Source organism: Triticum urartu, chromosome 3A (assembly GCF_056163025.1).
Source record: "Triticum urartu cultivar PI428250 chromosome 3A, HENAU_Tu73, whole genome shotgun sequence".
In the NCBI taxonomy this organism is placed as follows: Eukaryota; Viridiplantae; Streptophyta; class Magnoliopsida; order Poales; family Poaceae; genus Triticum; species Triticum urartu.
This window is the reverse complement of record NC_141875.1, coordinates 140,915,811-141,059,989: the sequence shown is the minus strand read 5'-3', so window position 1 is coordinate 141,059,989 and position 144,179 is coordinate 140,915,811. Positions and strand designations below refer to the sequence as shown.

Sequence of the window (144,179 nt, the reverse complement as noted above, 5' to 3'; positions counted from 1 at the left end):
GGCTAAGGAGCCCGACTATCTACAACATCCGATCAAGATCGTAGCTGAGGTACAAGCTACTTGTCGAAGTCCACGTAAACTAGTAAGACCGAAGTCTCCGCTGCAAAAACATAAATAAAGCAACATGAGTACAAAGGTACTCAGCAAGACTTACATCAGATCCTATCATACATGCACTTGTATCAAGAAGGTAATGTGGAGTTTAGTTGCAGCAAGCCAGCTTTGACTCAGTGGCTATCCTGTACTACGACTGCTGGTAACTCTTTTGAGGTGGCGCACACGAGTCCACTAATCACCACGTCAATACACTACTATGGATTCATTCCCATCTTCCTACGAGAAGGCCATCCATAGCACTCACACTTGTCTTGAGCATTTTAGAGTATCCACTTCAAGTTGTCTATGTACCACGTAAGCATCCAAGAAGTCCGTAACCGAGGACACGGCTATTCGAATAGATCATGATAACCCTGCAGGGGTGTACTTCTTCACACACGCTCTCACCACTTATCACCATGTACACGTCATGTATCTCGGCAACCTTCAAGCGGAAGCCTGGCGAGGGTGTCGGCCACGACCTGACTAACCACTCAAGACTCTAGTCCAGGTTTATCGCCTATTCGGGTTCCATCCGCAAGGAGATCCGGCCGGGGTGTCGCTCACGGCCCCAAACGATGTGTGCAGGGTTCCCAAGCCCACCTCGCCGGATGGATCTACGCTTGGTACACCGTGCCACTTGTGCCTAGTCTATCCCAAGCCCACCTGGCCGGGTGCCACTTGGTAGACTACTAACACTACCTACAAACACCAGAAACTAATTGCAACTCCTGGACAAAGATCAAGTTGGTTAATAAGTCGAGTGAGCTTGGAGTGCCCAGAGCCCAATGTGTGGTAGTAGCTAGTCATTGGACAACATACACAGAACTCAGTGCTTAAGGACGGTTCCAGTGAGACAACCCACCATGTACTCCTACATGGACTCTCACCGCTACCTTTACCAAATCGTGTTCACACGCTTAACTCTCAGCACCAGAACATACCGTATCACTCCAATTCATTCCCGATGAATCAGACCTGACACAACTCTAAGCAATAGCAGGCATGGCATGGCAAGAACACAACATGGCTCAATCAACTCCTACACATGCTAGTGGGTTTTAACTATTTACTGTGGCAATGACAGGTCATGCAGAGGAATGGGTTCAACTACCGCAGCATAAAGTAGCAGTTGAATCGTTGTTGTCCTAATGCAATAATGAGAGCAGGAGCGAGAGAGTAGGATTGTATCAGAATGAACAAGGGGGTTTGCTTGCCTGGTAGATCAACAGGGGGCACTGCTCCACTGATAGGTACTCTCGAACACTTTCCGGAGCAGGACCTATCGAGAAGGAACGGTGTCGGAAATCAAACACAAGCATATGCAACATTATGATGCATGAACATGGCATGAGTATGTGATGTTGTTTGAGCTAATGCAACTAGCATTCATTTGGTTAAAGTCCATTTGAACTAAAGATTCAAATGCAACTCCAAAATAAGCTCTTAAATATGCCATAAGTGTGTTTTCATATATACAGCATGTATAGATGGTTTGTCATGCATGAAAATGGTACAGATGGATAGATTGAATTTTTTTTGATAATTTTTCATATATAAATTATTTCAATCTGAGCTATGGTTGAATTTCTATGAATTTTTGAAGTTTATATCATTTTCTAGAATTTCCTGATTTATTTTAATACCAGAAAATGATATATTGCGTCAGCATGACAGCAGCATTGCGTCAGCAGGTCAAAGGGGCTGACCAAGTCAAACCTGACGTGTGGGGTCCACACGTCAGTGACTCAGTTAGTTCACAGGGGGTTTATTTAGCCTAATTAGGATTAGTGGGCGCCGGGCCCACTGGTCAGTGACTAACTAGGTAACTAACCTAGGTTAATTAGTGTTAATTTAATACTAACTAAATGTCAGGGGGGTGGCCCACGCGTCAGTGACACAAGGGGGAGGGTCAACCCCGGTCAGCGGGTCAAACCCGCCGGCGACTCGACGCCGGCGAGGCCCGAGACGGCGGAGGGCGTCGGAAACGCGTCTCCGGCGACCAAATGGGCCGCGGAGACCATCTCCGAGGAGCTGGTGCTCGCGCGCATCTACTGGTGCCCTCCGTTTCACTGGACACGGCCTAAATCAACGGCGGCGACCACTTGGGCGGCGGCCGGAGTTCGGTGGCGTGCGGCAGAGGGGCTAGAGGGCGCAGAAGGGCAGGGGAGTAGGGGGAACGACGGCGGGGCTCACAGGGGACCGGCGGGCGTCGTCGGGGAGCTCGGGGAAGGCTGGAGTCGGCGGGGCGGTGAGGACGATCTCCGGCGGCCGGAGATGAAGACGACGGCGCCGAGGATGAAGCGGAGCTCGCCCGGGTTGCTTTGCTCGGTGAGGAGGGAGAGGGGGTCGCGGCGGAGCTGGGAAGCGTGTCGGGGAGGTGCGGCAGTGGCCGAGGCCACGGTGGCTATGGATGGCGGCGACGGCGATTTCGGCCACGAGAGAGGGAGCGAGGGGGAGGAGACAATGGCACGGGAGAGAGCGAGAGAGGTTTGGGGGGTGCGTGGCGACGCGTGGGCGATCCAGGCGACGAGAGGGAGAAGCAGGAGGTGGCGGGGAACGTGGCCACGGCCGGCTGCGTGGCCGCGCGCGCCGGCGTGTGCCCCTGTCCTTCTGTCATCGCCAGGAGGACGACGATTGGCGGTTGGGCCAGTGGGCCGCACCACTGGGCCGGCTGAGGCGCCAGGTAAGCTTTCTGTTTTTTTTTTGTTTCTGTTTTCTATTTTTCTGACATTTGTTTGGATTTAATAAAATACTAAATCATTTTATTTACTTATGCCAATTTTTGCAGGAGCTAGTGGTATTATTCCAGAGCTCCTCAACAACTAACATAATTTTTGGACATATATTATATATATAACAAATATATATCCAAAGCAAATAATTATTCATTAAATCCAAATGCCCAAAATAAATATCTATGAGCTCCTAATAATATTGGTTTGATTTTTATCTCTGTCCAATATTTTCAGAGAGCAACATGAACATTTTCTTGGAGACTTTTGGAGCACTTTTTATTTGGGTCATTTCCAGAGATGATTCTGAGGGTTTCACAAATCCTCATTTCAAATTTAAATGGAATTTAAACATGATGCACACATGAAGGGCTGGCCTAGGTCATACCAGAACTAGGGATGTGACAACTCGCCCCCACTCGAAAGAATCTCGTCCCGAGATTCAGGAGTTGGCGGAAAGAAAGTGGGGTACTCCAGTCGAAGACGATCTTCACGCTCCCAGGTAGCTTCTCTCTCGGAATGATGAGACCACTGAACCTTGAGAAACTTGATGTTATGACATCGAGTGACACGCTCTGCTTGATCCAGAATGCGGACGGGGTACTCTCGATAAGTGAGGTTATCTTGGAGATCAAGCGTTTCGTGGTCCACTCCACAGACGGAATCCGAGAAGCAATGCCTGAGTTGAGAGACGTGGAAGACATCATGTACTCGAGAAAGATGTGGCAGTAGTTCCAACTGGTAGGCAACCTCTCCTTGTTTAGCGAGAATGCGAAAAGGACCAATGTAACGAGGAGCCAACTTGCCTTTGATACCGAAACGATGGGTACCCTTCAAGGGAGTAACCCGAAGATAAACCTTGTCGCCAACTTCATAAGCCACTTCCTTATGAGACGGTCATACTGGCTCTTTTGACGAGATTGGGCTGTTTTCAAATTCTCACGAATGACGCGAACTTGCTCTTCTGCCTCCTGGATCATATCCGGTCCAAAGAATTGTCTTTCATCGGTTTCTGACCAGTTCAAAGGTGTTCGACATCTTCGCCCATACAAAACCTCAAAAGGAGCTTTCTTGAGGCTGGATTGGTAGCTGTTGTTATAAGCAAACTCGGCGAAGGGAAGACACTTCTCCCAATCCATACCGAATGAGATAACACAAGCTCTAAGCATGTCTTCAAGAATCTGGTTGACCCGTTCCACCTGACCACTTGATTGAGGGTGGAAAGCGGTACTGAAGGAAAGATGGGTGCCGATGGCAGTTTGGAAACTCTCCCAGAAATGAGAAGTGAAAAGACTACCACGGTCTGAATTGATCTCTAGTGGAACACCATGAAGTGATACTATTCGAGAAATATATAAGTCAGCGAGCTGACTAGCAGTGATACTCTCTCGAACAGGTAGGAAGTGAGCCACTTTGGAAAGACAATCAATGACTACGAAGATAGCATTATTCCCTTTCTTGGTCCTGGGAAAGCCGGTGATGAAGTCCATACCAACTTTATCCCATTTCCACTCAGGAATAGCTAAAGGTTGAAGGGTGCCAGCAGGTCTCTGATGCTCTGCCTTCATGCGACGACAAACGTCACAGTTAGCAATAAATTGAGCAATTTCTCTCTTCATCCTAGTCCACCAGAACCTCTGGCGTAGGTCCTGATACATCTTAGTACTACCGGGATGAATCTGTTGGAAATATGCCCTAGAGGCAATAATAAATTGATTATTATTATATTTCCTTGTTCATGATAATCGTTTATTATCCATGCTATAATTGTATTGATAGGAAACTCAGATACATGTGTGGATACATAGACAACAACATGTCCCTAGTGAGCCTCTAGTTGACTAGCTCGTTGATCAATAGATGGTTATGGTTTCCTAACCATGGACATTGGATGTCGTTGATAACGGGATCACATCATTAGGAGAATGATGTGATGGACAAGACCCAATCCTAAGCATAGCACAAGATCGTGTAGTTCGTATGCTATAGCTTTTCTAATGTCAAGTATCATTTCCTTAGACCATGAGATTGTGCAACTCCCGGATACCGTAGGAGTGCTTTGGGTGTATCAAACGTCACAACGTAACTGGGTGACTATAAAGGTGCACTACAGGTATCTCCGAAAGTGTCTGTTGGGTTGGCACGAATCGAGACTGGGATTTGTCACTCCGTGTAAACGGAGAGGTATCTCTGGGCCCACTCGGTAGGACATCATCATAATGTGCACAATGTGATCAAGGAGTTGATCACGGGATGATGTGTTACGGAACGAGTAAAGAGACTTGCCGGTAACGAGGTTGAACAAGGTATCGGGATACCGATGATCGAATCTCGGGCAAGTATCGTACCGATGGACAAAGGGATTGTATACGGGATTGATTAAGTCCTTGACATCGTGGTTCATCCGATGAGATCATCGTGGAACATGTGGGAGCCAACATGGGTATCCAGATCCCGCTGTTGGTTATTGACCGGAGAACGTCTCGGTCATGTCTGCATGTCTCCCGAACCCGTAGGGTCTACACACTTAAGGTTCGATGACGCTAGGGTTATAAAGGAAGTTTGTATGTGGTTACCGAATGTTGTTTGGAGTCCCGGATGAGATCCCGGACGTCACGAGGAGTTCCGGAATGGTCCGGAGGTAAAGATTTATATATGGGAAGTCCTGTTTTGGTCACCGGAAGAGTTTCGGGGTTTATAGGTAACGTACCGGGACCACCGGGAGGGTCCCGGGGGTCCACCAAGTGGGGCCACCAGCCCCGGGGGGCCACATGGGCTGTAGGGAGTGTTCCTTGGCCTACATGGGCCAAGGGCACCAGCCCCACTAAGGCCCATGCGCCTAAGAGATGGAGAGGGGGCAAACCCTAATGGGATATGGGCCATAGGGCCCATATTGGTGCGCCTCCCTCTCCCATCCCCTCTTGGCCGCCCCCCTTGCTCCCCATCTAGGGCTGCCGCCCCCCCTAGGGGTGGGAACCCTAGAGGGGGCGTAGCACCTCCCCTTCCCCTATATATATGAGGCCTAGGGCTGCCCATAACACGTGATTCGATCTCTTGTTGGTGCAGCCCTGCATCTCTCTCTCCCTCCTCTTCTGTGGTGCTTGGCGAAGCCCTGCAGGATTGCCACGCTCCTCCATCACCACCACGCCGTTGTGCTGCTGCTGGATGGAGTCTTCCTCAACCTCTCCCTCTCTCCTTGCTGGATCAAGGCGTGGGAGACGTCACCGGGCTGCACGTGTGTTGAACGCGGAGGTGCCGTGCGTTCGGTACTTGGTCATCGGTGATTTGAATCACGACGAGTACGACTCCATCAACCCCGTTCACTTGAACGCTTCCGCTTAGCGATCTACAAGGGTATGTAGATGCACTCTCCTTCCCCTCCTTGCTGGTCTCTCCATAGATAGATCTTGGTGACACGTAGGAAAATTTTTGAATTTCTGCTACGTTCCCCAACAGTGGCATCATGAGCTAGGTCTATGCGTAGTTTCTATGCACGAGTAGAACACAAAGTAGTTGTGGGCGTTGATTTTGTTCAATATGCTTGACGTTACTAGTCTTATCTTGATTCGGCGGCATCGTGGGATGAAGCGGCCCGGACCAACCTTACACGTACTCTTACGTGAGACCGGTTCAACCGACAAACATGCACTAGTTGCATAAGGTGGCTGGCGGGTGTCTGTCTCTCCCACTTTAGTCGGATCGGATTCGATGAACAGGGTCCTTATGAAGGGTAAATAGCAATTGGCATATCACGTTGTGGTCTTTGCGTAGGTAAGAAACGTTCTTGCTAGAAACCCATAGCAGCCACGTAAAACATGCAAACAACAATTAGAGGACGTCTAACTTGTTTTTGCAGGGTATGCTATGTGATGTGATATGGCCAAAGGATGTGATGAATGATATATGTGATGTATGAGATTGATCATGTTCTTGTAATAGGGATCACGACTTGCATGTCGATGAGTATGACAACCGGCAGGAGCCATAGGAGTTGTCTTTATTTATTTATGACCTGCATGTCAACATAAACGTCATGTAATTACTTTACTTTATTGCTAACCGTTAGCTGTAGTAGTAGAAGTAATAGATGACGAGACAACTTCATGAAGACACGATGATGGAGATCATGATGATGGAGATCATGGTGTCATGCCGGTGACGAGATGATCATGGAGCCCCAAGATGGAGATCAAAGGAGCTGTATGATATTGGCCATATCATGTCACTACTATTTGATTGCATGTGATGTTTATCATGTTTATACATCTTATTTGCTTAGAACGACGGTAGTAAATAAGATGATCCCTTACAACAATTTCAAGAAGTGTTCTCCCCTAACTGTGCACCGTTGCGACAGTTCGTGTTTCGAAGCACCACGTGATGATCGGGTGTTAGATTCTAACGTTCACATACAACGGGTGTAAGACAGTTTTACACATGCAAAACACTTAGGGTTAACTTGACGAGCCTAGCATGTACAGACATGGCCTCGGAACATAGAAGACCGAAAGGTCGAGCATGAGTCGTATAGAAGATACGATCAACATAAAGATGTTCACCGACGTTGACTAGTCCGTCTCACGTGATGATCGGACACGGCCTAGTTGACTCGGATCATGTAATCACTTAGATGACTAGAGGGATGTCTATCTGAGTGGGAGTTCATAAGATGAACTTAATTATCCTGAACATAGTCAAAAGGATTTTTGCAAATTATGTCGTAGCTCGCGCTTTAGTTCTACTGTTTAGATATGTTCCTAGAGAAAAATTAGTTGAAAGATGATAGTAGCAATTATGCGGACTAGGTCCGTAAACTAAGGATTGTCCTCGTTGCTTCATAAAAGGCTTATGTCCTTAATGCACCGCTCAGTGTGCTGAACCTCGAACGTTGTCTGTGGATGTTACGAACATCTGACATACACGTTTTGATAACTACACGATAGTTTAGTTAAACGGTTTAGAGTTGAGGCACCGAAGACGGTTTTTGAAACGTCACGAAACATATGAGATGTTTTAAGGGCTGAAATTGGGATTTCAGGCTCGTGCCCACGTCAAGAGGTATAAGACCTCCGATGACTTTCTTAACCTGCAAACTAAGGAGAAAAGCTCAATTGTTGAGCTTGTGCTCAGATTATCTGAGTACAACAATCATTTGAATCGAGTGGGAGTTGATCTTCCAGATAAGACAGTGATGGTTCTTCGAAGTCATTACCACCAAGCTGCTAGAGCTTCGTGATGAACTATAATATATCAGGGACATATATGATGATCCTTGAGATATTCGCGATGTTAGACACCACAAAAGTAGAAATCAAGAAGGAGCATCAATTGTTGATGGTTTGTGAAACCGCTAGTTTCAAGAAGGGCAAGGGCAAGAAGGGATACTTCGTGAGATGGCAATTCAGCTGCTGCTCTAGTGAAGAAACCCAAGGTTGAACCCAAACCTGAGACTAAGTGCTTCTGTAATAAGGGGAACAACCACTGGAGCAGAATTACCCTAGATACTTGGTAGATTAGAAGGCTGGCGAGGTCGATAGAAGTATATTGGATATACATTATGTTGATGTGTACTTTACTAGTACTCCTAGTAGCACCAGGGTATTAGATACCAGTTCGGTTGCTAAGTGTTAGTAACTCGAAATAAAAGCTACGGAATAAACGGAGACTAGCTAAAGGTGAGCTGATGATATGTGTTGGAAGGTTTCCAATGTTGATATAATCAAATATCGTACGCTCCTTCTACCATCGAGATTGGTGTTTGTGTTGAGCATAGACATGATTGGATTATGTCTATCGCAATACGGTTATTCATTTAAGGAGAATAATGGTTACTCTGTTTATTTGAATAATACCTTCAATGGTCTTACACCTAAAATGAATGGTTTATTGAATCTCGATCGTAGTGATACACATGTTCATGCCAAAAGATAGTAATGATAGTACCACCTACTTGTGGCACAGCCACGTAAGTCATATCGGTATAAAACGCATGAAGAAGCTCCATGTTGATGGATCTTTGGACTCACTCATTTTTGAAAAGTTTGAGACATGCGATCCATGTCTATTGGTGTGTATGCATGAAGAAACTCCATGCAAATGGACCGTTTGGACTCACTTGATTTTGAATCACTTGAGGCATGCAAATCATACCACATGGGCAAGATGACTGAAAGCCTCGGTTTCAGTAAAATGGAACTAGAAAGCAACTTGTTGGAAGTAATACATTTTGATGTGTGTAGTCCAATGAGTGCTGAGGCATGTAGTGGATATCGTTATGTTCTTACTTCACAGATGATTTGAGTAGATGTTGAGTATATATTTACTTGATGAATCACAAGTCTGAATTATTGAAAGGTTCAAGTAATTTCAGGGTGAAGTTGAAAGATCGTCGTGACAATAGGATAGAAGATCTATGATATGATCATAGAGATGAATATCTGAATTACGAGTTTGGCACAAACGTAAGACATTGTGGAAATTGTTTCACAACTGATACAGCCTGGAACACCATAGTGTGATGGTGTGTCCGAACATCATAATTGCACCCTGTTGGATATGATGCATACCATGATGTCTCTTATCGAATTACCATAATAGTTTATGGGTTAGGCATCAAAGACAACCACATTCACTTTAAATAGGGTACCACGTAATTCCGATGAGATGACACCGTATGAACTATGGTTTAGAGAAACATAAGCTGTCATTTCCTAAAAGTTTGGGGCTGCGACGCTTATGTGGAAAAGTTTTAGGCCGATAAGCTCGAACCCAAAGCGGATAAATGCATCTTCATAGGACAACCCAAAAAACAGTTGGGTATACCTCCTGTCTCAGATCCGAAAGCAATAAAGGATTGTTTCTAGAATCGGATCCTTTCTCAAGGAAAAGTTTCTCTCGAAAGAATTGAGTGGGAGGATGGTGGAGACTTGATGAGGTTATTGAACCGTCACTTCAACTAGTGTATAGCAGGGCACAAAGAGTTGTTCCTGTGGCACCTACACCAATTGAAGTGGGAGCTTATGATATTGATCATGAGACTTCGGATCAAGTCACTCCCAAACCTCGTGGGATGACAAGGATGCGTACTACTTCAGAGTGATACGTCATCCTGTCTTGGAAGTCATGTTGCTAGACAACAATGAACCTACGAGCTATGGAGAAGCGATGGTGGGCCCGGATTCCGATGAATGGCTCGAGGCCATAAAATCCGAGAGAGGATCCATGTATGAAAACAAAGTGTAGACTTTGGAAGAACTACTTGATGGTCGTAAGGCTGTTGAGTGTAGATGGATTTTAAAAGGAAGACGGACAATGATGGTAAATGTCACCATTAAGAAAGCTCGACTTGTCGTTAAGATGTTTTCTGACAAGTTCAAGGAGTTGACTACGGCGAGATTTTCTCACTCGTAGCGATGCTAAGAGTCTGTTGGAATTATATTAGCAGTCACTGCATTATTTATGAAATCTTGCAGATAGGATGTCAAAACATTGTTTCCTCTACGATTTTCTTGAGGAAAGGTTGTATGTGATACAACCGAAAGGTTTTGTCAATCCTGAAAAGATGCTAATAAGGATGCAAAGCTCCAGCAATCCTTCTGAGGACTGGAGTGAGCATCTCGGAGTTGGAATGTACACTTTGATGAGATGATCAAAGATTTTGGGTTTATACAAAGTTTATGAGAAACTTGTATTTCCAAAGAAGTGAGTGGGAGCACTATAGAATTTCTGATGAGTATATGTTTTAACATATTGTTGATCGGAAATGACGTAGAATTTCTGGAAAGCATATAGGGTTATTTGGAAAGTGTTTTCAATGGAAAACCTGGATTAAGCTACTTGAGCATTGAGCATCAAGATCTATAAGGATAGATCAAAACGCTTAATGGTACTTTCAAATGAGCACATACCTTGACATGATCTTGAAGTTGTTCAAGATGGATCAGTCAAAGAAGGAGTTCTTGCCTGAGTTGTAAGGTATGAAGTTAAGACTTAAAGCTCGACCATGGCAGAATAGAGAGAAAGGACGAAGGTCGTCCCCTATGCTTAAGACGTAGGCTCTACAGTATGCTATGTTGTGTACCGCACCTGAAGTGTGCCTTGCCATGAGTCAGTCAAGGGGTACAAGAGTGATCCAAGAATGGATCACAAGACAGCGGTCAAAGTTATCCTTAGTAACTAGTGGACTAAGGAATTTTCTCGATTATGGAGGTGGTAAAAGAGTTCGTCGTAAAGGGTTACGCCGATGCAAACTTTGACACTAATCCAGATTATTCTGAGTAGTAAACTGGATTCGTATAGTAGAACAGTTATTTGGAATAGCTCCAAATAGAACGTGGTAGCCGCATCTAGGAGATGACATAGAGATTTTTGAAGCACACACGGATCTGGAAGGTTCAGACCCGTTGACTAAAACCTCTCTCACAAGCAACATGATCAAACCCAGAACTCTTTGGGTGTTAGTCACATGGCGATGTGACCTGTGAGTGTTAATCACATGGCGATGTGAACTAGATTATTGACTCTAGTGCAAGTGGGAGACTGTTGGAAATATGCCCTAGAGCCAATAATAAATTGATTATTATTATATTTCCTTGTTCATGATAATCGTTTATTATCCATGCTATAATTGTATTGATAGGAAACTCAGATACATGTGTGGATACATAGACAACAACATGTCCCTAGTGAGCCTCTAGTTGACTAGCTCGTTGATCAATAGATGGTTATGGTTTCCTAACCATGGACATTGGATGTCGTTGATAACGGGATCACATCATTAGGAGAATGATGTGATGGACAAGACCCAATCCTAAGCATAGCACAAGATCGTGTAGTTCGTATGCTATAGCTTTTCTAATGTCAAGTATCATTTCCTTAGACCATGAGATTGTGCAACTCCCGGATACCGTAGGAGTGCTTTGGGTGTATCAAACGTCACAACGTAACTGGGTGACTATAAAGGTGCACTACAGGTATCTCCGAAAGTGTCTGTTGGGTTGGCACGAATCGAGACTGGGATTTGTCACTCCGTGTAAACGGAGAGGTATCTCTGGGCCCACTCGGTAGGACATCATCATAATGTGCACAATGTGATCAAGGAGTTGATCACGGGATGATGTGTTACGGAACGAGTAAAGAGACTTGCCGGTAACGAGGTTGAACAAGGTATCGGGATACCGATGATCGAATCTCGGGCAAGTATCGTACCGATGGACAAAGGGATTGTATACGGGATTGATTAAGTCCTTGACATCGTGGTTCATCCGATGAGATCATCGTGGAACATGTGGGATCCAACATGGGTATCCAGATCCCGCTGTTGGTTATTGACTGGAGAACGTCTCGGTCATGTCTGCATGTCTCCCGAACCCGTAGGGTCTACACACTTAAGGTTCGATGACGCTAGGGTTATAAAGGAAGTTTGTATGTGGTTACCGAATGTTGTTCGAAGTCCCGGATGAGATCCCGGACGTCACGAGGAGTTCCGGAATGGTCCGGAGGTAAAGATTTATATATGGGAAGTCCTGTTTTGGTCACCGGAAGAGTTTCGGGGTTTATCGGTAACGTACCGGGACCACCGGGAGGGTCCCGGGGGTCCACCAAGTGGGGCCACCAGCCCCGGGGGGCCACATGGTCTGTAGGGAGTGTTCCTTGGCCTACATGGGCCAAGGGCACCAGCCCCACTAAGGCCCATGCGCCTAAGAGATGGAGAGGGGGCAAACCCTAATGGGATATGGGCCTTAGGGCCCATATTGGTGCGCCTCCCTCTCCCATCCCCTCTTGGCCGCCCCCTTTCTCCCCATCTAGGGCTGCCGCCCCCCTAGGGGTGGGAACCCTAGAGGGGGCGCAGCACCTCCCCTTCCCCTATATATATGAGGCCTAGGGCTGCCCATAACACGTGATTCGATCTCTTGTTGGTGCAGCCCTGCATCTCTCTCTCCCTCCTCTTCTGTGGTGCTTGGCGAAGCCCTGCAGGATTGCCACGCTCCTCCATCACCACCACGCCGTTGTGCAGCTGCTGGATGGAGTCTTCCTCAACCTCTCCCTCTCTCCTTGCTGGATCAAGGCATGGGAGACGTCACCGGGCTGCACGTGTGTTGAACGCGGAGGTGTCGTGCGTTCGGTACTTGGTCATCGGTGATTTGAATCACGACGAGTATGACTCCATCAACCCCGTTCACTTGAATGCTTCCGCTTAGCGATCTACAAGGGTATGTAGATGCACTCTCCTTCCCCTCGTTGCTGGTCTCTCCATAGATAGATCTTGGTGACACGTAGGAAATTTTTTGAATTTCTGCTACGTTCCCCAACAGAATCGTGAGAGGAGATTCATGCGCCTCCTTAAGAATTAATTGTCGAAGATGTTGATTCTTGGGAACCACCAAGCGACTCTCAAAGAAAACAACACCACGATCATCTATAGAGAAACTACCACCAACTCCCTTGTTAATGTTTCTCTTGATCCGGGAAATTCCCGTATCCTGCTGCTGAGCAGAGATGATTTGATCCACAAGAGTAGGTTTCGCCACCAAGGTAGAAAGGAATTCGTGAGGAGCAAGGTGGAGGTTAAGCTTACATAATTCCTCATGGAGAAGTGGTTGGCCCTGCTGCAACATGAGATTGTTGCAATAGGACTTACGACTTAGCGCATCAGCCATGACATTCCCCTTACCTGGGGTGTAGGTAATCCCTAAATCATAATCTGAGATCAACTCCAACCAACATCTTTGCCTAAGGTTCAAATCTGGTTGGGTGAAGATATACTTGAGACTCTGGTGATCGGTGTAAATCTCGCAACGGTTACCGAGAAGGTAATGTCGCCATGTCTTAAGTGCATAGACTACGGCTGCAAGCTCTAGATCATGTGTAGGATAATTCTCCTCATGTGGATGCAACTGTCGAGATGCATAGGCAATCACATGGCGATCTTGCATAAGAATGCAACCTAGTCCCTGTCGTGAGGCATCACAATAGATAACAAAGTCCTTAGTGAAGTCCGGTGGCACAACTATGGGAGCAGAAGTCAGGCGTCTTTTCAGTTCCTGAAAACTGTGCTCACACTGTGGGGACCACTCAAACTTTTTATCTTTCTTGAGAAGTTCCGTGAGAGGTTTGGCCACTTTGGAGAAGTTCTCAACGAATCGGCGACAATAACTGGCTAGACCAAGGAAACTCCTAACTTTCTTAACTGTTTCAGGTGGAGTCCAATCAAGAACGGCCTGAACTCTTTCAGGATTGACAGCAATGCCCTTACCAGAGATTACGTGGCCGAGATAGGTCACTTCTGGCAACCAAAATTCGCACTTGGAGAACTTGGCATAAAGGTGGTGCTCTCTGAGTTTTTCTAACACAAGTCTAAGATGTTCGGCATGATCTTCCTCGTTCTTCGAGTAAATAAGGATATCATCGAGGTAAACCACGACGAACTTATCTAAGTACTCCATGAAGATCGAGTTCATCAAGCGAGAGAAAGTAGCTGGAGCGTTGGTTAGACCAAAGGACATGACGGTGTACTCGTACTGACCATAACGAGTGACAAAAGTCGTCTTAGGAATATCCCCATTTCTGATCTTGATTTGGTGGTAGCCTAACCTCAAATCCATCTTGGAGAAGACTGAGGATCCAGCAAGCTGATCATACAGATCGTTGATCCTGGGGAGCGGATACTTGTTCTTTATCGTGACCAAATTAACGGGACGATAATCTACAACCATTCGGTCCGTACCATCCTTCTTCTTGACAAAGAGGACGGGGCAAGCCCAGGGAGAAGAACTAGGACGGATGAAACCCTTTTGCAAGGATTCATCGAGTTGTTTCTTAAGCTCGGCTAGTTCTAAGGGTGCCATCTTGTAAGGTCTCCTAGAAATTGGGGCGGTTCCGGGGAGGATAAGATCTATAACAAACTCTACATCTCTGTCAGGTGGAATACCTGGCAGTTCTTCTGGAAAGACATCCGGAAAGTCGCGGACTACTGAAATATCTTCAAGGTCAGGAAGAGGGCTGGCATTTAGAGAATATAGTTGACGCCTTGCAATTTTGGTGGAGACAGTGACTATCTTGCCAGAGGGGTGTGTGAGCTGAACAGACCTGGTGTAACAATCAATCTTGGCATAATGAGCTTTCATCCAGTCCATACCCAAGATGATGTTAATATCTGAAGACTTAAGGGATATCAAGGAAGCTAGGAATACAAGTCTGTCAACATGTATTTCATTGCCATAACTTATCCTAGAAGTTTGCCACTTGGATCCAGGAGTTTGAATGAGTAGTGGGGAGGGCATATCACAAAATGACATGTCGTGCAAACGGGCATAACTTTCGGAAATGAAGGAGTGAGATGCCCCGGTATCGAATAGAACCGAAGCTGGGTGACAGTTGACAAGGAGTGTACCAAGAACAACATCTAGATCATCATGAGCGTCTTTAGCTGAGACGTGATGCACACGTCCAAGTTCAGTGGGAGCTGACTTGGCACTGATCATCTGGTATGAAGGCTTACTACCACGGCCAACAAACTTCTCGGGCTGAGGTGGAGCAACAACGGTTTGAGTGCAAATACGGGCAATGTGGCCTGGCTCTCCGCACTTGTAACAAATCTTGGAGGTAGGACAAGGACCCGCATTGACAAATGGTCTACCAATAGGCATGGGTGTAGCATATGGTTGAACTGGGTGAGGTGCCACACAAGAAGGCCTTGGTGTATAACCGGGTGGAAGAGCGGAGTTCGGAACCCAAATCCGGCGCTTCTGAGAACTAGAACCGGAGGAAGAACCCAAATCACGGGTGTGCTTATGAGATTCCTCGTAGGTGAGTTGAGCTGTCTCTGCATTAATGGCCTTGTTCACAAGAGCGTGGAATGTATTGCAACGATGCAAGTGGAGATCACGACGCAACTTGGGGTTGAGACCCTTCCGGAACCTAGCCTTCTTCTTGGCATCTGTGGACACTTCTTCTGTAGCATAGCGGGCGAGGTTCTCAAACTCTCTACTATAAGCATCAACAGCCATCTTACCCTGGGTGAAACTACAGAACTCTTCTCTCTTGCGATCGATGAGGGCTTCAGGAATGTGATGCTCGCGAAAAGCCTCAGTGAAATCTCTCCAGGTAGGAATTTGACCAGCTGGAAGCATAGCCTCATAGTTCTGCCACCAGAGACTAGCAGGACCTTCCAGGTGATATGCAGCATAAGTGACCTTGTCACTTTCAGCTACGTTCGCAGAACGCAGCTTGTGTGTGATACTATGGAGCCAGTCATCTGCATCGAGTGGCTCAATGGAATGATGGAAGGTGGGTGGTTTCAGATCAATGAAATCCTGGATGGTCGCTGACTCTTTGCACCGATGTGCGGCGTTCTCCTCGATACGTGCCAACAAGCGGTTAGACTCACGCTTGTTCCTCTCCATCTCTATCATGAACTCTGCCAATGAAGGTTGGTCGGGAGGATCCTCATCCCTACCATCTCCGTGGTTCTGGCTACGAGCAATAGAACTTCGGTTAACTGGCAACATTCTGAAGAATGAAACCAAGGAAGACAAGGATGGATTCAGCATCAACTATAGGTTGCAGAGGGTAGCACAAGAATTTAGTATCTCTCAAACTCTTAGAACAATTCCGGCAGCATAACGGCAGTAGAATGCTCAAAATGAAACATTCTGCAAAGACGGGTAGCACCAACCTCAACATCATCACTCAAGGTTCAAAAATATTACTAAACAGGCTACACCAGAATACTTGAACTGGGATATGACTCTGATCAACCAATATGGAGTAGTAACATGTGATCCTGATAGACAGAAAAGAAAACCTAGTTCCTTAACCCCGTAGGAAAGATAGGATGACTCAGATCAGAAGGGCATGAGATATAAGGAGTAAAAAGAGCCTTACGTTCCCTTCCACAATCAATTCCCTTACATAACTAAAGAATTTCTAGACTCAACTTCGACCAGGTTGGCTTGGAAATCCTACAGGCAGTCAGGCTCTGATACCAAAGCTGTCGGGACCCCGATCCTAAGTCACACCGATCTAGCGTGTAACACATCATATCACTTTGCGGCCTCACGCATGGTATTCCCACGGGTGCCACCTTACCTGGCCCGGGACCGTTTGCGCCTTTTGTCTCACGTATATGATAGTGTCGCTAGCATCCATATGACAAAGAACCCGGGCCAACATGGCTAGTCGTGAACCCAAAGCGGTGCTAACCTATGGGGACAGGCATACATGAATCGCATCGAGCATGTCGGTCAACAGCATATGAATCCAGGCTGTAGCACTGGGCTAACAGGACTCCGGGGAACCCGGGCTGTAGCAGGCTAGGCAGGACTCCGGAAGTCACCGCGTGACATTTCCCCGAAGGGACAGACACAGGAACGAAGTGAAACACATGCCGGCCAGTCAAGTGTCCTGAGCAGTATTGCTGGGCTAGCAGGACTCCGGTGAACCGGGCTGTAGCGGACTACTATGGCTCAAGGAAGCACTAGACTACATTTCCCCATAAGAGAGGCTGCCAAGGATAAACAACCAGATTGTCGGATCCCACGCATAGCAATACACGTTACACGTACGCATAACATGCAAGTATGTGTTGTACAACATGGCATCACAACATAACGCAAACTCATATAGATAAGGCCCAAAAGAGCCACATAGCATTAAGTACAAGCAAGGGTCACATGACCCATCATTCGGAGCATACAAGCAACAAGCGGAAGCATTACATGTCTGAGTACAGACAACTACAAATGAAAAAGGCTGAGGAGCCCGACTATCTACAACATCCGATCAAGATCGTAGCTGAGGTACAAGCTACTTGTCGAAGTCCACGTAAACTAGTAAGACCGAAGTCTCCGCTGCAAAAACATAAATAAAGCAACATGAGTACAAAGGTACTCAGCAAGACTTACATCAGATCCTATCATACATGCACTTGTATCAAGAAGGTAATGTGGAGTTTAGTTGCAGCAAGCCAGCTTTGACTCAGTGGCTATCCTGTACTACGACTGCTGGTAACTCTTTTGAGGTGGCGCACACGAGTCCACTAATCACCACGTCAATACACTACTATGGATTCATTCCCATCTTCCTACGAGAAGGCCATCCATAGCACTCACACTTGTCTTGAGCATTTTAGAGTATCCACTTCAAGTTGTCTATGTACCACGTAAGCATCCAAGAAGTCCGTAACCGAGGACACGGCTATTCGAATAGATCATGATAACCCTGCAGGGGTGTACTTCTTCACACACGCTCTCACCACTTATCACCATGTACACGTCATGTATCTCGGCAACCTTCAAGCGGAAGCCTGGCGAGGGTGTCGGCCACGACCTGACTAACCACTCAAGACTCTAGTCCAGGTTTATCGCCTATTCGGGTTCCATCCGCAAGGAGATCCGGCCGGGGTGTCGCTCACGGCCCCAAACGATGTGTGCAGGGTTCCCAAGCCCACCTCGCCGGATGGATCTACGCTTGGTACACCGTGCCACTTGTGCCTAGTCTATCCCAAGCCCACCTGGCCGGGTGCCACTTGGTAGACTACTAACACTACCTACAAACACCAGAAACTAATTGCAACTCCTGGACAAAGATCAAGTTGGTTAATAAGTCGAGAGAGCTTGGAGTGCCCAGAGCCCAATGTGTGGTAGTAGCTAGTCATTGGACAACATACACAGAACTCAGTGCTTAAGGACGGTTCCAGTGAGACAACCCACCATGTACTCCTACATGGCCTCTCACCGCTACCTTTACCAAATCGTGTTCACACGCTTAACTCTCAGCACCAGAACATACCGTATCACTCCAATTCATTCCCGATGAATCAGACCTGACACAACTCTAAGCAATAGCAGGCATGGCATGGCAAGAACACAACATGGCTCAATCAACTCCTACACATGCTAGTGGGTTTTAACTATTTACTGTGGCAATGACAGGTCATGCAGAGGAATGGGTTCAACTACCGCAGCATAAAGTAGCAGTTGAATCGTTGTTGTCCTAATGCAATAATGAGAGCAGGAGCGAGAGAGTAGGATTGTATCGGAATGAACAAGGGGGTTTGCTTGCCTGGTAGATCAACAGGGGGCACTGCTCCACTGATAGGTACTCTCGAACACTTTCCGGAGCAGGACCTATCAAGAAGGAACGGTGTCGGAAATCAAACACAAGCATATGCAACATTATGATGCATGAACATGGCATGAGTATGTGATGTTGTTTGAGCTAATGCAACTAGCATTCATTTGGTTAAAGTCCATTTGAACTAAAGATTCAAATGCAACTCCAAAATAAGCTCTTAAATATGCCATAAGTGTGTTTTCATATATACAGCATGTATAGATGGTTTGTCATGCATGAAAATGGTACAGATGGATAGATTGAATTTTTCTGATAATTTTTCATATATAAATTATTTCAATCTGAGCTATGGTTGAATTTCTATGAATTTTTGAAGTTTATATCATTTTCTGGAATTTCCTGATTTATTTTAATACCAGAAAATGATATATTGCGTCAGCATGACAGCAGCATTGCGTCAGCAGGTCAAAGGGGCTGACCAAGTCAAACCTGACGTGTGGGGTCCACACGTCAGTGACTCAGTTAGTTCACAAGGGGTTTATTTAGCCTAATTAGGATTAGTGGGCGCCGGGCCCACTGGTCAGTGACTAACTAGGTAACTAACCTAGGTTAATTAGTGTTAATTTAATACTAACTAAATGTCAGGGGGGTGGCCCACGCGTCAGTGACACAAGGGGGAGGGTCAACCCCGGTCAGCGGGTCAAACCCGCCGGCGACTCGACGCCGGCGAGGCCCGAGATGGCGGAGGGCGTCGGAAACGCGTCTCTGGCGACCAAATGGGCCGCGGAGACCATCTCCGAGGAGCTGGTGCTCGCGCGCATCTACTGGTGCCCTCCGTTTCACCGGAGACGGCCTAAATCGACGGCGGCGACCACTTGGGCGGCGGCTGGAGTTCGGTGGCGTGTGGCAGAGGGGCTAGAGGGCGCAGAAGGGCAGGGGATTAGGGGGAACGACGGCGGGGCTCACAGGGGACCGGCGGGCGTCGTCGGGGAGCTCGGGGAAGGCTGGAGTTGGCGGGGCGGTGAGGGCGATCTCCGGCGGCCGGAGATGAAGACGACGGCGCCGAGGATGAAGCGGAGCTCGCCCGGGTTGGTTTGCTCGGTGAGGAGGGAGAGGGGGTCGCAGCGGAGCTGGGAAGCGTGTCGGGGAGGTGCGGCAGTGGCCGAGGCCACGGTGGCTATGGACGGCGGCGACGGCGATTTCGGCCGCGAGAGAGGGAGCGAGGGGGAGGAGAGAATGGCACGGGAGAGAGCGAGAGAGGTTTGGGGGGGTGCGTGGCGACGCGCGGGCAATCCAGGAGACGAGAGGGAGAAGCAGGAGGTGGCGGGGAATGTGGCCACGGCCGGCTGCATGGCCGCGCGCGCCGGCGCATGCCCCTGTCCTTCTGTCGTCGCCAGGAGGACGACGATTGGCGGTTGGGCCAGTGGGCCGCACCACTGCGCCGGCTGAGACGCCAGGTAAGCTTTCTGTTTTTTTATTTTTGTTTCTGTTTTCTATTTTTCTGACATTTGTTTGGATTTAATAAAATACTAAATCATTTTATTTACTTATGCCAATTTTTGCAGGAGCTAGTGGTATTATTCCAGAGCTCCTCAACAACTAACATAATTTTTGGACATATATTATATATATAACAAATATATATCCAAAGCAAATAATTATTCATTAAATCCAAATGCCCAAAATAAATATCTATGAGCTCCTAATAATATTGGTTTGATTTTTATCTCTGTCCAATATTTTCAGAGAGCAACATGAACATTTTCTTGGAGACTTTTGGAGCACTTTTTATTTGGGTCATTTCCAGAGATGATTCTGAGGGTTTCACAAATCCTCATTTCAAATTTAAATGGAATTTAAACATGATGCACACATGAAGGGATAGCCTAGGTCATACCAGAACTAGGGATGTGACAGTAATGCCAACAATAATAGTTCATGATAACTTACATCCAATTGGATATATATATCAGGATCTTTCCAACACAATGTGCTTGCTAAAGGATAAAATGTAAAAAGGGAAGGTGAAGATCACCATGACTCTTGCATAAGGTAGAAGATAAAAGTAAAAGATAGGCCCTTCGCAGAGGGAAGCAGAGGTTGCCGTGCACTTTTATGGTTGGATGCACAAAATCTTAATGCAAAAGAACGTCACTTTATATTGCCACTTGTGATATGGACCTTTATTATGCAGTCCGTCGCTTTTATTTCTTCCACATCACAAGATCGTATAAAGATTATTTTCTCCACATTAATAGATCATACATATTTAGAGGGCAATATTTATTGCATGCACCGATGACAACTTACTTGAAGGATCTTACTCAATCCATAGGTAGGTATGGTGGACTCTCATGGAAAAACTAGTTTAAGGAATGTTTGGAAGCACAAGTAGTATCTCTACTTGGTGCAAAGAATTTGTCTAGCATGAGGGGGAAAGCAAGCTCAACATGTTGGATGATCCAAGACAATATACTTTATTTCGGATATAAGAAAACATAACCCATTACATTGTCTTCCTTGTCCAACCTCAACCTTTTAGCATGTCATATTTTAATGAGTGCTCACAACTACAAAATATGTCCAAGATAGTATATTTATATGTGAAATCTCTTTTCCTTCAATATTCTTTCATGAATTGTTCAAGTGACCAATTCTACGTTTGTCAACCTTCGATAAGTTTACTACCTATACTTATTCTATGTGAAGTCATTACTCCCCGTGGTACAAGCATATGAAACATATATAAATTCATATTTATGATATTCAATTATTCAACCATTTACTCATAGGATATACGTGAAGCGCGTGAGTAAATGACAAACTACTCCAAAAGATAATAGTGAAGGACACTGAGTAGTCAAATAATTAACTAGCCATGGGAGGATTATTTTTCATTTAATAATTCAGATCCAATGATTTTATTCAAACATCAAGTAAAATTGAAAATACGCTCCAAGCAAAACACATATTATGTGACGAATAGAAATATAGCTCCGAGTAAGGTATACCGATAGTTTTGAAGACGAAAGAGGGGATGCCTTCCGGGGCATCCCCAAGCTTAGGCGCTTGAGTCTTCCTTGAATATTACCTTGGGGTGACTTGGGCATCCCCAAGCTTAGGGTATTTCCACTCCTTATTCTCCTCATATCGATATCTCACCAAAAGCTTGAAAACTTCAATCACACAAAACTTAACGGAACTTCGTGAGATAGGTTAGTATGATAAAGAGTAAACCATTCACTCTGGTACTGTCAAAGACAATGTTCATAATTGTTCTCACACAATTCCTACTGTACCATATCATTTCTACAATTATATTGAGAAATATAAACCATAGAAACTAGAAAACAAGCAGACTATGCAATGAAAACAGAATCTGTTAGAAACAGAACAGTCTGTAATGATCTGAACACCAACCATACTTCTGCTACTACAAAAATTCTGAAATAAATTGGTGGACGTGAGGAATGTGTCTATTAATCTTCTGCAAAAAGAATCAGCACCAAAGCACTCTTCTGTAAAAAATGGCAGCTAATCTCGTGAGCGCAAAGTTTCTGTTTTTTACAGCAAGATCACATTAACTTTCACCCAAGTCTTCCCAAAGGTCTTACTTGGCCCTTTATTGAAAAAAAGCTATAATAAATTATTAATACAGTAGCTTAATCATGAGAACACACAAAAACAGTAAGGGTAAATATTGGGTTGTCTCCCAACAAGCGCTTTTCTTTAATGCCTTTTTAGCTAGGCATGATGATTTCAATGATGCTCACATAAAAGATAAGAATTGAAACATAAAGAGAGCATCATGAAGAATATGACTAGCACATTTAAACCTAACCCACTTCCTATGCCTAGGGATTTTGTGAGCACACAATTTATGGGAACAAGAATCAACTGGCATAGGAAGGCAAAACAAGTATAACTTCAAAACTTTAAGCACATAGAGAGGAAACTTGATATTATTGCAACTCCTACAAGCATGTATTCCTCCCTCATAATAATTTTCAGTAGCATCATGAATGAGTTCAACAATATTTCCATCACATAAATCATTCTTTTCATGATCTACGAGCGTAGAAATTTTACTACTCTCCACATAAGCCAAATTCTCCCCATTCGGAATGGCGGGATCACTAGTTCCTAAAGTTGACACTCTTCCAAACCCGCTTTAGATGATAGTATTATTCATACTCCAAAAGATATAAGTGAAGTTCATGGATCATTCTACAATTAATATAGACTAACCAATATCCAAGATCAAAATGTATAAGTGAAGCACACAAAGCATTCTATAAAGCCATACTCAAAAGATTTAAGTGAAGCTCAAAGAGGAATTCTATAAGATCATGCTTAGAAGATATAAGTGAAGCACATGAAGTTTTCTATAAATTTATGAAGGGACATCTCATAATAGCACGGTTCTTAAAGAAAAAGAAAAACACAAAGGACACAAATCATGTGAACAAAACAAAAACCGAGGTATACCGATAATTGTTGAAGAAGAAAGATGGGATGCCAACCGGGGCATTCCCAAGCTTAGATGCTTGAGTATCCTTAGAATATTTAATTTGGGTGCCTTGGGAATCCCCAAGCTTGAGCTCTTGCCTCTCTTTATTCTTCTCATATTGATAGCTCCTCGATCTTCGAACACTTCATCCACACAAAACTTTAACAAAAACTTTGTAAGATCCGTTAGTATAATAAAGCAAATCACTACCTTTAGGTACTGTTTCAAACTCATTCCAATTTCATATTATAACTATATCTACTGTATTCCAACTTATTTACGGTTCATAACCTCCGATACTAGCCATAGATGCATCAAAATAAGCAAACAACACATGAAAAACAGAATCTGTCTAAAACAGGACAATCTGTAGTAATATGGAGGTTTAGTAAACTTATGTAAATCCAAAAATTATGAAATAAATTTGACAATTTGAAAATTTTGTACAGAATTAATGTTCAAAAAGTTTCAGACCCATTTGACTTTCCAGTAAAAAATGTAAAAATCACGCGCTACAGCCAAAGTTTCTGTTTTTTGTTCTGCACATAGTAAACAAGCAATCTAATCATCCTAAAACCAAAGTTTGGCACATTATTTTTACAATACAATGGATATATATATAGGGGGATAATTATTTACAGAGAAACTTCCATGAAAAATTCTACATTGTTTCCGTGAGCATGAACACGAGTGCTCAAGGTCGACCCTCACTTCTTCAATGCATAACTTTCCAATCACTTCTCTTTTTGAAAAACTTATTAGGAATGAGAGGCAAGTAACTTTTTTGTATTTTCATTCTTTAATTTTTTTTGTATGTTTCACCCACAACTAAACACCAACAAAAAAGGAAAAACAAAATCTACTTAGTGAAGAAAGCAAACAAGCACACACGAGAATATCAACCCCACGCTATTGCTCCCCGGCAACGGCGTCAGAAAAAAGGTTGATAATCCCCAACTGTAGGGAATCATCATAGAAATTCCCAAAGGTGGAAGTGATAAGTATGGAGTGTCGAACCCACAAGGAGCTAAATGTAAGATCAATATTCGCTCAAGCCCTATCTGCCACTGATACGACTCTACATGCACCGAACGTTTGCTTCCAACTAGAAACGAGAAATAAAACTACGTTGTGGGTATGAAGTGGATAACTTTGTATGATATTGGAGAGCTAAAATTTAAAAGTAGGTGTTGTTATCATAAAGTTAGAATATATTACTAAATATTATCAATAGCGAGTGTGGAATAATGGTGGATCGGTGTGCGGAATTGTCCTAGGCAATTATTAACAAGACTGATAGTCGTCATTGCAATTTCATATGAGGGAGAGGCATAAGCTAACATACTTTATTTACTTGGATCATTTGCACTTATGATTGGAACTCTAGCAAGCATCTGCAACTACTAAAGATCATTAAGGTAAAACCCAACCATAGCATTAAAGCATCAAGTCCTCTTTATTCCCATACGCAACAACGCCCTTACTCGGGTTTGTGTTTCAGTCACTCACCAACCCACTATAAGCGAATCATGAACGTATTGCAACACCCTACAGCGGGAATCCCTCACGCTTGCGCGACACGGAGGGCACCATAGGACATCACCAAAATAAAACATACAACTCGTACCAATCTAGATCATCAATCAACCCAAAGACAAAGGATATCTACTCAAAACATCATAGGATGGCAACACATCATTGGATCATAATATGTGGCATAAAGCACCATGTTCAAGTAGGGATTACAGCGGGGTGCGAGAGAGTGGACCGCGTAAAAGAGATGAGGGTGATGATGATGGTGATTGTGGGAGTCCTGGATTACGGGGTCTTCGGACAGCCGGACTATCTCCATTGGCCGGACTGTTAGACTATGAAGATACAAGATTGAAGACTTCATCTCGTGTCCGGTTGGGACTCTACTTGGCGTGGAAGGCAAGCTAGGAAATACGGATATGTATATCTCCTCCTTTGGAACCGACCTTGTGTAACCCTAGCCCTCTCCGGTGTCTATATAAACCGGAGGGTTTTAGTCCGTAGGACAACATACAATCATACCATAGGCTAGCTTCTAGGGATTAGCCTCTCTGATCTCGTGGTAGATCTACTCTTGTACTACCCGTATCATCAATATTAATCAAGCAGGACATAGGGTTTTACCTCCATCAAGAGGGCCCGAACCTGGGTAAAACATCATGTTCCCTGCCTCCTGTTACCATCCGCCTTAGACACATAGTTCGAGACCCCCTACCCGAGATCCGCCGGTTTTGACACCGACACTGGTGCTTTCATTGAGAGTTCCTCTGTGTCGTCGCCGTTAGGCTTGATGGCTCCTATTATCATCGATAGCGATGCGGTCCAGGGTGAGACTTTTCTCCCCGGACAGATCTTTGTGTTCGGCGGCTTTGTACTGCAGGCCAATTCGCTTGGCCATCTAGAGCAGATTGAAAGTTACGCCCCTGGCCACCAGGTCAGGTTTGGAAGCTTAAACTACACGGCCGATATCTGCGGAGACTTGATCTTCGACGGATTCGAGCCTCTGCCTTGCGCGTCACACGGTCGCGATGAGTACGATTTAGCTCTACCATTAGACAGTGTTAAGATCGCACCGGCAGCCGCTTCGACCCTCAATTCAGAGCCAGTTGTGCCTTCCGTGGACGGGTGGATGGACCCCACCGCGGAAGCCTTACCCTTAGCGGCGATCGAGCCGAACATCGACCTTACCTTGCACGAGAGCCGTGTTGTTAAACTGCCAGATCCTTCTCCGGCCACGGACTCCGAGCCACTTGCGCCCGTTCCTATCGAATCCGATTGGGCGCCGATCATGGAGTTTACCTCCGCGGATATTTTTCAGCACTCGCCCTTTGGCGACATACTGAACTCATTAAGGTCTCTCTCCTTTTCAGGAGGATCCTGGCCGAACTATGTCTGGCAGGACTGGGATGCGGACGACGAAGAAATTCGCGACCCACCCACCACCCACTTAGTAGCCACTGTCGATGACTTAACCGACATGCTCGACTTCGACTCCGAAGACATCGACGGTATGGACGACGATGCGGGAGATGAAGAGGAACCACTGCCCACAGGGCACTGGACGCCCACTTCACCACATGACGTATACATGGTGAACACACCAAAAGAAAACGACGACGAGGAACGGTACGACGCAACAAAGGGTTGTCCCCTCGAGAAGCAGTCAAAGCGGCGGCGTAAGTGCCGCCCCAAATCCCGCCTCGGTAGAACAACGATCATACAGACCCAGCGTTAGAGCAGGGTGAACCATTGCCGGACCACGGCAACACGGAGAATCAAACCGAACAACCTGATTTCGGATGACATAACACTGGACAGACACCTGGAGCAACAGAATGCCCATCAAAGGCTTGTTGCCACCGCGAGGAGTCTAAAAAAGCAGAAGCAAAGGCTCAAGGCTGCACAAGACACACTCCAAATCAGATGGAGCAAAGTACTCAACACAGCAGCGAAGTATGGCGGTAATCGCCCCACCAAGAGCTACCCGAAGCGGAAGTTGCTACCTGAATTCGATGAGGAGGCCTTAGATCCCCCGCAACCAAAAATTAAAACGGCCAGCTGGCCGGATAGACGACCTCACGCCCAACATAGAGCGGCAAGCAATGCCGCACATAAGCCAATACGCGATCCACGCGAGGGCTCACATCAAAAGGACGGCGCAACCAGATCCATCTATGGACCACGCAGGCGCGCTCCAGCATACGATGCAACACAACAAACATCTGAACACTACGGTACACCCAGATACAGGGGTGCTGCACACCCCCTATGTTTCACCAACGAGGTACTGGACCATGAATTTCCAGAGGGATTCAAACCCGTAAACATAGAGGCATACGATGGAACAACAGACCCTGGGGTCTGGATTGAGGACTATATCCTCCATATCCATATGGCTCGAGGAGATGATCTCCATGTCATTAAGTATTTACCCCTCAAACTCAAAGGGCCAGCTCGGCACTGGCTTAAAAGCCTCCCTGAAAGCTCCATTGGAAGCTGGGAAGAGCTCGAAGACGCTTTTCGGGCAAATTTTCAAGGAACTTATGTCCGACCTCCGGACGCGGACGATTTGAGTCATATAACTCAACAGCCCAGAGAGTCAGCCCGAAAGCTTTGGAACATGTTTCTTACTAAAAAGAACCAAATAGTCGACTGTCCGGACGCCAAAGCCTTGGCAGCTTTTAAGCATAGAGTCCGCGATGAATGGCTTGCCAGACACCTCGGCCAAGAAAAGCCGAGAACAATGGCAGCATTAACAAGCCTCATGACCCGCTTTTGCGCGTGTGAGGATAGCTGGCTAGCCAGATGCAGCACCAGCGACCCCAGTACATCCGAAGTTAGAAACGGGAAATCACGGCGCAACAACAATAACAAACGCCGGAATAAAGAAGACAGCACGAAGAGCACGGCAATAAACGCCGGATTCAAAAGTTCTCAGCCAAGTCAGCAAAAACCGCCCTCTAAAGGCGCCAGAGACGAACTGTCCAGCCTAAACAAAATTCTGGACCAAGTATATCAGATCCATAGCACCCCCGGTAAACCTGCTAATCATACCCACAGAGAATGTTGGGTCTTCAGGTAGTCCGGCAAGCTCAACACCGTACACAAGGGGGAGGATACACCAAGCGAAGACGAGGATGAGCCTCTCAAGCAAGACACTGGGGAACAAAAGAAATTTCCATCAGAAGTCAAAACAGTAAACGTGTTACACGTGATAAAGGGGAGAAACAAAGCAGCACTCCCACATAAATATGCCCAAGGGCCTATCACCGCGGAGTCCTGCCACTGGTTGTTTCAACGATCACTTTTAACCATCGGGATTACTCAGCAAGTATCCGGCGAGCAGGATGGGCTGCCTTGGTATTAGACCCAATAATTAACGGATACCACTTCACACGAGTCCTGATGGACGGTGGCAGCAGTCTAAACCTGATATATCAGGACACAATCCGCAAAATGGGGATAGACCCAACAAAAATTTGCCTCAGCAATACTACCGTTAAAGGAGTAACGCCCAGCCCAGGGGCTCATTGCATGGGCTCCCTGCTACTAGAAGTTATATTCGGCTTCCCCGATAACTTCCGTAGCGAAAATTTAACCTTCCATATTGCTCCGTTCGAAAGTGGCTACCAAGCACTACTTGGACGCGAAGCTTTCGCTTGCTTCAATGCAATACCGCATTACGCTTCCCTTACGCTTAAGATGCCCGGTCCACGTGGCATCATTATAGTGAGTGGAAATATTAAGCGATCCCTGCGCGTCGAAGAGAGTGCGACTGCCTTGGCAGCCGCACACTAAACAGGGCCTCACCAGCTAAAGCATTTGATATGTCGTCAAGACCACGGACATGGTTAGACGAGCCCGGCGCAGCTATATGTAACTCACACAGGTTTGATAAGCCACACCCCTATTACAAATACAAGGGGCTTAACGCGCACAGACAAGTGGCAATTTTTACTCATCTTGAATTATACATGGTTTCTTCAAACCTACCTTTTTGCACGACAACTTTTCACCTAAGTTTCTCTCTTTTACAGATGACCATCGTGCTACACTCATCCAGGATACGGCACAACGGAGACACAGGCGCAGACGTGCAGCAGGGACCCGTCCCAAGGATTCTTTTTAGATTAAGACCCTGCGTCAACCTTTTTTATTGTCTCTTGTTGATACACATCCCTCGGATTCTCAGTACAATTGAGAAGGATGCTGGCGTCTTGGCATGTGGCCATGTCAGAATAATGCACGTACCTGGACACCAGGGGATTCTTACAAAGGGCACTATTTCGGCCCGGTTTATACCATAAAGACCGAATACCTTAGGGAGTGTTCGGCGTCGCGAGTTTGGCCTTATATGCATCAGCTTTGAATCATGTCTTTGGTCAAATCTTGGGTTTGCCCGACTCCTATGTTTTGGTACCTTACGTTCTGCTCTATCGGCTAAGGTGGCACTAGGAGAACTACTGCGATTGTGCCCCGGGTCATCCAGACGAGCACCCCAGTAGAGAAAGCCGAAAACTGACTGTCATGATATAGCGCGAGACTGGTCAACCACTCGATGACCTATCGAAATGTTAGAATTCCTCCGCCTTAACGAAGGGCCGTTTCCCGGCCAGGCACGTACGCACCCCGAATTCGGGAGAATGCGGAGCCAACAGGGGCTATATAGTAGCCCCACCATCAAACTCCTATGGCTGAGTGAAAGTGTTAAAGCATTATAGTCCGGTTGCCACCTTCGCTGCGCTATCACCTCCTTAATAGGACCAAGACGTTGGGTTAAGTGTGAACACGCGTCTTCTGTGAACACCTCCGCATTATATGCGTGGGGTTGAAGCCGACGACTGCAATATTTTAGGTTATATACATATATACATAAACGGCCGCACAGGAGGCACCATATTACTTTCCGGCAAAAGTATAAATATAGCCTTACTACATTTCATAAAAACATTGTGTTTTCAATGGGAATACATGTCACTCAAACATAATATTCTTCGAGCACTGGGCCTCTATCAAACGAGCGCCCTCAAGAACCTCTTCAAAATAGTGCTCGGCAGCTACTCGGCCTATGGCCGAACCTTGCGCCGCAATAGTGGTAGCATCCATCTCCGCCCAGTATGCCTTGACACGGGCAAAGGCCATCCGCGAGCCTTCTATGCACGCCGACCTCTTCATCGCATTGATGCGCGGCACCGCACCAAGGAATTACTGCACTAAGCTGAAATAGTTGTTCGGCTTCAGCTTTTCCGGCCACAGCTGATCCACGATAGACCTCATGGCAAGTCCGGACAACCTGTTTAGTTCGGCCCATTCGGCTAGCTGATCAGTCAATGGAAGCGGACGCTCTGGAACGTTGAATTGCGACCAGAATAGCTTGTCCACTTCATGATTTGTTTGACCTTGGAAGTATTTGGCCGCATCAGCAGCGCTCGCCGCCAAGTCCATATATGCATCTGCCGAACTCCACAGCCGATCCAGAGGGGCATACCATGGATCCCTGAACTTCCTCTGCAGCAGAAAGGGCTTCCCAGCCGCAATATCCCCGGCTTCGCGCAGCTCCTCCTTCTTCACCCTCATAGCAGAGCGAGTGTCTTTGGTCACCATCGTGGCCTTTTCAAGGTCCGCCGCCTTCACTCGGTTCTCTTTTTCAAGGAACTGGCAACGGTCGGCAGTGTCTTTTAATTTTACGGCCATCTTGGCCATCTTCTCTTTGCTTTTGCAATGCGCGGCCTTCTCGGCTCTTAACTCTTCAGCTGCCTTCAAAGCAGCCGCATTACTAATTCTTGCTTGTTCCTTGGCTCGGGCAAGTTCCGCCCGAAGGGTCTCCACGGTGGCAGCTCCGTCTGCAGTCACGACATATTAAAGATACTGGCATCATGCTGCTCTTATTATGTGACATTCACTAGAAAAACATTACTTACCCTGTGACTCGTCAAGCCGCTTGTTAACAAGCTCGATGTCGGCGTCTGCCGCATCTAGTTGCCGCTTTAGTTCGGCAAACTCATGAGTCCGGCTAGCCACCGGAGATCCCACTACCTGCACATTAAAGTGGTTTGGTCATTGCCTGGGACTACGATCCTCTGTTTGCCGCCATCCTCGGCGACAACCAGAGTCTCAGGGGCTACTATCTACATAGGGCGCACCTAAAAATGTGCGGTACCACCTCAAAGCCCGTCAGTAGACTCATAAAGGCATCATGCAACCCGCTTTCGGCGGATGAGTTCCTTTCCATCACCGTACCCATCAATGTACGGTGTTCTTTTGAGATGACCGCTCACTCCAATAGCTCTCTCAGTACGCCGGACCGCATACCAGTCGGTGTCGGACTCTTCCGTTTGCTCTCTTCGAGAGCCAGACGCTGGGGACTTCGGGTGACTATAGGATTATCTTCTGGCCTCACCGAATCCAGAGAGGCCCTCTGTGACGACACCTCAAGGTCGCCTGCTTCTTGAGCAGAGGAATCCGGGGGAGGCGTTTCGCTCTCCATCATCTCCGGAAGAAGATCCCCCGAAGACGAGCTCTGCTGAGAAGGGCAAAGATCCGAACTGCAAGATAAATACTTCGGTTATTTTCCTCAGAGGTAAGGTAATATATCTTCACCATTAAAGTACTTTTTAATTACTTACAGCTCATTAGAGGGCTGATCCCCGCGCAGACTCTATGCGGCAAGAGCACTCTCCAAGGCAGGACCCTCTGGTGGAGATTTCTTCTCCCGCTTGGAAACTTGGTTTCCGGATCTTCAGATGTAATCCTCTTCCTCCCCCGGGGTGAGAGAATGTCCGATTCCTCCCCTCGGTTATCCTCCCTCACGGAGGCGCTCGTTCCCTCGGTCGGAATAGGTAGCGATGGAGGTCCGCTTTCGCCCTCATTATTCCCCCCTTTGTCTTCCTTTGAGGGCTCCGGGCAAGGTGCTAGCTCGAGCATCTTTTCTAGTACTGGATTTTCCAAACCCTCAGGAAGGGGGGCCGAACACCGAATCATCTTCGCCTTTGTTATCCATTCCTGGTCAAAGAGCGACTTCTTAGAATGGCGTCGTGGTAAATAAAAGACGGTGTGTTCGGCTAAAGGATTACTTACTTGGTCGGCGGTACGGTTGCTGCTCAGGCCCACGTCCTCGGTAGTATCCGGACACTCTATTTGGGGTCCGAAGAATGATTTGTACATCTCCTCATGCGTCAGGCCGAGGAAATTCTGAATAGTACGCGGCCCTTCTGGGTTGAACTCCCACATGCGGAGGGGCCGGCGTTTGCAAGGCTGGACTCGACGAACCAGCATGACTTGCGCCACCATAATCAAACTGAAATCTCCTTCGAAGAGATTTTGGATGCGGCTTTGCAGTACAGGCACGTCCTTGGCAGGACCCCAGCTCAGCCCTCTGCTAATCCATGACATCAGTTGTGGTGGAGGGCCTGAGCGGAAAGCGGGGGCAGCCACCCACTTGGCACTTCTGGGAGTTGTGATGTAAAACCACTCCTGTTGCCATAATCTGGACACCTCTGGAAAGGAACCTTTGGGCCACGGAGCTCCTGCTATCTTGCTTATTAATGCGCCTCCGCACGCTGCATACTGCCCTTCGACCATCTTCGGCTTCACGTCAAAGGTCTTGAGCCACAGGCCGAAGTGAGGGGTAATGCAGAGGAAGGCCTCACACACGACAATGAATGTCGAGATGTGGAGAAAGGAGTCCGGGGCTAGGTCGTGGAAATCTAGCCCGTAATAAAACATCAACCCCCTAACGAAGGGATCCAGAGTGAGGCCTAGTCCTCGGAGGAAGTGGGAGATGAACACGACGTCTTCGTTGGGTTCAGGAATAGGGACGACCTGCCCTCGGGCAGGAAGCCGATGCGAAACCTCGGCGGTCAGGTATCTGGCCTCCCTCAACTTCTTGATGTCTTCTTCCGTAACGGAGGAGGGCATCCATCGGCCTTGAAGGCTAGATCCGGACATGATTGAAGGTCCGGAGCACCTGACCTGGGCTTTGGGTGTTAGAACTCGAGGCGGGGGAAGGATTCGATTGAGCACGGGAGGGAAAAAAGTAAAAGCCTTGTCCCTTTATAAAGAGGGTGAATATCAAGCGTCCTCTCCGTAGCCGTTTGGGACTTGCCTATAATCTAGGAGTCCTAGACACGGTTGGGTTACCCACGCCCGTATTGATGAGAATCCCGTAATAAGGGGACACGATCTCTACTTCGACGAGATGTGTCAAAAAACTGCCTCGCGTTATGTGCGGGGCTAGTTAAAGGAAACGGTTCGAATAATCACCGGGCCACGGCTTAATGTCATGTTGCCAAAACAAGTCAGCAAATTAGATTTGTGAAAATATTATTCTCTCTACGGTGGTATGCCGAACTTATTTTGCAGGGTCGGACACTATCCTTATATTCAAATTCTTCTGTGGTATATTCGGAGGAGGAACCCGCCTTGCAATGCCGAAGACAATACTGCACGCCGGACTCATCGTCATTGAAAGCCTGGTTCAGGGGCTACTGTGGGAGTCCTGGATTAGGGGGTCTCCGGACAGCCGAACTATCTCCATTGGCAGGACTGTTAGACTATGAAGATACAAGATTGAAGACTTTGTCTTGTGTCCGGATGGGACTCTGCTTGGCGTGGAAGGCAAGCTATGCAATACGGATATGTATATCTCCTCCTTTGGAACCGACCTTGTGTAACCCTAGCCCTCTCCGGTGTCTATATAAACTGGAGGGTTTTAGTCCGTAGGACAACATACAATCATACCATAGGCTAGCTTCTAGGGTTTAGCCTCTCTGATCTCGTGGTAGATCTACTCTTGTACTACCCATATCATCAATATTAATCAAGCAGGACGTAGGGTTTTACCTCCATCAAGAGGGCCGAACCTGGGTAAAACATCGTGTTCCCTGCCTCCTGTTACCATCCGCCTTAGACGCACAGTTCGGGACCCCCTACCCGAGATCCGCCGGTTTTGACACCGACAGTGATGTTGATGAAGACGATCACCGTGGCGATGATTCCCCTCTCGATGGCACTCCGGTGCCACCAAGAGAGAGGAGGAGAGGTTCTCCCCCTTGTGCTTCCTCCTCCATGGCCTCCCCCTGTATGGGGAGAGGTTCTCCCTCTGGTCCTTGGCCTTCATGGTGATGATGGCCCCTCTGGGATCCTCCTCCATGCCCTCCGGTGATGATGGCCCCCTCCGGCAGGGTGCCGGAGAGGGCCTAGATTGGTTTTCGGTGGCTACGGAGGCTTCTAGCGGCGGAACTCTCGATCTAGGTTAATTTTCGGAGATTTCTGTATTTATAGGAGAAGTTGGCGTTGATTTCACGTCAGGGGGGCCCTCGGGGAGTCCACGAGGCAGGGGGCGGACTCTAGGGGGTGGGCGCGCCCCCCACCCTCGTGGGGCCCCTGTGACTCCCCTCCGTTGGATTTTTGTTCCAGTATTTTTCATATTTTCCAGAAAAAATATCCGTTGATTTTCATCACATTCCGAGAACTTTTATTTCTGCACAAAAACAACACCACGGTAGTTCTGCTGAAAACAGCGTCAGGCCGGGTTAGTTCTAATCAAATCATACCAAGATCATATAAAAATATTGTAAACATGGCATGAATACTTCATAAATTATAGATACATTGGAGACTTATTAATCGTAGAAACTTAATTTTCTTGTTACGATGATTTTTCACTTCACTCTGAAATTCTTTGAACTTTTCAAATGTTTCAGACTTATGTTTCATCAAGTAGATATACCCATATCTCCTTAAATCATCTGTGAAGTTCATAGAATAACGATCCTCGCCGCGAGCATCAACACTCATCGGACTGCATACATCAGTATGTATTGTTTCCAACAAGTCTGTTGCTCGCTCCATTGTTCCGGAGAACGGAGTCTTAGTCATCTTGCCCATGAGGCATGGTTCGCAATCATCAAGTGATTCATAATCAAGTTATTCCAAAAGCCCATCAGCATGGATTTCCTTCATGCGCTTCACACCAATATGACCTAAACGGCAGTGCCACAAATAAGTTGCACTCTCATTATTAAACTTATATCTTTTGGCTTCAATACTATGAATATGTGTATCACTACTATCGAGATTCAATAAAAATAGACCACTCATCAAGGGTGCATGACCATAAAAGATATTACTCATATAAATAGAACAACCATTATTCTCTGATTTAAATGAATAACCATCTCGCATCAAACAAGATCCATATATAATGTTCATGCTTAACGCTGGCACCAAATAACAATTATTCAGGTCTAATACTAATCCCGAAGGTAGATGTAGAGGTAGCGTGCCGACCGCGATCACATCGACTTTGGAACCATTTCCCATGCGCATCATCACCTCGTCCTTAGCCAATCTTCGCTTAATCCGTAGCCCCTGTTTCGAGTTGCAAATATGAGCAATAGAACCAGTATCAAATACCCAGGCGCTACTGCGAGCATTAGTAAGGTACACATCAATAACATGTATATCAAATATACCTTCCACTTTGCCATCCTTCTTATCCGCCAAATACTTGGGGCAGTTCCGCTTCCAGTGACCGGTCCCTTTGCAGTAGAAGCACTTAGTTTCAGGCTTAGGTCCAGACTTGGGCTTCTTCACTTGAGCAGCAACTTGCTTGCGGTTCTTCTTGAATCCCCTTCTTTCCTTTGCCCTTCTTCTTGAAACTAGTGGTCTTGTTGACCATCAACACTTGATGCTCCTTCTTGATTTCTACCTCCGCAGCCTTTAGCATTGCGAAGAGCTTGGGAATTGTCTTATCCATCCCTTGCATATTATAGTTCATCATGAAGCTTTTGTAGCTTGGTGGCAGTGATTGAAGAAATCTGTCAATAACACTATCATTAGGAAGATTAACTCCTAGTTGAGTCAAGTGGTTGTGATACCCAGACATTCTGAGTATATGTTCACTGACAAAACTATTCTCCTCCATCTTGCAGCTATAGAACTTATTGGAGATTTCATATCTCTCAATTTGGGCATTTGCTTGAAATATTAAATTCAACTCCTGGAACATCGCATATGCTCCATGGCATTCAAAACGTCATTGAAGTCCCAATTCTAAGCCGTAAAGCATGGCACACTAAACTATCGAGTAGTCATCAGCTTTGCTCTGCCAGATGTTCATATCATCTGGTGTTGCTCCTAGCGGTGCTTCCAGGACGTAATTCTTCTGTGCAGCAATGAGGATAGTCCTCAAGTTACGGACCCAGTCTGTGTAGTTGCTACCATCATCTTTCAACTTTGCTTTCTCTAGGAACGCATTAAAATTCAAAGGAACAGTAGCACGGGCCATTTATCTACAACAACATAGATATGCAAAATACTATCAGGTACTAAGTTCATGATAAATTAAAGTTCAATTAATCATATTACTTAACAACTCCCACTTAGATAGACATTCCTCTAATCATCTAAGTGATCACGTGATCCATATCAACTAAACCATGTACGATCATCACGTGAGATGGAGTAGTTTTCAATGGTGAACATCACTATGTTGATCATATCTACTATATGATTCACGCTCGACCTTTCGGTCTTAGTGTTCCGAGGCCATATCTGCATATGTTAGGCTCGTCAGGTTTAACCTGAGTATTCTGCTTGTGCAAAACTAGCTTGCACCTGTTGTATGTGAACGTAGAACTTATCATGCCCGATCATCACATGGTGTCTCGGCACAACGAACTGTAGCAACGGTGCATACTCAGGGAGAACACTTATACCTTGAAATTTAGTGAGAGATCATCTTATAATGCTACCGCCGTACTAAGCAAAATAAGATGCATAAAGGATAATCATCACATGCAATCAATATAAGTGATATGATATGGCCATCGTCATCTTGTGCCTTTGATCTCCATCTCCAAAGCACTGTCATGATCACCATCATCACCGGCTTGACACCTTGATCTCCATCATAGCATCGTTGTCGTCTCGCCAACTATTGCTTCTACGACTATCGCTACCGCTTAGTGATAAAGTAAAGCAATTACATGGCGATTGCATTTCATACAATAAAGCGACAACCATATGGCTCCTGTAGTTGCCGATAACTTTGTTAAAAACATGATCATCTCATACAGCAATTTATATAATCACGTCTTGACCATATCACATCACAGCATGCCCTGCAAAAACAAGTTAGACGTCCTCTAGTTTGTTGTTGCAAGTTTTACGTGGCTGCTACGGGCTTAGCAAGAACCGTTCTTACCTACGCATCAAAACCACAACGATTTTTCGTCAAGTGTGTTGTTTTAACCTTCAACAATGACCGGGCGTAGTCACACTCGATTCAACTAAAGTTGGAGAAACAGACACCCACTAGCCACCTGTGTGCGAAGCACGTCGGTAGAACTAGTTTCATGAACGCGGTCATGTAATGTCGGTCTGTGCCGCTTCATCCAACAATACCGCCAAATCAAAGTATGACATGCTGGTAAGAAGTATGACTATTATTGCCCACAACTCTTTGTGTCTACTCGTGCATATATCATCTACGCATAGACCTGGCTTTGATACCACTGTTGGGGAACGCAGTATTTCAAAAAATTTACCTATGATCACGCAAGATCTATCTAGGAGATGCATAGCAATGAGAGGGAAGAGTGTGTCTACATACCCTTGTAGACCAAAAGCGGAAGCGTTTAGTAACGCGGTTGATGTAGTCGAACGTCTTCGCGATCCAACCGATCAAGTACCGAACGCACGGCACCTCCGCGATCTACACACATTCAGCTCGGTGACGTCTCTCGTACTCTTGATCTAGCTGAGGCTGAGGGTGAGTTCCATCAGCACGACGATGTGTTGACGGTGATGATGAAGTTACCGACACAGGGCTTCGCCTAAGCACTACGATAATATGACTGAGGTGGAAAACTGTGGAGGGGGCACCGCACACAGCTAAAGATCAACTTGTGTGTCTATGGGGTGCCCCCTCCCACGTATATAAAGGAGGGGAGAAGGAGGGCCGACCTCAAGGGGCGCACCCAAGGGGGGATTCCTACTCCTAGTAGGAGTAGGTTTCACCCTTTCCTAGTCCAAGTAGGAGAAGAAGGAAGGAGAGGAAGAAGAGAAGGAAAGAGGGAACGGCCCCCTTAGCCCTGGTCCAATTCGGTTTGGGCTAGGGGGGCGCACGCCACCTCTTGTCCTGCCTCCTCTCTTCCACTACTCGGCCCATGAGGCCCAATAACTTCCCGGGGGGTTCCGGTAACCCCCGGTACTCCCTAACTTATCCGTAACGACCCGAACCATTCCGGTGTCCGAATGTAGCCTTCCATTATATGAATCTTTATGTATCGACCATTTCGAGACTCCTCGTCATGTTCGTGATCACATCCGGGACTCCGAACAACCTTCGGTACATAAAATCACATAACTCATAATGCATATCGTCATCGAACGTTAAGCGTGTGGACCCTACGGGTTCGAGAACTATGTAGACATGACCGAGACTCATCTCCGGTCAATAACCAATAGCGGAACCTGGATGCTCATATTGGTTCCTACATATTCTGCGAAGATCTTTATCGGTCAAACCGCATAACAACATACGTTGTTCCCTTTGTCATCGGTATGTTACTTGCCCGAGATTCGATCGTCAGTATCATCATACCTAGTTCAATCTCGTCACCAGCAAGTCTCTTTACTCGTTCCTTAATGTATCATTCCATGACTAACTCACTAGTCACATTTCTTGCAAGGCTCATAGTGATGTGCATTACCGAGAGGGCCTAGAGATACCTCTCCGATACACGGAGTGACAAATCCTAATCTTGATCTATGCCAACTCAACAAGAGCCATCAGAGACACCTGTAGAGCATCGTTATAATCACCCAGTTACGTTGTGACGTTTGATAGCACACAAGGTGTTCCTCCGGTATTCAGGAGTTGCATAATCTCATAGTCATAGGAACATGTATAAGTCATGAAGAAAGCAATAGCAATAAACTAAACGATCATAGTGCTAAGCTAACGGATGGGTCTTGTCCATCACATCATTCTCTAATGATGTGATCCCGTTCATCAAATGACAACACATGTCTATGGCTAGGAAACTTAACCATCTTTGATTAACGAGCCAGTCTAGTAGAGGCATACTAGGGACACTCTGTTTGTCTATTTATTCACACATGTACTAAGTTTCCGGTTAATACAATTCTAGCATGAATAATAAACATTTATCATGATGTAAGGAAATATAAATAACAACTTTATTATTGTCTCTAGGGCATATTTCCTTCATCGGTTCCCCTTCTGTCATTGGGATCAAGCACCGTAAGATTGAACCCAAAGCTAAGCACTTCTCCCATTGCAAGAAAAACCAGTCTAGTTGGCCAAACCAAATCGATAGTTTGAAGAGACTTGCAAAGATATTAAATCATGCATATAAGAATTCAGAGGAGATTCAAATAATATTCATAGATAAGCTGATCATAAATCCACAATTCATCGGATCTCGGCAAACACACCGCAAAAGAGTATTACACCGGATAGATCTCCAAGAACATCGAGGAGAACATGGTATTGAGAATCAAAGAGAGAGAAGAATCCATCTAGCTACTAGCTATGGACCCATAGGTCTGAGGTAAACTACTCACGCTTCATCGGAGAGGCAATGGTGTTGATGTAGAAGCCCTCCATGATCGAATCCCCCTCCGGCAGGACGCCGGAAAAGGCCGCTAGATGGGATCTCACGGATACAGAAGGTTGCAGTGGTGGAAAAGTGTTTTTGTGGCTCTCCTGATAGGTTTTGGAATATTTGAGAATATATAGGCGGAAGAAGTAGGTCGGTGGAGTCACGAGGGGCCCACAAGGGTGGGGGAGCTTCGTCCTTGTGGATGTCTCGTGGCTTCCCTGATGTGCACTCCAAGTCCTCTGGATGTCTTCTGGTCCAAGAAAAATCATCGCGAAAGTTTCATTCCGTTTGGACTCCGTTTGGTATTCTTTTTCTGTGAAACTCTAAAACAAGGAAAAAACATAAACTGGCACTGGGCTCTAGTTTAATAGGTTAGTCCCAAAAATAATATAAAATAGCATAATGATGCATATAAAACATCCAAAACAGATAATATAATAGCATGGAACAATCAAAAATTATAGATACGTTGGAGACGTATCATCCGGCTAGTAACCCGGATTGTCCGGGCACTCTAGTAATGCACAAAGAAGTCTGAATAATAGGGGAAGAAAAGGCATTGCCCGGACGTCCAGAAAGTAGCATGGGCATTCCGGTGGTATGCTAGATGTCCAAGCAGCAACGCAGATCAGATAATAAGCCTTGACGAAAATGTACCCTGGATAAACGCCCCACCCAATGTCCATTTTGGGGTACTGATGTCTTTAGAGCCGTAAGACAAACGCCTTCTAGCAAGCCGGACAGTCTGGGTAGCGACCCAAACAGTCCTACTATAAGCCCGGTCAAAAACTCTCTCTGGATAGTTGTTCGGCCTAATGTCCAGCTTAGCCATTTAGGCTATTGATGTATTTGGGCGATATAGCTGGACAGTCCCACAAGGATGCCAAACACTCCTCGCACTGGTCGGACAGTCTGCATTGATGCTAGACCGTCCGGCCATAAAATGAAGTTGGGTGTTTTTGACTAAACCAAGTATGCATAGGACTAGATGGTATATATGGCTTTGGACTTTTTGTGTATGATTTGAGTGGAATAGTGTTTAGGTGATATTGGCTTGAGCAAATCCATCACGAACCCATTTGATCTCCTCTTAATATTGCGGGATACCTATAACTCGAGATATAAATGAAAAGCTTCACTTCATGTCATTATTGCACCATTCTTGAGTCGTATCCATTTCGGGGGGTCTATGATTCACACAAATAATTTTCAGGTGAACTAAAACATGTTTATTCACTTACCAAATATAATTAGTCCCTTATATGTATACTGTTATCAACATCAAAATATGGTTAAGGGCGTGATTACACTTTCCGTTGACGATTAAGCCAGGCAAATGCTCGTGCACTTTGATTCTTCGTGCTTTCACATAAACAATTCCCTCTACCAAATTGTTCACTACTGAGCAATAATCCTTGACACGGTAAGCAAACTACATTAAAGTCTCATCACAATATGCCATATTACAGCTAGTTCCAACAAAAATTCCACCATGATTTGACTAAATAGAGAAGTATTCGTTGCATCACCTAATAAACATGACATACATCTTACATGTATCAAATTGACCACCTTTTAACCATAAAACCTATCCACCCTACCAAAACCCTAGGGCGACCAAAACCACGGTACATGGAACCCTTCGAATACATGATTTGCACACACAACTGGACAATGTGGAGCACATGAATCAATTTAATAGCATATTTTGACCATAGCAAATGCATCAAAAGCCCACTTATGACCACCCCCTAACTAAACCACAAGACGAAACCCTAGGTAGTAGATGTGTGAACAATTTGTGTCCATATATAGACTCACAACACTAACGTACAAGCCTCTAATACCCATGCATGACTTCCCCGGTCCATCTTGTGATCGGGGACATAAGTGAGGGTACTATAGAAATTGATGGGATTCCGAGGGAGGGAGGGGGAATTGGGCAGTGTGGGTGCTCGTTAAAATCCACCATGCTTGGTGTGTCTTCCATGTAATCCGAACACTTGTCCCTGCGATCAATAGTCATATGTCACACAAGTGGAATATCTCTTCTCTCCTATTTAAAAAGAACATAAGATTTTGTCATCCACCTCGTCCTTCGTCCAACCTTATGTACACCCTCCCTATCTCTCTCTATTTAGATTTGTTCCCTCCCATCTCTAATTTTTTTCACCTGTTTTCCATGAAAATCCTCTTAACTGTCCCACCTAATATTGACTTACCAAATACACTATTAAATTGATGAATGTTTTTTCGAGTGAACACTCTCTAATGTGTCAACTGTGCACGAATTTAAAGTGCTGACACATGAAAATTTTCATGGGGCACATTGTTCGCTCACACGCACCCTCCCGGGAAATGACACAATATTTTGCTTACATATATCCTCCCGAGGGAACGATGCTGTGTGTAGCATGGCACCCGCAACATGATCATTGCTGGAAGCATGTACGACAACTACTCTGCCTAGCATGACAATTCCTAAACATGTGGGCAACTTCCTCCTTTTAGCCTCACAATCTTTCTGCTACAACCTGACAAATCTTTGGAACGCATGACACTTCTCTCTGCTTTAGCATGACAGAATCCTTGACATGCATGGTAATTTTCTCTATTGTACCATCACGGTTATTTTTCTTAGCATGACAAATCTCTTTATTATAGCATGAAAATTCTTGAATGTTTTGGTGGGTGTTTCTTTTATTTGATGGATCACTATCTAGTGACGCCGTTCGCTCGAACAAGCCTCTTCGAGGGTATGGTCGTTGGTGTCAAGGTTCTTTTGTAGGAACGTCAACCCCTATTAAGGTCCTAATATCATGGTTTCTTTGATAAGTCAACACATTTTTATCAAGTAAAATCTTAAATTTTATTTAGACACTTAAATCATGGGCAAGATGCGAGGCAGCGACGACTCTCTGTAGATGGAATAAGGTCCTTCCCGCCTAGCCCCCGTTTCGGTGGTGTTTTCAGCATCGTCGGAGGGCCTGTGAAAATTGCTCTCCTTCGGATCTCATGGGATTTGGTCGGCGTTTGTCTTCGGTGGATCCACGTGGATCCGGCCTTCGTTCATCTGTGTTCATGTGTCTATATGTTGGATCCTTTTAATTTACGTATTTCTTCATCGACGGTTGGTTGCTGTTCTTGTGTGCTGGTCCTATGGGGTCTTAGCACGACGCCTCCCTGATTGTCTGCTACAACAAGGTTTGTGCGACTCTGATAAAGAAGGGGCGATGACGGTGACGCGCTTTCGGCTTACTCCAGTGCTTATAATCGTCGCTAGATAGTCTATGAACCTGGATGTACTTTTTACTTCTAGTGTTCTTTATAGTACCTTGATAGTTGATGAATAGATTGAAAGTTTTTCTCGTAAAAAATAATATTAATACTAATACGGTCAGTTAAATCGCGACTAATAGATTAGAATATTTATACCTTGTTGCAGTTGTACGGGCACACAGCAAAAGAATAGAATAGACTCGAGGCGTGGGATATAGGTTTTTCTCTCCTCCCTGGTTGTTGGAACCCTAGCCGTCGTGAGGAGAGGCCATCTTTCAGCACCGTCCTCCGGCGGCTCCCCTTCGCCGGCGACCTCGGTCATCGATGGTGAGGGGGGTCGCCGGATCCACACGCGTGGATCGTTCTTACTCCCTTGTAGTCTAGGTTTTTAGGATGTTCATCATCTTGGCTTCGCGGCGATAATGACGGCGCTGAATAAAGATTCTACGGATCCTTCCCTGACGAGGCCATCGGTCCTATGGTTAGGGATGGATTTGGAAACCAGTCTGTTCAAGTAAGGATGGCGTGGCGGCGGTGGCACCCTCGTGGTGGACCTGTGCCCTCGGGCTCCGCCGTTGTAACGATGTTTGCTCCAGCGTCGGCGTGAAGTTTGGGAGGTAGTACAGGAGCAGATGTAGATTGCGGTATGCATTCACGACATCCGAAAGATGGAACGTGTGATGGGTTTGTGATTCGTGGATGGCAGGTATGGTTTCCTCCTTCGGTGTCTTAGTCGTGTTGGGATGTCAGAACTGGAGTTCGATGACGTGTCCAGGGTGTTGCCCCGGTCTGACTCGTTCAACGGCAATGGCTTCACTTTTAGTGAGCCACCTTGGAGGTCCGCAAAGCTGCATATCAGCAATGGAGCTCGGGGTGAGGAGGTGATCCGTCATTTTTTTTCTTCGATGGTTGCTGTGGTGGTGCCGGAGGCAGGTGACGGGCGTTGGTGTCAAGCTCAGAGATGTTCTGCTATCTTTTCAGTTTTGTCATGTTGATCCTTACGTGACTTGTATTTTATTTCTTTTATATGAATAAGACACGTGTTACCATAAAAAAAGCGTGGTAAAAGCAATCTTAAATTGACAAAAAAAATTCGTAAGGGCAATGGATAAATGATTAGTGATCATTAGGGGCAATTTATACACCCTGATTCCGGTATTAAAGTCCAGTGACAAAATTAGGTATGAGCCATAAGTTTTACTGACCGTGAGTACATTTTACTAAAGAAAGGAAGAAAAGAGAAATATCCTCACCATTTTCCCCATTCGTTGGGAGTCAGGACGAGGGAGGGACCCTGACGATGTCGGTGCCGGAGGCGGGGCAATCGGCGGGGAGGGACGAGCAGGAGATGGACAATTACGAGCAGCACCAGACCAGAGTGCTCATGGCGCTGATGCAGGGCTTGTGCGCCGCGAGGTACCGCAAGGCCGACAACACCCCCTGCCTCGTCGACCAGGTCTGATAGCTCCACGGCCTCTCTTCCACCACCCTTTCCCGCCTAATAGGATTACCTGATGCGATTTAGTGATGTATTGCGGGATCCGATGTTTGGAGCATGGTTGGGGTTTCCTGATGCAGATTCACTATGATTCGTTGATCTAGATCGCGCGATCCATTTTTTGTGGAACTGGAATTTGTGTTGTAGCTTTTACCATTAGATGTTGCTAATTTCTGGAAATGTTATTGGCCGTAGAAGAACGAGGGTCCTTTTCTGTTCAATGGAAGGTGGAGAATTCTCCAGTTGATCTTAACTTTAGGATTTGTATGGCGTATAGAAACTAGCCATAATTCATGCTGGCATGTAGGAGTACATTTTACAACAGGTGTATCAGGTGATAACGTACTTGCACTTTTTATAAAATAAAAGGATTATGTGAAGCAGTTGAATTACTTTGATTGACATCTTGATTCTATCACTTGAAGGGCCTCTACCTGGGTTCTGTTGGAGCAGCACTGAACAACGAGGCTCTGAAGAGCTTGAACATCACCCACATCTTGGTTGTTGCCAGATCACTGAATCCCGCCTTTCCAGCAGAATTTACATACAAGAAGATCGAGGGTACCGCTCTCCTAATTTTTACCTGTGTTTCCAGCTAAGATATTGGCCTATGACCTTTATAATCCCAAGATCCTGACATTCCTGATATGTTTGATAGACATATTAGCCAACTTTTTACCATCTTCGTTATATTTAAAATTGATGTGTATCAATTCTGGTTTAGAGCATTCATATTCTGATAACAAAATTTAGATTGGAACATCTAAATCTTTACTCTGTATTAGTGGTTTTTAGCCTTTACTTCTTTTTGACATGTTTCTTAGCATTTACTGATTGTGTCTACCTTAGCAATTTTCTTTTGTTATCCAAGGTTCCATACAGAACTAAAGGCATACTTTCTTTTTTGACACAGTACTTGACAGCCCAGACACTGATTTGGGAAAGCATTTCGGTGAATGCTTTACTTTCATAGATGAGGGTACCTGCACTGGTGGCAATGTGCTGGTTCACTGCTTTGCAGGTCGGTCACGGAGGTAAAGTTGTTTCCTACGAGTTGTTTAATGTCAATTATTTTGGAATGCATTCAATATTGTTATATTATCAGCCACCCTACCTCCCTAGTCAAAGTCTTCTTGCTGGCCCAACGAAACATGCAGTTTAGACTTTAGAGTGCCGTGCCAAGGAGATAGCCTTAATTCAAAAATTATTTTCTTTGCCAATATATACTAAAGTGGAAGGCTCTAATTTAGTGGAACAAATACAGATGAAAACATGATGTGATATACCAGTGACATGAGCATGATGATGTTTCCATTGTCAAAACAGAAAAATGATAATATGCATATATGATAAAATTGTTCTTATTTGAATTTAGTGTAAATGTACAAATTTACATGTGAATCGACGCATTCACTTAGCATGTAACGAGAATCTGTTATGGGAAGTATAAGAGCATGTTTCTTAATGCCGTTGAATGATTAATCGGTCACATAATCCTATGAATCAGTTATTTCCTGATTGATAGCCCTTTTCCTATTTAATAACTGAAACAACTTTCTTAGTCGTCATTACAATAAATCGGTATGTAGTATTGTGTGGTGCCATTTAAAATTTAGAGCAATATTATGTTATATAAAATCACATATTTCTGTATCTGTAGATGTGTCATGGATAATATTTTGGCTTTGTGACCGAAATGTGAAGCACATTATTGAGACAAATTAGTTCTGAGGTGATCTTTATCTAAATTTCCAGTGTCACAGTTGTTCTTGCATATCTTATGAAGAAGCATCAGATGAGCCTGCAAAGTGCCATGTCACTAGTTAGAAGCAAACGACCTCAAATAGCACCCAATGCGGGCTTTATATCCCAGCTGGTGAACTTTGAGAAGTCTCTGCAAGGTAAAATACAAATATCTCTTGTTTTATGACAACAGTTTGTAAGTTTCATTTTTTTAACATACTGCTTCTTCATATCAATAACCTAGTTTTCCAAGTAACAGCAACTTAGTATTACGGGTGTCAATTCCTTCATAGTTTCTTGTGTCTATTTCATTTGATCCCAACCTATGATTTGACTACAAGTGTATATTCAAATCTTTAGGGCTTGTTTCGACCAGAAGGGATATACTAAATCCCTTGAATTGCAAGGGAAACTGTAGCAAGTCCTTGCCAATATGTAACTAGTGGACCTAAATAATCCCCACATAGCCAGCCAGCCCTTATTGGGTTTCTAAATGTTTTCTCCGTGTATAATTGCTTATAGTGAAGCTATATTTTCTGTGGAAAGATGTTTGCTGTAATGTTTTTCCCTGAACCAGCCTGATTAAGGAGTAGGACAGTTGCAAGCAAGGCTGCACATATAAGCTGATTAAACTCTCCTTTTGTTGCTAAACCAAACTTTGGAAGCATAGAAGTAGGTTCACTACTATTTTCCCGTTACTGCCTGGAGATATTTGGCATGTTGGGAAGTATGCTATTATGTCGGGACGGAGGGGGTACTATTTTCCCGTTACTGCCTCGAGATATTTATTATGTCAGGAAGTACGCTATTTTGCTTGTTGGCACAACATTTTCCTAGCAACATGGCTTGAAGAAAAGCGTACTGGAACCTTGTTAAGTTTGCTAATGTTAGAGTTTCCGTTTTTTGTATACACATCTCTTCTTCCTTAACTCTCAGCCTTAGTCACTGTCAGTTACTACCTCTGACGCTTAATAAACAAGTTTTTTTTGGTGAGATGCATGGATCCATGGGAGGATTCCGTAAAGAGAGACCTGAAGGGGACTGGAATATCACCAAAGAACTAGCCATGTGCAGGGAAGTGTGGAAGTTAGCTATCCACGTGCAGGGAAGTGTGGAAGTTAGCTAGCCACGTGCCAGAACCATGGCTAGGTTTCGAGATCTTATAGGTTTCAATTCTAGCTTACCCCAACTTGTTTGGGACTGAAAGGCTTTGTTGTTGTGCATGGATCCAAGTATTAGATGTCATTGGTACCATGACTCAATTGTATTAATCGTATTCACTAAGTTTTCACTCATCATCTTTTAGTTCACTTCCAGTTCTTAGTTTATCATAGGCCTAACCACAGTGGGAGTAATCTTACATGCCAAACTTCCATCGGTGTGCAGTGGAGCAGGGACAAAGAACGTTGCAATCTAACTAACTACAGGTGTAAATATCAAGAACCCGCTGTGAATAGCTTCCTTACTGCATGTTATCACCTCCAGAAATCAAACAGGGCCGTTGCAACTGGTATGAGTTCCAGCCATCTTATTATGCTCATTTCCTAATTGATTCTGTGATGTTCTAGGGTAATTTTTAGCCCAGGGAATCAGCGCTACAAGAATGCAGATGATACAGCAGTCTCCCCTGTAATAAATGTTCCCTGTAATGCAGATGATACCTTTGCCCTCTTCATTTAGGGCCTGTTTGAATCACGGGGAATTTTCCTGTCGACCTGTTCCATTTTGATGCTCAATGCTCTTCAGCAGCAGCAGCCTTCTGTAATGAAAGATGTGTATGTATGATCTTTGAAAAAAAATTGGTATGGTGGTTGTGTGACATGAATTAGCTTCTGTTCGGTGTTCGTGGTTGTCTGTTTATTCTGTTACTGACGGTCCTGGTACATGATACTATTCCCTCCGTTCCTCAATATAAGTCTTTGTAGAGATTTCATTAGATGGACTACATACGAAGCAAAATGAAGTAGTTTTTTAACTTCGCGGCCATGATGCTATGCATGCAAGGAAGACAACAAATTTCTGACTCGGTTGACGCTATTTTGGACGTTTTCACATCGGATTAACCACCACCTTGTTTAGCTTTTAACGTGTCATCCTAGGCCGTACAAACAAAATTAGAGACAGGCACACCAACGCATTAGATGTTGCATTTTAGTGATGTTGTACTTAATTTGTTTAGGAATCATGTCTTTTTAGCAACCGCTAAGAGCATTGCCTTCTGTGTGTGTCGAAGGAAGGGGGACCTCAATCTCCCCCCCCCCCCTCCCCTCCCTCAGTCTTTGGCTGTCGTTGTGAGGCAGAGGGGAGGGAATCATCTTCTCTCGTCCTTTGTGTCGTAGGTTTTTGGGTCAAGGGGACGGCGCTCCTACGGTGATGGCGATGTCATCTTGTGAAAGTCCTTCGGCTCCAATCCTGTTATGGTAAGGCTTGGTGCAGCATTGCTGAGGAGCCTTGGAGTTTTTGTCCCCGCAGTTATTGATGGACGATTGGTAGGTTATCTAGTGTTGTTTGTCAATGTGGTTTCATGTGCATGGGCGGTGGTATCATCGTCTTCTTCGACAACCTCTTCCTTCGAGCCTTTGTGAGTAAGGTTGTTGGCTTGGTCTGGCAATGCTAGTGCGGCTGCCTGCCTAGATCAGGGTGACCCCCCCCCCCCCCCCCCCCCCCGCCCCCACCCCACCACCAATATGGTTGGCATGATTGCCAATCTCCTTGTATGCAGCGGTCTACTATTATGGCAATTCAACGAGATTTGTTCCTTTACAGGTCTTTGTAGGCACTTTGGCGGTTGAATTTCTTATGTTGTCCATTATTGGCGTGAGCTATGGTGGTACAACGACGCGAGATTTCGGCAAGAATTTTAAGGCATATAGTCGTGGTCATAGGCTCCTCCTTTTTTCGGATGTTTTCGTGTATGTGGGTTCAATTACCCTATATCCGATTGCATCGAATCTTCTATTGATCTAATATAAATCAGATATAATTTAAAAAATAAAAAGGCATGCTACCTTAATGAAGTCATCCTCGTGTTGTTGAAGATGCAGCGACTCCTTTCTTTTCGTACATTCCACACAATAATAAAATCCATTAACGGTGGCGCAAAGGGCGCACCCTCGCCTATGCCACGTTCACGATTTTTACTGTCGCAGGATCTACCTCAGGATAACACCTCACCAAAGTAAATACGTCCCACTTGTGACGCCCCGAGACCGATGCGCCAGGTGTCTTCCAGTTGTTCGTCGTTGTTGCCATGTCATTTGCTCGCGTGTTGCATCTTGTCATGTCATCATGTGCATTGCATCATCATGTTTTCAAAACTTGCATCCATCCCGGTCTCCTCGTTATTTCCGTTATCCGTTCTGAGCCCAGCCACACTTGCACGCGCCCGCGACACGTCCGAAATATTATTTTATAAGTGGCTGAAAAAGGGTCTCGAAATGGGATGAGAGTTGGCGTGCGGTCTTGTTATAGTGTAGGTAGACCGCGTGCCAAGTTTCATCACATTCAAAGTCCGTTTGATAGCCCAACCGTTAAACTATAGCGGCAGTATAGCCGGTCAATACGTCGGACGTTTTCGGTCTTCGAAAACTGCTGCCGGGCCTCTCTCTCTCTCTCTTCTCTCCTCTCAGCCCGAGCCCTTTTGCACAGCCCACAAGTTCCAACCGACCCCTCCTCGGGCGCGTCCGAAAGCTGTCCTGGACCCGACCCGGGCAGTCGTCACCGTTGGATCCGGATCATCCCCTAACATCTACAAAACATCTCCATTTATTCTGTTACTGACGGTCCTGGTACATGATACTATTCCCTCCGTTCCTCAATATAAGTCTTTGTAGAGATTTCATTAGATGGACTACATACGAAGCAAAATGAAGTAGTTTTTTAACTTCGCGGCCATGATGCTATGCATGCAAGGAAGACAACAAATTTCTGACTCGGTTGACGCTATTTTGGACGTTTTCACATCGGATTAACCACCACCTTGTTTAGCTTTTAACGTGTCATCCTAGGCCGTACAAACAAAATTAGAGACAGGCACACCAACGCATTAGATGTTGCATTTTAGTGATGTTGTACTTAATTTGTTTAGGAATCATGTCTTTTTAGCAACCGCTAAGAGCATTGCCTTCTGTGTGTGTCGAAGGAAGGGGGACCTCAATCTCCCCCCCCCCCCTCCCCTCCCTCAGTCTTTGGCTGTCGTTGTGAGGCAGAGGGGAGGGAATCATCTTCTCTCGTCCTTTGTGTCGTAGGTTTTTGGGTCAAGGGGACGGCGCTCCTACGGTGATGGCGATGTCATCTTGTGAAAGTCCTTCGGCTCCAATCCTGTTATGGTAAGGCTTGGTGCAGCATTGCTGAGGAGCCTTGGAGTTTTTGTCCCCGCAGTTATTGATGGACGATTGGTAGGTTATCTAGTGTTGTTTGTCAATGTGGTTTCATGTGCATGGGCGGTGGTATCATCGTCTTCTTCGACAACCTCTTCCTTCGAGCCTTTGTGAGTAAGGTTGTTGGCTTGGTCTGGCAATGCTAGTGCGGCTGCCTGCCTAGATCAGGGTGACCCCCCCCCCCCCCCCCCCCGCCCCCACCCCACCACCAATATGGTTGGCATGATTGCCAATCTCCTTGTATGCAGCGGTCTACTATTATGGCGATTCAACGAGATTTGTTCCTTTACAGGTCTTTGTAGGCACTTTGGCGGTTGAATTTCTTATGTTGTCCATTATTGGCGTGAGCTATGGTGGTACAACGACGCGAGATTTCGGCAAGAATTTTAAGGCATATAGTCGTGGTCATAGGCTCCTCCTTTTTTCGGATGTTTTCGTGTATGTGGGTTCAATTACCCTATATCCGATTGCATCGAATCTTCTATTGATCTAATATAAATCAGATATAATTTAAAAAATAAAAAGGCATGCTACCTTAATGAAGTCATCCTCGTGTTGTTGAAGATGCAGCGACTCCTTTCTTTTCGTACATTCCACACAATAATAAAATCCATTAACGGTGGCGCAAAGGGCGCACCCTCGCCTATGCCACGTTCACGATTTTTACTGTCGCAGGATCTACCTCAGGATAACACCTCACCAAAGTAAATACGTCCCACTTGTGACGCCCCGAGACCGATGCGCCAGGTGTCTTCCAGTTGTTCGTCGTTGTTGCCATGTCATTTGCTCGCGTGTTGCATCTTGTCATGTCATCATGTGCATTGCATCATCATGTTTTCAAAACTTGCATCCATCCCGGTCTCCTCGTTATTTCCGTTATCCGTTCTGAGCCCAGCCACACTTGCACGCGCCCGCGACACGTCCGAAATATTATTTTATAAGTGGCTGAAAAAGGGTCTCGAAATGGGATGAGAGTTGGCGTGCGGTCTTGTTATAGTGTAGGTAGACCGCGTGCCAAGTTTCATCACATTCAAAGTCCGTTTGATAGCCCAACCGTTAAACTATAGCGGCAGTATAGCCGGTCAATACGTCGGACGTTTTCGGTCTTCGAAAACTGCTGCCGGGTCTCTCTCTCTCTCTCTTCTCTCCTCTCAGCCCGAGCCCTTTTGCACAGCCCACAAGTTCCAACCGACCCCTCCTCGGGCGCGTCCGAAAGCTGTCCTGGACCCGACCCGGGCAGTCGTCACCGTTGGATCCGGATCATCCCCTAACATCTACAAAACATCTCCATTTTTCTGTTTGGACTCCCTAGCCTATTTTTCTCGACCGCCTGATTACGATCGGATGGACCGAATACCCCCTAACCTAACCCAACAACGCATATAAGAGGGCAACCCTAAATTTTAGGGAGTTGTCCCATCCATTCCATCACCGCGCCGCCACTCCACCTCGTCTCTCCTCCCACCTTGGGATCTTCCCAGATCCAAATCCTCCCGCGTCCAAACCAACCAGCAACCAATCCCCCAACCTGAACTCCTCACCGCGCCTGCAGCTCCTCGCCGGAGCAGGCAACCGAACTGCAGCCAGGCCTCTCCCTCTTCCCTCCGCTTCCCCTTCCCTCTGCTTCCCCTTTCCTCTGCTCTTCATTCCCCTCTATGACCCCCTGCTTTTCCCCTCTTGTCAACAGGAACAATGACGCCATGGCGCCCGGATCTTGAGCTCGTCCGGCACCACCGTCTAGACCCATCTCCGGGGACCGGATCCGCCTCCCACCGCCGGGAATCGGTTCCCCTCAACCTCGCGCCGCCTCCGGTGGTCGTCCCGCCGTCTACCGTCGTCGGAAGCACCAACGCCTCCACCACTCACCTTCCTAGAACGCAAGCAACCACTTCGGCATGACCCCAACTTCGTTGACCGGCCATGGCGCGCCCCTGCCTCGCCAAGTCCATCTCCAGCCGCTGCGGAGCCGCTCCTTCGCCCGCCCCGCAAGCGTGCCTCCAGCCTCGCATCACCTTGGAGCAGTCATGGTGGCGTCGTCCTCCTCCAACCCCGTGCAGACCTGAAGCCCTACCCCGGGGCCCCGCCATCTCCATCGCTCCCTCGCAGCAGCCGGACCTTTGCCTCGCTGGAGAACGTCGTCCTCGACCGGAACCCCATCGCCGCGCTGCTGTTTCAGGCCTCCTGCCGTTCAAGTCCCGCCTCACCGTTGACCCCCCCCCGCCCCCCCCCCCCCCCCCCGCGTGGGCTGACCGATCTCGAGGCCCAGCTGCCTCCTCACCAGCGCCTGGGCTTGGCCCATGGTGAGAAACCCCCCAAGCCCTCATGTGTTCTATTGGGCCAACCTTTGTTTCGGCCCGTTTCTATTTTTTTTAGTTTTGCGAATTTATCAATTTTCCAGAGACCGCGGTTTTACAGAAAAACCCTCCAACATCATGCATATAATAACTTTTCAACCATGCATCATATTAAAATAATTTATATATGAAAAATGCTTAGAATTTTGTGTAGTTTCATAATATGCCACTTTCATCTATGGCTAAAATGTTTAAACTGCTGTTTGCATGTATTTGCTTAATTGCCATGCTAAAATGCTTTAATTCATAGCTAAATAACTGTAGCTCCAAATTTAATAATCTTTATATGTAAATGGGGTAGAAAATGTCTAGTTTAACATGGTGGCGTCACTTTGCATGTTTAACAACCCTAAAATTGTGTTTAGGGCAGAACAGTACCAAATCCATTAATATGCACATGAGGTTTTTCCGGACTTATTGCTTGTTGTTCCGGCCTCATTTAAACTTGCCTAGATAGGTAGTTTTACTTTGCTACAACCCTTGCCATGTTTAAGAATATTTAATATTGTTGGGTACATAAACGAGATTGAACTAAATAATCAAATGTGGTGTCCGGCAATATGCAACTCGTTGCATATTGAGCTCCACTTAATTTGTAGTGTTGTTTGTTGCACTTTGCCATGCCATTCTTCATTAACCCGGACATGCATCATACTTGGTTGTGCATCATGCCATGTTTATGTGATGGTTGTTTACTATGTTGTTTGCTTCTTTCCGGTGTTGCTTCTTCGGGCTGGTTCCGATAACGTCGCGTTTGTGACGATTTGTCCGACTTTGTCCGTTTGTCTTCTTCATGGACTCGTTCTTCTTCCTTGCGGGATCTCAGGCAAGATGACCTTACCCTCGAAATCATTTCTATCTTTGCTTGCTAGTTGTTCGCTCTATTGCTATGCCGCGATACCTACCACTTGCTATGTCGTGCCTTCCATTTTGCCATGTCAAGCCTCTAACCCACCTTTCCTAGCAAACTGTTGTTTGGCTATGTTAGCGCTTTGCTCAGCCCCTCTTTTAGCGTTGCCAGTTGCAGGTGGAGATGAAGTTTATTCCATGTTGGAACATGGATATGTTGGGATATCACAATATCTCTTATTTATATTAATGCATCTATATACTTGGTAAGGGTGGAAGGCTCGGCCTTATGCCTGGTGTTTTGTTCCACTCTTGCCGCCCTAGTTTCCGTCATACAGGTGTTATGTTCCTTGATTTTGCGTTCCTTACACGGTTGGGTGCTATGGGGACCCCTTAACAGTTCGCTTTGAATAAAACTCCTCCAGCAAGGCCCAACCTTGGTTTTACCATTTGCCTCACCACCACCTACCCTTCCCTCGGGTCGGCCAACCCGAGGGTCATCTTTATTTTAACCCCCCCCCCCCGAACCAGTGCTTGTCTAAGTGTTGGTCCGAACCGAGCTGCCTGCAGGGCCACCTCGGGGAAACTTGAGGTTTGGTTCTCCTCATAGCTAGTCTCATCCGGTGTTGCCCTGAGAACGAGATACGTGCGACTCCTATCGGGATTGTCGGCACATCGGGTGGCTTTGCTGGTCTTTTTTTTACCATTGTCGAAATGTCTTGTAACCGGGATTCCGAGACTGATCGGGTCTTCTCGGGAGATGGAATATCCTTCGTTGACCGTGAGAGCTTGTGATGGGCTAAGTTGGGACACCCCTGCAGGGTTTTGAACTTTCAAAAGCCGTGCCCGCGGTTATGGGCAGATGGGAATTTGTTAATGTTCGGTTGTAGAGAACTTGACACTTGACTTTATTAAAATGCACCAGCCGCGTGTGTAGTCGTGATGGTCTCTTTCCGGCGGAGTCCGGGAAGTGAACACAATTCTTGTGTTATGCTTGAACGTACTCCCTCCTTCCATCTATATAGGGCCTAATGCGTTTTTCAAGACCGCCTTTGACTATTGACAAAATTAATAGTACATGACATGCATAATATGAAAATTATATTATTGAAAGCTCCTTTCACATACGAATTTGATGATGTGCTTTGTGTAAGTTGCATGTCATATATTATTGCTCTAACATTTGGTCAAAGTTAGCCTCAAAAAACGCATTAGGCCCTATATAGATGGAAGGAGAGAGTAAGTAGTTTCAGGATCACTTCTTGATTACTTATAGTTCACAACCATGCTTTGCTTCTCTTCTCGCTCTTATTTGCGTATGTTAGCCACCATATATGCTTAGTGCTTGCTGCAGCTCCACCTCACTATCCTTTCCTACCCATAAGCTTAAATAGTCTTGATCTCGCGGGTGCGAGATTGCCGAGTCCTCGTGACTCACAGATTCTTCCAACAGTTGCAGGTGCCGATGATACCAGTGCAGATGGCGCAACCTAGCTCAAGTGGGAGCTCGATGAAAACCTTTTCGTTGTTGTGTTTCATTTCCTTTTGATCAGTAGTGGAGCCCAGTTGCGACGATCGGGGACCTATGCATTTGGGGTTGTCTATATTTTGGTTCTGTAGTCGGACCTTGATTGTATCTGGATGATGTAATGCTATATTTACGTATTGTGTGAAGTGGCGATTGTAAGCCAACTCTTTATCTCTTTCTTACTCAGTACATGGGATGTGTAAAGATTACCCCTCTTGCGACATGCCTACTATGCGGTTATGTCTCTAAGTCGTGCTCCGACACGTGGGAGATATAGCCGCATCGTGGGTGTTACGAGTTGGTATCAGAGCCATCTCCGACTTAGGAGCCCCCTGCTTGATCGAATCGCTAGCGTTGTTGAGTCTAGAAGAAAATGTTTTGAGTCTTAGAATTATATATATCAGAGAGTAGGATTCTTTTTACTCCCCAGTCCCTTCGTCGCTCTGGTGAGGCCTCCTGACGTAGAGTTTTGACTCTTCTCTTCTCAAATTTCATGAATTTTTTTTAGGATCACGCGGGTATCTTGGAATCGTTTCGATGGTTTTGTGACGAGAACATTGTTCTTGGTGCCTCCTGACATTTAGGGGTTGTGGCAGTGTCCCGGGGAGTTGAGCTCCGAGGTGTTGTCGTCACAATTTTATCGTTGTAGTTCTAAAATACCTGAGTTTCGCCAACATTGAAAATCTCTTTTATGCAGTTGTTGGTGAGATAACCTCGACGCCACCCAGTACTGGGGCGGGAATTCGGGAGTACTGCCATAACTCGTATAACAGATGCTTTTCGAAGGTTGAGGTAAATGATTTCCGAAGGTTTCTTGGTTATGTGTTTAAGGATGGATACAGCTGGATGTAGGATTTGTTAGTTTTGGGTGAGATATTATGCTTCCCCTGTATCCCCAACACCTGATTGCATAATCAGAAAGTTTCGGGAGTTTATAAGTGGGAATTCAAGTATATCATAGGATATCTTTCTGACAGATGTATGATGTGAAATTGGGGTTCGACGACTAGTGGTCCGTCTATCCACGGTTGGTTTTACAGTGGTCTCGTTGTGTCTTAAAGAGTCCTTGGCTATGCTGACTCGGGGACGCTTCGTATGTCATGTGCATTGCCTTGTACATGATGGTGCTGTAGGATCAAGCCCGTGTGGGCTCCACCACGAAAACTTCGGATGAAATCTCTATCATATGTTTGTTCCGGCTTTTTCTGCAAGCCAATCCTTTGTTTTGTTTTCAGTTGTGGTATTCGGGTTGCTTCAAAGTCAAATGTTGATTCCATACCTTTCCTAAACGGTGTTCTCATACTCCGATGTGAATACCAATCCTTCATGATAATCGAGATTGTCATGTCAATCCTTTTCAACCGGCGTGTTTCTCTTCAAGTGGATCTGATCATTCTTCAACGTCCGCAAGATCAGTTCTAAGTTCTCTCAACGGTGTTTGTTTCATCCGTCCCAAGTTGCCTTTGTTTTACCCACCCTCCCACCCTTTTTCTTCAAGGACTCAGATTTCTTAATCAAGTATCATGTTATTGATGATAAGTCTATTCATTCTTTTCTTTCAATGTTCGTATCCGGTGATTCTCATGAAGATACTAACGGAGCATCAAGTTCATCATTCTTCGTTCTCTTTTCTTCTCTGGTGGATTCAATTCAAGTTTTGTTGATCGTATCCTTTCCTCGTTTTAAATGTTTTCTCATGTCAGTGCACCTCTTAATCTTCCACTTCTCGCTATTCAATTGTTCCGGAGTGCCGAGGTTCTCTCAGAAGATTCACGTTTTCCATTCTCAATCCGTTCAAGTTATTTTGAGGTTGTTATCTCATTCAAGCCATTTAATTCAACCGGCGCAATCTCCCTTTCAAGTAATCGTTCGATGGTGTATCTTTTGAGTGGGCCCTAACCCACATGTCTTTTCCCAGGATCTTACCTGACTCTTCTAATTTTTCCTGGAGCTTCTCAAATTCTTTTCCAAGTTTGACGTAAGAATGAATTGTCACCAATCAAATGTCTTTCTCAAAGATCTTTCAAATTCTTCTCATCGCTGGTTCAACCTTTCAATTCTTCATTATTCCGGAGTGTCTCAACAAGTTGGTGGTGTTTCTCATCGTCATTCTCTGCATTTGAAGTCTGAAGAAGAGTTTTCCTCCAAATCTTGCTCCATTCTCTTCAAGATTCATGGTTCTAGCTTGATGTCGTCCTCTCATAATTGGTTTTCGATTGTGAGAATTCTTTTCATCCATCCGGAGTATTTCAAGAGTCTTTCAGGTTGATTCTCCGAAGGCCATCATTTTGGGATTATTCATTCCAGCTTTCAGCTCTCGTTCTCCAAATCTTACCGGTGCATCATTCAAATATTCTCTAATCAGCTCGTGATCTCTTTTTTCTTATGTATCTAAATTCTCTCAAGTATTTTCATTCGTTCTCCAATTCTTCCTGGTGTTTTGTGTCTTTGCTACTTTCATTTTCAAGTCTTACGGTGGTTCTTCCAATATTCTTCTTCTTTCGTTTATCATATCAATTTATTCGTTTGTTTCAACCCTTCCGGTGGTTCGTTGAAGACCTTCCCAAGTTGGCGCTATATCTATCTTAATCCTTTTTACGAGAATAAGTAGTATGCAAAATCCGTTGCTTGTCATCAACTTAAATTAGTGAAGGATAAGCATAATGTAATTCTTATTCTTGTTTCATCGAGTAAATTCAATTCCTTATTCCGGAGGTTCATCAAAGTTCTCGGTTTTCAATTGTGTCATCTTTTCTTTCCCGGAGTTTCAAGCTCTCGCAATGATATCACCATGAAGATCCATCTAAATCATTACAAGGCTTCACCTTGTGTTTTCAACTTCTCTTTCTTTTTATCATCATTTTGTTATTCTTCATGGAGGTTCTACATCATGGTTCGTCAAGGATTCCTTTCATTCTTCATTTGTTCTTCAAGATTTCTCTTGAAGTCATGATCCGCCAAGCTATACTCTCAAATAAACATGGTGTTCAACACATGTTTTGTTTTGAGGAGTTCAAGTATTCTTCTTCCTGCATTCCAAAGTGCAATTATTTCATATCTCATCTTTTGAGGTGGTGTTATGTCATTGTTGACAATTTCCCTTCGTGTTTCATGATTCACAAGTTGTCCGGAATGACATATTTTAAACCCATTATTTTCAATTCGTTCTTGAGATCCTTTGCAACCAATCAATCTCTTCATTGGAGTTATCTTGGGTTATATTTCACCTAAAGCTTTCCCTAAGGGTTGCTGCTATTTAGGGTGCTTATAAATGACCCAAGTTCTTCATTTATCCTCCCGGTGAGATAAGCTTCTCGTCTCCTTGTTCATATCAATCCAATCTATTGGTTCCGTTAGTGGCAGAATTTCACCTCATAGTTTTGAGAAGTTTTTCATAAGCCCACTATAAGCTTATTCGTTTCGTTGTTGGTTTTCCAACAATTCCGTTTTAACTTCTTGGAAGGGTGTTTGTCCAAGCTCAATTATGGCAGAAGTTGTCATTTTCTTCTCCATTCTTATATTTCAATGATCTATCTTCTATTTTTCTTCCGGAGACATTGGGATGTTGCAATCTTCGACCCATCTTCCCATTTTTGTCAAAGATCATGTTCTTTTCGTGCTTATCCATTTAACCGGAGTGTCGTGCCCTCTTTTCAAGTTCTTCCATCTTATTAAGTTTTACCTCCATTCTCAACCGGAGTGCTGTCTGAAATCTTTCTTACCCCTTGTGCCATTCTTTCAATAGTTCCGGAGGCAGTGCGTTGTTAATTTCATCAAGTATCCTCTCATCTTGTCAAATTCCTGTTCATTTCCTTCCATTTACAGTCAGAGTGCTGCCAAAATTATATCATTCTTTTCCCTTCTCTATCTTGTCTTAACCGGAGTGTTATGTCTATCATTCCTCTTCTAACCGGAGTCTCATCCAAGTGCTTTCATTTTGCCTAGATCATATTCTTTGCCTAACATTTCTTACCGGAGTGTTGTCGTAATTGACCTTTATCGTTCCTTGTACTTCTCGTTTCGACCGGAGTGCTTGCATGTACTTCTTGTCCATCGAAACCCCTTTTCTTATGTCTTTAAACCTACAAGGCTCTAGTAATGTTCCTTGTTTCTATTTTCTAACGGAGTGTTTTCAACTTTGGTCATCTTCGTTGTTTTCTTCTTTAAAATTGTTCAACCTCTAAGGTTCTTTGGTTTCACTCTTTTGTCAAGAAGCAACTTTGTTTTACCTCTTCCTCTTCCGCTTTCTCTCCGGTGCCATCCTAGATCTTGGGACGAGATCCTCTCGTAGTGGTGGAGTGTTGTGACGCCCCGAGACCGATGTGCGATGTGTCTCCTAGTTGTTCGTCGTCGTTGCCATGTCATTTGCTCGCGTGTTGCATCTTGTCATGTCATCATGTGCATTGCATTATCATGTTTTCAAAACTTGCATCTGTCCCAGTCTCATCGTTCTTTCCGTTGTCCGTTCTGAGCCCAGCCACACTTGCACACGCCCGCGGCACGTCTGAAATATTATTTTATAAGTCGAAAAAGGGTCTCGGAAGGGATGAGAGTTGGCGTGCGGTCTTGTTATAGTGTAGGTAGACCGCCTACCAAGTTTCATCGCATTCAAAGTCCGTTTGATAGCCCAACCGTTAAACTATAGCGGCAATATAGCCGGTCAATACGTCGGACGTTTTCGGTCTCCGAAAACTGCTGCCGGGTCTCTCTCTCTTCTCTCCTCTCAGCCCGAGCCCTTCTAAACAGCCCACAAGTTCCAACCGACCCCTCCTCGCGCGCACGTCCGAAAGCTGTCTTGGACCCGACCCGGGCAGTTATCACCGTTGGATCTGGATCATCCCCTAACATCTACAGAACATCTCCGTTTTTCTGTTTGGACTCCCTAGCCTATTTTTCTCGACCGCCTGATTACGATCGGACAGACCGAATACCCCCTAACCTAACCCAACAACGTATATAAGAGGGCAACCCAAAATGTTAGGGAGTTGTCCCATCCATTCCATCACCGCGCCGCCACTCCACCTCGTCTCTCCTCCCACCTTGGGATCTTCCCAGATCCAAATCCTCCCGCGTCCGAACCAACCAGCAACCGATCCTCCCCTGCCCGAACTCCTCACCGCAACTGCAGCTCCTCGCCGGAGCAGGCAACCGGACCGCAGCCAGGCCTCTCCCTCTTCCCTCTGCTTCCCCTTCCCTCTGCTCTCCATTCCCCTCTATGACCCCCTTCTTTTCCCCTCTTGTCGACAGGAATAATGACGCCATGGCGCCCGGAGCTTGAGCTCGTCCGGTACCACCGTCTAGACCCATCTCCGGGGACCGGATCCGCCTCCCATCGCCGGGAATCGATTCCCCTCGACCTCGCGCCGCCTCCGGTGGTCGTCCCGCCGTCTACCATCACCGGAAGCACCAACGCCTCCACCACTCGCCTTCCTGGAACGCAGGCAGCCACTTCGGCATGACCCCAGCTTCGTTGACCAGCCATGGCGCGCCCCTGCCTCGCCAAGTCCGTCTCCAGCCGCTGCGGAGCCGCTCCTTCGCCCGCCCCGCAAGCCTGCCTCCAGCGTCGCAACACCTTGGAGCAGTCATGGTGGCGCCGTCCTCCTCCGACCCCATGCAGGTCGGAAGCCCTACCCCGGGGCCCCGCCATCTCCATTGCTCCCTCACAGCAGCCGGACCTTGCCACGCCGGAGAACGCCGTCCTCGACCGGAACCCCATCGTCGCGCTGCTGTTTCAGGCCTCCTGCCGTTCAAGTCCCGCCTAGCTGTGGCTCTGCTTCGTACGAACAAAGAACGAGCACGACCGTGCGCTCGTCCCTGCTTGCGTTGACCCCCCCCCCCCCCCCCCCCCCCGCGTGTGGGCTGACCCAACTGCCTCCCCACCAGCGCCTGGGCTTGGCCCATGGTGAGAAACCCCCCAAGCCCCTCATGTGTTCTATTGGGCCAACCTTTGTTTTGGCCTGTTTTTGTTTCTTTTAGTTTTGCGAATTTATCAATTTTCCAGAGACTGCGGTTTTACAAAAAAAACCTCCAACATCATGCATATAATAACTTTTCAACCGTGCATCATATTAAAATTATTTATATATGAAAAATGCTTAGAATTTTGTGTAGTTTCATAATATGCCACTTTCATCTATGGCTAAAATGTTTAAACTGATGTTTGCATATATTTGCTTAATTGCCATGCTAAAATGCTTTAATTCATAGCTAAATAACCGTAGCTCCAAATTTAATAATCTTTATATGTAAATGGGGTAGAAAAATGTCTAGTTTAACATGGTGGCATCACTTTGCATGTTTAACAACCCTAAAATTGTGTTTAGGGCAGAACAGTACCAAATCCATTAATATGCACATGAGGTTTTTCCGGACTTATTGCTTGTTGTTCCGGCCTCATTTAAACTTGCCTAGATAGGTAGTTTTACTTTGCTCCAACCCTTGCCATGTTTAAGAACATTTAATATTGTTGGGTACATAAACGAGATTGAACTAAATAATCAAATGTGGTGTCCGGCAATATGCAACTCGTTGCATATTGAGCTCCACTTAATTTGTAGTGTTGTTTGTTGCACTTTGCCATGCCATGCTTCATTAAACCGGACATGCATCATACTTGGTTGTGCATCATGCCATGTTTATGTGATGGTTGTTTACTATGTTGTTTGATTCTTTCCGGTGTTGCTTCTTTGGGTTGGTTCCGATAACGTCGCGTTTGTGAGGATTCGTTCGACTTCGTCCGTTTGTCTTCTTCATGGACTCGTTCTTCCTTGCGGGATCTCAGGCAAGATGACCTTACCCTCGAAATCACTTCTATCTTTGCTTGCTAGTTGTTCGCTCTATTGCTATGCCGCGATACCTACCACTTGCTATGTCATGCCTTCCATTTTGCCATGTCAAGCCTCTAACCCACCTTTCCTAGCAAACCGTTGTTTGCCTATGTTACCGCTTTGCTCAGCCCCTCTTTTAGTGTTGCCAGTTGCAGGTGCAGATGAAGTTTGTTCCTTGTTGGAACGTGGATATGTTGGGATATCACAATATCTCTTATTTATATTAATGCATCTATATACTTGGTAAAGGATGGAAGGCTCGGCCTTATGCCTGGTGTTTTGTTCCACTCTTGCCGCCCTAGTTTCTGTCATACTGGTGTTATGTTCCTTGATTTTGTGTTCCTTACACGGTTGGGTGTTATGGGGTCCCCTTTACAGTTCGCTTTGAATAAAACTCCTCCAGCAATGCCCAACCTTGGTTTTACCATTTGCCTCACCACCACCTACCCTTCCCTCGGGTCGGCCAACCCGAGGGTTATCTTTATTTTATCCTCCCGGGGCCAGTGCTTGTCTAAGTGTTGGTCCGAACCGAGCTGCTTGCGGGGCCACCTCGGGGAAACTTGAGGTTTGGTTTTACTCGTAGCTAGTCTCATCCGGTGTTGCCCTGAGAACGAGATACGTGTGACTCCTATCGGGATTGTCGGCACATCGGGTGGCTTTGCTGGTCTTGTTTTACCATTGTCGAAATGTCTTGTAACCGGGATTCCGAGACTGATCGGGTCTTCCCAGGAGAAAGAATATCCTTCGTTGACCGTGAGAGCTTGTGATGGGCTAAGTTGGGACACCCCTGCAGGGTTTTGAACTTTCGAAAGTCGTGCCCACAGTTATGGGCAGATGGGAATTTGTTAATGTCCGGTTGTAGAGAACTTGACACTTGACTTTATTAAAATGCACCAACCACGTGTGTAGCCGTGATGATCTCTTTCCAGCGGAGTCCGGGAAGTGAACACGGTTCTTGTGTTATGCTTGAACGTAAGTAGTTTCAGGATCACTTCTTGATCACTTCTAGTTCATGATCGTGCTTTGCTTCTCTTCTCGCTCTTATTTGCGTATGTTAGCCACCATATATGCTTAGTGCTTGCTGCAGCTCCACCTCACTAGCCTTTCCTACCCATAAGCTTAAATAGTCTTGATCTCGCGGGTGTGAGATTGTTGAGTCCTCGTGACTCACAGATTCTTACAACAGTTGCAGGTGCCGATGATACCAGTGCAGATGGCGCAACCCAGCTCAAGTGGGAGCTCGATGAAAACCTTTTCGTTGTTGTGTTTCGTTTCCTTTTGATCAGTAGTGGAGCCCAGTTGGGACGATCGGGGACCTATGCATTTGGGGTTGTCTTTATTTTGGTTCCGTAGTCGGACGTTGATTGTATCTGGATGATGTAATGCTATATTTATGTATTGTGTGAAGTGGCGATTGTAAGCCAACTCTTTATCTCTTTCTTATTCAGTACATGGGATGTGTAAAGATTACCCCTCTTGCGACATGCCTACTATGTGGTTATGTCTCTAAGTCGTGCTCCGACACGTGGGAGATATAGCCGCATCATGGGTGTTACACCACTTCTCTCTCATCTTCTGAAAAAATCTCTCTCTCTTCTTCTCCTCGAGTGGCGGCTAGGGTTCCGCCTCCCTCCCACCAGCCGCCGCCTCTTTCGCCACACTCGTCTCCTCCTCGCTATGTGTGCCGCCTCCACCCACCATCCCTCGCCTTCCCCCTCTGGTCTCGTCCTTCGATGGCGGAAAACTGAGAGCCGGCGATGGTGGTGCTAGCGCGAGGCGGGGGGCGCCGCAAGCTCTCGTCCCAAGGAAGTCACAGAAGGCTCGAGATGGAGATGGTCGCGCCGGCGGTCTTTTGAGCAGCGTCACCTAACAAGCTCCACGCGCGGGGAGGCGTCTCCATGGTCCATGAGCGTGCGTAGTCACGTCCCCTCGCTGACGTCGGCCTCGCCGCAAAAGAGGGCTAGCCCGCCAGGCTACCGGTCAAGTTACGTCTGGAGGCGAGGAGGGGGAGCAGCCACACCCTAAGGAGGTCGTTCCCGGCGCCCGCATCCTTGTCGTCGACCTTGCCCAAACGGCAGGTCGCTGCTGCTGGCCGAGGTCGCCCAGGTCATCACCGCCCCCGCCGGCCTGCAGCTCATCCTACCCAAGGGCAGGGTATGTACAGTCGCTTGCTCCCCCTTCCTCCCCCTGTCGATCTCCAGAGGTGTTGATTTGTTGGGTTGTTCGATTCAGTGCTTCGAGCAAGGATGACTGTGAGTGGTTGGGCATGGGATAGCCTAGCGCCCGTAGATACATGATAGATTTGTGCTTCACTAATTGTTACACATGCAGCTATCCAATTACCCCAAGCGGAATTAAATTACTTGTAGAATGATAGCTGTAATGTTATAGTGCTGGTCCCAATATCCGGCTATCCTTTGATAAAAACAATTTGTTGCAAAATTGCAAAAATAAGTATGTGCCTTGTTTTCTCAGATGAATGCAAGGCGGCTTGCATAGTTCTCAGACTGGCATATGTGGTGTTAGGAATAAGCAACTTGTATTCCCATGAGGCCATAGGCCGATATATATATACATGTACAGGTGTGGAACATATGCAGGAAACCCCTCATACAACGGGATAAATACAAAGGGGTACGTGACTTATATTATAACTCTAACACCCCCCCTCAAACTCATGGTGGATGAACAACACTGAGTTTGGAGAGATAAAAGCCATGTTGTGCTCTAGTCTGAGCCTTCGTCAGGAAATCCGCCAACTGTAACTCGGAAGGCACATACTGAAGAGCAATAACCTGATCCTGCACAGCGGCGCGCACATAGAAAGCATCAACACCAATATGCTTGGTGAGCTCATGCTTCACAGGATTGCGTGCAATGCTGATAGCACCTGTACTGTCAAATAAAAGCAGAGTCGGTGTAGTGACAGAAACACCAAAATCCTGAAGTAACCACCGTAACCAAGTCACCTCTGCCGTCAAAAGAGCCATTGCTCGCAACTCAGCCTCGGCACTCGAACGGGAAACTGCAAGCTGTTTCTTCGTCTTCCAGGCAATGAGAGAACCACCAAGAAAAACACAGTAAGCAGAAAGTGAAGGGCGATCGGAAGGATCACTAGCCCACGTAGCATCCGAATAGGCCTGGAGCTGTAAAGAACTGGAGCGAGGAAAGAATAGACGGTGAGAGATCGTGCCTCGAAGATATCGAAGAACATGAAGGAGATGACTATAGTGAACCGAGGTGGGGGCAGAGACAAACTGACTCAAAATATGAACCGGATAAGAGATGTCCGGACGAGTGACAGCTAGATAGACAAGACTGCCAACAAGATGACGATAACGCGTCGGGTCAGGGAGAGGATCACCATCAGTAGCACGGAGGTGAACATTGAGCTCCATAGGAGTCTCAACAACGCGCTCGTCAGTAAGAGCAGCACGAGCAAGAAGATCCTGGATATACTTTTCCTAGGATATAAAAAAGCCATCAGAGGTAGAAGAGACTTCAATCCCAAGAAAGTAGCGAAGAGGTCCAAGATCAGACATAAGAAACTGCTCACTAAGACGGGCCTTTACAAAGGCAATATACTCGGGGTCATCCCCCGTGATGATCATGTCATCAACATAAAGAAGAAGAAGAGTCCGACCATGAGGAGAAAGGTGAATAAACAATGCTGGATCATGAGCACTTGCTAAAAAACTAGCAGCAGTGATCACAGAGGCAAAGCGCTCAAACCAGGCGCGGGGGGCTTGTTTAAGGCCATAGAGAGAGCGACGAAGATGACATACCATGCCATCAGGAACAGAATACCCAGGTGGTGGCTGCATGTACACCTCCTCACGCAGCTCACCATTAAGAAAGGCATTCTTAACATCAAGCTGAGATATAGACCAGTGGCGTGCAGAGGCAACGGCAAGAAGTGTACGAACAGTGGTCATATGAGCCACAGGAGCAAAAGTCTCGTCATAATCACGACCATGCTCCTGCTGAAAACCACGAGCCACAAGACGAGCTTTGTGACGCTCAAGAGAACCATCGGAGCGAGTCTTAACCTTGTAGACCCACTTACAAGTGATCGGACGGACGCTGGGAGGAAGAGAAACAAGATCCCAGGTACCAGTGCGTTCAAGAGCAGCAATCTCCTCTGCCATCGCAAACTGCCATTCAGGATGAACAACAGCATGACGGTAAGAAGTCGGCTCAAGAACAGCAGCACCAGCGGTGGGAAATCCAAAGCGATCAACAGGCGGACGAGGACGAGAACGCAAGCCATAAGTAGGCTGAGAGGAAGATGACGACCCATCCACAGAGGCATCGACTGGTCGTGGACGACGAGTGTAATGCTGAGGAAGAGATGGAATAATAGAAGGAGGAATTGGCAAGGTAGAATCAGGGGGTGGCGACGAAGAAGTCACCGGAGATGAAGGTGTAGAATTCGGTGACAGACTGGGAGAGGAGACCGGGGAGGAAGTCACCGGAGATGAAGGTGGAGAACCCGATGACATGCTAGGCGAGGAGACCGGGGAGGATGGTGGCTGCAAATCAACTAGATGTGGAGAAGGAGAAGAAGTGGAACGGAGAGATACAGTCTCGGCGGGGGTGATAGCTGAGTCAGGAAAAGTGAGGAAAGAGATATCCTGCACTGAAAAAGTCGAGGAAGATGGGGGTGGGTAGAAGGGACGAGACTCTTCAAAAGTCACATCTTGAGAGATACGCATCCGACGACCAATAGGATCCCAACAACGATAGCCCTTATGCTCATCACTGTAGCCTAAGAAGACACACTTAACAGACTGAGCGGTCAGTTTGGTGCGTTCGCGAGGGGCAAGAAGAACATAGCAAACACAACCAAACGAGCGAAGCATCGAATAATCGGGAGAACGATCAAAAAGTCGCTCGAAAGGAACACCACCCTGTAGAGCAGCGGAAGGCTGTATATTGATAAGATAGGTGGATGTGGAGACGGCCTCAGCCCAAAAATGAGGCGGGAGAGAGGCAACAATCATCAATGCACGAGCCGTCTCAAGAAGATGTCGATGCTTTCGCTCAGCCACACCATTCTGAGCATGAGCACCAGGACAAGAGAATTGAGAGAGAGTCCCGTGCTCAGCAAGAACACCACGCAACATCTTAGAGATATACTCGCCAGCGGAGTCAGCACAAAAAACACGAATGGGTGAAGAGAACTGAGTATGAACCATGGCAGCAAAACGCTTATAAATAGACAACACCTCAGAACGAGAAGTCATGAAATAAAGCCATGTGTAACGAGAGAAATCATCTATGAAAATAATATAGTATTTATGACCACCTTTCGAAGCGAAAGGGGCCGGACCCCATACATCAGAATGGACTAAATCGAAAGGACGCTTAGACACTGACTCACTATGTGAATATGGTAACTGAATCTGCTTGCCAAGACGACAACCCTGACACTCTAAAGAGACATCTCCTGAGACAGACCCCAGAAGGCCTCGACGAACTAAAGAAGACAACCGAGAACCACACAGATGACCAAGTCGATGATGCCACTGCTGGAAGGAACCAGTGACGGAGGCGACAGAAGCGGAAGAACTGGCGATGGTGGTGGCAGCAGAAGGAACATGAAGCCAGTCCAACTCCCAAAGACCCTGAGAATCACGGCGGCGAGGGCCAGCCCCAACCAGAGTGTGCGTGTGACGGTCCTGGACAGAACAAGAGTCAGCGTCGAGGATGACGCGACAACCAGAATCCGTAAGTTGACCAGCAGAAAACAAATTCATGGTAAGTCGAGGAACATGAGCAACATCAGGAACAGAATAAGAAGGAGTAGTAAGATTGCCTCTACTAGCAACAGAAAGTGGAGTACCATCAGCAGTGAAGACATGAATAGGAGAATCCAGTGATCGAAGAGAGGACAAAGTGGAAGAATGAGAAGACATATGAAAAGAAGCTCCAGAGTCCAGAACCCATGGGGATGTACCTGACTGTGTAGAGGGTGATTGCTCAGTGCGGGAAGCATCAGTCACAGAACCGGCGGTACCCGTCGAGGAAGAACCTGAAGCCGCAAGCAGACGCTTAAGTCTCAGAATATCCTGCTCAGTCAAAGCAATGGCTGAAGCTGTCGAGGTAGATGACGAAGTCCCTGAAGATGATGATCGATCTTTGCGCAGGTGTTTCTTCTTCGTGTAGCACTGAGACTCAAGATGACCATCCTTGTTGCAATAGGCGCAATGTGGATGGGGGCGACCTGAGCCTCCAGAAGGAGTGGGCAAGAGCGGCGGAGCACTCGAGCGAGAAGTGGTCGATGGAGCAGGTGGCGTAGGAGCACGAGTAGCAAGCACAGAGGGAACCTCCAGCAAACCAGCACCACGTAAGCGAGTCTCCTCAGCACGAATCTCAGAAAGCGCCTCCATGAGAGAAATACGGCCACGAGCAAACAACTGAGCACGCCGGGGCTCAAACTCCTTACGGAGCCGAGACAGGAACTCATAGACGCGATGAAACTCCAAATTGGCCTGGACAGCATGGCAACAGGGGCAGGTACGAAATCCAGCACTACGGAGAGAATCAAGCTGGCGCCAGATAGCAGAACTCTGTGCATAGAAGTCATCAACAGTAGAGTCACCCTGCTGAAGAGCATGCTCCTGACGGATCACAGAGAGATATAAGGCATCACCAGAGGGCTGATAGCGCTCACGAAGACGGGTCCACATCTCAAAGACAGTAGGAAGACCCAGAAATTCAGAAGCAAACTGAGGCAGAACACTAGCAGTGAGAACAGCTGCAGCACGAGCATCATCATCAAGCCACTGGGTGTAAACAGACAGAGCACCATGATACGTCTGAAGAGCCTCCTCATAAGCCAAAACCCTCTCATCATAAGCACGATCAGCAGCCTCATCAGCAAGCTTAACCGCATCCTTGGCGACCTGATTAGCATCCGTAGGAAGAACCGATGGAGTTGGCGGAGTAGGGGCCACCGGAGGAACTGGATGTGGCGGACAGCAGACCTCGCCAGAAAGAACACCCCAAAGACGGATGCCACGCATGTGAATGCGCATGAAGCCAGTAAACTCGGTGTAGTTAGTACCATCAAAGATCACCGGACAGCGAGGGACAGCAACATAGCCCGATGCAGCAGACATTTTTTTTAGAACCGACTAGAGCACCAGCAGAATCAAGCGCGAGATCGGGATCGGGAGTAGCTTGGGCAGGAGGGCGCTGGCGACTGGATCAGAACCAGGGAGATCACGAAGGTAGAATCCAGCGAGGGGAACGGCTGACGGCTTGATCCGGATCAGGGAGCACGGTGTGGACGCGGTCGGGAGAGGGAACTCTCGATCGGGAGCGAACCAGCGCACGTCGTTGACTCGATGGTTGGTTGCTAGATCGATGAAGCCAACTTGTTCCTGGGCTGGAGTCCCGCGCGTGGAGACAGCTATTGCCTGTCGTGTGTAGCCCGGATCGAAGCTGGCGCTGCTCTGCCGCCCGAGCCCCGCGTACGCCTGCTCCTCGCGATCTTGCTCAAGTCGCCGGCTACCCGTAGTTCGCGCGCGTTGCAGTCGATCGTGCGGTCGTGACAGAGCGACGGCCACAGAGGACGGTGGCGTCGCGAGGCGGATCAATCAGCACGAGTTGCGGCGTGCAAAAAATTGACCTAGCTCTAATACCATGTTAGGAATAAGCAACTTGTATTCCCATGAGGCCATAGGCCGATATATATATATACATGTACAGGTGTGGAGCATATGCAGGAAACCCCTCATACAACGGGATAAATACAAAGGGGTACATGACTTATATTATAACTCTAACATGTGGAATGTGCTATGTGCCCAACATCTCTATCTACTCCACCATGATCTAACTCACATGTCAAAGAATCACATAATACATTTTGCATGAAGGAGGTGCAAGAACCTACTTATCTTGCAATAGAAAGTACTGCAAGACATGTTTATCCAGAGAATATTGTGTTGGATGCTTGCTTCAAATTGGCTAATCTAACTCTTCTGATAGATAATATACAGGCCAATCAGTAGTGTTATGTATTTCGACCAATGTCAGCTAATTTCCAGCTGTAAACAAGCAGGTATAATTTAATATTCATTTTCATGGACTTGAATCTGAATATATTTTGGTTTAGTACAGTATCTAAACTATTACTTTTGGGGTCTGCTATGAGGCATTGGGTTTAAATACTTTCTTAAGAGTTGTGTGAAATAGCATTTATTCCAAGAAATTGCAATGTATATAGTGCTACTTTATTTTATATTTTTATTTTAAAAATTGTTCCTTGACACTTCAAACTCAGAATTTTTACAATTAACTCTTAAATCGGAAATTAGCTGCCATGGCCTGAATTATCATGGATCGAGTGTGTTTTGTGTAAGATTTTTCTATTGACAATCCTTTTATATGTACACCTTCTAGGAAGTATGTGCATTCCTTCTTGCAGGCAGATATGTTTTTGTAGCGACCAGACCTCAAACAGTCTGATCTCTGTGCTCCGGTGTCATCCCTAGATCAGTAATGCTGACACCACACAGTACTTGAAGGATTTATAGCAGAGTAGCAATCACACACTTATTACATCGAGTGTCTCAAAAGAGAACTTATTACAATAAATATGGCTTAAGGCCATCTAATAACGATAACAGCGGAAGGCTTGGAAGATAAGTGAGTCCATCAACTCCAACGGCATCACTGAGTATAGAACCACGACCTAAAAACTCCTTAATCGTCGTCTGAAAAATCTGCAACATTAACGTTGCAGCCCGAAAACGGGTCAGCACATGGAATATGCTAGCAAGATAACACATAGAGAGTAAAGGAATGCAACAACTATACTATATGCATATTTGGCTGGTGGAAAGCTCTATGGTTACAGTTTTTGCGTAAAGCCAATTTTTCCCTACTTCAAAGGAATAAATTTAATTACTATCATGGTGGTTGTTAAACATTGAGAATGGTTGACAGCATTCTCAATCCCAATTAAAGTAACATCATTAAACCCAACACAATTTACTTTAGAGTAACATGTTGAGATTCACATGATAATCCAGGTACTAGATACTCAAGATGTCCATAACCGGGGACACGGCTAACCATGATTAGTTTGTTACACTCTGCAGAGGTTTGCGCACTTTTCCCCACAAGACTCGATCGCCTCCGTTGGATTTCTCGCACTACATGGTGTTTGAGAAACGGATGACCGAGACATAGTCTTTCAGAAGCGCTAGCACCTTACGATCGGTAGACCGTACCACCTACAACCCCTACATCTGCTAGTCTACCACTGTAAGAGTTCACACGACTTAATCAACTATGCTAGAGCCCATAATAGCTTGTGGCTGCACACGGAAGTTTCTAGCATGAAAAATCTTATGATCCCTTTGAGTCTGGGTGGCGGTCCAAAAGAAAAACAGGCAATCCTGGTCTACCCAGGTGCCTAGACAGGCAATCCTGGAATAACCCGGTGCCTCAATCCACCCAGATGTGTGTTTAGGTTGCCACCTTAGATAAACCATTAATTAACAATCTCACATCTGTCATGGATATCACTCACCCAATCCACGTCTACTAGCATAGCATGGCGTGATAAGCAAACGTAGAAAATAACTCCCAAAGGTTTGATAATAAACAGGTAATAGGTACTACCTCATCTACTTCCCATCCCACAATTTAATTAGATCCTAATCATGCAATGTGTGAGGATTGATCTAATGCAATAAAACTGGGTTGTAGAAAAAGGTATGATCAAAGTGTTACTTGCCTTGCTGATGATCCGCGAAACCTAGAGATCCAAAGTAACAGGCGGCGCACTCCGGGTATTCTATCGCAGACAAACAAACAAGCATACAATAAGTATTCATCTAATGCACAGGTAAAACTCAAATAGAAGATCTAACCAGAAAGTTCAACTTAAAAACCCTAGTTTGCAAAAAGAATCAAATCGAACGAAGCAAAAGAAATCAAACGGCGAAAGAAAACAACTTCGTTCTAGTAATCTGGATCTAAGTCAAATTTTACAGTAGCAAAAACTTGTTTAAGTTGATTATTCGGAAAGAGGGTTTCAAGACGAAACTCCAGGCGCTTGAATCGCCTGATTCCGATAAACGAGCGAAAAGTTATACTAAAACGAAAATCAGATCAGAAATCACGATCAGAAAATAACCGCGAAAAAATCCGACGAAAAAGAAAACGACGAACGGAAAAAAAAAATCCTAAAAAAAACGGCACGGATTCGAGGGCGGCGGACCTCGGGCGACGCGCGGCTCCGGCGGATCGGCGGCGGGGCGGCGGTGGCGGCGGCTGGGCCTAGGGTTTCGGGGCGGCTGGCCTTCGGGCTTGCCCCGGCTTATAAAGGCCCCGGCCAGGGGAGTCCTGGCCGAGTACGGCCCATAGTCGGTTCCGCTCTTTTTTTTTAATAATTACGCTCGGTAAAAAAATAAAAAGAAATACTAAACGGACTCCAAAAATCCTGAAATAAATTTTCCCGGGTTTCTAAAATCAAGCCTGATAAAGTGAACATTTATTTGGGCCCTAAATGAAATTTTGAAAAACGCGCATTTTTTCTAAATTCAAATAAAAATACCGAAAAACTCCGAATAAATCTTATTTGATTTTTTTATTAAATCCTCAATATTTCTATATTTTGGGAAAGTCATTTTATTCCCTCTGTCATATTTTTGTAATAGAAATAATTGATGATAAAATAAATAAAATCAAATGATCCTGTTTACAAAATTTGAGAAAACTCAAATATGTAAATAACGAAATCCCCAACTCTCTCCGTGGGTCCTTGAGTTGCTTAGGATTTTCTAGGATCAAAACCAAGAGCAAAATAAAATATGATATGCATGATGATCTAATGTATAACATTCCAAATTGAAAATTTGGGATGTTACAGTTTTCTCGGGTTGTTGAATGCTGGAAACGAGGATTCTCAGTCACAAAATACATAACAGACCTTCGGATCCATGGATGTAGCCAGCAAGGGCGCCATCAACCTGGGCTGCCTTAGAGCTTAGGCAACCATGCTGTATTTGATGTGAACAGTTCATATCAATAGCTCGATTAACTTGTGTGTGTCTCATGTGTGGTTGAATACTAATTCTAACCCTGTTGCACTCTGTGCTGCCATTTGATCTAAAAAACTGAACCATGAAAGGTTCACTGTTAAATCAGTATCCGACATGGTGACGGTTGCAAGATACTGGAATGTCACAATCATCGTGTCGTACATGGATAAAACTTCATTTTGGGTTCCCCAGGTCAGCATTTCTTTCTGCAGTCAATGCAATTCTTAACATTTTAGTTAAGGACTGCCTTTGTCTTACCCTTTTCTCTTCCTTTCCCTACAGTGAGTTCCAAGATATATTTGATGTAGACTACTTCATAGCATCATTGAGAGATGAGGTCCGGATACTGCAAGAGCTGCCTCCAAGGCTGAAAAGGAGAGTTGAATAGGGATATCCTTGCTCCTTGCCGCCCTTCAGTTGGTCTGATACATCCTATTACCATAATCAGGTTTCTTTGCATCTCTCCATTTCTCGTGATGTATCTAAATCATATGCGTACCCAAATAAATATTGTAAGTAGTAATTTATGGGAAAACATATTTTACCAATGATAAAGAAGTACATGGTCCTTCATATGAATAAATCACGTGCACGGCTTGAAAATAATAGTCTACCCATGGAGATTCAGAAACCGAGGTGCCATTTCAGTTTTCATGCACTTGGATTTACACCCTAAAACAGAAGAGTTGGGTAGGTGTGTGGTTCAAATTCTTCGTCGGAATGGACCCTTTTGTGGTTCTCCACTTGTGGTATAAGATGGACATACTTGCCTTCTCTGGGTGTACACATGGTAGCAGGAAAGATGAGGCTGAGGAGGGTTAGAAGGATGAGATATTGCAGTTCTAGCAAGTGGATCTGCACAAACAAGTATGTGTTTGACTGTGCAGGTGATAAGGGAGCTGAAGCTGCTGGACGGCGTCGATCTTGCAGAGGTCATCACAATCCTTGTTCCAAATAGGTCCGTCGGACTTCGCATCCCTTGCCTTGCTGCACTCTCCTGGAAGGTAATGTTTGTCACTTATTGTGTGTGTGTGTAGGATACGTCGTGATGAAAATGATATTCTTAAACAACCCTTCATGTTTGGGCACAAGTTGACTCTTCCCACCGTGTATAGAGATGATTGAATTCTCAAGTCCCGTCAATTGCTTTGCCATGTTTTGTAAGAGAAAATGTATGTGTTGATTACTACTGTGTTTTTGGTTAGTTGTTGAACCTGGCAATGTGTGTGTATTACTTGACACTGTACATTTGATGCTTCATGGTGTTCCAATACGGCCCCATCTAGCTAAGCTTGTTGGTAGTATTGGACAAAAGCAATAGATATTTCGACTTTGACAAATTAGGATATGTCTGTTTCAAGCGTGTTGTGCTTATGTTTAATTTACTCTTGTGCGTGAGGTTTTCTCATTGTCCCTAGCTCTGTACATTGTTCCTGTTGTTTAGTAAAGCTTTATAATGATGCATTGGGTTTAGAACCACAACCACAATCTCTTCCTATTTTTTATCATCTTGTTTAGAACCACAACCTACGATCTCTTCCTATTTTTTATCATCTTCTTGTTTAGTACCACAACAGATAAGCATCACTTGAGACTCCTTCTCTAAACAAGTAAGCATCATGGGCAGTGGGTATGAGGAGGACATTGGAAAAATGATATTTGGGGTGGTGATTTCTCCAATGCTGCTTGGTTAGATGATATATCTCCTGATAATGCAGTGTGTTTTCATTTTTGTGAGTTTGACCTTTTTCAGAAAGATTTTCAATTGCAGGCCTGTCTCTTATGGATGGATGGTCACATGGGAGTAATCAATTGACTAACTATGAAGATTGCTAGGATTGACAAAAACGCAAAAATGATCCAGTCGGTGGAACTATTATAAAACTCCTGAAGGAGGTAACCCTTTACAAAAGGGTGCAAGTGTTACTGTCTCCTGCTATATTTGACATTAAAAAACCCAGTCAACAAATAGTCAAGTATTCTTGATTGAAAGTCTGCAAGTAATCAAGTGGTCTTACGGAAGGCCATTCTAGAAGATCTTTGCTTGTTGTAGCTATACAATTTACCTCAACTTTTTGCCAGTTGCTAGCACCGTATTTTAATCTTTGTGGCTTTGGCGAGGATTTTTTCTGTCCGCTCTTTTTCTTGTACCAAATTAACTCCTTTGACTCTAATGCAATTAAGCTTTGTTATAATAATATGTTGAGAGCAGGCTAGCATTGCTTTTATGCAGTTGGGCATAAATTGCAAACAACAAATAGAAAGGGGCGCCTTTCACCTGCCACCGCCCCAACTAAAACTTAGGCGGACAGCCGAATGTGCGGAAACAAGATAAGAGCGCACAGGCACGTCTCAGGAGGTGCCACCAGGTGGCGCCCCAGCCTCTAGTGTAGATAAAAGATCGTTTCGACACCTCTTTTGATTGTTATTGATGCCACAAATCATCTTCTGCTAACAATTCATGATTTTGGATAACCCTTGATTGAAAAGCCATTGCCCTTTGCATGATTTCCTCAAAAATAAGGTGCCCCACCTCAACTCATGAAGAAACCCTAGCTACCAAAAATTCAATCTCCTCTCCCCTCCATCTTCAGTCGTCGCTCCAACGTCGTGTGGAGGTTTTGGACCAATCTCAAGACCCGCTAGCTCAGTCTCTTAGAGGTGCTCATAGAGGTAGGGTGTGCGTGCATGGTGAGTGTATGTACGTGTTTGTGAGCGTCTGCATCTGTATTGTGTTTCTCAAAAACAAATAGAATATATTAAAAAAATAAAAAAGGTGTGCCACCGCCATGAAGTCATCCTCATGTTGTTGAAGATGCGGCGGTTCCTTTCTTTTCGGACGTTCCACATAACATACTCCCTCTGTTCCAAAATATGTGTCGTGATTTTAGTTCAAGACACTTATTTTGGAACGGATGGAGTAGATAAGATGACCGTTACGACCCCTCTTTTGATTGTTGATGTCACACAAAACCCCATCCCACCAAACATCGATTAAAGGGTAGGGGGGCTCGATGGCTATCCACCCAAGATAACACCAGCTAGTGGACTTCTGAGGTGAAAGGGAAATCCTTACATAGGTGGGTAGCGGTCTTGGGTGCCCATAAGCAAAGCCGACAAATCAGGTCATGAGGCCATCCTCGCATGGCGACCTGGTTAGTCGTGAGGATTATGTTGCGGAGAACAAGCCATGAGAAAAGTATGCATTACAACTCTGCATGGGCCCTCCAAATCTTCTCGGGTAGGAACTTGTGACGCGATCCAATGAGCGGGGTCGTGTAAGACAGACTAGAGGCGTATTGATGACTCGTGTTCCATAGGAAAGTTTAAGGGCACCACGAGCCGAATCCAAATGTCGTTGCGGACCTCATCATGAATCGATCATTTCGTTCTTAGGATGCACAATGCATAAGAGCATACAATAGTGGTGGCGAAGGGCTCTGTGATACGAGGATCTCTAACCGTCTAGCGCAGGGTGAGGAACATGGGTGGCGAAACCGAGAGATACTATTGCTCCACCCTACCGATAGTCGGAGTATTCGTCGACATGGAACAAGGGTGGATCGAGATACCTCCCGAAGAGCATATGATGTTGTAATTGAGTTCAGTGTGAGACACCACTAGAGATAGAGGGAGAGAGGGGAGGAAGAGAGAGAGAGAGAGAGAGAGAGAGAGAGAGAGAGAGAGAGAGAGAGAGAGAGAGAGAGGGGAGGGGAGGGAGGGCGGGCGGGAGAGGAAGAGAAAGAAGAAGGTGATTTGGTAAAATTAGAAGTTAACTAGGACCTCCATGTGTATAACGTCCCACCGTCAATGAAAGCGCTTCGAGTGAGGATAAATACTAGACGTGTGAGTTTCAAAAGTTTAGGGTGCAATTTCCCCGGTTTAATTTTTTTTAATGGGTTTAATAGGAGTTTCATTCCATAATAACATGATTACAGTCGAGAAGTAAGATTTCCTTTATACATGGAGGACCCCAATGCAACCACACACCCTTGGTGCATTCAATTCAACTATACTACCTTCGTCCTGGTTTATTGGTCCTTATTGTATTTTGTGCCAAATTTTGATTATAAATTTAACTAAGAAAATGTTCATGCATGTCATAAAAAAATTATATCATTGAAAACTAGATTCAAATACGAATCGAACGAAATTATTTTTGTTGACATGCATTAACATCTTATTAGTTAAATATTTGGTCAAAATTTGGCACAAATTACAAAAAAGACTAATAAACCAGGACGGAGGTAGTATCTAGCTAGGTAATCTGCAACCTTATTTGATCTCTATGATTCTTTTTGAGGAATAAAAATCCTACCAACCGTTAAAAATGTAATCTTCGAAACTAGTTGTTCATAAGTAGAGCGATTCAAGCTATTACTAAAGAATAGAAAGAGCTGCACAACTCTTGAGTTCCAAGTCTGACTACACGAGAATGGACCCTTGAAAATGCTGCACAACCAGTGTCATATCCATCATTGTTAATGTGCCGGATCGATGCCAGTCTACAAGTTGAATTGTACTCCCCGGGATTGTGCTTGGGGATCAACGACATACTACTCAATCGATTGTGCTTGAACAAGGACGTAGTGTTCCGTGACGACGTAGCTCTGCACCAACGCCTCACAAAAAAGAAAAGAAAATGCATGCCAGCAAGAGACACAGGAGGTTATGGGTCACAACCTGACATGTGGGGTGTTAGTTATGTGGGGACTACACGTCAGGTTGTGTATTGGCTTTGAGTAGGCTATATTATTATTTTTCATACGATCCAAATTGGATCGGGCTCTACTATCATCTATATCTACTAAACAACCCGTCCCATGACGCAAAGACCGAGAGCAAGCTAATTATTGAAAAAGTGTGCATCAAAATATGTAGACATAGAAAGAAACATATGGAAATAAATACGGGTTGATGATAGATAGATGACTGCTGATCATAAATGTTTTCTAAAAAGCACCAAATAGCACTGGCGTTTGGCCCAGCCCAAATACATTTAAGCCCAATACACCGACCAACTCCCACGCACGCTCGTCTCTCCTCCTTTCCCCCAACCAGACCTTATCTGTTCTCCTCCTTTCCCCAAATCAACCCACATCTTTCACAGTTCCACTCGCTTCTCGCTGTTGCCAACTGTTGGCCGCCGGCCTTGCCAACTCTCGCTGCCCACCACAGCTAGGGCCCTCCAAGCCGCCACGCCGGGTGCCGGGTGTCTGCTGGCTGCTGCCGCTTCTCCTCTCGCTGCCTTCTCCGCTCGTGCTACCTGCTGCCGTGCTGCGGACCACTGTTGCTGCCGCCGGCTCATAAACTAATCGGTGAACTGTTGTTGAAGCGCCGAAGGAGCAAGACTGCTGCAACAGCAAGGTATGTTTCGAAAATAATTAAAGAATGATTCAATGATGTTCTTCACAGACTTGCATAAAGTTTTGATTGCCATGTAATTTTTTAAGTTACTATCCGCGTGAGCCATGTATTGTGCCAAATTTTGATAGACTAAGCATCCATGATTTTTGTGCTATATACGTCAGTAATGAAGTACAGTTTCAGATCCATCATTCATTCATGCGTTTTGGGCTATGCCTTTTTTAGTAGACAGTCGGCCATCTTCTGATTCAGAAAAGAGGTGACAATGTTTTTTGAATTTTTGGCTCAGGTGACACTGGTGAAACAGAAAACCATGGTCCAGGAGAGCATATCTGTAGTTATTGGTTGTAGGCGTCTTTTGGTCAGTCCGGTGTATTCCACAGTTGTGGCTATGGAGCATTTTTGGCCAGTTCCGTGTATTCTACGGTTGTGGCTATGGAGCACTGGATAATAGTAATTATCCACAATAGCAGGTATGTTGGTGTTACCATGTATCTGTGTAAACATAAATAGTGAGCATTGGATAATAGTAGTAATTATATGTTATAACATTGTTAGCTGCATCTATTTTTGTGCACATTTTGCTTTGTATTCGAAACTGCCAGATAGGACAAATAAACTATACGTAGTACATGTACATATGAACTAATTACACCGGGCATCCTAAAGCCAGCGGGTAAAAACAATGGAACAACCTGGAAGCAAGAATGCAGCACATGCAAAAACATATAATAATGAAGGTGTATAAAAACATAGCTATTTTTGGCAAAAAGAATCAATTCTTTCTAGTGCCTTAATTCTGGAGCTACACATTTGCAGCTCTTACAACTTATCTGCGATAATCTGTCAAAGTACTGCATGCATCAAACATTTGCTAGGATAGCTGAAAGCTGAAACTATCCGGCACAAGGACCATCTAATTTTCCAAGGCTGTTAGTCACTATGTGTGAACAAGGCCCTCAAAACTCTACCCGAGCAAACACGACGTTCCATCTCCGAATAGAAAGTGAGGCACCCAGCAAAAACTCCCTTCGCAGAGACAACGCCACATCCTTAAGTTAGTTCTACACCCCTCATCAGCATGAAGAAAGAACGTATGAAAGCAGAAATTAACAGCAGTCACAAGCAATAATCAACGGCAAGCAACAGAAGGTAAAGACATGAAACGACACAATGCATGGAACACACACAGTTAGAACCGGGTAAATAACTGAATCTGAAATGAGTATAAGAAAAGAAAATGCTTAGGAGGAGATGAAACCTTGGCACGACGAAAGAGAGCAGCCGAGGCGTCGAGCGAGCTGAACTGCAGCTGAATCTTCACAAAACTGGAGTGAGGAGGCGAGCTGACCGGGATGGAAAACAGATGGAGGCAGAAACAACTGGCTGCTCAACAAAATGATGGCAGCGGTTAAATGCAAGAAAAAGAATAGGGTCCTGAACACATGCCTTCTTAAATTCAATCAAGGTTTTATCGGTACAGAGTAATGAAGCTTGTCAACATAATTTGTTTTATTCTAATATATGAGAAGCATGATACAAGCGCATGCATAGATTAAGAAAAACATCAATGACACACACTAGTGAGAGGCAAACGTGCCGAGAGATTGCTGACTATTAGATCATAATCTATTTACAACATGTAAAATTAGCATTTTACCTTATAAAATTCAGGCTAACCAACTTACCAAGCTAGGAAAGCAAAAGGCATACAATGCATATAATCTATGGAATACCGAGGAAAGCAATAGGATGAACCTGTCTTTGGTGAGGTCTGAATCTATACCTATTTACAGTGTTACTGCACCAAGTCCGTAAATCTCGCAAACTTGGCTGCACAAATATTATAGGTGTCATTATTTTTTCTCAGCCAATGTATAGCAGCAGATTCACAACTCGAGCCTACCACTCTTCAAAATAAAAATCACATCCTACCATACCTCAGAGTCTGTGGTAAACAACACCAGCTCGGACGGCGTCCATTAGCAGCTGGTCTTTGTCTTCTTCAGCTGAAAGTAATGGTGAAGCAGATGACGAGCCAGCGCGTGAGGCCACGCCCTGTTCCTTCCCCCGCTGGTCTCACTCGCCCAATTCCCTCCCCCTGCTGGGCTTGCCGGTTTATTCAGAAAAATAAGAAAGGAACCACAACACTTGCACAATATTGCATAGATGGGAAGAAAGAGAGAGTGATAGAGATCAGGAGCAAAGTGTGAGAAGGACGCAGAGAAGCTCACTTTGGCATCACCGACGGCGCTGCCACCTCGACCTGAGAGTACCTCTCCGTCTGGATCCCTACACCCCCACCTCGGGCCATTGTCCTGCAGTCTTGCCAGCCCCAACTCGACCTGCGAGCGGCTCATCCATCCGTGGGCAGGAGAAGACGCTGCCGCCTCGGCCCGTCGCCTTGTAGCCTCGCCCGCCCCCACGGCCAGATGCGCTGTTGCACGGGGAGAGAGGAGGAAAGACAAGGGTGGCGGCGGCAGCTGGAGAGGATGAACGGGGGGAGGAGAGGTGGCGGCTAGGGTTGTGCCCCGACCTTAGATGCGGGCTGGAGGAGGACGGGGATTGGTGGATGAGTCGTCGAGGATCCCCACGGTTAAAATTTGATCACCCAAGACGCATGCGACGCACACACAGCACACACACTGCCAAACCAGACCCGCGAAAGACGAAGGCCCACCCGTCATCTGCCTAAGCAAGAAACATCAGCGTGGAAAGAAACAAGCCGTGGGATTGTTGACAGCACGGTGAAAAACCTCCAGCGAGGCAGATCGAGTGAAAGAGATCGCTCGCGCGTCGCGAGTGCCTCAGGTGGGCGGGTTGCCTAGCATCCTTTATACTAGACTAGACTAGACTAGACTAGATCGGGATCGCGCCCTAGCGCAAGGGTGCCGGTCCCAACATTTTGATAAAGCAAGTAGTGCTAAGTTAGTAGAAATCTGCGTTTAGCGTATGAAACATGATAACAAACTAAAGTGAAGAAGAAACATTCGTTTGTGATAAAACATAATGGAGTTCAATATCGACATGAAATTATAAGGCAATGTTGAGTTCAGCATGTACATAAGACCACAAAAGATAACCACTCATCATTAAGTTTGGTACCAAAATCATTAATATAGGATAGGAAGAACTGAAAGTAGGCACATAATGCAGAGCCCATGCTTTTAGCAGAGAGAACGATTATCTTTGACATAGAACTTGTACTTGTGGATTAGTAGGTGATATGAGCATGCCGCAGTATAGTACATGTGGGTTAGTAGGTGATATGAACTTGTACATTGTGGAATTTTACCTTCGCTGTCAGTATAGTAGCTCAAAGCTTGACGCATCAAGTTTGGCAAAAAGGAATGGATCAAAAGCAATGTGGTATAATAAATCAGAATTAGAGCAAGCCATTTATATAGAAAGCAGCACACTCCATATGTCATTCATAATAATTAGGTCATTTGTACATGCAGATACTGAAGGCTGAGTAGTGCATTAGAGGGTAGCTGTACAGTATAGAATACATATCTCATTACTTTGGACAGAAGTGTAGAAAAGCATAATCACACTGATTTGTTCTGTGAGTACATCCTTCGACGGTAAATGGCTCTACGAATTCCAAGATGATCCAACATGATATAAAGAATGATCCTGGCCGAGATTCTCACAATAGTATGGTCAACCTGAGTCGTCAGAAATGGTTTAGAGACAACATAAGTAAGTGGTTGAAATGTATAAACAGTAAAAGAAAGTACATGTGCAGGACAATAGACCAATTCCAATTGGATTTCTTGTAGAAACAAACATGATACAAGTCCTACAAAGCAAGTTGATAATTTTCATCAAACCTTGATAGGTGGACGAACCCAATGAGAACTAAAAACTTTGGCACCATATTCTGCTACGTTTCTTTAATTCTTTTCAACATGAGAATGCAAGAAATTCATTTCCTTGTGAAACCTCATACGTTAATGGATACCCCATGGAGTCAATCCAGAGATATGGCATGTATCACCATCAAGCTAGCACACACAGTTCATCTATGAAATCTACTCCTATAAACTAAATCAAGCTAGCATACGCAGTTCATATCCAAATAGGATTACATCTCTTGGGTTCTAGTTACCCAAATCCAACCATAGATCCTCACAAGCGAGGTGGGGGGCATAGAAGAGCAAAAGGAGCTTACTTGCAAGAAGAAGTCAGACTCCAGGGTCGCGCAAGTGCTAGACATGCCATCATACGCACCATTACGGCTCTTGATCCAGATCCCCTCCTTCACCGTATGATGCCACTTGAAAATAGACCATTTTCCTGGATGGGAAAAAGCATGGCTCATAGGCATTGTGGAGGCTCCATCCTTTACACAAAGGTGTAGAAAAGGCAACTCATCTCCAAACAAAATAACTTAAAATAATTCTTTCTTTGGAACTGCTTAATTTAAATGCATGCAGCTCTTTATTTGTTTAGGATGTATGCAAGAATTTCTAGTAAGTTCTACATGGAAAGAACTGAACACAACTCGACGGCAAGACAATCTCATGTTTAAGTTGAAGTTGAAACTGTATGCTCAATATTTATGAAATTGGATGCTCAATATGTGTCTAACCATATCTATCACGGGCCTTTGTCACAGAAACAGGGTAAGTAATCGAGTAGGAATACCACATCACCATGTGTAAGCAGTTCTATTTATTTTCATAATAAATACACCATCACCAAGGAACATACTCAGTTTTGAAGCAATGTGTATATCCTATTATAATGTTTGGTAACTGATCATAAACACTAAGGAGCAAAGCAAGTGTGCACGAGTCCTTTTTAGTATACAGAACATCATCCTAGCATTAGAAGCAAGAAAAAAAATCACCTGCCGCCTGAGCTCTGATTTTCACATGCCTAAAACATGCAATTCATATATAAACCCAAAACAATATAATGATACATTTATAAAACTCTCTGCAGTTCATGTATAAACCAAAATCAATATAGTGATGCATTCCTAAAACCCGTTGCAATTGATGTATAAACCTTGAAGGAGTATTGTAGTTTTTTCCTAAACACGTATCTAGCAAGAAAGCAGACGGGCGCACAGCGTCCTGCCGACGCTGCCGGACCAAGGACCCATGTGTCTCCCGCCCCCATAAACCAGGCCATGCACCACAGGTCCTGCACCGCGCCAGATCTAGCCGGGCAAACGCCTGCCGGCCACCACCAAAGCAGGGGAAGACCCCGCAGCCGCCGCAAATCACCGTGCCACAGGGGGGTGAACCTGGAACCCCGACGGAGTCGAGATGAAGGCGGCAAAGCTCCGACAAATGTCCATCACATGATAAATAAAGAAAAAAACAAATTAGCGGATCTTCTACGCATATCCACTGCTATAGATTCAAATAACACTAATCGGAAAGCAAGGATGTAGCTTTACAGGACCAACCAGTAGCTAAGAAATCAGGGGCTAAACAATTATTTTGTCTAAGAGCTAGTACATACTACAGAATGAATACTGCAGCAAGAATTAATAGAACACTTGACCAGTCCAACCAAATTAATAGGTTATAATACTACACCATGTCTTGACCAGCTCCAAACTAAATTCTATTTGGATTCTGTGTAAACGAAGCCTAGTTATACTACTACAATAACCTAGAACCACTAAAGCACCCACACAAACATTCACAGTATCCTCATCTTGATGAAAGCAAAAATGTATCATATAGCACGCACACACACAAATAGTCACAGTATCCTCATCTATGAAAGCGAAAATGCATCATATAGCACGGACGCACACAAACAGTCACATTATCCTCATCTTGCTGAAAGCAAAAAATGTAAATACATACCTTGACCTGGAACGGTATGGTCCAGTCTCAGTTGACAGTCTTGATGATTCATGTTGGCCTTTAGATATGTTTTTGAACAACAATTTTTCTTGCTGCTTGTAGAAGACAACATCCTTCACATAACCACCATCTAAGCACTCCGCCAATGGAAGGCCATCAGTGATACAGGCTATCACTGTCAGCTTCACCATTTCAAAAAGATAACAAGACACAAGCAAAAGTGCCACCTGCACAAAAAAGCAGAGGAGAGCTAGTAAATACTTGTAACATGTTCACTTCAGTATAGAGGATCCTACTTATCCAATGACCCATATATCTCAAACAGAACAGATTAATATCTCAGGCAACAGTGAATGTCTAGCATGTTCTCCAAAGTTACAGAATATAACAGGTTCAGAGACTGTCAAGATCAAACAATAGCGAGGTATTTTGTAGCCACATGGCAAAGCTAATAAAATTTCTTCTAATTTAAATCTCAGACATCTCACTGAAATAAATAATTTGATACATAACTGAAACTGAACTCTAACCTTTTGTTGTTTAGTTGTCTTCTAATGACTATCAACACAGGTATAACTAAAACTTCGAAAGCTTAATGTTAACTAGATTAGAACTTTCGAAGTGTAACACCATATTGAGCAAGACTAAGGTAAAAGCAAGAAAGATTAAAATTGATTACCACGATTACACAAAGAGACGTATTTTTCCTTTTTCAGGCAACCAAATCTAACTCAATGTATGGTATGTATTTGTTATTAAATATTTAATCAGCAAAGTCTTGAGAGAGAGAGAGGGGGGAACTTACCAGTTGAAGGGGCCACAGGAGTGAGGGGTGAGGAGACGCTCGGAAGTGGCACCGCTAGCCAGCAGCACCTCGAAGGCCGAAGCCAATCGACTGGACTCCTGATGCTCACCAGCCTGCACTTGGTCCTCTTGCCTGTGACACTGTATAGCAGAAACACATAAAATTGATCACACAGAGCTTAGAGCAAGTTTCTTCTTGCAAAAATAAGAGAGCATATTCCTAACACACATAACCGATGCTATTCATTCACACCTCATTATACTTCCTTGTATAGTCGTATGTATATATGGTTTCACTATGTGGTTTGATACACTGAGACTTCACCTCCAATTCAAGCATAAGCATATGAAAAATGGTATAGTGAGCCTGAGTTTGATTTTTTGAAGCTTGGAGCCTTAAATATTTGAATAAGAGAACATAAAAAAAATCTACTGAGTAATCCTCTATGGAGATCATATTATCTTTCTGGAGGAAGTACAAAGAAATGTATTGTGGAGGGATAACCTCAACATGCAAATAGTATCACTTTGAGAAAAAAATTCTAGAATCCCTTGAAACAATCACGTGAGTGTGGTGCATGCGTATAGCTTACCTTAGCGACATGAGGAAGAGGCAGTCAGAACAACGCACAGTTGCTCTCCTTCTTCCAACTTTCCTCTTCAGCTTGCCTCTTTTTGTAAGTACTGCCCTGGTCCTGGGGAGAAAAAATTAAGCATTTACTGTAATAACCTATGTAAATTTCTTCATTCCAAAGAACAAACAAATGTTATCTTCTTCATTTGCTCATAGAAACTGAGGGGCATGTTTAGAGCCATTGGAAACAGAAGCAAATATATTTGAATTATATTCAGTTGAAAACAGGAGGACGGGTAGCTTCCACAATTTTCTAAAGCTAGCAACATAGAAAAGGGCCAGCCACCGCTTGTATGTTACCGCTGAATAAATCTAAAAGTTTTTAATATAGAAGGTTCAAGCACCTTTTTTCACACATTAGTTTGGCCATATTTAACCAGTACTAATGCAAAGAGCGTAGCTATTGCAAACCAAATGGAACATGAGATCGCAAGCCTGAACCTGCTGCCGGACGGCGGCAAGGATGTCAGCGTCCACCCAACAAATCTCTCTATGAATCTTCTCCATCAGCGGCTCGACCACCAAGAACGACGCCTCTGCCAAGCCACACAAAAACATAACCAATGATAAAATCCTGAACAGCGAAGTTCGAAAGAGCACATTGCAATTACATGTAAACAACAAATAGATGGAGCTAATATCAATTTCAGGAATATTTTTGCAACAAAGTCTAGTCATGCACAACACTGCCAAATATAAGATGCTTATGGCGTCTAGCGACTCATGCACTTTGATCAAACAGAGACAAAATTGCAAGGCGGAAGATGAAGTGATGACTGCAAACTTAACCAAAAGGTTTACTGCGGAAAGAGGAGCGAGACAGATATATGCTGAATAAGTGAATCTGGTATTTCATACATTACACAACAATATGTAATAACTCATGCTGCCTAATTAATCACATTGTCAATTTAAGGTACTGCATGCCTTTCTTTTGCTTCATATGAACTGACCAGCTCCACACAAAAAAAGGAAAACCCAACACAAACATTAGACTTGGTAAGCCACAACCCATGCCTAAAAGATAAATATTAAATTAGAAAATGTACATGGAAAGGCATAAATAAAGGAATGAGAAAAGAAAAGCACCTGCAATAGGACCGTTGACAAAAATCATAACTATCGAGACAACCACAACAACGACAGATCCCAGCAGTCCGACAGTCAAGAGCATGAGCAGACGACAACCATCAACAGAAAAATGTTGGATCCAACAGCAAACCCTAACCCATCCCTACACAGAGCAAAAGCAATAGAACAATAAAATGCCTAGATGTGCAGCAGGACATCCAACAGATGCATATAGTACCAACTCACAGCAAACATCCTATTAGCTGTCAGGCTCAAAGGTTCTAAACATGTCTTATATATTCTAAACCTTTACCTGCTATGATCCACCATATGGTGCTGCAAATACTAAAAAACATATTAATAAATGATTTGTACATCATGATTACTACGTAGTTACTAAATTCTTAAATTTGTCTCCATTTCTAATTAGAATATGATACTACTCTGATATACCTCCTGATTGTGATGATACTGAAAACTAAACTAAAGGATATGCAGAAGAAGCCAAATAATAAAACCATGGTGATTACCATAGGGAGAAGGCACTTCGACCCTGTAATCTTAAATATTGGGATGAAGAGGCTAAACTAAAGTATTTCTGCGTAATTAGTTGCCACCAAGAAGAGGCTAAATCACACGGCCCTAACCAAACCATGTTCTGGCCGCAATCAGATCAAGCAATCTCTAACAAAGAATGTACGCAAGCAGCACCATGACGGGAATCAGTGTAATCTCTCTAGGGGTGCTATAACTGCTACTCTGCCTCTGTTTTCAGCAAATGGAGCTAAGATCTTTTCTGTCCATGCCTAGAGAGGTTAGTGGAGGGGATTCGGCGATGGCAAGGGGCAAGCTCAGCCACTTCCGGACGTTGGATCAATTTCTAGACAATTTATATTGACATGACCATATACGTATTACAACTTCACAGAAAATTTGTTCAGAATAAATATTGGTTCACATAAGGTCCTTTCAGGCTGTTAAGTTGACTATGGGCAGGGTTGAGAGTTGACACTTGAGACTACACGCACCAAAATAACATCAAAACTGTGCTTACTTTTCACTGGTTTCTGTCAGGCCTGATATGGCGTACTCTGCAAACATTTGCAATAAAACACCTGGGGGCAATTCAGAAGCTTTGTCATAGCTGAGAGACACATCAAAGTCCTTAGTATATTTGATGGACCTGAACAACTGTAGACAACAGACAAATAAAAAGCTTGCTCAGATATATATTTTCAAACAACGGGCAAAGTTTGTCGACAAGTAAGAGATTGACTAATATCCTTCTTAACCTTTATTGGCATCTTTTTCATCCTTGGAACCAGTACTTGATCAGTACTTTCATCTTTGACAAAATCTGGGCCATCTATTTCAAACACGAAACCATAAGTAGAACTGTCAATCATCCCCAACTTGCGGTTCAACTTAATCCCATCACTTAGATTAGCAGCATGTCGTGAGGCGCCAAGAACAATTGCTTCATCAGCATCAAGGTGCTTATCTAGCTCACTCCATCCCAGGAATTCCTGCAGCTTAGCCTGGAACAGTGGAATACAAATGTGCCTCGTGAGTCAAAATGTGAAAAATAAAAAAAAACAATGAGATTCAAGATAATAATAAATGGTACAGATAGATAAGGCATGTAACTCTATTCCATAAGTAAATGAAGTCCTCTGTATGACTAACAACAGTTTATAAACTCCATGCCAAATACTGAATTCTGTTCACGATGAAACCTTCTTACGAGAGAAAAGGTGTAACAAGAAGCAGGCAATCACATGCACCCAAGTTCTAAAATCAGTTTAGTTTATATGAGCATACACAGAAAGTTTCAGAAATTCAACAATGCAACAGTCCTGCATTTCATTACAGCCCCTCAATGGCAAGTCAAGTATAAGTCTTGAATGAGGGAGTAATAATCACCTGCAGTTTCGGTACCCTGGTAGCTCCTCGAATTAGCTCTACAGCATATACGTCACCAATTTTCATGCCTGAATGCGTGAGCACATCTTTGATTGGAGACAGAGCCTGCTCCCATAAATATGCACAAAGCTCTTCAAATTTTTCACGTGTTATGCTGCTTCTGTAATAAACATGTCGGTCAGCATGTAAAACCTTGATTTTTTTTTCCTAACCATGATTTAGGATTAAAGGTGCGCTCTATGCTGAGAAAAACTGAAGGAAAGCTGAAAGCATGAGCTGGGGTAAAAGATCAATAATCACAGAACAAAGCAGTAAGGAATAAGGACATCAATGGCCAATGGGTCTACGGAAAATACCAACAATGACATGTTAAGAAGCCGGTATAATCTTGCAAGTTCCACATAATCATGAATATGCAATGAAAATGGATGCAGAACTTCAATGTAGCAGAAACTATCCACAAGAGATATGCAAAAGCAGTACCAAAACACATTTTATTCAATTGATACTGCATATACGCACTTTAAAGGAGACAAAGAAATCAACTTGATCTATCAAAGGTCAGACCATTTGGCAAATATGAAATAATAGGGCCTGTCATCCATGCTACTCCAGATTATGTTTGGTTACAAGCAAGAGGTCCATGTGTTCAGAATCGATCCAGGACATAAGATGGATCTTTTAAGTTTCATATAAAAAGGTCATCCAAAGATTATGCATGTACCAAAGGACACACCTGAAATCGGTATCATTATAGAGAGATTCAACTGAGATTGGAGCAGGGGTACATGCGCTCAGAATTTCTTTGGTGCGCTTGACTTGCTTCTTCAACTTAGCCATTGCTTTAGGAGACTGACAGATGTCTGCTTATTAAATTGATCTGCGGAATAGTTTACCAAACGCATTTCCATTTCAAGGCCTCCCAGTTTGGAGTTCCATCTGACATCCTTAACGTGCGAAGGAATTAGCTAAAAGCATTAGCACTAGATGCCTATTCAAGATAGCGGCTAAAATTTCATGTTTTTTCAGATCTACAGTCATCTAGCATGTGAAAGCAGTAGTAACAACTTTTTCTTCAGAGATCTTACAAACAGACATATGAGTTTAAGCAGAACTGAACAGCTAAAGGAGCTGGAGAGGTGAGAATTTGACCTGGAACTCGTTGACACACACCATCTTCCCGAACTCCTTGGCGCTGTAGGACGAACTGCAGCGCGGCCCCGGCGTGTTCGTTGACGAGCGCCAGGACGTTGAACCCGGCGAGCTGGGCCGCCTGCGTGAGGGCCCGGCGCTCGGCCTGGCCGAAATAGGGCGGCACGGCGACGACGGCGTCACGCACGGAAGGCCAACGTGCGCATCGGCGATCCCCGAGGCATAGTGGAGCACCATGGCGATGGTCTCGTCGACGGTGTTGGACCTGGCCGTCGTCGGCGCGGACGGCATCGGTGCCACGGGCGTCGTGGACGAGGTCACAACGGAGGAAGAGCGAGTCGGCGATGGCCCGCGCGTAGAGGATGGACTTGGCGAGGAGGTCGCGCACGCGGGAGAATACCTTGGTCGGGCGGCGCGCGGTGATGCCGACCGTAAATGTAGCGGGGCTGGCGAGACGGGCAGCGGGACGGACGGGGCGGGGCTGGCGAGGCCGCGGGGCATCGGCCACTGCGAGCGGGACGGGCGAGGCGGGACGGCGGGGTCGTGGTCATCGGCCACGGCCACGGCGAGCGGGGCGGCGGGGCGGGCGAGGCGGCGGGGCGGGGCAGGGCGGGCGAGCGAGTGCGGGGAGAGGAGGAGCCTAGGGTTCACCACGCGAGCCGGCCCTTTTATACCCCCACCACGCGAAATGACCAAAATGCCCTGGTGGGGGCATGGTATTTACATTCTGTTGCCATTACTATTCATTCCAGCAGTGTTTTTTCCAGATCCAACGACCCAGATTTATCCAAACGTCGATCCAACGGACGAAAACGCATCAAGGGACCCGATCCAACGGCCCAGAATCGCTGATCTCTGTGGAGCCTTGTAGGAACATCCTTCTTTTATCTCTTGATGTTCCATGCCTTGTAGGAACATCCTCCTCTTATCTCTTGAATCCAAACGTCGATCCAACTGAGGAAAACGCATCAAGGGACCCGATCCAACGGCCCAGAATCGCTGATCTCTGTGGAGCCTTGTAGGAACATCATTCTCTTATCTCTTGATGTTCCATGCCTATTAAGGGCATCTCCAACGTTGACTCTCAAACCGCCCGCATACGTCTGGACCGTGTGTTGCGCTATCTAACGCGGGCATGTATCGGTCCGAACGCATTTTATCTAAAAACAACGTCGGATAGCATCCACGTAGGACTCCAACACCCCTGGCCCACTAAATCCCCACCTCGGTCCTATTTTCTTCCATTTCGCTCCTTCTCCCCCTTACTTTGCATCTTCACTGATATAGGGTGGAAACCCTAAGGCCGATCTTTCACGAAATGAAGAGAATCCTACAAAAAAACACGAGGGAAAGACACTCAAATCAACGAGAACAATCACACATGTGCTAGATCCATGAACATAAAGAGTGATACAAGATCGAAACGCAACAAATGACGATACAAGAGACGGTAGTTCTTCTCCATGAGGAGATCTTGAGGAGTCTTCTCGTTAGGGGTCTTGAATCCACTTGGGGGATCTTCTCCGTAGAGGCTGCGGTCTCCGAAGGAGAAAGTATCAAGTGGATGAGCAAAGCTCTATCTCCAAAATGAGCTATAACATTGTCGACCCTAGAAAGAGGGAGGAGGAGGAGCATATATAGTCTAGGGTCACGAAAGGGTACATGGGCCTCGGTCCAACACGCTGTGCACAGACAGGCGTTGGTCGTCCGACAGCTACCGGACGTCCGGTGGCTCGTGAGGGTCCGGTCGTCCGGCTGGTGTCGGACGTCCGGCGTTTTGGCTCTGATCAGGTGGCGTCGGATTTCCGATGGACGTCGAACGTCCAAAGGCTTCAGACTTCTGATAATTTCCATTTTGTTGTGTGACACCGGTCGTCCGGAGGGGCTCGGTCGTCCGGGCGCTGGGAGGTGTCGGACGTCCAGTCGCTGGAGTCCTTGTTGGCTGGTCCTTGGGTTGTCTAGTTGACTCTCCACGCGTCGAACATCCGGTCCAGGCCGGTCGTCCAGTGGCTGTAGGCTCCTGGAAGCTCCTTCTCTTGGTCCTTGTACTTGGCGTCCTCGCGAGCTCGTCCATTGGATGTAGTTGTCGCGTTGCTTCCCTCTAAGTACCTGATCACACATACAGTTTCCTCTTGAGGTAGTAGCCATGTCTCACATGTAGAAAGTGGTAGTTCGGAGAGGAGCGAGTTCATCTTAGTTTCGATAGACTTTGCTCGAGCTATTGTCATTGGTCCAAGTGGTGTCGTGGGAGACGTAGGTAGGTCCATGGGGATGACCATGGGATGCTCCGCATCATCTTTCCCCCTTGGGAAAGATCCGACCTCGGATCAAAAGCCTCATCACCATGGTATGGAGAGAGATCCTTGACACTGAAAATGTCACTCACGAAGTACTTATCTCGTGGTAGGTCGATCTTGTATGCATTGTTGTTGTAGCGCTCGAGCACCTTGAATGGTCCGTCAGCTCGTGGTCGTAGCTTGGACTTGCGTTCATTGGGGAAGTGTTCCTTGCGAAGGTGCATCCATACAAGATCTCCAATGTTTTATATCATGGGTTGCTTGTTGATGTTGAGCTTGGTCGCGAGTCATTGAACTTGGTGCTCAATGGTGTGCCTTGTATCTTCATGCATCTTCTTGAGGTAGCTCGCGCGTGCACTTGCATCCATGTTGATTCGCTCTTGTAGTGGTAGAGGTAGAATGCCCAATGGGGACAACGGGTTGAAGCCGTAGATGACCTCGAAGGGGGACTTGCCAGTAGTAGAGTCTCCTGCGCGGTTGTAGGCATACTCGGCGATGGGTAGGCACTCCTCCCACTCCTTGATGTTCTTCTTGATCAACACGCATAGGAGAGTGGAGAGCGTCCGGTTCGTGATCAACACGCATAGGAGAGTGGAGAGCATTATCTCCGCCCTCATGACTTGGGGATACATAGTTTGTTAGCTCTCATAAGATAATCATCTTTGATGTAATAACGTTCCCAAGATGTATGCGTCAAACATTTGGCATATGTGATAGCAAAAGTAGGATCATGCGCATACAAGTCTTTTATGTGCTCAAAGCCAATGACATTCAATTCAAGTTGGGTAACAAGCATGCATCTACGGGAAAGCACATCCGCCACGACATTCTCTTTGCCTTTGATATACTTGCTGACATAAGGAAAAGACTCAATGAATTCACACCACTTAGCATGACGCTTGTTCAACTTAGTTTGACACTTAAGATACTTAAGTGTTTCATGATCCTGTGAAGAATGAACTCATGAGGGCAGAGATAATGCTCCCAGACATGCAAGACTCTCACTAAAGCATATAGCTCTTTGTCATAGATGGGGTAGTTAAGTTGCGCTCCGGAAAGTTTTTCACTAAAGTAAGCTATGGGGCGCTTCTCTTGCATTAACACACCTCCTATGCCATAACCGCTAGCATTGCAATGGATCTCAAAAGGTTTATTAAAGTTGGGTAATGCAAGCAAAGGGGCATGTGTAAGAAAATTCTTAAGCTCATTGAATGCGGTATCTTGTTGTGGTCCCCAAATAAATGGTTCGTTTTTCTTACTCAAGGCATGCAAAGGTAAAGCAATGGTGCTAAAATCCTTCACAAAACGACGATAAAATCCGGCTAAGCCAAGAAAACTACACACTTGTTTCAAGTTTGTTGGTTGGGGCCAAATTTTAATAGCTTCAATCTTAGATTCATCTATGTGAACACCCTTAGAATACACAACAAATCCCAAGAAAACAAGCTTATCAACACCAAAAAGGCATTTGTCCATATTAGCATAAAGGCGCTCTTTTCTAAGAGTTTGCAAAATGGTTCTAAGATGGGTCACATGATCTTTGATAGATTTGCTAAAAACAAGAATATCATCAAAATAGACCACAACAAATACGCCAATGTAAGGGCGAAGAACAAAATGCATCACATGCATAAAGGTGTCGGGTGCTTCGAATAAGCCCATAGGCATGACTAACCATTCATACAAGCCAAACTTGGTTTTGAAAGCGGTTTTCCATTCATCACCTTCTTGGATGTGTATTTGATAGTAGCCACTTTTAAGATAAATTTTAGAGAAAATTGTGGCTCCACTAAGTTCGTTTAGCATGTCATCAAGGCGTGGACTGGGGTAGCGACAATGAACAGTGATAGCATTGATAGGACGACAATTAGAACACATGCGATATGTACCATCTTTCTTTGGAACAAGGATTATCGGGACAAAGCATGGGCTCAAGCTTTCTCGTACATGGACGTTGTCGATGAGTTGTTGAAGTTGCCGTTGGATCTCCCTAGTTTCCTCGAGGTTGACGCGGTATGGATCCTTGTTAGGAAGAGGTGCTCCAGGGATGAGGTCGTTACGGTGTTTGATGCCTTGAAGAGGAGGTAGACCCGGAGGTAGCTCGTCGGGGAATACATATTTGAATTCCTGCAATAGAGAAGACAACACTAAAGGTAGATTGTGAGAGGTGTTAGTCCTTGCCACTTCATCCTTGCACAAAAGGACATAGTGCATAACACTTGATGGGTTCTCACACACTTCTCTCATCTCACTTTTGGTAGCGAATAGAACTAAGTTTTTCTTGTCATTCATCGTGGAGGCACTCAATTTGGGCTTGTGGAACTCACTCTCTTTTTGGTGGTTCGCTCTCTCACTGTTCTCTCCATGATGGGTGGTTGCTTGCTTGTCGGTGATCACTTGGCTTGGTGACATAGGTCATAGCACATACTCCTTTCCCTTCATCTTGAAGCTATAGTGATTGGTTCGCCCGTTGTGGGTGACACCAGGATCAAATTGCCAAGGTCGTCCAAGTAGTAGATGGTAAACGGACATAGGAACCACATCACACTCCAAAGTGTCTTCATATGCTCCAATCTTGAAGGAGACTTGAATGGTGCCGGAGTTGCTAAGCCATTGGACCTTGTAGGAGCAAGGGTGCTTCATCCTGACCAATTGTAGCTTGGAGCATAGTTCTTCACTAGCCAAGTTGTGGCAACTTCCTCCGTCGATGATGACCTTCACGGACCATCCTTGTGTGGAAGATATGGCATCTTTGGTCTTCATCTTGTTGGTGTTGAAGTGTCAAGTCCTTGGAGACAACGAGAGCGGGGCTCAAATCATTGTCGCAAAAGACTTGGTCATCTTCATCTTCACTCACTTTCCGGTGCATGGCCACGTATTCAAGCGCGCCCGTTTCCTCTTCACTCATGGAGTCGTATGTGCCATCATCGTTGAGGATCATGGTGCGCTTATTGGTACGCTCGAAGGACTTGTGGCCTCGGCCGCTGCATGTGAAGCATTTGATGAAACTTGTCTTGATGGTCTCACCATGGAGTCGTTGAAGCTTGGTTGGAGGAGTCATAGTTCTTGGAAGAGTATTTGGCATATTGGAAGTCATCTTGCACTTGTCGCTCTGCCTTGGTGGCTTGATGAGGTTGGAGTAAGGTTGGAAGTCGGCGATCTTCTTGATAGGGTGATTGAGTCCATTGAAGAAACGTGCCATAGTTTTCTCATCATCTTTCGTGACATTTGCTCGAATCATGGCAATCTCCATTTCCTTGTAGTGTTCTTCAACGCTCTTTGTTCCTTGGTTGAGGAGTTGTAGTATCTTGAGGAGGTCGCAGTTATAGTATGTTGGCACAAAACGCACTCTCATGACTTCCTTTATTTGATCCCAAGTTTGTGATGGGTGGTTCACCTCTTGCCTCTCGGTGCTCAATGATTTGCTCCCACCAAATGAGGACATAGTCTTGGAACTCAAGGGATGTCATGGCGATCTTCTTCTCTTCTTCATAATTGTGCAAACAAAAGATCTTATCAACCTTCAATGCCCATGAAAGATACTCTTCGGGATCATTGCTTCCGGAAAACTTGGGCATGATGAACTTGAGTTTGCGGTAGCGTTGCTCTTCATTGTGTTGGGGTCGAGGGTGATGACGCCCTTAACGAGGAGGGTTGTCAACCTCAAGTTTCTCTTGGCGTGGAGGATTGCCATTGTCTTATTTCTCTTGGCAAACTTGTGGTTCTTGTCGGGCTTGGTGTGCTTGTCTAGCTTGTGGAGGAGCTTGTGGAACTTGACGGTGCAATCGTGCTTGATAGTTCCTCTCTTGAACTTCGTTGCGAAGTGCTTCTTCTTTCTCACGCGGATGTCGGTTGCGTGCGGAGACGGCGCAACTTGTGTCTCGGAGGGCATGTTGCGCCTCAAGTGCTTCAGTTTCACGCCATTGTTGTCATTGATGTTGTGCCTCGGCATCTTGTTTGTCTTGGTGTTGGTGCGCTCGCTCTTCATCTTGGTGGCGCAAGCGTTGCCTTTCTTGTGCTTGCTCAAGGGTACACTACAAAAAAAAGACACAACCGTGACATTTTGGGCCGAACGAATTTTTTTTCCTGTCATGCTTATGACACTTCTATGACGATAATTGTGACAAAACCCGGTATCATCATAGATGTGGTGGGCTCCTACTTCTATGACAAAAAATCATGATATAAAATGGACTTTTCGTCCTGGGCGGGCCGGAGACACAGCTGTATGACATTCTTTGGGCCGTCCATGACGGAAAAAAACATGGTAGAAGTGAGGGCGAGGAAAATATCGGGGAGTTCCTGGTTACGGTGGGTGGTCGGGGCCGAGCGATGCACGGAGGGATTGCGCATTTCTCTCGTACGCGTACGCGCGTGGGTGTGAGGCGTTGGGCTCTAACCGAACTCGAGTGAGGCGTTCGCCTGCTGAACCCGAGCGATTGCACTTCAAGCTATGCATTACTAAACCCGAGCGATCGATCGATCCCTAGCTGTTAACTGAACCTGATCAAGCGATTCCTTCACTACTGCTGCTAACTGAAGCCGATCGAACCTCTGCCTCTTGATGAACAGTGAGCGTTGTTGGGGGTTGGATGAACAGTTCCCTGTGGGGGTTGGATGGACAGGACCCCGTGGTAGTAGAGGTCGTTGCCGCTGGATGAACAGGACCCCGATCGAGCCGGTTGGGGGTGGATGAACAGGACCCCGTGGAGGGCTGGATGAACAGTAGCCCGTGGAGGGGTGGTTGAAAAGTAGCCGGTGGAGGCTAGATGAACAGGAGCCCCGTGGATGAACAGTAGCTGGTGGAGGCAGGAGGGAGGCACCGTGGATGAATAATACGTCTCCAACGTATCTATAATTTATGAAGTATTCATGGCGTTTTATTATCATTCTTGGATGTTTTACAATCATTTTATAGCAACTTTATATCATTTTTTGGGACTAACCTATTGACCTAGTGCCCAGTGCCAGTTGTTGTTTTTTGTTTGTTTTTTACATCGCAGAAAATCAATATCAAACAGAGTCCAAACACCACGAAACTTTTTGGAGAATTTTTGTGGACCAGAACACCCAGGATGGGCCAGAGCAGCACCTAGGGGGTGCCCGAGGGAGGCACAACCTATCGGGGCGCGCCTGGGGGGGTCAGGCGTGCCCAGGTGCGTTGTGCCCACCTCGGTGGCCTCCCGCACCCCCTCTTTACCCTATAAATTCCCAAATATTCCGAAAACCCTTGGGGTAACCCTAGATCAGAAGTTCCGCTGCAGCAAGGCTTTGTAGCCACCGAAAACCAATCTAGACCCTGTTCCGGCACTCTGCCGGAGAGGAGAATCATCACTTGTGGCCATCTTCATCATCCCGGCAGCCACCACGATGAGGAGGGAGTAGTCCACCCTCGAGGCTGTGGGTTTGTACCAGTAGCTATGTGTTTAATCTCTCTCTCTCTCTCTCGTCTTCTTGAGATGTCACGATCTTGATGTATCGCGGGCTTTCTTAGTATAGTCGGATCAAATGGTGTTTTCCCCTCTCTATCTTGTTGTGATGAATTGAGTTTTTCCCTTTGATATTTCGTTTTTATCGGATTGAATACTTTTATGGATTCGAGAACACTTGATATATGTCTTGTAATTGAATACTCGTGGTGACAATGGGGTATCGTATTGATTCACTTGATATATGTTTTGGCACTCAACTCGCGGATTCCCGAGGTGACATTGGGATAATCTATGCATAGGGGTTGATGCACGTTCTTTTCTTTGTTTCTCCGGTAGAAATTTTGGGGCACTCTTTGAAGTTCTTTGTGTTGGATATTGAGTATTATGAATATGAATTTTCTTTGGTGTTATTTTAGTATGAACTCTATGATAGATCGAACGGAAAGAATAGCTTGGTGTTATTTTAGTACGAACTCTTGAATAGATCAAACAGAAAGAATAGCTTTGAGGTGGTTTCGTACCCTACAAACAATTTATTCTTATGTTCTCCGCTAGATAGGAACTTTGGAGTGATTCTTCATCACACTTTGAGGGGTGGTTATATGATCCAATTATATTAGCATTGTTGAGAGATTACACTAGCGAATGTACGAACCCTAGGCCTCATTTTCAAGCATTGCAATACCGTTTTTGTGCCCGTTTACTATTTTCTACCTTGCTGTTTTTATTTATTTAGATTATAAAAATATATTTCTACCATCCATATTACACTTTTATCATCATCTCTTCGCCGAACTAGTGCACCTATACAATTTGCCATTGTATTTGGCGTGTTGGGGACACAGGAGATTTCTTGTATTTGGTTGCAGGGTGGTTTGAGAGAGACCATCTTCATCCTACATCTCCCACGGGTTGATAAACCTTAGGTCATTCACTTGAGGGAAAATTGCTACTGTCCTACAAAACTCTGCACTTGGAGGCCCAACACGTGTCTACAAAAATAAAGTTGCGTAGTAGACATCAAGCTCTTTTCTGGCGCCATTCCCGGGGAGGTGATGTCGCTTAAAGCTACGTCGGTATTTCCCCAAAGAGGAAGGGATGATGCAGCACAGCGGTGGTAGGTATTTCCCTCAGATATGAAACCAAGGTTGTCGAACCAGTAGGAGAACCAAGCGACACAACGTAAACAGCCTCTGCACACAGATAACAAATCCTCGCAACCCGACATGTTAAAGGGGTTGTCAATCCTTTTCGGGTAAAGGTGCCAGAAATTGGTGTGTGCCGGGAAAAAGTTGTAATTGATTGAATAAATAGATCGCAAATAAAATAAAGTGCAGCAAAGTATTTTTGGGTTTTTAGATTAATAGATCTGAAAATAAAAGCAAATAAAAGTAGACGCAAAGGCAAATAATACGAGAAAGAGACCCTAGGGCCGTAGGTTTCACTAGTGGCTTCTCTCGAGAAAAATAGCAAACGGTGGGTGAACAAATTACTGTTGGGCAATTGATAGAACTTCAAATACTCATGACGATATCTAGGCAATAATCATTACATAGGCATCACGTCCAAGATTACTAGACCGACACCTTCCTGCATCTACTACTATTACTCCACACATCGACTGCTATCCAGCATGCATCTAGTGTATTAAGTTCATGGAGAAACGGAGTAATGCAATAAGAACGATGACATGATGTAGACAAGATCTATCTATGTAGAGATAGACCCCATCGTTTTATCCTTAATAGCAACGATACATACGTGTCAGTTCCCCTTTTGTCACTGGGATCAAGCATCGTAAGATCGAACCCACTACAAAGCACCTCTTCCCATTGCAAGATAAATAGATCAAGTTGGCCAAACAAAACCCAAATATTGAAGAAGAAATATGAGGCTATAAGCAATCATGCATAAAAGAGATGAAATAAACTCAAATACTTTTATGGATATAAAAAGATAGATCTGATCATAAACTCAAAGTTCACCGATCCCCATAAACACACCGCAAAAGAGTTACATCATATGGATCTCCAAGAAACCATTGTATTGAGAATCCATAGAGAGAGGAAGCCATCTAGCTACTAACTACAGACCCGAAGGTATACAAAGAACTACTCATGCATCATCGGAGAGGCACCAATGGAGGCGGTGAACCCCATCTGAGATGGTGTCTAGATTGGATCTGGTGGTTCTGGACTCTGTGGCGGCTGGATGAATATTTCGTCGACTCCCCTAGGGTTTTGGAAATATTTGGGTATTTATAGAGCAAAGAGGCGGTCCGGGGGGCACCCAAGATGGGCACAACCCACCAGGGCGCGCCTGGGCCTCCTGGTACAACCCACCAGGGTGCGTCTGGGCCTCCTGGCTCGCCCTGGTGGGTTGTGCCTCCCTCGAGACACCCCCCAGGCGCAGCCAGGGCCCGTTGTGTTCCTTTTGGCCCATAAAAATTCTCCATGAAGTTTCGTGACATTTGGACTCCGTTTGATATTGATTTTCTGTGATGTAAAAAACATGGAAAAAATAGCAACTGGCACTTGGCACTATGTCAATAGGTTAGTACCAAAAAATGATATAAAATGACTATAAAATGATTATAAAACATCCAAGATTGATAATATAACAGCATGGAACAATCAAAAATTATAGATACGTTGGAGACGTATCAGCATCCCCAAGCTTAAGTCCTACTCGTCCTCGAGTAGGGAAGTGATAAAAACAGAATTTTTGATGTGGAATGCTGCCTAACATGTCATATCATATTTCTTCTTCTTTTTAGCATGGACATTTGGACTTTTATATTGTTCAAAGCAATAGTCTAGTTTTGACATGATAATTTAAATACTCAAGCATATCAACAAGCAACCATGTCTTTCAAAATATCAATGCTAAAATAAGCTATCCCTAGCCCATCATGCTCAACCATTGACCCATTCATGAAACACACTCGCATATTAGCTACATCCAATACTCAAGTACGATCATATTGCCTCCTAGTTGGTGCTTTTATAAGAGAAGATGGAGACTCAAATTCAAAACAAAAATTGCATAAAGTAAAAGAAAGGCCCTTCGCAGAGGGAAGTAGGGATTTGTAGAGGTGCGAGAGCTCAAAGCGAAAAACTTAGAGATTAAAACATTTTGGGAGGTGTATCCATCCCACCAACGAAAACAACTTAGAGTTCCCAATACTTTCCATGCTTAGATATATCATAGGCGGTTCCCAAACAAAAAATAAAGTTTATTCCTTTTTCCACTATACTTTCACTTTCCATGGCTATTCGTATCCACAGTTGCCTTCCATACCAACACTTCCCAAGGAATTTATTATTTGACAACATAAAGTAAATTCATTTTTTCATTTCGAGATTGGGCATCCCTAATACCTTTGCCTTACTCTCGTGCAATGACAAGTGAATAAACACTCATCTTGAGAATAACACATCTAGCATGGAAAATATTAGCCACCCCTCACCACTCCGCGAGCGAAACAAACACACAAAAGAGAAGTTTATTTTTGAAAATTAGAGATACATATGCAAATTTTCTTAGAACGTAAAAAGAATACTGCATATAGGTAGATATAGTGGACTCATGTGGCAAAACTAGTTTAAAGGTTTTTGGATGCACAAGCAGTGATCATATTTAGTGGAAAATGAAGGCTAGCAAAAGATTGAGAAGCGACCAATCAAGAAACGAATAATCTCATAAGCGAGCATTAAGCATAACTAACACCGAAAATGCACCATAAGTAGGATATAATTTCATTGCATAACTATTGACTTTCGTGCTTGCATAGGGAATCACAAACCTTAACACCAATATTCTTACTAAAACATAATTACTCATCAAGATGACTCACATATCACATCATCATATCTCAAAACTATTACTAAGAATCAAGTTTATTTTGTCCAATAATCTTCATGAATTTTTTTATTATATCCTTCTTGGATATCTATCTCTTTGGGACTAATTTTAATGTGTTGCTTTTCATAAGCTCAAACAAATATAAGTGAAGATCATGAGCATAGTATTTCTTTATCTAAAATTAAACTAAGATAAGAAAGAGATCATTTCTTCAAAAATACTAAGCACACCATGCTCAAAAAGATATAAGTGAAGCGCTAGAGCAAGTCCATAGCTCATAAAAAATTGAAGTGAAGCATAGAGAGCATTCTAACAAGTCATGAAATAATTTTGGCTCTCTCAAATAGGTGTGTCCAGCAAGGGATCAAGACTTAAAACACAAAATAAAACAAGTAAAGACTCATAGCATACAAGACGCTCCAAGCAAAACACATAGTATGTGATGAATAAAAATATAGTTTCGAGTAAAATACCAATGGTCGTTAGAAGAAAGAGGGGATACCACTCGGGGGCATCCCCAAGCTTAGTTGGTTGCTCATTTTTAGATAATATCTTGCGATGCCAAGGCATCCCCAAGCTTAGTCTCTTCTACTCCTTATTCCTTCATCCATCGTAAGATAACCCAAAACTTGAAAACTTCAATCACACAAAACTCAACAAAACCTTCGTGGGATACGTTAGTATAAGAATAATAAATCACTACTATAAGTGTTGTCTCAAACCAATTCATATTTTGTCCTTGCCTTGTATCTACTGTATTCTAACTTCTCTATGGCAAAAACTCATCAAAGAAAACCATAGAGCCATCAAAATAGGCACAGAACACAAAGAAAACATAATCTGTCAAAACAAAACAGTCTGTAGAAATCTGACTATTTCGAATACTTATGTAACTCCAAACATTCTGAAAAATTAGGACCACCTGAGAAATTTGTATATTTATCTACTTTAAATGGAATGGGTATTTTATCGCTCTCTGGTAAAAAATGAGAATTATTTTTGTGAGCGCAAAAGTTTATGTTTTTTCAGCAAGATCAAACAAATATCACCCTAGAAGACCCTAAAGGCTTTACTTGGCACAAACACTAATTAAAACATAAAAAAATAATCATAACAGTAGAATAATTATGCTAACACTCAAAATCGGGAAGCAAAAAGAAAAAATAAATTTTATTCATTGGGTTGCCTCCCAACAAGCGCTATAGTTTTATGCCCTTAGCTAGGCATAAAGCAAGGATCTAAGTTTTGTCATCTTTGTCCAACTCATAAATAAAACACTTAGAATCCTTCAAAGATTTAGCATAAAGATTTTGAATAACAACACTTCTATGAATAAATCCAAAGATTTCATTCTTGCAAAAAGGATCTCTTATCACTTCAACAAAATTCAGGTGAATACCAATCATCTTAAGATCTTCTTTATTACCATTACTAGAGGTTGCACCCTTGTTCATGGTAGCTCTACCAATCTTTACGGGAGTTTTTTCGATAGTTTTAGCGGAAGTGAAAGCCGTCCTTAGTTTAGTAAAAATTTCTTCTAATTTATCGACCCGGGATGGGCTTTCTTCTATTCTTTCATGAATTATGGTGCCCTTTTCCCTTAACAACTTAAGAATATCTCCCGCTTTTGACCCAATATTGGTGGCAAAATTATGCATCTTTTTATCTATAATTTCCATATGATCTTTGGTGAGCATTTTCTTTTCAATAGCATCTAGTATTGCCATAACATGCTCAAGAGTCAAAGTTGTTTCATTAATCAAGAGGGGTGGTGAGCCCACTAAATTTTCCATAGCATTAAAGGCATCAAGAGAAGGACACATCAAAAAATTTCCACCGGTAATCGTATTAAGGATGAATGTATACCAAGTGGTGATGCTAACATAAAAACAACGAAGAAGAACAACGATGGGTTGCTTACAGGTAGATCTATTTTGAGCATTGCAAATCCTATACCAAGCATCTTTTAAATTTTCTCCTCCCCTTTGTTTAAAGTTGAGAACCTCGTTCTCAGGAGTGCAAGCAATAGAGGAAGAACTATCCATAATGATAATAACGACAAACAAGGTTGCACACAAAAAATAGATCCGGCAAGAAAACTGCGAATGGAAAAGAGGGGCGAATAAGATGGCAAATTTTTGTGAAGTGGGGGAGAGGAAAACGAGAGGCAAATGACAAATAATGTAAATTGTGAAGAGATGAGAATTGTGATTAGAAACCTGGTATATGTTGAAGATCCTCCCCGGCAACGGCACCAGAAATTGGTGCGCTGACGGGAGACTATCTTGACTTGATCCTCGCCGGCAACGGCGCCAGACATTCCTTTTTATGTCGCTTGAAGCTACGTCGGTATTTCCCCAAAGAGGAAGGGATGATGTAGCATAGCAACGGTAGCTATTTCCCTCAGATGTGAAACCAAGGTTATCGAACCAGTAGGAGAACCAAGCAACACAACGTAAACAACACCTGCACACAAATAACAACTTCTCGCAATCCGACGTGTTAAAGGGGTTGTCAATCCCTTCCGGGGTACGGCGCCTCAAGATAGGCAAACAGACGTGAGGTAAATTTGTAGTAGATTGGTAGATCAAATGCCAAATAAATAAATGAGAATAAATTGTAGCAAAGTATTTTTGAGGTTTTTGGTTTAGTACATCTGAAAATAAACACAAACAAAAATAGATCGCAAAGGAAAATAATATGAGAAAGAGACCCGGGGGGGCGTAGGTTTCACTAGTGGCTTCTCTAGAGAAAAATAGCAAATGGTGGGTGAACAAATTACTATTGGGCAATTGATAGAACTTCAAATACTCATGAAGATATCCAGGCAATGATCATTACATAGGCATCACGTCCAAGATCAGTAGACCGACTCCTTCCCACATCTAGTACTATTACTCCACACATCGACCGCTATCCCCCATGCATCTAGTGTATTAAGTTCATGGAGAAATGGAGTAATGCAATAAGAATGATGACATGATGTAGACACGATCTATCTATGTAGTGATAGACCCCATCGTTTTATCCTTAGTAGCAACGATACATACGTGTCGGTTCCCCTTCTGTCACTGGGATCAAGCACCATAAGATCTAACCCACTACAAAGCACCTCTTCCCATTGCAAGATAAATAGATCAAGTTGGCCAAACAAAACCCAAATATCAGAGAAAAAATACGAGGCTATAAGCAATCATGCATAGAAGAGATCAAAGAAACTCAAATACTTCCATTAATATAAAAAGATAGATCTGATCATAAACTCAAAGTTCATCGATCCCAAAAAACACACCGCAAAAGAGTTATGTCATATGGATCTCCAAGAGACCATGGTATTGAGAATCAAGAGAGAGAGAGAGAGATGAAGCCATCTAGCTACTAACCACAGACCCGACGGTCTACAAAGAACTACTCACGCATCATCGGAGAGGTACCAATGGAGGCGGTGAACCCCATCCGATATGGTGTCTAGATTGGATCTGGTGGTTCTGGACTCTACGACAGCTGGATCAATATTTCGTCGACTCCCTATAGGGTTTTGGGAATATTGGGGTATTTATAGAGCAAAGAGGCGGTTCAGGGGGGACCCGAGGTAGGCACAACCTACCATGGCACGCCCTAGCGTAGCCAGGGCCCGTTGTGTTCCTTCTGGCCCATAAAAAATCTCCGTAAAGTTTCATGGCATTTGGAATCCGTTTGATATTGATTTTCTACGATGTAAAAAAGTGGAAAAAACAGCAACTGGCACTTGGCACTATGTCAATAGGTTATTACCAAAAAATGATATAAAATGACTACAAAATGATTATAAAACATCCAAGATTGATAATATAACAGCATGGAACAATCAAAAATTATAGATACGTTGGAAACGTATTAGCCCGCCTGTCGGTGTCAAAACTGGCGGATCTCGGGTAGGGGGTCCCGAACTGTGCGTCTAAGGTGGATGGTAACATGAGACACGGGACAAGATGTTTTACCCAGGTTCGGGCCCTCTTGATGGAGGTAAAACCCTATGTCCTTCCTGATTTATTCTTGATGATATGAGTATTACAAGAGTTGATCTACCACGAGATCAGAGAGGCTAAACCCTAGAAGCTAGCCTATGGTCTGATTGTATGTTGTCCTACGGACTAAAACCCTCTGGTTTATATAGACACCGGAGGGGGCTAGGGTTACACAAGGTTGGTTACAAAGGAGGAGATATCCATATCCGTATTGCCAAGCTTGCCTTCCATGGCAAGTAGAGTCCTATCCGTACATGAGACGAAGTCTTCAATCTTGTATCTTCATAGTCCAACAGTCCGACCAAAGGATATAGTCCGGCTGTCCGGAGACCCCCCATACCCCTGAACCAGGCTTCAATGACAATGAGTCCGGTGCGCAGTGTTGTCTTCGGCATTGCAAGGCGGGTTCCTACTCCAAATACACCACGGAAGAATTTGAATACAAGGATAGTGTCCGACCCTGCAAAATAAGTTCCACATACCACCGTAGACAGAATAATATTTCCACAAATCTAATCTACTGACACGTTTTGGCAACATGACATCATGCCATGGCTCGGTGATTATTCGAACCATTTTTCTTTAACCAGCCCCACACATAACGCGAGGCAGTTTCTTGACACGTCTTGTCAAAGCAGAGATTGTATCCCCCTTATTACGGGATTCTCATCAATACGGGCGTGGGTAACCCAACCGCGCCATCAATTACGATGCTTGGGGGATAAGCGAGTTTTGCCAGGCTAGTGGGGGGGGCATAGTTTCGGCCGCCCTTATAAGGGGATAAGGTTCAACCTTTTTCTACCCACACCTTCTTCCTCCTTGCTCATCCATTCTTGCGCACTCGAGCTCCAACGCCCAAGTCCACATCCTTCTCCTCAACCTTCTCCAAACATGTCCGGAGCGGGAGGCAAGTGGATGGCCTCCTCTGTAATGGAGGGCCACATCAAAAAGCTGCGCGGAGCTGGATACTTAGTCGCGAATATCGCGCATCGGCTGCCCACTGCGGGGCAGATCGTCCCTACCCTGGAACCTCACGAGAGGGTAGTTTTCCTCCACCACATCCTCCCGGACTGGGGTTTCCCCTCCATCCATTCGTCTGTAGTCTCATGTTCTACTACGGGCTGGACTTTCATGATCTAGCCCCGAACTTCATCCTCAACATTTCGGCGTTCATAATCGTGTGTGAGGCTTTCCTCCGCATCCGGCCGCACTTCGGCCTGTGGCTAAAGACCTTCAATATCAAGCCGAAGGTGGTGGGAGGCCAACAAGCGGAATGCGGTGGAGCCATGGTGGGCAAGATGCCCAATGTTATACGGTTTGAAGGCTCCTTCATGGAGACCATAAAGGGGTGGCAATCGGCGTGGTTCTACATCACCGAGCCGCGCGACACCAACTGGGTGGCGGCCCCCGAGTTTCGGTCCGGAATCCCCACACGGCTCACCTCCTGGAAAGAGAAGGGCCTATCCTGGGGTTCATCGGTGGAGCTGGACGGATTCGAAAAATGTATCCGGAATATGGCAAGCAAGAAGCTCAAGCTTGTCAACATAGTCCAGGTCATGCTCTTCCGCCGGATCCTCCCGTGTCAACAACGGGATTTCAACTTGTGGGAGTTCGACCCGGCCCAGCACCAGACTCTGAGCGAGCTCTTCGACACGATGCACAAGGACGTCTGGAGGGTGCTGTTCAAGGGTGCCGAGGTCCCTCCCTCTCTCACCGAGGACCGCGGGCTAAGAGCAAAGCGCCCTGCGAATCCGGTAAGTTTTGTCCATCTGGTAGGATTTTTACTTCCCATAGCTTAACCATGCGCGAGGTCTGAGCTCCCATGCCTTTGACAGGACTGGGTGGGGGCATCGGAGAAGATCAACTGTCTGGCCCCTCTGGCCGAAGACACCGCAGACGCTCTCCTGACGGAGATGCTGACTCCGGCTCCATACAAGGTGCCGGAGAAGACCAAGAAGAATGCCAAGGGAACACGAAAGAGTTCCCGGCGCCAGGTGATATCGGGCTCATCGTCCGATGACTCCGCGACGCACTCCTCCCCCGAAGACGAGGAGGAAGATGAAGATGCTCCCCCTTCAGCTGGGGGAGACAAAAAAAGGAAGGCCACCCCAATCGGGGGGCCGAAGGTCCAAGAAGGGAAGGACTCTCCTTTCGGACTGCTCCACCACCGGCGCCGAAGACGAAGACGAGTGGCTGCTCAGGGCCAAGCCCCTGGAGAAGTCGTAAGTATTCGGATACCAGAGTAACTCATAGCATACCTTTGACGCACTGCTTCTCATAACATCGAATATGATTATGTAGACCGCCCACGCCCGTATCGACATATCTCTGTCGGGTGGCTCCTTGGACTCATCGGATATGGATAGCGATCCACTTCCTACCGCCACCTCCCCTTTCCCTACAGACAATGCCGAGGTGCTATCTCGAGAGGCACCGGGTTGAGGGGAGACAGTCCCGAAGGCGCCTCAAGGCGACCTTCCGGACTCCGGGAGCAGAGGGGGTAAGGCTCCCGAGGGCTCCGAGTTCGGCCTTCAGCCAAACACTGCGCTGGAACCCCTAGTGGTTCCGGACTCGGGCCGGCGGCCTCCTTCCAAAAGGGGCAAGATGCCCGTGCCGGTGACCTCTGTCCATCGAGAGGCACCAGACAATCTGCTAGGAGCACTTCACAGCACTTCCATCGACGAAGAGCACCGCACTATTATGAGTGCGGTGATCCAGAAGGTTCAGTCCACCAAGAGCGGACTGACTGAAGCCTGTGCCAGCCTTCTAACAGGCTTTGAGGTAAGTATTTGAAATATAGGAAAAATATTACCGCATAGACAGTAGCCCCTGATGCTCTGTTTGGTGTTCAAAAAGAAAAGCCGGATAGAGTATCAACTAATATCTGCAGGAGTCTAATATAAGTATGTCTATATGCGTATGCAGGCTTCACTATTGGCCTCTGCTGCACTGGCTGTGGAGGTCGCCATACTGAAGTAGGACCTCGAAGGGTCCAAGAAAGAGCTCGGCCTTGCCAAGAGGCAGCTCGAGGAGAACAAAGGTAAGTAATACCTAGTCTGTAGATATGTATATATATAAAAGGGATGCGATTGCAAAATGACAGCATCATCTTTAATCTACCAGGGGCCACGACCGAAGTGGCAACCCTGAAGCAAGCGCTATCCAACGCCGAAAACAAAGCGGCCCAGGAGCGCACCGAGCAGGAAAAACAAGAGGCACGGGTGGGCGAGGTGCAGCAAGAGCTCCACGCTCTCTAACGAAGCACGAGGCGTTGGAGCTTGACTTGAAGACGCGAGAGTCCGAGCTTGCCGCGGCCCTTGAGAGTGCAAAGAATGCCAAGGCTGAAGCCCAAAAGGCTCTCCAGGAGATTGATGTGATGAAGAAGATAGCGGCGGGTAAGGCATTCTATATGCAAAGCAAGCATGTGAAAGTAAATTACTTGTTACTTACCCGAACCCGAAGCTCTCCAGGAGCATTCGCAGATTTGCCCCGCAGCGTGTCAGATGCCGCACATTTTTACCAGGCCGAGGAGGGAAGCTCGACGGAGAAGCTGTTCTGGTCTCAGTATACTGAGACCGAACACCCGATGCCTCTGAGCGACCAGCTGAAGCAACTGGTCGAGCTGCACAAGGTAGCCGAATAGGCCATGAAGGGCTTTATAGTCCGGATGTGGCCTGGTGACGCCCTTCCCAACAGCTACTTCGGCCTGGTGAGGCGGCTTGTGGATGCCTGCCCACGGCTGGAAGTCATCAAGCGGTCCGTCTGCATCGAAGGTGCATGCCGGGATTTCGCCCGTGCGAAGGTACATTGGGCCAAGATGGATGCCGTGAAGCTGGTGAAGGAAGGGCCGCCGCAGGGCAAGGAGCATCGCCACCCGAGATGTACTATGAGGGTGTCCTGAAGGGTGCCCGTCTTGTAGCGGACGAGTGTGCGAAAGATGTAATATTTGAGTAAACTTGCTCGTGTAATCATGTATTATGAAAACTTGTTCATATGCGCTATGCAATGCTTTTTTGAATTCAAAATATTGCCTTCTGTTCGGCTGTTTATCAAATCTGAGAGATGGCTAGTCGTCGGCTTCTGCCCCCACGCCACGAGTGCTGGGGTGTTCGGGATAAACCTAAGCACTCTTGTTCCCATTGTTGGGTCCTACGAGGGAGGTGCTCAACACAACGAACAACGCAATCGGACTATAATGCGTTATCACTCTCACTTAGGCATAGAATTCTATAATTTTAAATTTCTGCGAAGCCCCTAGTATTCGCAAGGCCGAATTCGGGGCGCGATACACGCCTTAAGCCGGACAGGGCCGACTCCTCGCTCTAAGCGGCATAAGTCTTTAGGGACTTGAAACCTCTCGAACAGCGACCAGTCTCTCGCCTTATCATGACAGTCAGTTTTAGCTTTCTCTACTGAGGTGCTTAGCCCAGCAGAACCAGGGCACAATCGCAGTAGTTCTCCCAGTGCTACCTTAGCCGATAGAGCGGAACGTAAGGTACCAAAACATGGGAGCCGGGCAAACCCAACTATTGACCCAAGACATGATTCGGAGCTGATGCATATAATGCTATAAGTTTGGGGTGTCGCACTGTTGAAAGTGTTCAGACTTCTCACACTGCATTATGGGGTATGCTTAAGCCCCTAGCGTATAGGCCGCACCAGAGTGTACGGGTGCTAGATGTCATGAATGAATATATATATATATATATATATGTAAAGGAAGAATGCAATAATAGTCTTAATGCTATGCATTGTTTATTCAAAAAGGTGCGTTAGAGCAGAATGATACAAGTAGTGCGATAAGCAAAAAGTAGGACTATTTAATATGTCCCTTCCAAGGGCGAGCTGAGGAATAGTATTAAAGCAAGTATTTCACTCGTTATCGTAATCCACCTGGGAGTTTCGTGGTGTGACGTAGCTCTCTACCTCCTTGGTTGCTGCATCATGTGTTCAGCAATCATGCTGCCGGACGGGGTTTCCAGAGATTAAAGTCCTGAAAGAGAAAAATAACAAAGCAGGAAGCCCCTAGTCCGGTTTAAGCCGCGTCTTGGGGCGTGCCGTAGTCGTGCCCCCTCCCCACCCGTGCCCATGGTATTTTTAATGCGTAATTATGTGCGCGTGGCACGGATTGCATCGTTTGGCTGGGACTGGGGTGGGGGCCGCATTGCTATGTGAGCTCGGAACGTGCCAGGCGGTCATGTTGCCGATTACTCCGGGCGCGCTTGAAGGTGTCCGGGTCCTGAAACCCCGAACTAGTGGATTGCCTTAAGAGGCTGCTTTGTGCTTCTGTTGCGAGGGCCGCAGTGTGCTCCTCTGTGCGGAGAGAGCGCTCTGTGTTTCCATTGACTGTGATGACCCCCCGAGGTCCTGGCATCTTGAGCTTGAGATATGCATAATGCGGTACCGCATTGAATCTCGCAAATGCGGTTCGCCCGAGCAGTGCATGGTAGCCACTGCGGAATGGGACTATGTCGAAGATTAACTCTTTGCTTCGGAAGTTATCCGGAGATCCGAAGACCACTTCCAGTGTGACTAAGCCTGTGCAATGGGCCTATACACCTGGTATGACACCTTTAAAGGTCGTTTTTGTGGGTTTGATCCTTGAGGGGTCTATACCCATTTTGCGCACTGTGTCCTGATAAAGCAGGTTCAGGCTGCTGCCGCCATCCATTAGGACTCGAGTGAGGTGAAATCCGTCAATGATTGGGTCTAGGACTAGTGCGGCGAATCCGCCATGACGGATAATAGTGAGGTGAAATACGTCAATGATTGGGTCTAGGACTAGTGCGGCGAATCCGCCATGACGGATACTAGTGGGGTGGTCCCTGCAATCGAAGGTGATCGGACAGGAGGACCATGGGTTGAACTTTGGGGCGACTGGCTCCAACGCATATACGTCCCTGAGCGCACGCTTCTGCTCCCTCTTGGGGATGTGGGTTGCGTAAATCATGTTCACCGTCCGCACTTGTGGGGGGAACCTCTTCTGTCCTCCGGTGTTCGGCTGCCGGGGCTCCTCCTCGTCATCGCTATGTGACCCCTTATCTTTGTTTTTGGCATTTAACTTGCTGGCCTGCTTAAACACCCAACAATCCCTGTTGGTGTGGTTGGCTGGCTTGTCGGGGGTGCCGTGTATTTGACACTAGCGATCGAGTATACGGTCCAAACTGGACGAGCCCGGAGTGCTTCTTTTGAATGGCTTTTTCCGCTGACCGGGTTTAGAGCCTTTGAATCCGGCATTGACTGCTGTATCCTCGGTATTGTCGTTGTTAATGCGGCGCTTATGTTTGTTGCGACGTGACCTGCCGTTGCCGTCCTTGGTATCCGAAGTACCATGGTTCTTTGATATGTTATTGCTGCGAGCCAACTAGATGTCCTCTCCCGCACAGAAGCGGGTCATGAGTGTCGTTAGGGCTGCCATAGATTTCGGCTTTTCCTGGCCAAGGTGCCGGGCGAGCCATTCGTCGCGGATGTTGTGCTTGAAAGCTGCTAGGGCCTCTGCATCCGTACAGTCGACAATTTGATTTTTCTTTGTTAGGAACCGTTTCCAGAATTGCCTAGCCGATTCCTCTAGCTGCTGAATTATGTGGCTCAAGTCATCGGCATCTGGTGGTCGCACATAAGTGCCCTGAAAGTTGTCGAGGAATGCGGCTTCCAGATCTTCCCAACAGCCAATGGACTCTGCTAGCAAGCTGGTGAGCCAATGCCGAGTTGGTCCTTTGATTTTGAGTGGGAAGTATTTGATGGCATGTAGGTCATCACCGCGGGCCATGTGGATGTGCAGGAGGAAATCCTCGATCCATACCACATGATCTGTTGTGTCGTCGTATGATTCTATATTTACGGGTTTGAAACCCTTTGGGATATGATGATCCATTACTTCATCTATGAAGCATAAGGGGTGTGCGGCGCCTTTGTACAGGGCTATATCGCGACGGAGCTCAAATGCGTCTTGCCCGCTGTGTTCGGCCCGGCCGGACTTAGTTTTACTGTATCTGGCGTGACGATTATCGTCTTGCATAGTGGCGCGCCCTCGTGATCCGTAGATCTATATTGCGTGTTTTGCTTTGTCCTCCAATACGTCTCGCAGGTCTGGCGTATTTCCCCATGCCTGTTTATTTGAATGGCGTCAGGGTGCAGGCTGAGTTTTTGGCTGGAATGCCTCTCTGTCGCGACCACGAGGTGGCCGATCAGCCACGTCATACACCGGGGATGTGGGTTTCGGTGCTTCCTCCTCCAGTTGGGGTAGCAACCTACACTTTGGGTAACTCTTGGAGGGGCGTTTGAGTTTATATTCCTCGGCCGCCAGGACTTCAATCCATCTGTCGGCTAGCAAATCTTGATCAGCTTGAAGCTGCTGCTGCTTTTTCTTAAGGCTATTTGCCGTGGCTATAATCCGGCGCTTGAAGCGCTCTTGTTCGACGGGATCCTCTGGTACGGCGAATTAGTCATCGTCGAGGCTTGCCTCGTCTTCGGAGGGAGGCATGTAATTATCATCCTAAGCCTCTCCATCAGCCGCTCTCTCAGGAGGGCTGGCCTCTCCATCCTCCTGCTCTAAATCTTGCTGGAGGGGATTGTTGTTGCCTTCGGCACTATCCGGAGTGCTATTATCTCTGGTGCCGGTATCACCGCTTTTGCCTTGGCGGGACTTAGAGCGGCGCCGTTGTCGCCGGCGCTTGAGTTGCTTCTTGGAGGGGTCATCCTTCGCTGTCCCGTCGCCATTGCCTTCTTTGGGTGTGTCCACCATGTATATGTCATATGATCAGGTGGCTGCCCAGTGCCCTGTGGGCAGTGATTCCTCTTCGCCTCCCGCATCATCGTCCATACCGTCGATGTCTTCGGAGTCGAAGTCGAGCATGTCGGTTAAGTCATCGACAGTGGCTACTAAGTGGGTGGTGGGTGGGCGGAGAATTTCTTCATCATCCGCATCCCAATCCTGCCGGACATAGTTCGGCCAGGACTCTCCTGACAAGGAGAGAGACCTTAATGAGTTCAGTATGTCGCCAAAGGGCGAGTGCTGAAAAATATCCGCGGAGGTAAACTCCATGATCGGCGCCCAATCGGATTCGACAGGAACGGGCGCAGGCGGTTCGGAGTTCGTGGCCGAAGAAGGATCCGGCAGTTCGGCAACACGGCTCTCGTGAAGGGTAAGGTCGATATTCTGCTCGATCGCCGCAGAGGATACGGCCTCCGTGGCGGGGTCTATCCACTCGTCCATGGATGGCGCAACTGGCTCCGAATTGAGGGTCGGAGCGGCTGCCGGTGTGATTTCTCGAACACTGTCCGATGGTAGAGCTAAATCATACTCATCGTGACCGCGTGGCGCACAAGGCAGGGGCTCGAATCCGTCAAAGATCAAGTATCCACGGAAATTGGCCGTGTAGTTTAAGCTTCCAAACCTGACCTAGTGGCCAGGGGCGGAACTTTCGATCTGCTCCAGATGGCCAAGCGAGTTGGCCCGCAGTGTGAAGCCGCCGAACAAAAAGATCTGTCCGGGGAGGAAAGTCTCACCCTGGACTGCATCGCTATCGATGATCGCAGGAGCCATCAAGCCTAACAGCGACAACACAGAGGAACTCTCAGTGAAAGCACCAATGTCGGTGTCAAAACCGGCGGATCTCGGGTAGGGGGTCCAGAACTGTGCGTCTAAGGCGGATGGTAACAGGAGGCAGGGGACACATGTTTTACCCAGGTTCGGGCCCTCTTGATGGAGGTAAAACCCTACGTCATGCTTGATTTATTCTTGATGATATGAGTATTACAAGAGTTGATCTACCACGAGATCGGAGAGGCTAAACCCTAGAAGCTAGCCTATGGTCTGATTGTATGTTGTCCTACGGACTAAAACCCTTCGGTTTATATAGACACCGGAGGGGGCTAGGTTTACACAAGGTTGGTTACAAAGGAGGAGATATCCATATCCGTATTGCCTAGCTTGCCTTCCACGCCAAGTAGAGTCCTATCCGGACACGAGACGAAGTCTTCAATCTTGTATATTCATAGTCCAACAGTCCGGCCAAAGGATATAATCCAGCTGTTCGGAGACCCCCTAATCCAGGACTCCCTCACCGCCGGTAGGCGCCGTCTGGGCGATGCGAGCGGCGAGTGCGACCCGATGCTCAACATGGGCTCGACGAGCGTCAGCCATCACTACTGCAGGTTGCTACTAACGCGACACTATGATCAGAGACCCTTCGACGAAATTGTGTGCGATGCCATAATCGCAAACGGTGGAGTAAAAAACTCGTCAAAAAAGGTGTAAAACGTTTGCGATGGAGGATGCATCAAACACGATTCAGATTTTAGTTGCGTGTGCGATGCAGGGCATACGGTTCAGCTCAATTAACTGTTTGCGATGAGGAGGAACAAAAGAAACGGGCAGCCAGATGAAGGTGTGTGCGATGTACAACATACGATTCACTCGGATGAACTATTTGTGATTAGGAAACACCAAAGGAACGGTCATTCGGATCAAAGGTGTGTGCGATATACGGCATGCGGTTCACTCGGATGAACTGTTTGCATTGAGACAAGAGAGCAGAAATGGTTCAAATGAACAAGATGTGTGTGATACGAGGCAAACAGGTCTGTAATCGGAAACATGTGTGAAGATCGATAACAATACAGACAATTACTACTAACAAGCCGTGTATGTTGTGAGCAAATGATTGCTGGTATACAATTGTGAGTGATTGATGAAAACATCACCGACGGGTTCTATTGTTTAGTCCGTGTGCGATGTGATTTTCTTTGTCCGCACAACATCTACACTCTGTCTACAAAGCAACAACATATATACTTAAAAAGACATCACAACATAACCAAATTAAGCATACAATTACACAAGTGACTACACACATAACATTTCCAGACACCAAAGTAAGCAATTACATGCATACTAAAGTAGGAGAAACGAGGATCTAATCATCTACTTATTATTGCAGCGACGCTTGCTATTGATCTGCTTCCGGCTAGATCCCTGGCCGTTTTGGGGAAGGAGGCACTTCCTCATGTCAACGATCTGCCTGTACACGTCGTAGCTTGTGTACGCCTCCTTGGCCGCGTACACGACATGAGCTTTGTTGAGTTTCTCCATCCAGGCCGAGTGCTAGGCACACTTGTCCTTGTTGCACGAATCCTTCATGTCTCTGTAGTAGGGGTCGATGATGGCCTTGACGAGGTGAACCAGTGAGTCCTTCTCATGCTCCTTGCTGCCCCAAATCTTGTATTGGCCCTGGATGTCCACAAGATTCTAGCAGGCGATGCCCAAATTCCCGAGCGCCTTTACATCGTTGGTGATGTCCACCGTAGCGAACAAGTAGTGGGGGTTGTTGACAAACCTGATGAAACGCTCGCAAGGCCTTGTGGCCAGGCAGTAGTGGTAGATGAGGACGTGGTGGCGCACACACATCTAGGCGACGGTGACCTTGGCACGAGACTCGGCACGAGCGCGGGTGTACTCGAGGTCGAACCCGACCACCTTGTACTTCTCCGCGGCAAGCAACAACTCCATGATGTGGATGGAGTGCTCCACCCAGACCAGGTCGTTGGTGTACACCACCGAGAGGTCCATGAACCTTCTATGGGTGTCCACCACGGCACGCATGGTGAACTGCTGCTCGTCGTCGGCAGCCGCTCGGAGCGCCATTGGAGCCGCGCAGGATACCCTTTAAGAATTTCTCGTGGTGGGTGTGCTTCTTACATGGTGGGGCGCGATCGAAAGGTTGAAGAGACACAAGGGTTAAATGGCCGCTGTAATAAATGGGGGCCGGACGGCCTGTAATCGTCACGTCTTGTCACGGTGTTCATAGCGGAGGATTCCAGTGCACGCTTGACAACACCGCACCGCATGTGTGGGCTCGAAGAGGCCCAAATGTATAGTCGGTGAGCCTGTTCCCGCTCTACCGCGATGTTTACCATGAAAGCTTCCCACCCGGCTAGTTTGGCCATGCGTCGGCTAGAAGAGGGACAAATCATGGGCGTTTATTGGCAAAAAGCTTTGTAAAAACAAAGTGTGTGGAATGACTTCGATCATAAGTTTACCTGGTGATGAGGTCAAAGTTACACAGAAGGGTGATGATGGACACTCGAGTGCGATAACTAATTCTGCGCTCTATAGTGCACAAGGTGGAAGAAACCAACTATGTGCAATAATGTCGAAGATCGCAGTCGAGTTAGCTATACAGATCGTGTGTTGTGAGATCGACAAGGTAAACTGATTCGAGAATGGTTAATAAAATCTAAGACCATTGCATATTAAGGTCAAAATAGTGTTAGCAATATACGAGTCTCATACGATGCCATTTCAATGATTGTACCACAAAAGCTCGAGATGTTACAAGGTTCAAATTCCAGAGTTATATGGCTCAAATTCTAAGATTACAAGGTTCAAACTGATATTAGAAATGAAGATTACAAGGTGCAAATGCTCACGCTGATCCGCTGAACAAGTCTAGTTTCGAAGCCTCACAATTTTTGCAAAGGGGTCAGCCACTGAGAAGTCATGTATGGGGTTGACACGATGACTTCTGATTACTCTGTCATCTGAAGTTCCAAAATGAAATTCAACATTTTTGGAGCCTACTCCATTCCGCCGCAGGCGCCGGTGCTGATCAACAAACCATTCATTTTTGCAAAATAAATGTAGGGAAAACCTCATTTACTTTAGCACCCTTGCTCTAAGAACAAAGAACCTGATGAATATAATCTCCGGTAAGGTCCCTCGGTAGGAGTTCAAAGTAATTTATGAGAGATGCAGATCTAGGCATTCGACGTGATTGTTATATTGTATCACATTATCCACCACTGGGCCTAATCCTATCTGCAAAAGAAGAAAATGTGTTAGTGCCTACATGCAGTTTTGAACATTACTACAGGCCTATTTGGTTTGCAGGATTTGTAAAATGCACTAACATGCCATCTTCGATCTGACATGATTAACATGGGCATTTGATTACATTCTAGAAAAATGTAGCCTTCTTCACAAGAGGTTAGAGTGGATGAAAGGTTCGCTAAGAAAACTTGAACTCCCTTATGGTTAACGTTTAACAGGAAAGGAACATCACCTCGATATATAGCTTCTCCAGGCACAGAAAGCATCTCAGGAAACTGACAACTTGCTCCAGGTTGGGGCCGATAGATTCTAGTGCCAAGACCTTCACTGTGCGCACTTTCAGGGTCAAGCTTGTCGGAATCATTTTCTGAATGACAGATGAACAAACATCTTCAAAATTAAAAATAATGTTAATTTGCAGAAGGAGAGGTAGAAGGCGGCTATTGTACCTGAACAGGTGTGGATCCAGTAAAAAGTTCGGAGTATTTGTGAGACGAGTAGCCCACCACTGTCAATTTCGGCACAGAAATGACATTGATTCTTGTTGTACCTTATTGATCAACTACAAGTAATCTCTCAAGTGTAGGTGTGTCCTTAGTGACCATACTGTGGTACACATCTTGTGATGTCTTCCTGCCACACCAGCAACACACATAAATAGTCCGGAGAGTCATGGAGGTGATGTGGAAGGTACTCAACCCATTGATCGCCTGAAGACGAAGGTACTCGAGTGTAGTACAGCCATAGAGCAGGCACTCCATGTCACCATTTGAGAGGCTTACGACAACGAGCTCGAGGTGCTTCAGTCGTGGTAGAATAAGAGCGGGCGCGCCATTAAGGGGGGATGGCAGTTCCTGAACTTGGCGATGCGCAGCGTGGGCGCGAGGCGGAGTGTGGACGTTGGCAGCAACCGCATATGCCCATCATCAAAAATGAGCTCCTCGAGCTGATCTAGGGCGGGGGATCAGAACCAGTCATCAAGCTTGGCTCGGTCCTTGCCGTTGGAACAGAACTTGCCCATTCTAAGGCCTTTGGTTGGGCCAAGGTGACTGCCTTGGATCTTGGAGAACGCGTCCAAGCTTTTGCGATAGCCATGGCAAAGCTCGTGAGTGTCGATGAGGTCAAGAGGGCTGGAGTTCCATAGGGGGTGCCACCGCCGGGAAAGGACGATTGTCCGCGCCCCATATTTGATTGGGAGGAGGGAGATGATGACTCTCAACATATCATCGGGGAGGCTTCTGATGAAGTCTAGGCCTGCTGGAGTCGCTTGCGGTTCTAGCTCGCCCTGCCTCAGCTTGTTGGCAGACCCGTTCTCCACCTCTGGAGTCTCCTTGTCAGCGGCGCTTTTTGATAGAAATGGGAGTACAATTATTATTTAGTTAGAACATGGCAATAGAAAAGTGTACTGGTAACTAGAAGTTATTAGGTAGGAATATAGTAAGAAAAGGGAATAACAATCGGTTGCTTAAATACTGCACAATTCATTTGACATTGTTGGGTAAGTCAACAAATAGTTGAAAAGAAAACTTACTTCGTACAAAGTCTGGACGGATGATTTTGTCGGGGAAGTTAGCATATATCTCATGACCAGGCCCTTTTATGTGTAGTGCAATTTTAGTGCCAGCTTTCAGTACATAAAACTTTGCAATTTCTTTCCAAAAGCCAATGCCAAAATAGGAGTCACCACGTTCATTAAGTCCTACAGTAGCAACGATTGTAAATACATGGTTTGTGTGCTGTATGACATCCGTGGAGGCTTCATCTATGTAAAGGGAAAAATTGTGCACTACATAATCTGTTGCATATAGCAAGGGATGTTCTGCAAAAATGGTAGGATTGTTAAAGTAAATATGGTAACATGCAAATATGGGCCCAAATTGAAAGAACTGTACATCAGTTGAAATCGAAGGACAAAAATCTATAATTAAACAGATAGGGTAAACATGATGTCATGGATATATGAGAGTAATCAAAAGAACAATACATCATTAATTTTCCTAATGTAGAAAGAAGAGGGAAAAAAATCCCCTTTGACGTATATGGTGCATGTGGCACCTTTTATCCAAATGTAGCAATATTTAGAATATGTTCAGGAAAGTAGGCCATGCCAACCAATTTAGGGTGAGATTGAACATACCGCGCACGTCCTCAAGTTATCTGGTACGGTGAGTTGGAATCTCTGGCGAAGGTCGCAAAGTCCTGAAGTGTCGGCGCACTGTACATTCTATGAATGAAAGAAAAAGCCTCAAATCAACTCGAATAAAAATAAATTCAGGGTGATTTCTGCTGGGTGATTAAAGGAGGCAGATGAACTGGGATAAGAAATGAGATAATATCTCGTTAAATTAGTTACCTTGTCGTCCATGAGAAAGAACCCTCGGTACGGCAGATTCCTCAACCGAGCGGAGCTGGGTCGACCGCGAGCAGCGTCGAGAAAGTCGATGGCGATAGGCGGCGGCAAGCGGAAGTGGCGAAATGCGGTGGGCTTTGCCAGCAGCCTGGCGGCGGCAGGCGTTGAGGTAAGTGTTTACCGCCGCGATAGGCGGTGCCAGGGCATAGACGCGGAGGAGCTTGTGTAGGTGTGAACGGGGAACGTACCGGAGGGGGCAAGGGGGTGGCGGGCGGGGTGAGGGTTTTTGTGACGTGGGGATGGTGAGGGTTTTCTTTTTTCTTTTTTGAATTGGGTGGTGAGGGTTTTCTGTCCCACAAATAATTTTGGGGGCGATGGTTTGCTAGAGCGAACCATGTGTGATTGACGCAATAGGAAAAATGGAAGTCATTACACACAGTTTCAATTTTGGGAACCATGTGTGATTGACGTACTACTTCCGTCCTGGTTTATTGGTCCCCTTTTGTAATTTTTACCAAAATTTTACCAAAATTTGACCAAATATTTAACATACTCAGACATAGATAATAAGTGTACACATATATAAGCATGGTTCAACCATAAGTACATAGTTCAACCGCATTAAGCATACTCAAGCGTACATAGTTTGATCCATCCCACATCTCATCTCACATGCGGTCGACACGATCCTGAAGCTTCTCCAGGTACTCGGTGTACGCGCCATGCGCCACCCTGCAAGAATACTTCTGCTTGAAGGAGCCAATGGCCCGTCCTCTTGGATGCGCCAGAACACTTAGATACGCGTCATGAAGCTTCTGGCTACAAAATGGGCATCCATAGCCGTCGCTCCAGGTCCTAATACGCCTGTTATGCATTCCCGCATAGAGCTCCCTCAAGATTTGCCTCTTGTACCTCCTCTGGCCATCTTCATCCTTGCTGTCCACATCGTTAGACAGCACCTATACAAATAGTAAAACAAATTTGGCATCAAATCAATGATTACGTGCCGTGAAGTAGGATTAGGAATTTATGGCTATTTATTTATACATATCCAGAGACAATGGTTCAATTTTTAAGCACAATCGTCTATGTACAAACCAATCTTGATGAAAATCATGGCACAAACATATGTAGGTCATTCAAAATCAATTGTCAAGCCCTGGCTAGGAATTATTAGCACGAACACTAACCCTAGTCAGATTACTAGCAGAAATCATTTGCACAGATGAAACAACTAATCACTTATCACTTGTACTATACAAACAATCAATACACTACACGAATCGAATGAAACTTACTCAGATATCATGGATTGGGAGAACATAACCATAGGATTTCTATTCCAAAAAAGGGGGAGGTAGGAGTAACCAGAGAAACCCTATGATCTATTTGACACATAAATGGGTATAGATGACTAACCAGCTATCCGTCGTCGGCAGAGTCATTGTCGAAGTCGTCGCCCGAGTGTTCATCGGAGTCGGTGTGGAACTTCGCCTCCGGTCGTGGAAGCTCGACATTGTCAACGATGTCAGGGTGTAGCGATAACTCGTCGGCGGTGACGACAACCTCTGTCTCCATCTCCATGCCATGCTCCGGTGCTTTAGCAGCCCCAGCGTCGCCACTCCCTCCGATGGGGCGCTTCGGAGGCATCCTGATACACTGACGGCTTTGAGGACTAAGAGCGGCGTCGAGGATGCAAGCAGAGAGAGAGGATTGTGCGTGTATCAAGGATGGGGTGCGGCCGGTCGAGCACACCATTAATATGGAGTAGTAGGAGTTGTGGGAGAGAGGCGGGCAGCGGTCAAACCGATGGCTGGCCTCCCGGTGAGCCTGCGCACCGGACTGCTAGCATTCCGACCAAAGTTTCACACAGCTACTCGCACGCCTCCATCAATTTCACACACCTGCACGCACGCCTCCCCGTCTGCCTGCACGGCGGACTGCTCGCTTGTGTTCCATCAACTCACGCCTGCTCGCACAGCACATGGGTCGCGCGGCGGCATGTATATAGTTTTTCTATTTTGATGATTAATGTTGTCGCTTTATTGCTTAACCGAAGCATGGCACGTATCCATTGTTGGTCTAACGCTCACGGTTCGAATAAATAATCTGTTTGGGATATTGGTTCCCAATTATAAATAATCTCCCGTCTGTAATTAGATAAAGATTATATCAAAACTGGTCTCAAACTTGACAAAAAAAGTACAATGCCACATTGTATTGGTGTCCATATGACAACATGATAAGTTTCATGAACTTCAAATAAGTTTTGGATGTACTAGAATTCAAAAATAAACATTCTCGATGTTTGAATTTTTTTGCACAGGGAGTAAACATGCACCTAGTGAGACACATGTGTTTTTGCAATCCATTTAGGTGCACTGTCACGTGTGCATGTAGCTCAAATTTGATTTTTGCACATTATACCCGTAGAAAATCAATCAATCAATGTACTAAAATGTCTTAATGATCTCTATGATTTTTTTGAAATTAAAATGTCCCTCCTTTGGTAACATATATGTTCACCACGGGGTAATTAATTTAACATGCATCCTAGTTGCAGTGGATTCACGGTGTGTGTGTGGGTGTGTGCATCAGGGGGTGGCGGGTGGCTCGCAGTACACTATGAGTTGTGAGCCACCGTGTGGTTCGGCCATTTTGTTAGGCAGGTCGGTGCCACATCAAAGTCGTGAAATCGTTATTTAAAACATTACACAACCCTTTCATACATAAATGTTTTGGCCACATGCAGTCGATGGTTGTCCTACACGACAATTGATACTCGCGTGTGACGCTTTCTGTGGGCCCGCGAGGTCGTCGTCCATCACTTTAACGATCAACCGGCAGTGAAGTTAATTTGACCAGCAAGGTAGAATCTTTTTTATTTGTGTTATGGTGGTATATAGTACGCGATGAAGAGGTGGGAGGGGACTAGCATATATACTATACGTACGCGTCCGCGAACAACTACACCTCACTCAGTGTCAGGACTTTTTGGTTTTCCGAGGCACGTGCCACATCAAAATTGTGAAATTGGCTATTCAAACGTCACACAACACCTTTTTGGGCCACATGAATATCCTAGCTAGGACACTCACGTGTGACGCTTCCATTTGTGGGCCCACGAGGCCATCGTCGATGCATGCATGCATCACTTTGACCTACATCGGGAGAGGTTAATTAATTTCACCATCGATGAGGATTATTTTGGGTTGTACATATATTACGGCAGGAGCATATAGTATGCGGTGAATAGGGGGGAAGGGGACCATCATATGTAGTACACTTGATGAACCTCGCTCTGTGTGGGTGCATGGTTTATAGTTTTTGAGGCATGTGGCACATCAAAGTTGTGCATTTTGGGTATTCAACATATATATGTTTGGCCCACATGCAAAGGGGTGGTGGTTGTCCTCTCGCACCCACTTAAGTGGTTATCAGCGATATCGATGCTTTCCATCCGTGGGCCTGCTTGGTCCATCACTACTTTTTGCCTGACAACAAGAGAGGTTAATTTGACTTAGGAGCGGATTATTATTTTTGCTCTGGGATTACATGCATGATACAGTTTGAGCACACACACATGCATGTGTACGCATGAATCCCTCCCATCGAGTCAAAGTGGCTAGTACAACGACACATCATGAACCGATCTTGCTCTGTGTGGGGAGCTAGTGTACGATTTTTGACGCACGCGCCACATCAATGTTGTGTATTCAAACATGCATGCAGGCATCACCTCCATACATATGCATGTAGTGGTTGCCTTCGAACGGTACACTCCCTCGCGTGGTTATCGCCGACAAGCCTATATATTCGTGGGCCCGCGTGGACATCCATGATCACCTTGACCAACAATAAGATAGGTTACCATGGCGGATTCTTCATCTGGTTTGTGTTATCGTAGTATAGGTCATGGTGAGATTCAGAACTTAAGTTTGAGCGCATATACTATGCACGCATGCATGCATGAATCCCCGTCGTTGGCTTGAATTGTGGTGTAACATACATATGCATCGTCAACCTAACCCTCACTCAGTGTGGGGATTTCAAGTTCGAAATCACGGTGCCACATCAAAGTTGTTCCATTGTTACTCAAAAACACACCTCTCCATACATATATCTGGGCCACACGCATGCAGTGGTTGTCTTTGGGGACTAGCTACTTGCGTGATTATTGGCAAGCTAGCCCATCTCCAGGGTCGCATGAATGGACAGCACTTTGACCAACAACAAGAGAGAGGTTGTACGACCAAGGTGGATTATTCTTGGCCCATTTTACGATCCATCTTGGTGAGATATGCCTCTCTGGCCGACCGAATGAAAGTGTGTGTGTGGGGAGGTGCTACTTCGCACTTTTCTAGGTGAACCTCGGTTGGGGGCATGCATTCATAGCTTAGGATTCCCTTCGTGGTGACACGAGGGGTGGGGGTGGGGCCTGCTAGCTACTTCGTACTTTGCTAGGTGAACCTTGGTTGGGGGAGGGGGCATGCATTCATAGCTTAGGATTCCCTTCATGCCGACATGAGGGGGGCTGCTAGCAACTTCGCACTTTGCTAGGTGAACCTCGGTTGGGGGGCATGCATTCATAGCTTAGGACCCCCTTCGTGCCGACACGAGGGAGGGGGGTTGCTAGCTACTTCGCACTTTGCTAGGGTGAACCTCGGTTGGGGGCATGCATTCATAGCTTAGGATTCCCTTCGTGCTGACACGAGGGAGGGGGCTGCTAGCTACTTTGCACTTTGCTAGGGTGAACCTCGGTTGGGGGGGCATGCATTCATAGCTTAGGATTCCCTTCGTGCCGACACGGGGGAGGGGGCTGCTAGCTACTTCGCACTTTGCTAGGTGAATGAACCTTGGTTGGGGGGCATGCATTCATAGCTTAGGATTCCCTTCGTGCCGACACGAAGGAGGAGGGGGTTGCTAGCTACTTCGCACTTTGCTAGGCGAACCTCGGTTGGGGGGGAGGGGGCATGCATTCATAGCTTAGGATTCCCAATTCGTGCCGACACGAGGGGGGCAAGCAATATCGTGCGCTTTGCAAGAGAGGTGCCACATCGAAGTTGCATTTGGTATTTGAAAATCAAACCACCCTTTTGATACATAAATTTGGTCCACATGCAAGTGTGTTCGTGTTCTGACCCTCTCCTGCGTCATTTTTTGCCAAATTTATGAACATTAGACATGTCGGATGATGCAACAGACACGGTTCACTCAAAGTAACCGTGTGCCACGCCAGTGCCCCTGTCACGCACACATCCGCACGGTACATTGGGCTCCACGAGGCTCCCCCTCTAAAAACTATCTGCCCGCCTCGAGGGTTTTTCTGTTTCATAACACACGGTTGTTATCTCCGGACTATGTGTGATGTTTCTTGTTCCCACTCCCGCCTGCATCCCTAGAAAATATCTACCCGCCTTGAGGGTTTTTCTGTTTCATAACACATGGTTGTTATCTCCGGACCGTGTGCGATGTTTCTTGTTCCCAATCCCGCCTGCATCCCTAGAAAATATCTGCCCACCTCAAGGGTTTTTCTGTTTCATAACACATAGTTGTTATCTCCGGACCGTGTGGGATGCACTATCATCAAAATTTTCAATAGCCCGACATTTCACTCCGGTGTTTGACTCTCGCGTAGTAAAATTTTCAGTACCCGCGTCATTTCCTCAAACACCCCCCTCCACACACACACACACACACACCAAAACCTCCTCGGGCGTGCACACACACACCCCCTCCCTCGCTCGAAACCCTAGAAAGGTCCCCGCCACTGCTGCCACCGCCGCAAGGCCTCCATTGTCAACATCTACCGGTTTGCCCGTGCAGCTTACCCATCGATCTCCATACCCAGGCCGCCCTGAGTTTCTTAGATGACGCCTGCCAAATGCCCCCTTTCCCACATATCCCCATCCCCCACTCTAGAGCATCGCGGCCTAAGCCCGGCTACGCTTCCCGTGGAGCTCGAGGAGCGACTAGCCCAAAAGAGGTGTATAGTGGTCTCTTCGCCCGACGTCACTGAGGAAGCTGACGACCATTACTGGCGGCAGGCACTCAAGCAGCGGGCTAGAGTATGTGGGCATGTCTCGGCCACTGGCTACGACATCGAGGTCATCGACAACGATGGCCTGAGGCGGGCTATGTCACAGGTTAAGTGGCCCACCCCCAACCCCTTGGGTTCAACCGCCGCCGATCTCATCCATAGCCCCTCCGCTGATCTCCTTTGGCTCGCTGTCAACAATTTACCATTCTACATCGCCATCGAGCCCCTTTTGTCATTTCTGAAGGACACGTAGGTCATCGACAGCGATGGCCTGAGGTGGGCTATGTCACAAGTTAAGTGGCTCACCCCCAACCCCTCGGGTTCAACCGCCGCCAATCTCATCCATGGCCCCGCCGCTGATCTCCTCTGGCTCGCTGTCAACAATTTTCCATTCTACATCGCCATCGAGCCCCTTTTGTCATTTCTGAAGGACACGTTCTGCGACGCTGGCTTGGGATCCACAGCTTCCAAGTCAGACCTCATCGACGGCGACCACGAGGAGGGCACCCTCTCCGGCTCTTCCAAGGGGAAAGAGCCCATCTACTCTTCCAAGGGGAAAGTGTCTGTCTGCGACATCAGGGAGGGCACCCTACAGCCGTGCTCTTCCAAGGGGAAGGAGCCCATCTGCGACAACATGGAGCGCATCTAGGGTCTGTGCTCTTCCCATGGGAACGATCCCATCTGTGGCAAGTGAGGAAACCCATGATTTGTTTTGTCGTGCCTCTTCACAGGGGGAAACCCATGATTTGTTTTGTCGAGTCCCTTTTGTAGTGTAGTGAGAATATGTCCGGTTTTAATTGCTATATCTGATTGTTTGCGGTATGCCTTGTTTATTTCAGTTGTTCACAATGCAATGCTCTATATGTGCAATTATTTACTGTGCAGTACATTTCATCAATCCAGTTTTAAACATACCGATAGGAATGCATATATTTTCTTGCTATTAAGCCTGTTATAGCTAGCATATGCCTCTTTTAAAGTTTTTTGATTGTTCAGTTGTTTGTAGTTAGCATATGTCCAGTTTCAAATGCTATCTTTGGTTGTTCGTAGCATGCCTTGTTTATTCTAGTTATTCAGGACGTGATGTTCTATATGTGCAAGTATGAACTGCGCAGTTCAATTTCATCAGTACCGGTTTCAACAATACCACTATGAATGACTACATTTGGTTGCTGCATCTTGTAGTTAACACGCCTTTCCATTTTTATTTAACAATAACCAGTGTACTTAGACTGACACAATACCCGTTTGAATGACTATGTTTGCTTGTTGTTAAATGTTAGGCCTATTGCAGTTAACACACATTTCCACTTGTTTTGCTTTACTAGCGTGCTTAAACCTGCACACTGAAGCTATCTTTTGGATATTATTTTGTCTGCCGTGTATAATTTTGGTTGATGTTTAGCCTGTTGTGCTTAACATGCTACTCGATGTACCTTTCCACTTGTTTTGCTTTACTAGTGTGCTTAAACCTGCACACTGAAGCTATCTTTTGGAGATTATTTTGTCTGCCATGTATAATTTTGGTTGATGTTTAGCCTGTTGTGCTTAACATGCTTCTCGATGTACCTACACAGGAAAATTTTGGGAACGACTGATGTTTTCCATCGAGGTTAGTTTCATCCCATGGCTTATATCTGCTCACCGTTCAGGATATTGGTAGCTGGTACCATATAGGCCGGCGGCTGATATGAGACTAATCGGTGAATCGGACTTTTAACTGAATATATCTGCAACCCATTTATCGTTAGGTTAACTAGGGCCATATGTAATATATCTGAGGCTACATAGCAACATTCACTGTACTTAATGTCTAAGTATGCAATCATGGGCTACATAGCAACAAGGAAGAGTGTTACATTAATGTTCTAATGATGTCTAGATATACATAGAAGAGCAGCAGCAGCAGCAACAAAAACACATCCCTGTTTGGATACTCAACTTAGCTAGAGGTTAGAGTTAGTTTCTAGCTCATTACTAACCCTGAACTAACTCCATCCAAAGAGTTGTTTGGATGGCAGGGTTAGATTGACAATAAATGCACTAGGAGAACTAGCTCCAATTAGCACCTCTTGGGTTGGATAGTTTTTTTGGGTGGGTTATAGATGCAACTAGCTCAAACTAGCCCTCATGTTTAGATATACTTTAGGGATATTTGAGCCTGAACTAGCTCAAACTAACTGTAACCCCTGGATACAGCAGCAGTTAATCAGCCGATAATTTGTAAGAATGCACTAAACTCCTTTCGGCCCATAATATAAGATGTTAATTCATCTAATATGTGAGTATATTGGATGTTATAAGATACTCCCACCGTTCCTAAATATTTGTCTTTTTAGAGACTTCAAATGGACTACCACATACGGATGTATATAGACATGTTATAAAAGAGTGTTGTACTACATCATTGTGAATTATGCTCTCCAGGTTGTTATGACACACACAGTTGGTAAAACACAAACGTTTGCGATATACACCATAATCCAAGATGGTTCACAGAGAGGAAACGTGTGCAGGCATGCACACAGTTGCCGTTTCCAAAGCGTGTGCGATGTCAGACAATATCACAAATGGTGCGGGCAAACTAAACGTTTGTGTTAGTTGCCTTATCATACACGATTCACAACCATGAACAGTTTCTGATGAAGTATGCATCGTAAGCGTTGCACCACAGAATAGCGTGTGTGATAGTTGTTGTGTACGACGATGTTACGACAGTCCGATGTTTCGTAATCCTGTCCGACACTCGTACGATGATTAGCTAATCTTCTTAACAGTGAACCATTTGTGATGGGCCGCGCATCATACACGTTCTATAATAGTGAGCCGTTTGTGACGGGTCGCGCATCGTAAACGTAGCACCATAGAATATTGACTGCGATGGCAATGTGAGTAGAAACGAGTAGGAGTACTGTAGGGTCCCTATCCCCAATGGTTTCTGGGTCGTGTGGGAAGGACCCCCCTATCACCCACACTCACTTGGCGACGGTTCTAAATGCCGTTGCGGAAAGGGGTTAAAAACTGTTTGTTTAGCACCGATGCGCACTAGTGCATGGAAGCGGTGGAGCGGTGGCGAGTTGACCGGCAGAAGAGAGGCTCCGACGCGCCCCTACCTAGCGCGCCAAATGTTAGATTTCGGGTTCCGCGGACCCTTGAGAGGTTCGAACTCTGGGGTGCGTGCGAAGAACTTGTCCTCCCAGTCTGCCCGCTTGCTAATCTCACGACCTAGCTCGACGAACCAAATGGACAAGAGACACAACAGTTTACCCAGGTTTAGGCCACCTTGCGGTGTAAAACCCTACTCCTACTTTGTGGTGGATTGGCCTCGAGGGGTTGAGGATGAACTAGTACAATGGAGAACAACCTCAGGAGGAGAGGTGTTCTTGTGCTCGATGAGCTGGTGAGTATGAGGATGATCTGAATGATCTGTTCCCCTTCAGGCTGATCTGAATGACCTCTCTAAGGATGATCTGAATGACCTCTCTATGGTGGTGGCTAGGTCCTATTTATAGGGGCATTGGTCCTCTTCCCAAATGTAGGCAGGAAGGGACCCCACAACGGCCAAATTTGAAGGGAGACAACTAGTACATGCTATCCTGACAAAAGTGGTCTTCGCCTGCAAAAGCCTCTGGCGGTGACGCTGCGGTGGGCTCGGTGATGACCTCCATCCTGGCGGTCTTGGTCTTGTTGCACCGGAATGGAAACCTTTGCTTGATTCCTCGGGGCTCCGCGCCTGCGCTTGCCTCCTTAGCACCAAAGTGGAAATTGGTACACTGCGCCCGCTGGCGCCCACCTGGCCTTGGTCATCATGGCTCACGTCATCTGAACCTCACGAGGTGAACCTTGCGTAGATATCTCCGCTCCTCGGGAGCCAGCCTGGGGAGGACGCCCCACGTGGAGGTCTTGGTGTCGTCCGCCTTGCGAGGCTTGGCCCCTCGCCAGGGTCTTGAGTTGTTGGTCTTGAAGCTGGGTCATACCAGGCCGTTGATGGAGCCACGCCGTGGACCGCAGGCAGGCAAATCTGGGTACCCCCGTTCCCAGAATGCCGACACAAGCTACCTTGGTAAATAAGATGGCCGCTAAACCAAAATATTTAAATAATGATGAAGATCTTAAAGTGATTGATGTGAATCCTATTGAATCTTTATTTTCCAATATAAATCTTGATAAAGATGGGACTGGAGATGAGTCAACTTTAGTTAAAAGGCGTCCCAATGATTCAGAGTTTTTAGATTTTGATACAAAAATTGATAAAAGTGGGATTGGAGAGGTCAAAACTTTAAGTAGCAATGAACCCACTCTTTTGGATTACAAGGAATTTAATTATGATAATTGTTCTTTAATAGATAGTATTTTCTTGTTGCAATCCATGTTGAATTCCCCTCATGCTTATAATCAGAACAAAGCTTTTACTAAACATATTGTTGATGGTATGATGAAGTATTTTGAAGAAAAGCTTGAATTGGAAGTTTCTATCCCTAGAAAACTTTATGATGATTGGGAACCTACTATTAAGATTAAGATTAAAGCTTGAATGCCATGCTTTGTGTGATTTGTGTGCTAGTCTTTTCATGATTCCAAAAACTTTATGTGATGTGTTAGGTTTCCATGAATTTGATGATTGTTATTTAAATTTACATCTTGCGGATTCCACTATTAAGAAACCTATGGGAAGAATTAATGATATTCTTATTGTTGCAAATAGGAATTATGTGCCCGTAGATTTCATTGTTCTTGATAAAGATTGCAATCCTACATGTCCTATTATTCTTGGTAGATCTTTCCTTAGAACAATTGGTGCAATTATTGATATGAAAGAAGGAAACATTTGTCGGTGCACAAAAGGAGGGGTCCTATTTTGTACCCATTTACTTGTGCGTGGGAAGTTAGAGCCGCACCTGCAGCCACACCTAGCGGGGCAGAGGAACGAAGCAAAGCCACAAGACAACCAGAACAACGCCAAGCTAGAAACACGAAGAGGAGAGGGGCGAGGTGGACTCCCCCGGCAAGGCCCTTGCCGGGTCGGCCTCCGCAACCCCGACAAGAACCTTGCCGAGGCAATTTGCCCAAACACTAACATCGCAGCCACCCTTGAGCTGAGAGTTCCGACGCCATTGACTGCATTGAAACCAAGGCTCGAGAAGTGCCCGCATGGTGGCATGAAGATCTTTGTGGAAACCAGAAGCACACAAGACTAGATGATGACCAGAAGACGATGATCCTCGGCAAGATCTTTGCCAAGGATACCCACGAGACCCCCGGCACCCTTGCCGGGGACAACCAAGATGCTGCGGCAAGACCCTTGTCGGGGCCCCGACAAGACTATTGCCGAAAACATCCATGGGGCCGCAACCAGGCCCACGTCTGCCAAGACTCCACCGCCATTCCCATGCAGCTGCCAGCCCACCAGCTAGGCAGGCGCCTGCATGGCGACGTGCGGCCTCTAGGCCGACTCAACAAGCACCTGCGTGGTGGCCTGCAGATCTTCGTGAAGATTCAACCACCGCACGAACTCAGCAGCCAGCCAACGTGGCACTACACGCCTACAGTACGGACGCGCGTCAAAGCCAGGCGAGGCGGCAACAGCTGGGACGAGCTTCCTTGCCATCCCTGATAAAGAAAGAAGGGCACGTCGGCAGCACATTAAATGCGTTTGTCCTACAGTGCCAGGAGATAGACTCGATTACTGTATACCTTTTCACCTCCTGTGTGCCACTGTGGCAGCCCCTTTTGACTATAAAAGGAGGCCCGAGGCGTACTGGAGAGGGATTCGGATTTTTTGGATGACGCACGCATCGTAGCTAGTTCAAGAACTCAAGAACACTCAAATATACACCAAAGCAGGACTACGGTATTACGCATCCTCGCGGCCCGAACCTGGGTAAACGATCCTCATGCTGGCTTCTAGGCCCGCTCTTTGCACAACCTCGCGCCCGCCAACCATAGCAAAAAGGGGTCCCAGTGATCCCATAGGGGTCATTTCCCCCGACATCTCTGGCGCGCCATGTAGGGGGCGCGCGGTTGTGAAAATCTGGTCTAGTTGGCGCAGCGGCTTCATCATGGTCGTCACTCCAAGGAAGAATACGACCGAACGAGCAGCATCATTTGCAGATGCAATAAACACTCACGCGGCGACAGAAAAGCTAAGTCATGCGAAACTTTCAGTAATTCCTTTATGTATAAGGTTGTTTTCCTCGGAGATCCTGCTCTTGGTATGAGAAACCTGCACGTGATGGGGGCCTTCCGCTATTGGCAACACCCTTGTTCTGTTTCGAGTCTGCTCAACAGTTCGAGCGGCCACGTCGAGAACGGCAAGGTGGCCTTCCCGCTATTGGCAACGCCCTTGTTCTGTTTCGAGTCCGCTCAACAGTTCGAGCAGCCGTGCTGAGAACGGCAAGGTGGTTTACTTGGCCGCAAACACACCCGGCCGGTTGTTGAGGATCCGTCCTCGAAACGCCGCAGCCTAGGTTTACGCGCCGGCAAGCCTATCTAGTTGAGCGTAGGGTGTACATACAAAGAAAGATCGAACAGGAAAATAACATGCATCGTTCAAAGTACCGCAGAGTTATATTACACCAGTTGTTGCTGCGGTTCTAACTAAAGATAAAAATTGTCTTGGTCATGAACCTACAGCGGTGATGAGAAATGGGTGCCTAGTCCCGGCGATGGCCCTCTATCCTCTGAACTCCTTCGACGCGGCTGATGATGGGCTCGATACGCTCTTCGAGCGCCACGAGGTCCACACCCTCCGGCAAGCTCTCCAGCACGGCGTCGAAGTCGATGTTGGGGTTCTAGTATGCCACCTTGGTGAGAACCTTGGTCAGGGAACCCCGGCAAAGCCTCTGGGCCTCGTTGGCTAGAGAGGACGCTTTGTTGGAACGAAGCTGCTCCAGGGCCTCAAGAACTCCCTCGAAGAATAGGGTCAGCTTGGCATTGGGGCTCGCACACGCCTCAGGGGAATACCTGAATCTTGACATGCCCATGGCGGCCAGCTGCGTGGTAAGCCTCTCCGCGACACCGACGAGGCGGTTGATCTAGAGGTTTTTGCCCTTCACGTAATCCTCGTGGTTGGCGGCGTCGTTCCTCCACAACTGCTTCTCATTATATAGGGCCTTGGTCAGGGTCTCTTCCCTGGCCCTGACCTCCGAAAGCGTCCCCTCAAGACCCTCCAGCTTCAGCTTCAGGTCTTTGATGGAGTCATTGGCCTTGGAAAGTAGCTCGTCTTTGCCGAGGACTGCGGCCTGCGCCTCCACCAAGGTGTCGTTGAGTGTGTCTTTCTCCTTTGCCAGCTCCGGGACCTGTTTCTTCAGGTTGTCCCGCTCCACCTCCAGCTCTTTCACTCTGCCGGCATGGACGAGGGCTTGGGCATCGAGTGCCTCCCTGTGCTTCTGCTCCAGTTCCTGGATCTGTAGCACAACGAGCTTCTCGACCGCCTCATCCTTGTCGCAGACTGTGGTGACGAGTGCCACCTCACGAGGGGCAAGGTCCTTCTCCTGGGAGTTCAGCTCGGCCTGGTGTTGATGTCGAGCGGCCTCGTCCTTGGTGGCCTGTTCTCTCGCTGCCTCTTCGGCTTTCTTGACATCGGCCTGCTTCAGGATGAGCTCCTGTTTACGCTCGGCCAGCAGGTCCCGAGCGACCTTCAGTTCCTCGTGGGCTTGGCGGAACCAGGCCTGCGACTCAACGATGCGTTCCTCGAGATCCGCCTCCACCTTGTCCACTGCTGCCATCTTGGATTTTGCCTTGTCCAGGCGGGCACGGTGAAGCGCCTGGAGCTTTTGGAAGTCGGTGCTCATGGCCCGAAGCAGCTGCTCCTCTTGGGAACCGCCACCGCCGATGCTCGGTTCGTCAACGACCTGGAGCTCGGCGGAGGCGAGCGCCTCGTCGTCGAACGCCTCCCCTTCGGTTGGCGCCCTGGTGCTTGCCGTTCCTGGAAGGTGGACAAACAGGTCGTCACCCACATTCAAGTACTTTCCCGAGCCGGAGGCAGTAGAGGAGGAAGGTTGGTCGTCAACCACCCCCTCCTCGGCAGCGGCCTTGCCGGGCTCTGCGGCAGGCCCCTTGCCGGCCTCCTCGGCAGTGGCCTTGCCGGCCTCCCCGACAGGCTCCTTGGCGGCCTATTCAGTGGCGGTCTTGGCGGCCTCCTCGGCGGCGATCTTGTTGGCCTCGCCCTCGACGTCCCTGGCGACCTCCCCGATATTGGTGTCGATATCCTCCCGGTCAGCCGAGGAAGGATCTGGATACCAAGAAGAGAGGATGAGACAGGGCCAAGGTCAAGGTTCAATAAGAAAAAGAAAGAGCGAGGACGGAAAGCAAATGACTTACCCGCTTCAAGCTGGGAAGAAGTAGCGCCCTCCCCTCCAGCATTTGTTGCCAGGGCAGAACCCTCGGCACCCAAGTTCATCCCCTCCTCCATATGAGTGGGCTCGGTGGTGGATGCCCTCGCCGGGGATGGCCCTTGGGGCGGCGTAGTCGAGAGGGGCGACGTGTTGGGGGTGGCCCTCAGCGGCTCCTCCTGCCGCTGTTCTTCTCCTACGAACCCGACAAGGTCAGCATCGAGGATTCACACCCCAATGTTCATCAGTGGAGGAGTGAGTGGTGAGCTTACGCCGGGGGCTGGAGCAGGGGCTGCGCCGGGGACTGCTATCTAGGCTGCTCTCCAGCAACAACAGCGTACACGAAGTACCCGCCGGGGGCTTGTCGCCCGTCGAGGCTTTGTCCTTCTTCGCCGCCCTCTGGGCCAGCGTCTCCATATCCCTGCAAGAATAAAATCAAGTCAAGAAAACTGGCACGGTCTGAAGGGATGGGGATGATGAAGGGCAAGATGCTTACTCATCCTCCACCTTCTCTTCCGCTGCCTTCCTCTTCCTCCTTGGGCTGAGAGACCCAGGATCAAAGACGACCTCTGTGTCAACATCTGTGGGAGGAGGGGAAGGGGATGGAGCCCAGCAATGCTTGGACGAAGAAGAGGCGGTCGCTTTCTTCTTTGCCACCGCGGCCTTCGCCACCTTCTTCACTGCCACGGCCCTCATCAGGCGCACGGACTCCCCCTGAACCTCTTACCACTGCTCGGTCCTGTCGGGCCAGACCAGTTTGCCAAAGCTGGCCCGTCATAGGACACGCCTTTTCCCCGTGGCTGGAGGGTCATCAGCCCCGGCCTCTTCCTCGGTCGACTCCTCGACCACATCTTCGATGAGAGGGGCCCCTGTATCGGCGCTGCTGGCCTCCCTAGCAGACTCTGCCCATCCGGCAAGTTCCTCCTCCTCCGCAGCCGCCTCGGCCTCATCCTCCATGTGGTCAGCACTGCCAGCTTCCCTGGCAAGTGCGCCTCCGCCTCCCTGGCGGCGATGTAGTCTAGCTACTCCTTGGTGGTGTCCTGGATAAGCAGTGGCTCATCGCGGACGTACTTCTCCGACAGGTTGTCGAAGAAATCCTGCACCTGCTCTGCCTCCGGCTCGGCCCACTTTGGGTCAAGGCCATGCGTGTTGAAGTCCAGCATCATGGCGATGATGTCAGTTTGGCGAGAGTTGTTGCTCATCAGGACCACTCCCGCTGGCAACCTGAACAGAGGCCCCTTGATGGCCTTGCCTGCCTTCACGGCCTTGCCGTCTCTCTCAGCCCTGCCGTCGTCACCCACATTGAGCTGCAAAAGCCTCTGACAAAAATGGGCATGCCCCATCACCGTGAAGTTGTGCTTCAAGCCAGGGTGAAGCCTCATGATATCGGCCGCGTTCCTAAAGAGCCAGGCCGGCCTCCCCTTGTTATGCAGGGGGGCGATTCGGCGGCGGATGAAATTGGCCCCAATCATCTCAAGGGTGAGCCCGACCATGGTGAGGCAATGGATTCTGGTAGTAGCAATCGTGAGCTTCTTGTCGTCGGCGTCGAGGTCGCTCCAGTCCTTGCAGCGGACTGGTGGGCTCTAACGAACTCGGAAGAACTCCTGCAGATCCTCCTCCTCGATCCATAGCCACCGACCCCGCCACTCCTCCCACCTCTCCTTCTGGGCGCCCTCCGGATATGTGCCCTTCTCCTTGGTCCGTGGGATCCAGGTGACGCAGCCGGAGATGGCAACCCCTGCCTGGATATGGGGATAGAAGTAGTGGCGGAAGGGCGCCGTGCTGGGAAGCATTCCGGCGAAGCCCTTGTAGAGGTGGGCAAAGAGGGCCATGCATGCCACGACATTCAGCGTGAAATCAAGAAGATGGAAGCCATAAGTGTGCATGACATCGTTGAAAAAGTCGGAGAAAGGGGGCAGAGCCCGCAGGAGAAGTAGTCAACGAAGAAAGGTACCGATTTGGGCCGGCCTCGGAAAAATCGATGGGGATGATGTGCGTGGCCGGATGCTCCATCGTCTTTGCCCCCACAGAGGCCTGAAGTAGTCCCTGAGGTGGACCGCATCAACCGTCGAGGGGAAGAAGGCAAGCTGCGTCCGAAGCGCCGCCAACTCGCTCTTCGGCATCTCCTTCTCCTCGGCGTCCTTGGCCACTCCCTTGCCCTTACTGGTTTTGGGTGCCATGGCGGCCGGGAAAGAGGTGAGGAATCTGGAGCAATGGGAGATTGAGGGCAATGGGGGCGCGGCGTCGGCGGATGGAGGTGGGACTTTCGGCTTTTTCGCTTGAGGGAGAAGGGGGGACAGCGGTTCCGAAATGGGAGAGACACGGAGGGTAAATGAGCAGCACGCCCGCAGTTTTCCCTTTTTATGGGGAAGGCGCGGGCCGCCTCTTGTCCATTTACTGCGATGTGACGCATGAGGGCAGCAACCGCCCCACGCATGACCCCCACGCATGAGGAATGGAGCAAAGAAAAACTGTAGGATTTGTTCCTTTAGTGTCTCCTTGAGTGAAAAACCGTAGGAATTCTAATTTCCACGTCTCCTCCTTTTCATATTCCTATTCATCAAGCTCAAGACTAAGAGATAGTAGCATAATAGCATTATAACCGTACATTTTCTTGTGGTTTGACTTAATCTCACCATGCTTTTTTGCATCCTGTGATCTTCCAATTGTTGTGAATCAAACACCCAGATTGGCAGAAATCCTGTGTTTTTCAATTCTCTGTTTTGCACGTGCATTCCTATCCTATTCCTGTATATTTCCTATCCTTGCATTGCTAGAATCCTCAAATTCAAACAAGCCCTTACTCAATTACTTCTGTTACAGATATGTGTCAAAGAAAACCTTGTGTGGTTTGTCCTGCTCCTGCGGCGCTGTGTTCCACCCCAGCTTAGTTGCTCCAACGATGGAAGGGTTCACCACAGCAGGGATCCGCTCTCCAGACTGTCTTTCGCCGCCTCAGATCTTCTTCCCCGCCGCCGGCTGCCACGGCAACTACATTACCATCATCAACTGAGCAGATGACCTTGAGGACTACACGGGTCCGCAAGAGAGGTCGCACTCTTCCGTGTCTGCTTACGTTATGCGTCGCTTAATATGATGACATGCTACATTATCGTCGTGTTCACCTATTAGACTCCGAGTCAGTTCCAAACTAATGTTGAAACTTGAGTTTTTAAATGGTTGTGGGGTACATATTGGGGCAGCAATCAGTACTATCTGTCTACTATCTGGCTAATCTCCGGTGTCTACTATGAGTTTCATGTTGGGTGCAAACAAACATTAAAGGAGCCATTATCTGTATTTTTTAACTAGAGCTATTATCTACCTGCTATCATTGGTTTTGGGTCTATCCACAGTTTGCTACCATCACTTTGGATTTGTGCATGCACTCCTTACATAATCTCACTATGTTTTATTCCTATGCATGCCAGTTATTGTTCACAATGGAACTAATCATGTAGAGCAAAAGAGACGAGCCTTGCGTGGCAATAAAATTTCATGCAGACGTCGTTCCATGGTGGGCGCAAAGGCAGCCCCCCTCCACCCATTTCGGATCGTAATCAAGAGGAAGATAACTATTATGAGGGGGACTCAGAAGGAGAAGATCACTCCTATTTACCCCATGAGGTCTTCACTCTAACTTGGCATGCTGATGTTGGTAATATCATGCATATGGTGCCTTGCATTGCTTATTGTATGCATTAAAGATGTCATCTGCTTAGTTTAGACATGCTTTGTGTCAATGCCATATGTTTAGTTTCTTTATCGTATATGTGAATCATGCAATGCCATCTTGTCTAGCCAGGCATCATATATGTGAATTTTGCAATGCCACCCTGGTTAGCCAGTCATCTTATATGTGAATTATATCATGCCATCATTTTTTTATTATGTGTTAAATTTGTCAACAATTTTAGTACATTCAATTACTCTTCGTGTGCATCAGCCATTTGGCACGGTCATGGAAAAATCTGGAGTGGAAACAAGGTCTTTAGAGCAGACAATGCTATCTGACGAAGCACATGTCTTGCTGGTTACCGATAGCTCCTCAGAGGAGGATTCAGAGACAGATGACCAGTCATATTCCCCCCCCCCGAGGTGCATGCCCTAACTTGGCAGGGTTATGTTGCTCATATCGTGCGTATGGTATCTAGCATTGCTATGTCATTTGCTTAGTTTAGACATGCTTTGTGTGAATGCCACCTGTTTAGTGTCTAATTACAATATATGTGAATTATGCAATGCCATCTTGTTGCAAGACATTATATATTGAATTATGCAATGTTATCTTGTTGCAAGGCATTATGTATGTGAATTATGCAATGCCATGTTGTTTAGGCAAGCGTCATATATGTGAATTATAACATGTCGTCCTTTTTTGTATTTCTCATTGCTTTTTTCGACAATGTTTGTATATTCAACTGCTCTTCCTGTGCATCAGCCATTTGAATTGGTGATGGAGAAATCTGGAGTGAAAACAAGGTCTTCAGAGCTGACAATGCTACCTGCTGAAGCAGATATCTTGCTAGTTACAGATAGCTCTTCAGAGGAGGATTCAGAGGCAGATGACCAGTCCTATTATCCCCCTGAGGTGTATGCTCAAACTTGGCAGGGTTATATTACTCATATAATGCATATGTTGTATTGCAATGCTTAGTTTTTACATCATATACACAATATTGAATGCCATCTCCTTAGTTGACACATCATATATGCGATTGCCCTCTGCTCACTTCCTTAGTATATAAATCATATATTTGAATTATGTCATTCTATGATGTTTACATAGACAGCATGTATCTGAATTATGGCATGCCAACCCATTTTCTAAAGACATAATATAGTTATATCATCTCATCCTATTTACATAGTCATCATATTTAAATTATGTCATTCTATCCGTGAATTATATCATGCCATCATGTTTTCATCGACGACATGTTTGTGATTTATGGCATGCCAACCACTTTAATAGACACATCGTATAGTTATATCATGTCATCCTGTTTACATAGTCATCATATTTTGAAGTATGTCATTCTATCCTGTTTAGTTAGCCATTATACATTGAAATTGTGTCATGCTATCCTGTTTAATTAGCCATCATATATGTGAAATTATGCCCTGCTATTCTGTTTGCTTAGACAACATAAATGTGAGTTATTTCATGCCCTGTTTTCTTCCCTACTATCCATTGCACCTGTCTATCTTACAATGTATGTACATTCAATTACTTTTCTTGTTTATCAGCCATTTCAATTGGAGGGAGTGATGGCAGTATCTGTGGGAGTAAAAACACGGTCTTCAGAAAAGATCGTGCTACCTGTCGATGCAGGTAGAACCACGGTTGTACTTGCCCAAGAACCAGCCCCACCACACATAACCCACACTCATGCAGATTGTACCTTCTAACCCCAACCCCAGTAGATAGACACCCAGTTCCCGTTGACACAGCACTATCTCCACCACAGAGCACCCAAACACGAGTAGTTAGTAAGGCAACGGTAGTGCACAAATCACGAGGACCACCACTCCGAACCCGAAGTCAACGCTTAAAGCAGAAAAAGAATTGTTCTCAGGTCAGGTTCCGTAGCTATGGTTCATACTACTTTGCTCTTGCATCACTGTATTTACTGATACCAACTAATTTCAAATTTGAAGGATGCAATTGAAACTCCAATGGCGCAACAGGTATGTTTTAAACCTGTTTCTTCAACGTGTTTGGCTGTTTGCTGTTGTAACTTGCTCTATGTTGATTTCAGTTTCAATTGAATAAACAGTTATGTTCTCATGCCATGCACATTACAAGTGTTGTTATTTCTGTGTAGTTTCCCACACTTATATTCTGTCTATGCTGCTTTTTCTTAAATAGATATGATTAGAACTGTATCTATCTTGATTTGGCAACATAAACTAGAATGATATAGACCATACAGTGACCATACTACATAGATATATGTTTGTTTCATGCTGTTATCCTGTCCACCTTACTACTGAACTGGTAAAGCTGAGATGTGTTTGTTTGTTTCTCTTTTAGAACACGGATAAAATATTGGAGAAGAGTACCCTGTTATGCAATGGTAAAGGAAGTAATGCAAATAAGGTTCAAGATAGTGAGACATCCCTGTTGGTCTCCAAGAAAGCTGATAAAAACTATATTGAAGACACCGAGACAACCCCAAAGTCCTTTCTTGATGTAGTGTTCGAGTTACTGGCTACCATTGCTGGCACCAACTCTTCGAACTCATTGCCTGAATCAGTTTGGCTTCTTGAGTCTCAACTTCAAGTTGAAAGACATCGATCAAATGTTATGTGACAGGAAGCCGAAGGACTGAGGAAGTCCCTGCAGAATTCGGATGCATACTTTCTGGTGCAACATCAAGCGCTGGAGGACTTAAGCGCCAAACAAGAGAAAGTTAATAAGCTTGCTAAGCATCTTTCCGGCATTATGGATACCCAGGATATTGTTTCTTGAGCTCTTTTGAAGTGGTTTCAGTTCTGGACTTGTTTTGCTGCGGCATTTATATGCTGCTGTGTTCCCTATATTTGCACTGGTGGTGAACTTTGATGCCCAGTGGATGTAATATGTGTTGGAAATATTCCCTAGAGGCAATAATAAATTAGTTATTATTATATCATATTTCATTGTTCATGATAATCGTTTATTATCCATGCTAGAATTGTATTGATAGGAAACTCAGATACATGTGTGGATACATAGACAACACCATGTCCCTAGTAAGCCTCTAGTTGACTAGCTCGTTGATCAATAGATGGTTACGGTTTCCTAACCATGGACATTGGATGTCGTTGATAACGGGATCACATCATTAGGAGAATGATGTGTTGGACAAGACCCAATCCTAAGCCTAGCACAAGATCGTGTAGTTTGTATGCTAAAGCTTTTCTAATGTCAAGTATCATTTCCTTAGACCATGAGATTGTGCAACTCCCGGATACCGTAGGAGTGCTTTGGGTGTGACAAACATCACAACGTAACTGGGTGGCTATAAAGGTACACTACAGGTATCTCCGAAAGTGTCTGTTGGGTTGGCATGAATCGAGACTGGGATTTGTCACTCCGTGTAAACGGAGAGGTATCTCTGGGCCCACTCGGTAGGACATCATCATAATGTGCACAATGTGACCAAGGAATTGATCACTGGATGATGTGTTACGGAACGAGTAAAGAGACTTGCCGGTAACGAGATTGAACAAGGTATCGGGATACCGATGATCGAATCTCGGGCAAGTACAATACCGCTGGACAAAGGGAATTGAATACTGGATTGATTGAATCCTCGACATCGTGGTTCATCCGATGAGATCATCGTGGAACATGTGGGAGCTAACATGGGTATCCAGATCCCGCTGTTGGTTATTGGCCGGAGAGTTGTCTCGGTCATGTCTGCATGGTTCCCGAACCCGTAGGGTCTACACACTTAAGGTTCGATGACGCTAGGGTTATTAGGAAGACTTGTATGTGATTAGCGAATGTTGTTCGGAGTCCCGGATGAGATCTCGGACGTCACAAGGAGTTCCGGAATGGTCCGGAGGTAAAGTTTTATATATGGAAAGTTGTTGTTCGGGTTCCGGGAAAGGTCGGTTTTTTCCGGTATTGTACCAGGAAGCTTCCGGAAGGTTCCAGAGGATTCCGGAGGAGTCCGAAGGTCCGGAAAATGTTCCACCACGTCCAATACAGCAGCATGGGCTGTAAGGGGGCGCCCTAACCTTAATGTGCCAAAGGCACCAGCCCCCCCAAGGCCCATGCACATGGGAGAGGGGAAACCCTAAGGGGGAGGGCCTCCACTTGACTTGGGAGGCACTCCTCCTCCCCTTGGCCGCCGCCCCCAACCCTAGATGGGATCTAGGGGGGCCGGCCCCCTCTCTCCCCACATATAAATAGTGGAGGGGTGGAGGGCGGCCACACCCTTGAACCTGGCGCAGCCCCTCCCTCTAATACCTCTCCTCCTCCGCGTGAGCTTGGCGAAGCCCTGCCGGAGAACTGCCACTCCATCACCACCAGGCCGTCGTGCTGCTGTTGGACTCTCTTCCTCAACCTCTCCCTCCTCCTTGCTGGATCAAGGCGTGGGAGACGTCTCCGTTCCGCACGTGTGTTGAACGCGGAGGTGTCGTCCGTTCGGCGCTAGGATCATCGGTGATTTGGATCATGACGAGTACGACTCCATCAACCCCGTTCACTTGAACGCTTCCGCTTAGCGATCTACAAGGGTATGTAGATGCACTCTCCTTCCCCTCGTTGCTAGATTACTCCATAGATTGATCTTGGTGATGCGTAGAAAATTTTAAATTTCTGCTACGATCCCCAACAGTGCATCATGTGCTAGGTCTATGCGTAGTTTCTATGCACGAGTAGAACACAAAGCAATTGTGGGTGTCGATTTTGTCAATTTACTTGCCGTTACTAGTCTTATCTTGATTCGGCGGCATCTTGGGATGAAGCGGCCCGGACCGACCTTACACGTACTCTTGCGTGAGACTGGTTCCACCAACTAACATGCACTAGTTGCATAAGGTGGCTAGCGGGTGTCTGTCTCTCCCACTTTAGTCGGATCGGATTCGATGAAAAGGGTCCTTATGAAGGATAAATAGAAATTGGCATATCACGTTGTGGTTTTCGCGCAGGTAAGAAACGTTCTTGCTAGAAACCTATAGCAGCCACGTAAAAACTTGCAACAACAATTAGAGGACGTCTAACTTGTTTTTGCAGCATATGCCTTGTGATGTGATATGGCCAAAAGGATGTGATGAATGATATATGTGATGTATGAGATTGATCATGTTCTTGTAATAGGAATCACGACTTGCATGTCGATGAGTATGACAACCGGCAGGAGCCATAGGAGTTGTCTTAATTTATTTATGACCTGCGTGTCAACATAAACGTCATGTAATTACTTTACTTTATTGCTAAATCATTAGCCATAGTAGTAGAAGTAATAGATGACGAGATAACTTCAAGAAGACACGATGATGGAGATCATGGTGTCATGCCAGTGACAACGATGATCATGGAGCCCCGAAGATGGAGATCAAAAGGAGCAAAATGATATTGACCATATCATGCCACTATTTGATTGCATGTGATGTTTATCATGTTTTACATCTTATTTGCTTAGAACGACGGTAGCTTAAATAAGATGATCCCTCACTAAAATTTCAAGAAAAGTGTTCCCCCTAACTGTGCACCGTTGCGAAGGTTCGTTGTTTCGAAGCACCACATGATGATCGGGTGTGATAGATTCTAACGTTCGAATACAACGGGTGTTGACGAGCCTAGCATGTACAGACATGGCCTCGGGACACATGCGAAACACTTAGGTTGACTTGACGAGCCTAGCATGTACAGACATGGCCTCGGAACACGGAAGACCGAAAGGTCGAACATGAGTCGTATAGAAGATACGATCAACATGAGATGTTCACCGTTGATGACTAGTCCGTCTCACGTGATGATCGGACACGGCCTAGTCGATTCGGATCATGTTTCACTTAGATGAATAGAGGGATGTCTATCTGAGTGGGAGTTCATTAAATAATTTGATTAGATGAACTTAATTATCATGAACATAGTCTAAATTGTCTTTGCAAATATGTTGTAGATAAATAGCTCATGTTGTAGCTCCCTATTTCAATACGTTCCTAGAGAAAGACCAAGTTGAAAGATATTGTAAGCAATGATGCGGACTAGGTCCATAGTCCGAGGAGTGTCCTCACTGCTACACAAAAGGCTTACGTCTTTGATGCACCGCTTGATGTGCAAACCCCTACAATGTCGTCTGTGGATGTTGTGAACACCTGACAGACACATCCTGATGACTACTTGATAGTTTAGTGCACCGTACTTTATGGCTTAGAATCGGGATTCCAATGACGTTCTGAACGCCATAGAACATATGAGATGTTCCAAGAGCTGAAATTGGGATTTCAGGCTCATGCCCATGTTGAGAGGTATGAGACCTCTTACAGGTTCTTTTGACAACAAGATGGAGGAGAATAGCTCAGCTAGTGGGCATGTGCTCAGAATGTCTGGGTGCTACAATCACTTAAATCAAGTGGGAGTTAAACTTCCAGATAAGATAGTGATTGATAGAGTTCTCTAGCCACTATCACTAAGCT

General features: G+C 46.0%; 3 protein-coding genes and 2 long non-coding RNA genes across 24 annotated transcripts; 3 read left to right on the top strand and 2 right to left on the bottom strand.

Annotated features, from left to right (window-relative positions):
* The first annotated feature begins 44,051 nt into the window (after positions 1 to 44,051).
* Positions 44,052 to 47,945, top strand: LOC125543336 (dual specificity protein phosphatase 1B). Of its 6 annotated transcripts, XR_007298388.2 has the most exons (6): positions 44,057 to 44,316; positions 44,784 to 44,919; positions 45,272 to 45,392; positions 46,114 to 46,259; positions 47,488 to 47,611; positions 47,756 to 47,945. XR_007298388.2 is itself a non-coding variant. In XM_087546639.1 (5 exons), exons 1-5 carry the CDS (start codon positions 44,161 to 44,163, stop codon positions 47,647 to 47,649), a joined length of 783 nt encoding a protein of 260 aa, XP_087402765.1. In that variant the 5' UTR covers positions 44,052 to 44,160; the 3' UTR covers positions 47,650 to 47,945. The 6 variants fall into 6 exon arrangements, 3 of the variants coding, with proteins under 3 accessions (XP_087402765.1, XP_048562606.1, XP_048562604.1); XM_087546639.1 differs by having other exon boundaries at positions 44,052 to 44,316; positions 47,426 to 47,945; XM_048706649.2 differs by lacking the exons at positions 47,488 to 47,611; positions 47,756 to 47,945 and adding an exon at positions 47,096 to 47,411 and having other exon boundaries at positions 44,054 to 44,316.
* A 19,583-nt stretch (positions 47,946 to 67,528) lies between these two features.
* LOC147978964 (uncharacterized) lies at positions 67,529 to 69,162 on the bottom strand. Its single transcript, XM_087514965.1, has 2 exons — positions 67,998 to 69,162; positions 67,529 to 67,719 (listed from the first exon to the last, which is right to left on the bottom strand). The coding sequence occupies exons 1-2, from the start codon at positions 69,160 to 69,162 to the stop codon at positions 67,673 to 67,675; spliced, it is 1,212 nt and encodes a 403-aa protein (XP_087371091.1). The 3' UTR covers positions 67,529 to 67,672.
* Positions 69,163 to 77,997: 8,835 nt separating this feature from the next.
* On the bottom strand, positions 77,998 to 90,466 carry LOC125543333 (heat shock 70 kDa protein 17-like). 12 transcript variants are annotated; one of them, XM_087546627.1, is made up of 16 exons: positions 89,887 to 90,466; positions 89,471 to 89,681; positions 88,735 to 88,894; positions 88,104 to 88,349; positions 87,866 to 88,002; positions 86,830 to 86,974; positions 86,182 to 86,276; positions 85,700 to 85,801; positions 85,108 to 85,247; positions 82,646 to 84,529; positions 81,993 to 82,139; positions 80,703 to 81,159; positions 80,409 to 80,572; positions 80,227 to 80,301; positions 79,730 to 79,854; positions 77,998 to 78,455 (listed from the first exon to the last, which is right to left on the bottom strand). In XM_087546627.1, exons 2-6 carry the CDS (start codon positions 89,572 to 89,574, stop codon positions 86,905 to 86,907), a joined length of 717 nt encoding a protein of 238 aa, XP_087402753.1. In that variant the 5' UTR covers positions 89,575 to 89,681; positions 89,887 to 90,466; the 3' UTR covers positions 77,998 to 78,455; positions 79,730 to 79,854; positions 80,227 to 80,301; positions 80,409 to 80,572; positions 80,703 to 81,159; positions 81,993 to 82,139; positions 82,646 to 84,529; positions 85,108 to 85,247; positions 85,700 to 85,801; positions 86,182 to 86,276; positions 86,830 to 86,904. The 12 variants fall into 12 exon arrangements, with proteins under 12 accessions (XP_087402753.1, XP_087402756.1, XP_087402760.1 ...); XM_087546630.1 differs by having other exon boundaries at positions 80,255 to 80,301; XM_087546634.1 differs by having other exon boundaries at positions 79,730 to 80,301; positions 82,646 to 82,770; positions 83,488 to 84,529.
* On the top strand, positions 78,209 to 137,626 carry LOC125543334 (uncharacterized). Of its 4 annotated transcripts, XR_015618422.1 has the most exons (4): positions 78,209 to 78,468; positions 78,758 to 78,941; positions 127,284 to 127,318; positions 136,863 to 137,626. It is a non-coding gene; the product is annotated as an uncharacterized LOC125543334 (long non-coding RNA). The 4 variants fall into 4 exon arrangements; XR_015618421.1 differs by lacking the exon at positions 136,863 to 137,626 and having other exon boundaries at positions 127,284 to 127,557; XR_015618420.1 differs by lacking the exons at positions 127,284 to 127,318; positions 136,863 to 137,626 and adding an exon at positions 88,957 to 89,464.
* Positions 137,627 to 138,480: 854 nt separating this feature from the next.
* Positions 138,481 to 140,633, top strand: LOC147978963 (uncharacterized). The gene is made up of 3 exons (XR_015599659.1): positions 138,481 to 139,618; positions 139,701 to 139,730; positions 140,077 to 140,633. It is a non-coding gene; the product is annotated as an uncharacterized LOC147978963 (long non-coding RNA).
* Positions 140,634 to 144,179: the final 3,546 nt, after the last annotated feature.

Excerpts from the sequence above, each read along its gene's own strand:
- LOC147978964 (XM_087514965.1), bottom strand. The coding sequence starts at position 69,162 with ATGTCTGCTGCATCGGGCTATGTTGCTGTCCCTCGCTGTCCGGTGATC. Across the intron at positions 67,720-67,997 it reads ATCACCCTCTACACAGTCAG|GACCGTCACACGCACACTCT; the intron begins GTACATCCCCAT and ends TGTTCTGTCCAG.
- LOC125543333 (XM_087546633.1), bottom strand. The coding sequence starts at position 89,574 with ATGGCTAAGTTGAAGAAGCAAGTCAAGCGCACCAAAGAAATTCTGAGC. Across the intron at positions 88,895-89,470 it reads TATAATGATACCGATTTCAG|AAGCAGCATAACACGTGAAA; the intron begins GTGTGTCCTTTG and ends TGTTTATTACAG. Across the intron at positions 88,003-88,103 it reads TGAAAAAGATGCCAATAAAG|TTGTTCAGGTCCATCAAATA; the intron begins GTTAAGAAGGAT and ends TGTTGTCTACAG.
- LOC125543336 (XM_087546639.1), top strand. The coding sequence starts at position 44,161 with ATGTCGGTGCCGGAGGCGGGGCAATCGGCGGGGAGGGACGAGCAGGAG. Across the intron at positions 44,317-44,783 it reads CCCCCTGCCTCGTCGACCAG|GGCCTCTACCTGGGTTCTGT; the intron begins GTCTGATAGCTC and ends TATCACTTGAAG. Across the intron at positions 44,920-45,271 it reads TACATACAAGAAGATCGAGG|TACTTGACAGCCCAGACACT; the intron begins GTACCGCTCTCC and ends TTTTTGACACAG.